The following is a 121,896-nucleotide window of genomic DNA, read 5'->3' as shown; positions in this document are numbered from 1 at the left end:
TGCTTCTCATTTTCTTAAGCTTTATTCACCGCTTTATTCACTTTATAAGTTTCTACTCCTCGTTTGACCTTAAAATCAAGTAAGGAATGTCTCCATGTGCCATTTATGATGAGATGATCTATTTGATTTTGATCCTTTCCTTTTGGAGAGTGCCATGTTCGCTTGTGAATGGCTTTGTGTTGAAACAAGATTCCCAATATGATGAGGTCATGCATGGTGCAAAACTCTGCTAACCTCTCCCTATTCTCATCCATGACACCACAACCTTCCCTTCCCATCATCCTGTCGTGTGATGTGTTGCTGTTTCCCATTTTGGGGTTTAGGTCCCCCATCACTATCCTGGGATGTAGTTTCCAGAATTCATCCTTCTCTGTGTCATCACTGTCATTTGTTGGAGAATAGCACTGGATGATAGTTGTGTTCATTTGTTTCCCCCTCAGCCTAGTCTTCATGAGCCTACTGTTGTCCGGTTTCCACTCTAACAAGCTGTTCTCTACTCCTTTCTTCAGAATGATTGCTACTCCTTCCCTGTGTTGGTGGTCATCTCTTCCTGAGTACAGCACAGTTTTGTCTGTGTTGTGAGTCTCCCTGATCCTGTCCATCTGCTTTCACTTACTCCTAGTATATCTATCGTTTCATCTCTGATATCAGTTGTGCTAATTTGCCTGTATCGTACATTGTTCTTACATTCTAAAATCCTATCCTAGTCTTAAGTTTGGCGTTCTGAATTCCACCTTCCTGTCACTGGCTTCCTTTCGGCTTTCACCAATGGCATTCATCCTAGCATCTGACAATAACCCTGAAAGTCCATCACACCCAGTAGTGTTGATTCCTTCTGTTGCTGTGTCCGTAACGTGCTTGTTTTTACAAGACAGAGTTGTTAGCTATGCTAAACCTCCAACCTGGAGGACCAGTAGATTGCTCTTTGTCTGGCCTCTACCCTTTGACCTGTCCAGCATGCGTGCCCCTATACCAGGAGTTAAATCTCCCGGTGGTATAGCTCTAGGGGTCACTGAGACACACAAGCTCCCAGGTTGCAATCCAAGTAAATAAGAAAATAAATCTGAAAAAATCTGAAGTGATGGCGCTAAACATCTCGGATCCATTACCAATACATGTAAATGGAGAAGCTCTACTAACAACAAATGAGTTCACCTATCTTGGAAGTACTGTAAGATATGATGGAGGTGCACACAATTATATTAAAAACAGAATAAACAAAGCCAGAAATGCATTCAGAATGCTAAACTAAATATGGAAGTCTCATATTTAACTAAATATGAAGTCTCATATTTAACTAAACTCAAATTATATCAGAGCTGCGTTCTATCCACCCTACTGTACGGCGCAGAATGCTGGAGAATGACAGCAAATGACACACGTCAACTATCAGTTTTCCACAAAAAGGAGTCTGAGAAGAATCTGTCTGATTTTTTTGCCAAGCAAGATATAAAATGAGGATCTTTTAACAAGATGACAACAAGACAGCATGGATAGCATCATAACAAAGAGGCGTTGGAACTGGATTGGGCATGTTTTGAGAAGAGAGCAAGACAGCATCCCAAGAGTAACCCTTCATTGGACACTCAAAGGTAGAAGAAAGAGAGGACGACCCAAGATCAACTGGCATCGCACAGTAGAGGAAAGAATTAAATCTATGAACCTGACATGGGGAGATGTTCAGAAAAAAGCACAGAATCGTCCAGAGTGGAGAACTTTCATTACTGCCCTACATGCCAGAAGCATAATGGGCAGTAAGTAAGTACTGTACCTTTAATACTCTACAAATTAGTTTTTCTCTGTGCTTGCTAACCTTCACAACAGGAAAATGCTATGAAATGTGGATCGGCAAATTCTTTGCGTTTTCCAATGTTGGCCATTTTATTCCCAGTTTTGTCATTCCTGGTCAGCAGGTGACCTCTGACCCCTTGCCCTGACCCATTATATTTATACACTCAAATCAGAGAGCCTTGCTTCCACCAAACATGAAGTCTCTGTCCACTGAGACAAAAATCATCTTAGTGATGTCTGAATTACTGAAGATAGATGATATTTATTACCGTCAAAGACGTGTTAGAATGTGCTGAGTGTTTTATTCTTACATGTGGACCAGTGAACATACCTGGATATGAGTGGCCGCCACGAGCCGTCACAGCTAAACGCAGTCCATGTAGCTGTTCTTCAAGGTTCTTTCATACACCTCAACTTTAGTCTTAATCTATACTGCTAAGCACAGACAAAAAAAAACTGAGCAAAAATGTAATTTATATAATTATTATTTGCCTGCTTCTCAGATTGATTCGGCATTTAATTTGAAGTCTTAAGATGCATGACGTGACAAAATAGGAATATTTCACAGTGCTGTTTGTAAGAATAGCATACATTGTCATCAAAAGATGAGATGTGGATTCTTCACAAACTTTATAAGTTTTGCCTGCCTAAAAAAGTATTTGGAAAGTAACTTAATTGCCTATTCCCTTTACATCAAAGGAAAGCCATGTTATGTAAATAAAAACATATTTTCCATCAGTTTTCTGTCATTTAATTAAATTCTCTGAGCTATTTTAATCTTTAGGTTATAATAAGGCAGAGATTTCTCATTTCTCTTAGAGGACCTGCAACTTGAACTTTAGGACTTAACAATCAAATCTGACAACTATCATAGCTTTTTCAGTGCAAGGCACACAAAACTTAAATGTATGGCAAAAAAGCAGCAGGATGTTTGCAAAAAAATTCACTGTTATGGCAAATTGGTGCTTGTATATTGTAAAATGTATAACGCTTCACAATGAATGCGGCTAAAGTTTACAGGGTAAGTTACATTACGACATGCTTTCTAAGTATAACGTTCTCAATATGATTCATAAATCCATGTTTATAATAAACAATGCATTATGGTTATTGTGTTATTAAAAACTGTATGCTGGTGAGAAAGTTAATCTGATCACTTTTGTAGATGGTTTATAACGGTTTTCTGTTACCGTCAACAAAAAAATAATCGTGTTGTAACAGTTATTACACTGCATAGATAATGTTAAGCATCACTGACAAGCCTACATTTACTGAAAAAAAGTTTTCATTGGCATTAGCTGTAACATCAATCTGTCAATGAACTAACGTATACATCAGTAAACACATATCATTCGTATCTCACTTTTATTTGCATCTCAGCATTCTCGGACTTATATACACACACATATCTATATATATATTCAAACACACATATCTATTTATATATTCAAACCAAATCTACGCCCTTTGAGCTAGCTCTATGTGTGGAAATGTCTGCCACATCATCTGTTATTCAGATTGCATATAAGAGCCACAAAGAGTTCATATGTAGTAAGACAAAAAAAACTAAAGCTTTCTGCGATGTGTAAATTCTGCGGTACATCAATTACCGAAGCAAAGGGAACAATGTCCCAATTTTCATCGATATGTGGAGCGAAAGAACAAAGATTAAGAAATAATAATTTCTGTACCTATATGCATAAAATCTCAGCATTTTGACAGCTAATGCTTAGTTAGTTCGTTCTTTGTAGAACTGTTATTTTTAATATATTTACTGTTTACAAAGTAGGACAAAAGCGTCACAGAGAAATCCAAGCTTTGTTTAATTAATAATAAAATGAGCATCTCCACCAAAAATGTCTAAGGTCGCCGCCCTCTCTTCCTCCGGCATACTTCTCAAACACACAGACATGCGAATCCATACTAAACCCTTTTGCTCGTGCCTTTTGGCTTGTTTCCGTCCATTCAGAAACGTCCTGTTCAAGCCTCAATTGTCGAATTTTATTTGGGCTGTCATCTTGTTCCTGGTCCGACTCCAGTTCAAATTAAACCGGTTCATCTCCGGTGCACAGATGTGTCCTCATAGACTCCCGTCACCATTCTTGTCAAGGCAACGCTCCACATGTGTTGTGTTAAAACCGCTCCACAGAACAGGGGTGGGGTGAGCAAAGCTCTTTAGCATTAAAGACACATGCACTAAAATAGTTTGCTGATAACAGAACTGTTTTTGACCATGTAAAATGTGTTTGCTTGCAATACTAATGATAATTTTACAAAGTTTTCATTTAGATTTAGAGTTAATCATATTAACTTGTACAAAAATGCCATTATATGACCCCTTTAATATTTTAAGTTCCACATTGAACGATGAATAATAAAAGTAAACACGTAAAAGTAAAAAGTAATGGAAACAGTACATAATGAAACAAAGGCTCATCAGGGCACCAAACTGTAGACTTGATCTTCTGCGTCTGAGTGATCTGGTTTGTCAGGGATTGTGCAGTACAGGTGATAAACGATCTTAGGGAAGAAGACAGAAAAGACACACCGAATAAATATATTTGCATTCTATTCATGATGGATTTGTGATGAGACAGTGTGTTCACACGTACCTCATTTTCCTCTGTATTTGCCTTTTTCTGTTGTTTATTGACCAAAACACCTGTAATGCAATGCAGAAGCATCATATCACTTTAAAGAACATGTTGACCTTCATGAACAAGCTCTTTGTCATAAAGCTTTAATGTTTTTTAAGCTGTGCCACTTTGTACAGCAGAATCATCTCTTCTCAGACTCATTGTTTAACAGTGATGTGATGATGAATTTAGTATTTGTCCCCCTTCTTCAGGACGAGCTTGTCGTGATCGGGTGGGCCAAGTTTCTCAATGCTTATATGTGGCCATCAAAATTGCTGTTTTTGGACTAGTAAGGAAGTTTTGAGTTGTAAAACCACTGTGTATTTTCATAGTTGGTTTAGTAGTATTAGTACTTTGGAAGGACAGCATTATGAAAAGTGTCAGTCAGTAGAAAACCATCAAAAACAAGAGATGTGAAATGGCTAAAGCTTCAAACGTGGTGTGTGAAGATGCATCACACTTTGATGTCAGTAACACTAAACACAATCAGTGCATATCTTGGGACCAAACATGCATTTGTAAAATAGATGTGAGAGCTACATATGCACAGATGATGCATTGCCTTATGCAAACCCAAACCCGGAAATGCAACATGACATCGTGACTTTGCGTAAACATACACGCCCACTTTCTAAAGCCAAGTGGCGTGTTATCTGTACGCATTTTGAACTATCCGCGTGTATGTCTACGCCTAAACGAGCCATCATCTCTGCAGGTATGTCTATGCTGTGTGATTTCGCCGACCTGATCTCACAGAACTAATATTTATAGCCTAATTTTATATTTTGGAGCAACTAACTCCACTCCTACCCTAAACCTACCCACTCTCAACGATATAAAGCACGTAACAGGCAAATAAATGTACAGTCACATGTATTTATTGCAAAAACGGACCAAAAAACAGTATAGAAGTATTCAAGTCTTCTGAAGTCAAACGATATCTTCATGTGAAGAACAGAGTTGATCTTAATGTTTTAGTCGTTGAAATGATGATCGCGCCCCTTTGTGAACAGAACACACACACTCATTAATATTTCTGATTCAAATGATACACACCACAAGTTTAGAATGACGCAATTGGTCACGAGACACACGAGAGCCAATGCTGTCAAACCTGACCTGACGTTTCTTCCAGTGGCAATATTTGAAATGTATTAATCTTTGGCAGATGGACTCGACGTTCTGATCACGTTTGGGGATTTGCTTAACACAAATCAATCGTTTGGCCTTGGAACACTTGGAATATTTGTACTTTCTGAATAAATTGTGCCTGCAATCGTATCTGCCTGTTATATCCTGTTTTTTTATAATACACAAATGGGTAGGTTTAGGGAAGAGTTTGAGTTACGCTTTCAAAAATGTGTCTGAATATGTGTGTGTGTGTCCACAAGGTAAATGGATTTATAAACATACTAAATTGTTTTTTTTTTAAATGTAAAAATGCTGAATGTTTCTTGTGATTGGTAGGTTTAGCGCCTGTGTGTGTGTGTGTGTGTGATGGGTGTAAAGGTTTAGGGGTAGGGGCAGTGTAGGGGTATAGAATGAAACAGCGTTGATAAACGCTAAAAAGCGATTATGCGTCTTGATAGCACGCAAACATAGCATACGATATTGGCGTGTCATACATACACCATTTCATGAGATCAGTCTGGGAAATGAGTTAGCACCTGATGAGTGAACCCAGTGGGTTCTCGTTCATCATCTTATGTTCAAGATCCACCTATGGGGAAGGGTATCTGTACCTGACCTTCCAAGGCCCCCACCCCCTTACCTGAGAGCATATAAAGCTTGCTTTCTCTTCTGTGGCCAGTTGACAATCACTGTCCAGTTGACTTTTTTTTTTTTTTGCTGGCATGTCGCTCTTTAAACCTGACGCTTCTCCCCGAGGCTGGTCAATAATGGCCTGTCCAGCCGCATGTGGTGCGCTGATCGCCGCGAAAGACCTTCACCCATTCTGCATGGTCTGCTTGGGCATCATGTACGCAGAAGAGCCTTTATAGAACCCGTAGAACTAATGGGGGACACGGTGACGACAACACACTACTGGGGTCCTCCCGGGACACAGTGTTTGTCTGTGTGCAGAAGCGGACATGGCTCTAAAAATGAACAGTTTGTAGCAGTTCAGGAGGGTGAAAGTACAATATTGCTCATGTCTCAGACCGCAGGGTCTTATGGCGTCATCTATCCAGGTTTTGCCCCTGGGACTCCTGAGAATTAGAGCGTTCATGAAATGGGTTTTGTCACTACTACCTGTCTCTCATTCTGATTGTACACAGGTGGCCCAAAGTACCATTGCTGATGGAGATAATTCCTCTGTTATGTGCCCGGCTTTGGCTCAATGGTCAACTTAATGCTCTGTGTCCTTTTCCATGCCTTATAGACATATGTGACCAGGACCAGTGCAAGGTCCGGAAGAGTGATCAGTTAGATTTCATGGGCGCCCCTCACAGGGTGAGTCCCATACATAAGCAATGCCTCTTACATTGGCTTGTGGAAGCTAGAGCTTTGGCATATGAATCGAAGGGAGTGCAGCCCCTAAGAGATATCAGAGCCCATTCCATGAGGGGCTTAGCGGCTCTTGGGTTTTTTTCAGATGAGAGTTTTAATGCAGTACATGTGCTCTGCTGCCAGCTGGACTTCTCCCCATACATTTGTGCATTACTACCAGCTGGATGTCATGTCACCAGAACCTCTGTAGCACATTGGGTTTCTTAGCCCTTCCCTGCGACCCTCTTTTTTCCCTTTTCAATGATACATTGGAGTAAAGGATCAGAGTAGAGGGCTGCATTGGGATTGAGTCCCACCGTGTCCCACGGGACCCATCGCAAATCTTGCGGGAGCGGGCGGTTTGAATTTTGCTGCGGGCGGGAATGGGCGGCTAAAAAAAACACTGCGGGATAGGAAGGTTGCCTAGCGCCATGATGGAGATGTCAATATATGATGTAGAAAAGAACCTCAAACGAGGTATTTACAGCACAAAAGCTAAGCAAGGAAAGTCTGACATTTGGAGAAGTTTCTCAATTGTTTGTGATAAAGATGGAAAGGAGCTGGACTTTGTTTATTGTGACAAATGTGCAAAAATACTCATCTATAATGGGCACAAATCCGGCACGTCTGGTTTGAGGCGACACACCTGCTTTGTTCTCCCCGGTCAAAGTTTTCATGTAGCCTAGTTTATCATATTATCTATATTGGGTTCATCTAACGTTACTCCTGTGATCGCGTAGAGAGGAGAGTTTCCCTATCAAGCGGGATTATCCAGATCGACCGATTCAAAGTTGCAGTTTCAGTGGCTCAGTTTGATGCTTTGCTAGCGATACTGGAGACATATTTAAAAGAAGACTACTAATTTCTGTGAATCAATTGATCCCGAACACCTGGCAGTATGTCTATGGATCCGATCACACACACACACACATACACACACAGACAGACAGACAGAGCTTTACAGACCCTTACGAAAGAAAAATATATTGCAATATATTTGAAAATATGCAATATATTCACATATATGGGATTTAATATTTATATTTTCCAATATATTGCAATATATTGAAAGCGGCCATCATTTGTATATTTTTCAATATATTGCATGAATATATAATATATTTTATAATGCCATCAATATATTATTCCATATATTAAAATATATTTCAAGAAAATATATTGGTAAATATATTTTCCTTTCGTAAGGGGAGACTTGATGTGCTATAATTATAGCTGTGATATAATAATATTTGTAGCATTTTTGGTAGAATAATATGTATGGTGGCTCTGAGTTGTCAAAACATCTCAAAATGCGTTTTTACGGATGCGAAAACGCAGAAAATCGAACCTGTTCCAAAAAAATTTTTGACGGACGAAAGTCTCGGAGGCAGTGTGCAAGCGTGATTGACATAACGTGAGGTCGAATTTATTTTTGGAAGTGCGTAAATTATTATTCTAGCAAAAATACCACAAATAATATTATATCACAGCTATAATTATAGTACATCAAGTCTCTAGAAGCTCTGTGTGTGTGTGTGTGTGTGATCGGATCCATAGACATACTGCCAGCTGTTGTTCGGGATCAATTGATTCACGGAAATTGGTGGTCTTCTTTTTAATACAGGGTGTCCGCGGGGTTTTAAAAAGTATTAAAAAGTGATAAATCAAAATTGTCAAATTTAAGGCCATTAAAAGTGTTAAATGTGGTCTCAGAGGTATTATTTTTTCCAAATTAGGTATTATTTTTTCAGACTATCAGGTGTCCTATTTTGATTGAAATTCTATCTGCGTTCGAGTTAGTTCGTTTAGATATGGGCTTTAGCATATCTGGGCACATAATCAAAGATCTTACGTCTCCGGCTCAGCGTATGTTTGATGCTGACGTCATTCAGCGGTCGTTTGGCATCATCTCAGAACACTGCGCGCTCAACAGAAGGGGCTGGCTTACGGTTTATTTTAGACTTGCTTCAAGGCATATCTTCAACGACTATCCTCATAAGAGCAATCTTAAATGATTTATATAAAGTCTAAACAAAAAGAGTTGTGAGAGGATGAGGCGCGATCCATCGACAGTGAGATCCGCGTGTCTGTCTGCTCTTAAAGGGACAGCAGCCAATAAAGCTTCCTGTCAGTAAAGTTAAAGAACAAAGGGAACAGAGAAAAGGACTCGCTGCTCTTTACTAAATAACTTTTGTAGCTTCAATAAGGATTAACTATTTCATTTATATTTTATGCAGTGCAGACTGCATATAACTTTGATAACTTTATTAAATATCTGTATATTTCCTAACTGTTAAGACAGGAAGGGCAGGAGTAAACATGACATTTATTATGGGTTTATGTTAGCATTGTTTTAAGTTTACTTAAATTAAAAACTGTTATATTTTTGAAGCCTAATAATAAATGTAAAAAAAGTAGCTGTATTAATATCAGTAATACTGGCCGTCATTCATAAAAAGATGCCATTTAAACAAGTATTTAAAATATATTCTCTTTATGTTGTTTCTACATTAATTAGATTAACAGTGAAATTATTATATAAAAAAATATATTAAAGTATTAAACATTTCTTTTTTTATTGCGATTAATTGCGATTAATCACAGAAAAAAATGTTCAACAACTTATCACAGCTATAGAAATGTAATATTTGGCTCAGGTTTTGTTGTTGGAAAAAAAAAAACTAAATAATTTAATTGCTGAATTACCAATTATTAATGTAAATCAGATGTGTATGCAGTAATACTTCTCCTTCACCAACCTTTGTGAATGTTGAGATCTGTTTTACTGTGTCTGAATGATAACTTATAACAGATTTCCTCCTGGTGTCGATTCTAAATCTATTATTTTCTGTATGTTATTATATATGTCAAAATCTATGTAAATAATAGAAAGGTCGCTGATTAACACTTACAATTCAGTGTCGTGATGGTTTTAAAAATATTCTGAAGGTAGTAAAAAAGGTATTAAAAAGTAGTAAATTTAACTTAAGGATTGCTGTATATACCCTGTAATATGTGTCTCCAGTATCGCTAGGAAAGCATCAAACTGACACTTTTAATCGGTTGGTCTTGATCCCGCTTGATAAGGAGGGGAAACTCTACGCGATCACAGGAGTCTTTTCACATCTCCTCAGGACAAACAAATTATCCTCACTAGACGTCACTTTGTCTTGTTTTGCGTTTTTATCCCCGTAGCGCATTCATTAATACGCATCGGACTCAGTGTGCAAGATCTCTGTGCGTAACGAATTTTTCGGAATACGAAAAACCGCATGCGAAAATATCGGACTCAGTATTTTGATATCAGTTTCTGAGTTTATTTAATGTTTGTATAACTGAATCAATAAAAATAGAATGTTTGAGAGTTTCTGAGATCATTTATAATGCTTTTAGTAATGCGTCGTGTTGGTCTTAAATTTCACTCATAATGGTCTTAAAAGGTCTTAAAAAGGTCTTAAATTTAACTTACTGAAACCTGCAAGAACCCTGAGGCACCACCACTTACCTTTGAACAGCAAGAAAGTGAGTAAATTATTTTAGTTTGAGCGTGAACTGTTGTTTTAAGAGATGTGGCTAATAATGCTTGTCTGCTGAAGACTTGAAAGAGTAAATGGTGTCAATATATATTTTTTGGTGAAATCTGTTCATAATAATTTACTGAAAATGGGGTTTTCTCACCTACAGATTTGGGCTGAGATGTGGCCAATACAGAAGTCAGACAGTATGTCTCTGCAGGTCCAGAACACTAAAAAACAAAGAATAACATAAAGGTCATGACCCTTTAAGACAGTCTTACTTATTATGTATTATACATATTTAATTACCTTTTGATTTTAAAGATTGTAAATGCACAGATACTCACCATATCGATTCCTTGACTGGGCACATCTGATGGAATTGACCTCATCTTATTGCTAAGAATCAAACATTGAGCTTTATAGCATCTTTTCATACATGCATATATAAAGTGAATGTTTTAAAGGGTTATGAAACCCCCCTACTGCAGCAGTGTTTTTTCACACCTTCGATTTGAAAAAGCTTGTTAAAAGGGGAGTGGTCGACTGTGAAAAGGTGGGATGGTATTGTGTGGAAAGAGGGAATGGTTTGCATAAATAGGGGAGTGTCATTAGGTGCATTAAGATTAGCGATACCAACAGCAGCAGTTACAGCGGTTCTGAGACATGTTCTTGGTTCACGTTGGCATTGTTTACCACAGTGAGTGAGATTAAATGAGGGATGAGTACAGCGAATGAGAGAGCTATGAGTGGCGTGCAGCAGAGATCGCAAATCATTCAGCTCTTCAAAGTTCAAACCAGCATAATTCAGTGAGAAATGAAAATAAATGTTATTCTGCATGACGGAATATTTTGCAAACGTGATAAAACTATATTTGTCCAAATATGCACGCTGTTTGGCAAGATGAACAACGCGCCGACGTGATAAGAGAACGTGAACCACCCAACATGCGATGTGATAGAGATGTGTAATTCTAGATCGGGGTAAAAGCGAAGGGGTTTGAGGCTAGTCTCGACTGCGCATCTGAAGCAGAGCGACGCGCGCTGGGTTGCTGTGACGATCCGCGCTGTCTATCACTCGGCAGCTAAATCTATATTTGTCCAAATATGCATACTGTTTCACTAAGAGCCCGAACACATGCGGTTTAGTGCATGGCTGTGACGACAAATAAAACGGAGAGGACGTGGCTTTTGTTCATTAGCCTACAGACTACAGATTGGTTATTTTGCACTCCTGACATAGATAGTCAACGCTTGGAGGTTCGGCGTGCGATTCCTCAGGTGAATTTTACTTTACTGAGCCTTTGTAGCAAAGGGGCCGGTTACAGCTCGCTCGGCGCCCTTTACGTTACTTCGTATCAGCACAACGCCTAGCTTTCCTCCGTCACTTTTCCGCACGCTGCTTCCAAAACTTCCCTAACATATCTCTACAATAATGATGTAAGACGAGCCTGACAGAAGTGACTGTCTCATGCATTTTAACTAAATTATCTTGTATGCATACTACAGCGCAGTGATTGGACTGAATGAGCTTTATGTCATGAATATATATCGAGGAGCGGTCGACGTCAGCATGTGCCCAGCAGCCCATACTTGGGCCGAAAAGGCCGCGCCGACGTCAGCATTTGTGACGTTGCTCCGACTAAGCTTTTCAAACCGGAAGACAGAAATCGCTCTGAAAAATGCAAAAATAACTATTTTCACATATGAATACCATTAATGAGTACCCTTAGTGTTTTCAATGATGTGCAGCCTATACATCTTTACATCTCAAAAAAAGTGTTTTGGGGTTTCATGACCCTTTAAAGAATGTTTAACCTTAATGAACAAGTTCTTTGTCATAATTCCGACTGAACTGAATCAATGAAAAAAACTTACCATCGTCGTCTTTTTTGACCTACAAAACATTAAGCATTATATGTTCAATTATAGCTTGCACAATCAATTAAATACTGAAAAACATAATAAAGGCCATTATATACACCAGAACAAACAAAAAACATGCGTTTGAAAACTTTACTTACATGCAAACCATAGACAGATAAGTCCAGACAAAATGACACCAACACCACTGGAAACCAGCTTTATAATAAATAACCCTGTGTCAAAAAAACAACAACACTTTAATTCATGTTTATGTGCATTATGGGCAAGTTTAATTTGGCTGTTTTATATATGTGACATTTGGAGTAATACACAAAAGAGATTTGAAAGAGAACATCTAATTCATGCAACAGTCAAATCGTTTAAAAATGGAGTATGATCCAGTATGAACAATTGGAAGTGAAGTGTGGACATTAGGAACATCTACATCAGAAAAGACCTCAAATGAAATAACATTTGACCTAAGCGAGATTATTATACACAGCTTTGTTATGGCCGAGTCACACCGCACAGAAAGACTCCGACCAACGGCTACCATCACCAGAATAAAGGTTAAAGATTAAACTTCACAAACATTTCACGATCCAACAGACACAGATTAAATGTTAAATCAGCAAAAACGAGAGCTGACCAATGAGATCACGGTGACAGACGCCAACAGGCATAACACACTGATCTGATTGTCATTTGTTGAAGGATTGTGAAATGGCCTTTACAGTGCTTGATGAAGTCACTGTAGAAAATAATTGTTCTTTTAAGGCGTTCTTCTCATGATTTGAGATTCATAATTAAACAGTCAAATGAAGAACTTTGGATTCAAGACTTTTATTCAATGACGTTTTGTGTTGAGTACAAAATAACTTTAAAGTCCTAAGCTTGTGAGTAAGCTTGTTGCACTCGCAACATTGTAAAATAATGAGCTATATGAGTTATAATACCGTAAACACGCTTTGAAATAGGGCTGTGCGATATTGAAGAAAAATGCGATATGCAATACCTTGCTAAATAATGTGATATTCGATATGCGATACGATATTGCTATGAGTGTGTAAAATCTATTTAAATTATATATTTTTTAAATATTTAAAAACTGACAATGATACCATTTATGTTTCACATTCTATCTGGGAAAAGAAAGCATCGCTACAACTTCTGAAAGTGACCAGCAGTGTTTTAGCATAAATGTTTTGGTGTGTGTGTGTCAGACAGTGCAAGATTGTAAGGAGTTGTTTTTTTTCAAGTTATTGCATTTAATAACTCTTTTTAACATCGAGCAAATCACATAAGTAACAGTCGTGAGCCAGTCTATTCTCTGCTATGTGTCAACCTAAAATGTGCATTTTTCACAATGTTGAAGTAGCCTATTAAAATTAAGATTTTGCGTGCGGTTGCGATATGTGTATTGCGATATGTACATTTGCGATGTTTCGATAATTTCTATATATTGCACAGCTCTACTTTGAAAGAATTGTAATATCAGGTATTTAATCAAACACTGAACTTTACTCACTTTTGACCATTCGTGGCGTTCTATTCGGCGTTGATGTTGAAACTGCAGTGAACATCATTCAAAATGAAAATAAAGTCAACAAAGACTGTAATAAATCTTTAACTTAAAAGTTATAGCTGTATCTATGATAAACAAACAATTAGAGATATTTAATTAAAGATATTTTTAAATTAAATTATGATGCTACAGAAGACAGTCCATGTTCATCTCATAAGCCATACAGTCTCATCTTGTGAGTGACTTCCCATTTGGTTACTAACTTGGCATCCAAGTGCTGGGTTCTGAGATCATTGACATCCTACTGTATACAGGCAGAGTAGAGGTTGCCATGGAAACTGAAAAAAGACCTAAAAAATGTAGATGCATTATTAAACTTTAATGTTTGGGGGAAAATGTAATTCATAAACAATAAAAACATTGAAAAGCAGCATAATCAAAGTAAAGTAAAAGTGAAATGAAGCAAAGTATGGTGTCCCATACTCAGAGTTTGAGCTCTGCATTTTACTCATCCAAGTGCACACCTCTGATTGGTCATTGTGTTGATGTGCACAACATGTCTGTGATTGGCTAAAATGATTAGCGCTCTTCACCGAGTGCTTCAATGACGCTCTTCACCGAGCGTGTTCACTGGTGTGGAGCAGGGAGAGCGTTTTCAATTAACTCATATGAAAGTTGAGCTTCACGCTCTCATGGTGCATTTTGGGATTGACAGTGGACCAGAGAAAATGTTGAAAGCATTGAGACAAAGTCCCTTTAAGGCCCCGCCCACACGAAGCCACAGCTTTCCTAATCCAATCTTTTTTTCTCCCTTGTTTTGAAAATCACTGAAGCTGACTCAAAATGATGTAGTATATATGCCAGGCCAATGTGTGGCGCTGTAATTCTGCCACACAAATACACTAATATCGGAGAGTTGTGGCTAGAAGGGGTATAGCAGTGGTAGGAGGTGAGACAAAATCTCATCATAAAATAACAATAAATACATTTGCTACTTAACAGATGTGTTTTATTAATGCCTACATCTACTCCAACCCTAAACCTACCCATACAATAAAGCGAATACCGTAATTATATGACGTAATATTGATGCGCGCATGCCCAGTGCCCATAGTAGTATTCCTTAACTCTTTCACAGTACTGGAAGGTGATGACATCACTGTTTCACAAAATATTCGGATTGGCTGTACACACAAAAACTCAAGAATGTCGTTTTCAGATTTATCCACTTTGGACCCGGTTTCAAAAAATATCAGATTTATGCTTCCAAAACGCCGGTTCCGTATTGATGAAACGCTGATACGGTTCTAGATTTATATGTGTACAGCTAAACGTGTCTCCGTGTGGACAGGCCTAAGACTAGTACAGTAATTTCACCCTGCAGCCATCTTTGAAAGGTCTCTCGGTCAAGCAAGTGCAGCTTCTATCTCTTTAAATCGGGAAACATCAAAATCTCCAAAACTGTTCACCAAGCTCTCGATTAAACTTCCAATGAAATCTAAGAATAACTGCCTCATAAATTTGATTTCTAAATGGTTGAATCGTGACAAAAAAAATAAAAAATAAAAAATCAGCCTGGACAAATCGAATAGGCATGAGTAATCCTAAATGCAGGTCTCAGAACACTGGCTGTTTCTATAGCAACCAGAGCTTTTAACAGCAGCTGTAGTGATGCGATGACTTTACTTAATAGCGAATGGCTCTTTCATTTAGAAGGCGGGGCTTATTCGCCATATTGGGCATTGCACTTTCTCCCATTTATGAGTATCGTCTTCCTATTTTTAAAGTCTTTGGTTGAGAGCTTCGCCATGAGGTTGAGGTAGCCTAGTGGCGGCTGTCTTGAGTGTTTAAAAATATGCAGGTTGTGCCAGAGTTTATGCCGTAAAAAAACATGGACGTAGTGTCCCTGATGTCACCCGTAAGATTCCAAAGAGCATTTTTGAAGCCTAAAGCTGGTTGTTGTTATCTTGGCAGGGCGTCACTTCTAGATAACTGAAAATGACCAAAGAGGCGGGACGTGAATGGAGCGGAGTTATGAAAAAAAAATCCCCCGTCACAGTTGTCATGAATGGCCAAATTAGCTATATAGACCAAAACCATAAATTTGTACCAGTTTTTTTCTACTGTAATTTTTTTTACACAGTTTTTACAAGTTTTTCTACTGTGGCCATTTTAACATAGATGTTAAATGGGGGGATGATGGGGGGAAAAACAACAACCAAAAAACACTGTTTAAACACACTCACTACAGACACACCCCAAAGCAGAGGCATTTTAGCATCTTGTAAAGGGTTAAGGGTTGTACTTGTTTATATACAATGTAGACTTTTCTGAACCAAATGTGAGAATGAGTTGATTAGTTATATAATGATACATTTTGCTTTCAATAATCCTGCCGTACAGAGAAACATTACAAGAGTGAATAATCCATATCATAGACTGATGAAGCTGAATAATGAGCTTCAGTAAATCACATTCATATTTTCCCGCTGCTCATCTGGAATCTTTCCCTGTGCAGATTTGAGCCTCAGTTGAGCAAACGGATCCCAGAAATATGTTTGAATCTAACTTTAAAATCCAACATATTAATTCTGCACAGTTACTTTGGTCATTGAGGAAGAGTGAATGAACTTACTCATGGTTTCCTTTGTTGTGCTGGTTGACAGGTTTGACTTCGAATATGGGTCTGCTAAAATAAAATAATAAGTGTTATTAGTAACTTACCAGATGTACTGAACATTTCAGAAGTTGACATTAAAGGTAAAGCTGTTAAAAAGTCATATTGTAAAATAATTAGATAATAATGAGCCTGAAAGAATAATTGCCATATCATTATATGTGGAATAAGAATGTCTTTTTAATTTTACAAACTCAATTACCGGTTTTCATGGCTGTCGTATCATCCACATCTGGTGTTGAAACTGTGAAGATAATTGACCAGTATTACAGGGAGAAATTGTCATATTTAACTTAAATATTATTTAAAGCAAACATCAATTCAATCTTTCAGTAAACCACAGTAGACAGATGTATGTAAAGAACTTTGGTGTTTGTTTCTTGATAGAAATACATTTTTAAACAGATTATCAATACACAAATATCACAAGACTCACGTTTGATTGTTATTGTCACTGGATCAGAATGAGGAGATTGTTCTTGAACTTGTGTCTTCTTCACAGTGTAGAAGCAGGTTATTCTCACAGATGAATTCTGACCTCCTGACCAAATACTGATCTGAGATCCATTGAGTGAGATCTGACACGATGAGCTCAGTTTTAAGTTTCTTTCTCTTCCATATATGTAAAAGACACACATCTCCATCTCCATCTTCAGATGTTCAGTATTGTTACAGCTCAGCTGAACTGTGTCTGTTTCCAGAATAACTGAAGCAGACGCTGTTAAATTGGCCTGAGGAAGAGCTAATGAATAATAAAAAAAATACAACATGGATTTTAACACTGTGAGTTATAGTGATTGAGTGTGATTCAAATAAACTGCCTGAAAGAGATGGTAAGGGATTAAATTTCCAATCATTTGAGATAAGCAAACCAGTACCACCACCCCTGACAATTGGATGAGGGGTGTGTGAAAAAGTAAAATTAGTTGAGAGGGCTGCAGGAGTGGCAGTGTCCTCTGGTTTGATCCAGGTCTCAGTTAGGGTCATGAGGCTGAGCTGTGAATGAGTCCCAATAGATGAAGTAAAGTCTGCTTTGTTTACAGCAGACTGGCAATTCCAGAGACCAATTGGAATAGAGATTAAAGTAATTTTTGAGTGTTAGTAGTAATAGTAGAGGTTTGAAAGCACATGGTGAATACAGGTCAGAGAAATGACCAGATAGAAAAAGCTAAACACAAATAATGAAAAGGAAAGGAAAACAATATTTAAGTGCCTTGTCGGTGTCCTTGCTCAGGAGGAGTTACACAGGGAAGAGTTGATTTCTTTACAATCGTCGGGCTTCACACGAGGGCTGCCGTGGACTACTCTATTTATACTCACCTGAGTATCGTTATTGAAAGCAGCTGGGAACGCCCCCAACAAACATGTTTACACACGTGGTAATGAGAACAAACGCTAACTCCAAACACACCGCGAGAATACACCAGAACTAGTAATAGCGTTGGTCATTATGGAGATTATTCAGCTGGCAGCTGTGTATGTGTTCATTCATTTGCATTTCATCAGTAGATCACATGCAGAACCGTCCACTAGCATCGGCACATTTATGGAATTGCGCTCACGCTAATTTGCCCTGTTTAGTAAATCTGGCCCTAACAGTAAAAACCCCAGTGTTAAATTAACTTTCCTCAGAGTTTATTTAAGTCCACACTCAAAAGTGTTAAAAAGTCATACTGAAGCAGTGTTAAAGTTAATTAGACAATTAGGGATTGGGTGATGATTGACCATTAGTGATGAACACCTGCTGTTAACAAATATATTCACTAAAGGAAACCACCTGATTACATTTCCTCTTGCTTTGTCTGGCTGTAATAACTTTGTAACAGCAGCCAATCACAATCTCAAAATAAAAATCAAGGGTCAAACTAAAACTAAAACACTGATCATAATGGTGACCCTAAGGGTGCGTTCACACTTGTCATGTTTGGTTCGATTAAAACGAACCCTGGTGCGATTGCTCGGTTAGTGCGGTTCATTTGAACATATGTGAACGCTGCCATCCGAACCCTGGTGCGCACCAAACAAGCGGACTGAGACCGCTAAAAAGATGGGTCTCGGTCCGCTTCCAAACGAACTCTGGTGCGGTTCGATTGATATATGAACGCAACACGGACCAAAGACATGTAAACGGACCAAAAACCGGACGTATAATGTCACAAGATGCGACGCATAATGCAGCTGATTTGACAACGCAGAAAGATCGGTGTATCCAAAATGAGTATCTTTAACGTTAGAGGGCAAACGTGGAGCAACGAGGAAGTGCCTAATCAATATTTGGTCAGACGAGCATGTTTCGAAAATGCTAGAAAAAACACACAAAAAGCATACCTGGCTCTTCTCATCAAAGTTCCTGTGTTGCCCATTATTAGCTGTACAGACGACAGAACGGCCGTCTCTTTTCTGCACAACGGAGGAAATCCTGCTGCTGTTTTGAATGTTTTGAACATTTTATGAGCTCTTCATGAGTTCTCAGCGGGTAAAAATAATGCGACATGTACACGCATAAAATGATCGCGTTTAATCCAGCACACAGCGTTGTTTTGAATGTTTTGAGCATTTCATGAGTTCTCTGGTAAAAAATAATGCCATATGTACACGCATAAAATGATCGTGTTTAATCCAGCACACAACGTTGTTTTGAATGATTTGAACATTTCATGAGCTCTTCATGAGTTCTCTGGTAAAAAATAATGCCACATGTACACGCATAAAATGATCGTGTTTAATCCAGCACACAGCATTGTTTTGAATGATTTGAACATTTCATGAGCTCTTCATGAGTTCTCTGGTAAAAAATAATGCCATATGTACACGCATAAAATGCCCGCGCGTGTAATCCGCACACAGCATTGTTTTGAATGTTCGGTAAGCGAGCTCCTACGTCATATAATCCGACCAATCAGGTTGTGAGCGTCTCCCTGTGCCTTTGGTTCGGTAACTTTAGGTTCGCTGTTAAAAATGCCCGTGTGAACACTAAGTGGACCAGGACTATTATGTTTGTTTTTGTTTTTTGGTCCGGACCAAACGAACCGAACTACAAGTGTGAACACATTAATTGCTTACCGTTTCTCCTCTCACCATAATAATAGAAACCTGCAGAAACAAGCTTCTTTATTTAGATGTGTCTAGCTCTCTGACATGATCAGCTAAAGCGACTCTTCCTTCCTGTCTAAATATATCAGATAGTTCACTTGCTAAAGTTACACTGTGACCAATTATTCTGTGTAAGAAGATTTAACTGATCATTGTCTGGACTGTCTCCCACAACTGCTATAGAATCAGCTCCAATATGTTGTTTCTGCCTTCTGACTCATTAGAGTTACAAATTATTTGCTCTTATCTTCCGATCAGGGTTGTATCTCTCTATTAGTGTTACTCAATGTTTCATTTGTTACTATCGACCACAACATTCTTCTGAATAGACTCAAAAATTATGTTGGTATTAGTGGAATTGCATTGGTATGGTTTAAATCATACTTATCTGACCATTATCAGTTTGTAGCAGTAAATCAATAGGTGTCATACTGATCACAAGTTCAGTATGGAGTACCTCAAGGCTCAGTGCTAGGACCGTTGATTTTCAAACTGTACATGCTACCGTTGGGAGATATCTTTAGGAAGCATGGATGACATAAAAAATTGGATGACCATTAAGTTCCTACAACTTAATTCTGAAAAAAAAAACGAATTTCTAATTATTGGACAAAAACCTTCCTTAAAAATATATCTAAATTATGGCACGTTATCAATGCAAAGTGATGAACCGTTAGTTAATGCGTTCATGACCTAAAGAGTAGATTATTGTAACTAGTATCTCTGTTTATCCTGAGGTTTACTGTATTAGTCACTTCTGGATCCAGATCAGATGGAGGACCTGCTCCTAGACACGACCACAATGCAGCCCCTTCCCCTTCCCCTTCCCCTTCCCCTTCCCCTTCCCCTTCCCCTTCCCCTTCCCCTTCCCCTTCCCCTTCCCCTTCCCCTTCCCCTTCCCCTTCCCCTTCCCCTTCCCCTTCCCCTTCCCCTTCCCGCCTATATAAATCATACTGGCTTAAGAATTATATAGATGTTTTGATTAAAAATGCTTGAGCTTTAATGTAAAAACATTTTTACAGTTAAAGTCCTCACCTCTGGTGTTTGTGTCACTGCGTGGTGATCTGATCTCAGGTTCAGTGTTGAGTGAATAATCACAGCTTAGCTGTCTGCTGTTCACTGACTGATTGAAGAGTTCACTATGACTTAAATGAAAAATACAGTTATGTTCTCCAGACCGACTCCTCCTAGAGACACTTCTGTGCAGAAGACCATCCTCAGTGTAGAATCTACAGATGAAATCAGCTCTGACTGAAAGTGGTATTTCACATGTTATGCTGATCAGGACTTCACCATCACTAACACTGATGAATGGTTTCTGAAGTAGACCTAAAGTGAAATAAAGAGTTATTAAAAACATTGAAATAACAGTCTATAACGCAGAAGAACAGCAGTGAAATCTCTCACCTAGAACCGTCACTGTGGCAGCAGGAGAATGAGATGATGGTTTATTAATCCCGAGCTCATGTGTTGTGTAGAAGCAGTTAATGTCGACAGATGCAGGTGATTTTACAGCTGCCCATCCGAGCACTTCAGCACCAGTGAGATCGAGCTCACATGACTGACTGATCTTTATTTTCTTCTGTTCACTGTTGATGTAGAAATGACACTGTTTCACTGTAACATCTGCTGGCGTCTCACAGATCATCTTCACTGAGCTGGACTCACTTAGACCATCTGGAGACACTCTTACAGCAGGAGCTTCTGAAACAACCGAAACAGATCAATCACATTACATCTTATTGACCATTTTTCCATGCACTATTTTCCAATCATGTCTATGTTTTGGTTAAACCTTTAAACAAATGTACTAATAAATCTCCTTGCAACAGCACCCAACTAAACAATGAATGGAAGATGTAGGCCAGGAGGCGTTTACTGAATTAACATCCTCCTGCAGTCAATCACCCCCCCCCCCCCCCCTTCATAAAACTCAAATCAAAACGACATATTTAAAAGTTTTTCCCCTTAAATTGGCTTGAATATAACTATTCACTTGCTTCATTATTTTATTTCGAGCAGGATTATGCAAGTAGTAAAGTGATGCAAATACATTTATTTTAATGTTTGGCAAAAAAAAAAAAACATTTTCCTGATAGCTTTCATCAGCCTATATACAGTAGCTCCCAGAATAACCTTCATATGAACATGTGCAGATGTAAATTAATTATCTTATACAGTGGATATTCAAAGTAAGGTGATGACTCATTAATCAGGTTATTGCAATCATTTTAATGCACTTTCATGACATAGCAAAAGTAAAACGTAGGTTGTAGGTTCATGTGTTTGCTGTGCTCTACTAAACACAAATGTACTGATCATACATGCTGAAATATTTCAGAAAAAGTCACTACAAATGTGGACACAGTATTTAATCAGCATTAAATGAGAGATCACTTACTATAAGACTGAACCTCCATAAGGAGCTGAAAAGCAATGAAGATGAACAACTCCATTACAGTGAGTGTGAGAAAAGAGACGAGGCGAGACTCACACAATAGGTGAATTAGGAAGTAACACATCAGAGACCACAGGAAACTATTTAATGCATGTGTGCAGTCATTTAAACCATTTTACTCACCCCTGTTCCAAACCTGTATGAATTTCTTACTTCCGCTGAAAACGAAAGAAGATATTCTGAATAATGTAGGTAACCACACAGTTAATTAAGTACCCCCCCCCCCCACATACTAAGTCAATGGGGCCCGTCAACTGTTTTATTATCCATATTCTTTCATTATCCGTGTTATTCAAAATAATTCTTCTTTGTTTAGCAGAACAAAAAAAGTAATACAGGTTTGGAACAACTTGATCGTGAGTAAACTGTATGATAGATAGATAGATAGACAGACAGACAGACAGACAGACAGACAGACAGACATATACCGTAGATAAACACAGATAGACAGAAAGAAGATAGAAAAAGGTAGACAGAAGTACAGACGGATGGATGGACGTATAAAAAATAGATAGTTCAGTCTGTAGGAAAATTCATATGAATAACACAGAATGATAGAGGGGACATAGACTCCCTGTGTTATACCACCGGTCTTCATTTATCTGCAGCCTGACAACAGAATAAACCATAATATAATTGAACCAATATGTATGTATAATTGTCACGGTTCATGAATTCACCGTCTCATTCTGTTTGTGTTGTGTGGTGTTGTTGGAGGCGTGGTCACTGATTACTCATCACCTGATCACTCTCACCTGCAGCACCTCATTACTGGGCCTATTTATTCGTGTGTCTCACTCAGTCTTGTTATCAGATCGTTGCAGTGTGACCTGTGGGTTCCTGTGTTGTTTCGTGTTCGTTGTGGGATTGCTTCGCTCCGGTTCCGACCGTGTCTGCCCGTTTGCCTCTCTGCTTCACGGAGATTCATCCTGTGCCCTGCCATCCTCCTTTCATGGACTGTGCTGCTTTCTGCCTTCTGAGACATTACTGTTCTGATCTACTTTGTGTGTTGAGAGTAATAATTTAAATCATTATTAATTCGCTATTGGATCCTCCTGTTCTTTTCTACCAGCGCACGCAACCCTTTCATGATGATATGTGCAAGATGTATGAGCTATTCAAAAAAATGATTTTAATTTCTGAGCGTTTACGTCGTCATTGTGTTAAGATGGCAGTAGCAAGAAATAAATGTGTGTGGTCACATGATCAGACTACCTAACAATGTTATACCTCATGTAGACATCTTTTACCACACTAAAATAAGTGAGGAAAATCTATGGTCACAATTGGGACCGGTGGGATTAAATCTAGCCTATCATGGCACATATATTTAACATAAAGTATAGAAAAGAAAGTAAAAATATTTAATTACTGAGAGGGCTAAGATGTGTACATATGAGAAACTTTGTCGCCTTCATGCTTCTAATTAAAAAGCGACTGGTTAGAACTGTGATAGAGGCAACTTTAACTCTGTGCCAAATATAACTAACTCCGTTCTGTAGAAAGCTGTTTCAGTCTGTATGTGGAGTGTAAAGATAGCCTGGTCTGACAGCATTAAACTGAGCTGCGCTTCACTATTACTCATATATTTATTTCTGACATTAAAGTGCTGTGTGTTGCTAAATGTCATGCAGACAATAATGAGAGTTACACAAATGTTTCCTTAAAGGGGGAACATCATATTAGATACATTTAAAGGGGGGGGTGAAATGCTGTTTCATGCATACTGAGCTTTTTACACTGTTAAAGACTTGGATTCCCATCCTAAACATAGACAAAGTTGCAAAAACTAATGGACTAAATACTTGGACGTTTGATGGAGTATTTCTGTGTCAAAAATACTCCTTCCGGTTTCTCACAAGTTTCGGAGAGTTTTTTTCGAGTATGGGTCTACTTGACGTTAATAAGAGTGGAAGGTCCTTGTATGGGCCGTACGGGCTCTTTTCCCGGTAGGGTGCGCGCGTGACTAGAGCACGCCGTAAACAGTCTCTCAGATGCAGATCCAGTCGTCCGTGAACACTTATGTGGCGCTGCGCTTCTCTTTATTCCTATGGGTGACGTCGAGCGACTTCAACGCTTCAGCACAGCATTCCGGGAAGGCAGCGCTGCATTTGAACCGATTTGAACGCAGAAATGACGGGAAGCTTCACAACATCGCTTCAGTTGCGTCTCAAAATTGATTTACACGCCACTGCTGTCAGGACTTTACCAAATCATACCAAAGAAGTGTGTTTTTGACGGAGCAGTCCCAGCGATAAAGCTTCGGTCCTGCTTTTGAAGCAGCCGGTGAGTTAACTTAAACTGCTTCAAATGTCTCTGCTATTGGCTACCGTCGCATGAGTAAACATCAGTAAACGACACGATCGCGTGCTTCGTCATTCAAATGCGCTAACGGTTACTCCATTGTTGTTCTCTGTATAACGTTACAGTATTCTGACGTGCAAAACCGTTTTGCTTGCTACTGCTAAGGTCTAGTCGCATACAATAGTCCATAAACCGAATCATGTCCTCATAAACTGCGAGTAAACACACAGAAATGTGGAGAGGGCATTAAATACAGTAACTTACATACCACAGAGACGCACATCCGGATGTTGCTGTTTCTCCTGTTCAATTTATTTCTCCCTCAGATTAGATTCTGGGTCATTATCTGTATTAGCTGAGATAGCCATGGGTTTCTCCACGCTTGAGGACGTCACCGCTTTGCGCGCTTGTCATTCTTTAGCTCCGCCCACACGATACGCCTCCAGGCGCTCATTTTTTTCCGGAAAGACTCGGTACAGCCTATATTTCTTTTATAAATATGATAAAACTAAAGACTTTTCGGAGATATGAAGGATGCAATACTACTCTATAGGTACTCAAGATTGACATGAGATTGACTGAAACTGAGTGTTTCACCCCCCCTTTAAAGCCACAGTATTACGTAATGACCAAAAGGAATATTTATAAATAATATCACAAAATATGTAGTTTATAGATAATATTAAGATATTATTTAGATTTAAAATGTATAGATTAGATAAAGATAAGTGTATTTAGAGTTAAACTGTATATTTAATTATATAATTTTGTTAAAGTTGGCATGAAACAGAAGTTGCAATATTCTTTTCTTCCCTATTATGACGTATATTGTGGTGATGAGTTGTTCCTATCGTTGTCCCCTGGATGGCAGTAAGATACAAAAGATACAATGGGCCGATAACAAAGTAAGATACAGAGCTAAGCTGAGGCTGATGTTGAGCGTGGATGAATAAAGAGGCTACATGCCAGTTCATACAAGTTGTTCTTGAGAGTGTTTATTCAATGAACACCACATATATCTAAGGGAAAAGGCTTGTCGAACAAGAAAAGATGTGGGGCGGGACTTGATTTTGCCTGTGGGGAATTGATTGGATGGTAGTGGTTTGCTATTGGTGGATCTCATGTGAGTGACAGGTTGCCCCGCCCTTATGCCAGTAAACACGTCATCAGAGAAGAGAAGAGCTGCAAAAGGGAGGGGAAGTTATTTTGGTTAAGGATTATGAGGGTGCATGTATTTAAAAAACTGCAATATTCCATGAAAACAAGAACCGTCCATTTTGATTTCATGGTGACTAACTATATAGCCATGTTTTATTGTGATTAGATGTGTTATTTTAACCTTAATGTGCAGAAATGTATTGTTCATTTGAATGAGGTTTCTAAAAAATATTTAAAGAAAAAAAATATTAAAAAAAAAAAAATAGGATTGGTGAAACACTCAGTTTCAGTCAATCTCATGTCAATCTTGAGTACCTATAGAGTAGTATTGCATCCTTCATATCTCCGAAAAGTATTTAGTTTTATTATATTTATAAAAGAAATATGGGCTGTACCGAGTCTTTCCGGAAAAAAACGAGCGCCTGGAGGCGTATCGTGTGGGCGGAGCTAAAGAATGACGAGTGGGCAGAAAGCGGTGACGTCCTCAAGCGTGGAGAAACCCATGGCTATGATCTCAGCTGATAGATATATGAAACAGCAACAGCAGGACGTCCGTCTCTGTGGTATGTACTGTATTTAGTGGCCTGTCAACATTTGTTTATGGACTATTGTATGCGACAAAAACCTTAGCAGTAGCAAGCAAAACGGTTTTGCACGTCAGACTAGTGTAACGTTATACACAGAACAACAATGGAGTAACCTTTAGCGCATTTGAATGACGAAGCACGCGATCGTGTCGTTTACTGATGTTTACTCACGCGACGATAGCCAACAGCAGAGACATTTGAAGCAGTTTTACTCACCGGCTGCTTCCAAAGCACGACCGAACCTTTATCGGTGGGACCGCTCCGTCAAAAACACACTTCTTTGGTATGATTTGATTTGGTGAAGTCCTGTGACAGCAGTGACCGTGGAAATCCGCGATGTTGTGAAGCTTCCCGTCATTTCTGAGTTCAAATCGGTTCAAATGCAGCGCTGCCTTCCCGGAATGCTGTGCTGAAGCGTTGAAGTCACTCGACGTCACCCATAGGAATAAAGTGGAGTGCGGCGCGTCATAAGTGTTCACGGACGACTGGATCTGCACCTGAGGGAGTGTTTATGGGCGTGCATTTCCTCTCTCGCTCTAGTCACGCGCGCGCACCCTACCGGGAGAAGAGCCCGTACGGCCCATACAAGGACCTTCCGTTCTATCGACGTCAAGCCGACCCATACTCGAAAAAAACTCTCCGAAACTTGTGAGAAACCGGAAGGAGTATTTTTAACACAGAAATACTCCATCAAACGTCCAACATTAGTTTTTGAAACTTTGTCTATGTTTAGGATGGGAATCCAAGTCTTTAACAGTGTAAAAAGCTCAGTATGCATGAAACAGCATTTCACCCCCCCTTTAAATGTATCTAATATGATAAACAGAGCTGCGTTCCCTCACACTTATGACCAGAAAAGTGGAAATAGCACTGGCAGCTGTGTCCCGTCCCGTCATAATAAAAGTCCAGCTGCTCTCGAGGCTTGTGTTGTTCATCTCATTAACAATCTCTCCAGTGGCCTTTCTCAGCTCCTCAACACTGTCCTGCTCTGCTTCATACTACAGTAACGTTAATAACCGCATCCATGAACGTAATTTCATGAATCCTATTTCCCACCGGCTGTGAGGTAAGGTGCACTCAAACTTGGCATCATCAAACTACGCCTTTGTTTTGAATAGGCGCCCTCTAGCGGACGGAAAAGTTGCATAGTCCACCTTTAAATGAATTACTACTGTCGACTAGGAAAATCTTTGACTGGGGACCCAGACATGAAAACTTACCTGGTTTATATTGAATGCAGTTCTGATTAAGTTACGGCTGAATAAGTAATAGTTGTATAGTAAATGTTTTAAGTGTACTTATGTTGGAAGAACCCCATTCAATTTACATGTAAAATGCTTATCCACATCACAACTCAAAAAAGTACACTCAAAAAAGTTTTAGTGGGCCATTCACTCTTCAATTATACATCTCTTGCAGGCTTTCAGCTCATTTTGAGTCATTTTGTAGCTGAAAGTTGAATAGGTAAAGTGTGTAAATATATATATATATATATATATATATATATATATATATATATATATATATATGTGGTCATGACTTTCAGTGTTATTTTCTGACAATTTAAAGGTGCTGACTATTTAGGAAACATGCGAAGTTCAAATAATCTGCTAATGCCAATTATTCTACGAAATGTGTGGGTGATCCCGCCCACTGCCAATTTACACAATAGAGGGCATGCACATGATGTCACCGTCAGCTGGAGTGACTGCGGTTACACCCACTGAGTGGCAGAATGACTGAGAGGCATGTCGAGGGGAGTGGTCGGGGGAGGCATGGCCATGGAGACCGAGGGAGACGGATTTGATAATAGTGTGTAATTTGTTTACTCAGACCACTGCCGCCTGCTGCTTCTGCTACTGATTGATTTTAGAAGGAAAAGCTGCCCATAACTGCTGGTCTAGGGTCTGTTTTCTTTATAATAATAGCATATTATAAGCAAAAAAGACGAGCTGGCCGTTACCATCTCGACAGCTGTCATCACATGTCACGCCCGGATAACAGAAAATGGGCAAAGAGGCGGGACGTGGGCGGAGCTGAGGTGACGCCATGACTAACAGACAGCGGATAAATGGCTATCCACCTGTCAATCAAAGTAACCATGCCGTTAATTATGCAGAACTTTAAAGCTTTATATAATGTAAACAAATAACTTTAAAAAAATCACCACCTCACAGTTGTCATGAAGGGCAAAGCCGTTTAGACCATAACCACAATTTGTACCAGGTTGTAAACATGTTTTTTTTCCTGCTGTAAAGTTGTGTATTTTAACATGGGGCTCAATGACATTCTGCTCCTTTCTGGAGCCTGTCCCTAGCGGCCAGTCGAGGAATTACAGTTTAAGTCACTTCCGTATCGGCTTCAACAGAAACTGTGGGAGGTAAGGAACACTATTGGAAGTCTAACCTTCAGTTTAAACTGATAACCGCTTGTTATACTCACATTTTCCCCTGTTAAATCCAGTCATGTAGCAGCTCTTCTGCCACTCAGTCTTAGCTGAGGGTGTGTGTTCCGGCGGGAAAGTGCTTGGATGCATGCCCTCTATTGTATTTCGGCACCCCGGGTTGGCGGAAAACACAGCATATTGCAGCCATGCAAGCCATGTAAATCACTATCTATCTAAAACGCTCTATGACTAGAGGCATATTAGATCAAAAAATATTGGATTTGGAGATGTTTCGCTTTCTGTTGTCAGTTGCACTTGTTCTTGTTGCACTTCCTCAATCTGGCGACCCGTGTGAGTGTGGAGTCTGAGGAGGAAGGGGTGGGGAAACGCCTCTCTTTTGAATTTGAACTGAAGGTTCAACCACTTTATTATTTCAACCACTAGATGTCAATATTACATACATACTGCACCTTTAATACTCTATACTAATGAGTTTTTCTCTGTGCTTGCTAACCCTAACTATGTATTTTTCTTAACAGGAAAACTCTATAAATGTGGATTTGTCATTCCTGGTCAGCAGGTGACCTCTGACCCCTTGCCCTGACCCATTAGGCTTACTATAAACTCAAATCAGAGAGCCTTGTTTCCACCAAACATGAAGTCTATATATTGATATTTGTATATCTGATATTTATTACCGTCAAAGACGTGTTAGAATGTGCTGAGTGTTTTATTCTTACATGTGGACCAGTGAACATACCTGGATATGAGTGGCCGCCACGAGCCGTCACAGCTAAACGCAGTCCATGTAGCTGTTCTTCAAGGTTCTTTCATACACCTCAACTTTAGTCTTAATCTGTACTGCTAAGCACAGACAAAAAAACTGAGCAAAAATGTAATTGATATAATTATTATTTGCCTGCTTCTCAGATTGATTCAGCATTTAATTTGAAGTCTTAAAGCAGCACTAGGTAACTTTTCAACCTTCATAATATATTTTTTAAGACTCTTGTGATGATAAATCGACTTACAATAGGTTGAATGACACGTCTGCCATAGCCTGATGGGGTCTGTATCGTTTTTAATCGTACTTTTAAACTTCGGGTTTCGGGTAGTAACCCGAGAAAAAGAAAAGAACTACAAAACTCGACTGCTTTACGGCATATACGTCACTTCCACCAACACACACACTTCCTTACATTCGGACGTGCGAGCCCAACTTTGTTCGTCGGATAATATAGTCATGTCTGAAGCAGCAGAGACAAATAAGAAAGAAAAGGTTTTGTTGGAGGAAAGCAATAAGAGGAAATGAAAAAATGATGGGATTAAAGGCAGGACGAGGATCAAAATGTGACCAGGGTTTGCTCGTCGGCGTGAGTTGAAGGAGGCGTGCCCGACCGATGCTGTCCTGCTTGTTACGGTGAGCTACCACTCAAACATTGAACTGAAGTATCATATAGATTCTGGAAAACGCTAACCAATAGACTACTATAATGACGCTGGCTTGTAAACGTGAGCATCGTGATTATTTGGCGTTTGAAAAAAATAAAACCCATGAAATTATATTCATATGACATGCTGGAGCATATGCCACTGACTGTAACGTTACCTGGGATGAAGACATTTCACACGCGACGCCAGAAGAACTCCTCTCGCAGTTTTCAGGGGAACTGCTGCACCGACCCGCGGGAGGCTTTTATGAAGTTATTTGGCCGCCCCGCACCACTGTATATATTTTTACAACCCGCCGCGCACCCGCGACCTTTAAATAGACATACGGGGTCCATGGGTTATGAGACGAACCGCGCATCACTAGTTCAGGGCTATCAGGGCTGTCATGTCAACAAATGCACGCGCGATGGCATCCCCTGTTGTAGGAGGACAGCTCTTACGACAGTATTTGAGGACATTATTTTTTCCAAACTGTAGGGGGACCCCGAGAGCAAAAGTAGCCAAGTGGGGCTTTAAGATGCATGACGTGACCAAATAGGAATATTTCACAGTGCTGTTTGTAAGAATAGCATACATTGTCATCAAAAGATGAGATGTGGATTCTTCACAAACTTTATTTTTACAACTTAATTGCCTATTCCCTTTACATCAAAGGAAAGCCATGTTATGTAAATAAAAACATATTTTCCAATATGTTTTGTCATTTTTTCAATTCTCTGCACTATTTGTAATCTTTAGGTTATAATAAGGCAGTGATCATTTCTCTCAACTTGAATTTTAGCACTAGTCATAAAAACAATAAAATCAAATCTGACAGGGTCATCCACACAGAGACACTGAAACAATGCAATAAACATTAACTAAATAACTTAAAATGCAACACAAAACAACCCAATGTCCTTTTACTGTTTTTCATCATAACTATATTATATAAATATAATTCATGACAATACATAATAATTCATTGTTTTTACTTACAAAACCTAGACTGGGTTACCCCGGGAAAACCCAGAAAACTTCCGGCAAATTTAGATTTACTCTGCAAGTAGTCTGGCAAAGAGCCCATTCAAGCCCATTTCTAATCTGTCGAAATCACGGTACCAATCAGAAACGTTGGGCGGGCTTTAGACGATGACGACAGCGCAGCAGCGGTGAAGCAGATTTTGTACATTACAAAGATGGATGGTGCTGTGGAACATCACTCGTTCGAACACAATTTTCCAAAGACTCATCAATAATATTTTACTTTCAGAATATTGAAAATTGCATTCTAATCGCAATACAAATTCCTCACAACGGGGACAAATGCGATCAGAGCTTGATGTTTTCTGTTCGACCATCAATCTGAGATGTTTCAGTCGGTCTGAGATGCTATTAGGTTTTACAAATTTTGCAAAAATGTTGATGGAGTGGCGGTGGACACCAGCTATTATCATATTTCTTTTACAACAACAGCAAAATTTGTCAGAAGCATTGCAACATCTTCCTCAAAATCATAAACAGAATAACCGTCTCAGATGTTTCTCCGTCGCTCTGCATACGTCATCGTCTGTTGGTGACTCCCCTTTGGAAATGACTTGTCTATGAATCTTTACCAGACCATAACTCACTTAGGGCCTACTACTGAGAATGGTCTAGTTTTAACCAGGCTTAGACTGCCAACAACTCAGTCTGGAAACCTGTACATTCATTTCAACTGCTTCTGTTACACTTTTGCGGGAACCAATCACAGACTGGCCGATCCACCTGACGCACTATTGCCGAGTTTAACATGATAACGGATGTTGCCCGTTGTTCACACCTCTTGTAGTCTGATTGGTTGAAGGACTTTCCAATTGCATACAGAGTCATTCAAATAATGCTCGTTGATCACGCCTCTTGTGTTGTAGAAAATACAGAGCAGACTCCCCAGACCAATGTTCTCTCTTAAATTGAGGTTGGTGTGGTGATAGCCAGACAATACAAAACCCATACATTTGACAGTATTTTACAGTTAAAAGGGTCATGATGACATGAAAACATAGTGACATATAAATGGTTTTTGTGTCATGAAAACATTCTTTAACCATCCACAGTAATATATATATATTAAAATTAAAAATTAAATCAAGCACCAAAAAATGGTTAATTTGGATATTGTTGAAACCTGGCATCAGACACCAATGAATCGGTTTAAGGCTGCAACATACTCCACAAGAACATAGAAAAAAAAAATTTTCTCGCAGCCCTGGTTTGGGAGTTCTTGACACTTTGTTCTCGACACATCGTCTGAGCAGAACTTTTTTCTTGCGGGTGTCTGAGAACTATTGTGTGATTGGTCATACATTTAAAGTGGACGGGATTAATGCAGAGAAATGCAGATTAAATGGAAACGGTGCTGCATTGAATGCCCTGTTCTGATGATGCAGGAGTTGCAACTATGGCAGCTGAAAAGGCCATTCTTTGTGTCCTTTTCAAGAATTTTCGGAGCTTGATTAGATTAGATCTTTATTGTCATTGTAAATGTTTATACAACAAAGTTATGTTGGAACAATCTAATTTTCAGCATAAAAACAATTAATACAAAAATATTAATTCAGTCCATAATGTAATAAATACACTAAAAACACAAGTTATTGCTGATGAAATCAATATAAATGCGTGTTAAATTATACAAAATAGGCTCAATGTTACAGTCTCTACCCTTGCCGTCCAGAATAAAAGAGAACATCCCAATCGAGTGAAGGGATTTGTGGAAACTGTGGTTCCTAATTATTGTAATCCAGCATTTGCCTCACATTTCAGGATGAAAAAACAAACATTTAAGGTGACGGCTAATCGATTTCTTACCTCTGAGATTATGATTTGTGACTTATTTTTATTGTGAGTATTAGGCTTATCATTATTTACTGATCACTGTTTGATAATGTAATATTTACCATTATATAATTAGAGGAGTAGCCCTATAAACATTTATGAAAGTCTCACTACATTAATACAATAGCAAGATATGTGTAGCCTAGTATTTTTATGTTACATCTAGCACACCTTACTAAGGAAAGGATATGGGCCAGAAGGCAATTACTAAATTATATTTAAACAGACTATAAAACTATAAACAATAAAATTCTAACGACAATCATGTCTTCTAATATCTTAAATTGTTGCATAAACCGAGCTGCAGCGGACACATTTATTAACAAAGTCTGTAGCCTACTTAACGTTAGTTGGAACCATTGCGCGAGCTGTCTCTTTAACACTGTGGTCTATATAAGTAACATGTTGCTGCTGATAGGGATGACATATTTGACACATCCACCAAACGAGAGAAAACCGGAGAAAACGGCCAGAATGAACTTTGTTCTTTTTCTTGACACCTTTAGAAAACGAACACATTTCTTTGTTCTTGTAGAGTCGCTCTGTCTCTATGTCCCAAGCTTTACATTATCGAATATAGGCCCGCCCATTTGGTGATTATTACTCGTTATTAGGTTATTACCATGGTTATTACGCGGCGCTGTGAAATACTTGATTCTGATTGGTCAATCGCGCATTTCCGCGGTGATCTTGACCGGTACTACTTCTATGCCGCGCTGGCGCCATCCTGTGGCGTTACATTGAAAGACTTCAAGGCGGGTTTTCTTTATAAAGTTTTAAATATAGATATTCTTCTTACACAAACGCATCGATTCGAATCAGAAGGCTTCTATTAACCCATCGGAGCCGTGTGGAGCAAGTTATTTGACGGACAGCTGCATTTTTATGGACTTCAAAAACAGCTAACGTTACAACTAGTGCTTGGATTAACGTTAACGTTAGCCTGGACTTTTTAAATATAACGTTAACTCCGATTGTATTTGTCTGAACGATGAATGTATACACCTATGATGACTTGAGGGTGAGTAAATCATAGGCTTGGTTTCATTTTTGGGTGAACTAACCCTTTCAGCATTCATTTTCAACATTTTGCATATGGTAAAAGCAAATCTTCAGCAATAACGTTACATGCTTAAAGCAGGTTGGAACTGTTTTTCTTCGCGGAAGCTTTGCGGAAGAGCTAATAAAATATTGAATCTCAAGATAATATTTTGCTTCTAATTTATCTGAGATTAGTAGCCGTGTAATAAGCGGGATAATGTACACCCAGCCGGTTGTTGTCGCAGAATAAACCCCTTCAGAGTGATGCAAGACCCCTCCGCTTCGTGTCGGTCCTGATCACTCAGTCGGGGTTTATTTTGCGATAACAACCGGCTGGATGTAACGTTACATTATCCCTTACTGAACGGTGGCTACGTTAACGGCTGTTTTCCAGACAAGCATCGCGTCGTGTCAAAAGCGGAAGCCACTACTGATACTGTCTACAGTGGATTTAATAATACACTGAATACAGATAACACCTGTTAAATGTAAGAAGTACTTAATGCGCTGCATCTGACTACAGGACTCAATAAAATAATGTCTGTGTGTAACGTACAGGCAATCCGGATTGTGTTGGACAATATGTTCGTTCAGATTAACTGTATACTGTAAACGCAGGCACAGTATAATTGAGAGTTTGCAAAGATACCTTTGTTGAAAGATGAACTTTAAAGTTTCAACTGTATTCGATCCATAGACTTATAAAGACTGATGACGACGATGCTGGATTGCACTAGGCTAGGATTGCACCAGACAGCAGCACCCCAAAAACGTAAGTAACCAATTTAATCTGTATATGAATAATGTTTTTAAAGCAATAGGCAAGGGGCAGTTGATATTTTTTTCTATTGAATGACGTTAGCTAAACATAACAGCTAGTGACAATTTACTGACAAAGCTTAGCCACCAAGTTATTAAAATTTGATCATTTCAGACAGAGGATGGTTAAAAATAAATTGTATTAAACTATATTTAATATCTTAAGTTCCACACTAAACACTGAATAATGAAAGTAAACTTATATTTTTCTGCAAGTGAAAGACACTTATAATGGAAATACAGTACATAATGAAACAGAGGCTCATCAGAGCACCAAACTGTAGACTTGATCTTCTGCGTTTGAGTGAACTGGTTTGTCAGGGATTGTGCAGTACATGTGGTAAACATTCTTAAGGAAGAAGACAGAAAAGACAAACTGAATAAATATCTTGGCATTTGTTAATGTGGGTTTGTGGTAAAACTGTGTTCACACTTACCTCATTTTTCTTAGTATTTCCCTTTTTCTGTTGTTTATTGACCAAAACACCTGTAATGCAATGCAGAAGCATCATATCACTTTAAAGAACATGTTGACCTTCATCAACAAGCTTTCAGTCATACAGTTTTAAAGGGATAGTTCACCCAAAAATGAAATTAGCCCATGATTTACTCCCCTTCAAGCCACCCTAGGTGTAGGAAAATGCAATCAAAGTTACATTAAACAATGTCCTGGCTAATCTAAGCTTTATATTGCCAGTGAAAGGGAGCCAAAAATTTGAAGACCAAAAAAGAGCATCAATCCATTATAAAAGTACTCCACACAGCTCTGGGGGTTAATAAAGGCTTTCTGAAGTGAAGCGATGGGTTTGCGTAAGAAAAATAACGATATTTAAAACTTTATAAAGTAAAGTTCCCCCAGAATGCCTTCCGATTTAACTTAACCCTAATATGTCCTTAGTTTCCTGTTTACACTCAGTGCATTTGGGGTCTATATGACCCCAAAATGTAAAGAGTGATTGTAAAAAAAATATACATTTTTAATATTACATATAATATATTATTTTTTTTGTTCACTTCTCATCTATACAGTAATGCTGTGTTTTTGGATATTCAAAGTACTTTTGTACCTATTTACCACACAAATCCTCATTTATACCATTAGCTTGCGTGTGAAATATCAATTTTTTATGAAAAAAATACTTAAATCATGATCTAAATTAAAATGAATTTGTTTCTGGATATTGATATAGGTGTTAGCTGTACAATTCTGCCATCTGTTGGTCAAAGACAAACTTGAAGGAATTACAATTTAAGAAAGAAATTGTTTTGTCCATAGGGGGCAATAGAGATCCATTCATTTTACTGGATGTGGCCAACTGCTCATATCATAACTTTTGTTATACATTTTGTGAATTTATACATGTATAAACATTATACAAGACATAAAAAAATAAATATTCCTTCAAATAGTAGAATTTTGGTAGTTTTTGATAAGTTTTGAAATGTCTGTTTTAACAAAATACCACATAAATCGCCACATAAGAAACACCTAAAGTACAAGACTTAGAATCGGATTGTAGTTGAATATTATTTATTTTAATGAACCAAATGTGGAAAAAAATTATTAACTTTAGAATTTTGAAGATATTAATTTAATAATATATATATAAAAAAACCAGCAGCAATATGCATAAATGACCAGGAGTGAAGAATGAACATTGAATAACAATATAATTTTTTGATAATCAAATTCTGAACACTGACCATAAAAGCAATAACTAGCTACAAAAATTATTACATAATTCACATGGTAAAAAAGCAGTTCAGAATGTTGTGAATGAACATGTATCATGAACAAAAATCAGTCCATGCTCTGGCCCTCTTTTGTATGGGAATATATGTTATGGGAACAATTACTTTGCTTTCAAAACAAAGTTGCAGCTCTTAGATCTCAGAGTAAACTTTCTCAAAGTTGAACGGGTCAGTTTCCTTTCATCTCTCCCTTGCTCTCTCTGCGCGTGTGTGTGTGTGTGTGTGTGTGTGTGTGTGTGTGTGCATGCATTAGGTCTCACTGATTCACTCAGGTACTCACATTTGTTGCTGATTTCATTTGACAAATTCCATAGATGCTCTCTCTCCCTCTCTTTGTCTCTCTCTCTCTCTCTCTCTCTCTCTCTCTCTCTCTCTCTCTCTCTCTCTGTGTGTGTGTGTGCGCGCGTGCCCATGTGCGCGTGCGCATAGGCGCACGTGCGTAATGCGCCAGTGCGCATGTGGGTGGTGCCTCAGTACGCATGTGCGTGTATGCGTGCACATGTGCGCGGGCGTGCGTGTGTGTGTGTGTGTGTGTGTGTGTGTGTGTGTGTGTGTGTGTGTGTGTGTGTGTGTGTGTGTGTGTGTGTGTGTGTGCATGCATTAGGTCTCACTGATTCACTCAGGTACTCACATTTGTTGCTGATTTCATTTGACAAATTCCATAGATGCTCTCTCTCTCTCTCTCTCTCTCTCTCTCTCTCTCTCTCTCTCTCTCTCTCTCTCTCTCTCTCTCTCTCTCTCTCTCTCTCTCTCTCTCTCTGTGTGTGTGTGCGCGCGTGCCCATGTGCGCGTGCGCATAGGCTCACGTGCGTAATGCGCCAGTGCGCATGTGGGTGGTGCCTCAGTACGCATGTGCGTGTATGCGTGCACATGTGCGCGGGCGTGCGTGTGTGTGTGTGTGTGTGTGTGTGTGTGTGTGTGTGTGTGCATTAGGTCTCACCCCTTTTATCTTTGTTCTGCATTTGTGGCTGATTTTATTTGGCTATGGCAGTCATTCCTGTTAGTATGTATGTATGTGTGTGTGTGTGTGTGTGTGTGTGTGTGTGTGTGTGTTTGAGTGAGCATGTCTTTTCTACATTGCATTTTTGCTCTAGTACCAGGCCTTCATTTCTGTGTAGAAATTTTCAGATTTTTTTCTGGAATTATTGATTTTATTTGTCAATTTCTAAAAAAAATGCTTTCAATTGGAGTCACTCCTGTGTGTTTGTTTATGTGTGTTTGTGTGCGTGAGCATGTGTGTGTGCAAGTGATCATGTTCGTTCCACTTTACATTTGTGCTCTAGTACCAGGGCTTCATTGTGGTATGGAAATTTTCTGATTTATTCTGGATTTATATATTTTTTTTGACAAATGAAAAATAAAAAACACATTTTTTTCGATTTTCCCATTCATTTCAATGTGGGGTCATATTGACCCCAAAGCTCCTGAGTGTGACAGATTTTTTTACATGCCTTTAGAACAACCGAATCAAGCCCAGTTTTTTTGTGCATGTACAGATAGATAACTTAGGAAAAGTCACAAAGTTTTATTCCACTGAGATAAAGGGAACCATTTTTTTTAACTAAAGAAAAGTGCTTTGGGGTCATATAGACCCCAGAGCACAAACTAGGGTTAAAAAAGCATAACTGGCGTGACATTGGTGGAAGAAAGTCATATACAGCTAGGATGGCTTGAGGTTAAGTAAATTATGGGATACATTTTTTGGTGAACTACCCTTTTAATGTATTTTTTAAGACTCATTGTGCATCAGTGTTGTGATGAATTTAGTATTTGTCCCACTTCTTCCGTATAAGTGATTAGTGCTTGGTGTCTTTAAGTTTCTCAATATCTAAATATGAGAATCAAAAATCTTGTTTTATGCTAGTGAGGAAGTTTTAAGTTGTGAAACCACAGTGTTTTTTCATAGTAGGTTTAGTACTAGACTAGTATTATTAGATTTTATTCCTCCAATATGACCGCATTAATAAAAGTAACATGTTATTACCTGAGGGCTGGTATAGTGAATTTTCAGACATGATTAAAGAGGAAGTCGCTGTGGGATCTGGTGTGCTGTCCTGATGAGACTCTGGATGTTCGAGTCATTAGGAAGAAAGAGCATGATGAAAAGGGTCAAACAGAGACAATAGAAAACCATCCAAAACAAGAGGTTAGATGTTAAATGGTTTCCCCTAAATTTTCAAACTGATGTGTGAAGATGCATTGTGCTTTGACGTCAGTGGCATTAAACACAATAATGGTTGTTTTGATACCAAACATGATGCATTATGATTGAATGAGTGCATTTGCAAAATATATGTGAGAGCTACACAGTGCTAACCTAGAAATCTAGACGCACCCTAGGGGCAGCAAATCTAATCTGCCGCGAGTATCATCTAGCAACTCTCAATTCACTTCTGAGCTGTAAAAAACAAACTTTGGTCGGGCCAATCACATCGTGTATAGAGTCGGTGTGCGGGGCTTAACATGATGACGGCAGAGTTGCGCTTGCGTGCTTCTACTAATTACAGAAACTGGCGAACGGCGGTCTTTCGAATCAGCTTTGACCGCGACTCTGGAAGACTTGGAGTTAAGCTTTTCTCTGAGAAAAGAACAAAGAACGGCACTGAAGTCATTCTTAAAAAGGGAAGATGTGTTCTGAGTTTTGCCAACCGGATACGGCGAATGTTTAATCTATCAACAAGCTCTGCTTCACCTTCGTTGCTCTAGTTGGTGTAGCGCTATCCTATCGCGTGCAGAGGGAGTTTGAAAGACAACCGTTTATCCCGCCCCTCGGATTGAGCCCTGGCAATGGTGAGTTTCCAGACCAAACATCTTCATGTGGGTCAGGCTTGTCAGGCTAACAGTGCTGCAGAGAGGATGTTTTTTGTCGGCCAAAACTGGAAATTGGTTAATCAATGGGGTTTTTGAAGGGATTTTTAATGAAATGCCTGAAATATGGTCTATAGTTAACAAAAGCTTAAGTTTTTTTCACATTTCATTTATATGACACAATACATTATAATCCCCTTGTGATTTTTGAAACTTTTAAAGCTTTTTCTTGTCTTGAAAAAGGCAGTTGATAACAAGTGACTAAATGGTGCTGTTGGGGGACATTACCCACTGTAAAAAATTAAAAAATTAAGTTAATTGAAATTAAAATTTTGAGTTAATACAATGAACATTTTTTGAAATTTGACAACCTTTATTAAAATATTATTAAAAGATTTTGTAAGCATATTAGGTAATTGTGTGTGTTTTATTTGTGATGACGCAGTGAAACATGCCTAATTGTGCTATTTTCATGATTTATCAAAAATTGTATGTGGTTCAGATACAATAATATTTTGAGTTTCTATTTATTAAACAAATTTCCTTCATTGTATCAACTCATATTTTTTAATTTCAATAAACTTAAAATTAAGGCAACCAGGTTACTTACTTTTTTAAGTTAAACCAACAAAAAGTTTTTACAGTGTACAGTAAAAACAGAAAACTTTTTATGCATTTTGGCTGTTCAGTTACACGACAACAGTGTTTTTGGGGCCTGAAGACGCAAACATTTGAAAACATGTTTCAAAGTGTAAGTCTTTGAAAATGATACTGTTAGTGTCTCTAATGCTAAAATGCTAATTTGTGAAAACAGTGACAACATGTGCATGAGTATTATAGTCAAATGACTGATGTCAAATGACAGTTACATCGGTAACTACTGGCCTGGCAAAGGAATACAGCATTTAGTCGTTTTCGAGCATCTGTTTTTTTACAACGTTGTCACCTGTGCGTGAAAAACCTCTCAGTTTTTAGCACGTTGTTGTCAACTTGTCATGTAAACTTACTCTCAAACTAAAAACATGTTTTTAAAATCAAGACTGAAAGAGTTTTAGAAGCTCGACAGCCCTTTAACCCTAATATGTCCTTAGTTTCCTGTTTACACTCAGTGCATTTGGGGTCTATATGACCCCAAAATGTAAAGAGTGATTGTAAAAAAAATATACATTTTTAATATTACATATAATATATTATTTTTTTTGTTCACTTCTCATCTATACAGTAATGCTGTGTTTTTGGATATTCAAAGTACTTTTGTACCTATTTACCACACAAATCCTCATTTATACCATTAGCTTGCGTGTGAAATATCAATTTTTTATGAAAAAAATACTTAAATCATGATCTAAATTAAAATGAATTTGTTTCTGGATATTGATATAGGTGTTAGCTGTACAATTCTGCCATCTGTTGGTCAAAGACAAACTTGAAGGAATTACAATTTAAGAAAGAAATTGTTTTGTCCATAGGGGGCAATAGAGATCCATTCATTTTACTGGATGTGGCCAACTGCTCATATCATAACTTTTGTTATACATTTTGTGAATTTATACATGTATAAACATTATACAAGACATAAAAAAATAAATATTCCTTCAAATAGTAGAATTTTGGTAGTTTTTGATAAGTTTTGAAATGTCTGTTTTAACAAAATACCACATAAATCGCCACATAAGAAACACCTAAAGTACAAGACTTAGAATCGGATTGTAGTTGAATATTATTTATTTTAATGAACCAAATGTGGAAAAAAATTATTAACTTTAGAATTTTGAAGATATTAATTTAATAATATATATATAAAAAAACAGCAGCAATATGCATAAATGACCAGGAGTGAAGAATGAACATTGAATAACAATATAATTTTTTGATAATCAAATTCTGAACACTGACCATAAAAGCAATAACTAGCTACAAAAATTATTACATAATTCACATGGTAAAAAAGCAGTTCAGAATGTTGTGAATGAACATGTATCATGAACAAAAATCAGTCCATGCTCTGGCCCTCTTTTGTATGGGAATATATGTTATGGGAACAATTACTTTGCTTTCAAAACAAAGTTGCAGCTCTTAGATCTCAGAGTAAACTTTCTCAAAGTTGAACGGGTCAGTTTCCTTTCATCTCTCCCTTGCTCTCTCTGCGCGTGTGTGTGTGTGTGTGTGTGTGTGTGTGTGTGTGTGTGTGTGTGTGTGTGTGCATGCATTAGGTCTCACTGATTCACTCAGGTACTCACATTTGTTGCTGATTTCATTTGACAAATTCCATAGATGCTCTCTCTCCCTCTCTTTGTCTCTCTCTCTCTCTCTCTCTCTCTCTCTCTCTCTCTCTCTCTCTCTCTCTCTCTGTGTGTGTGTGTGCGCGCGTGCCCATGTGCGCGTGCGCATAGGCGCACGTGCGTAATGCGCCAGTGCGCATGTGGGTGGTGCCTCAGTACGCATGTGCGTGTATGCGTGCACATGTGCGCGGGCGTGCGTGTGTGTGTGTGTGTGTGTGTGTGTGTGTGTGTGTGTGTGTGTGTGTGTGTGTGTGTGTGTGTGTGTGTGTGTGTGTGTGTGTGTGTGCATTAGGTCTCACCCCTTTTATCTTTGTTCTGCATTTGTGGCTGATTTTATTTGGCTATGGCAGTCATTCCTGTTAGTATGTATGTATGTGTGTGTGTGTGTGTGTGTGTGTGTGTGTGTGTTTGAGTGAGCATGTCTTTTCTACATTGCATTTTTGCTCTAGTACCAGGCCTTCATTTCTGTGTAGAAATTTTCAGATTTTTTTCTAGAATTATTGATTTTATTTGTCAATTTCTAAAAAAAATGCTTTCAATTGGAGTCACTCCTGTGTGTTTGTTTATGTGTGTTTGTGTGCGTGAGCATGTGTGTGTGCAAGTGATCATGTTCGTTCCACTTTACATTTGTGCTCTAGTACCAGGGCTTCATTGTGGTATGGAAATTTTCAGATTTATTCTGGATTTACATATTTTTTTTGACAAATGAAAAATAAAAAACAAATTTTTTTCGATTTTCCCATTCATTTCAATGTGGGGTCATATTGACCCCAAAGCTCCTGAGTGTGACAAATTTTTTTACATGCCTTTAGAACAACCGAATCAAGCCCAGTTTTTTTGTGCATGTACAGATAGATAACTTAGGAAAAGTCACAAAGTTTTATTCCACTGAGATAAAGGGAACCATTTTTTTTAACTAAAGAAAAGTGCTTTGGGGTCATATAGACCCCAGAGCACAAACTAGGGTTAAAAGTGCAGTTTTTATAGACATTTTGTTAAAATAGCTCATTTTGTGTTCGCCAGAAGAAATCAAGACTTAACAGCAAGCAAGAAATTGAGTAAATGATTTTCATTTGGCGTGAACTGTTCCTTTAAGAGAAGATGTGGCTAATAATAATGCGGATCTGCATGCTGAAGACTTGAAAGAGGAAATGGTACAGTTTCTGAGAAGCTGTGGTCACTACATAGTGTTTGTAACTGAGCAGGTTTATTTATCTTTCTTGGTGACATCTAAGCGTCACGTTATTCGAGATCATTTGCTGAGAATGAGGTTTTCTCACCTACAGATATGGGCTGAGATGTGGTCGGTACAGAAGTGATCAGAGAATATGTCTCTGCAGGTCCAGAACTCTAAAAACATCACGAATAATTAAGGTCAAGTCCAAATTCAGACATTCTTAATCATTATGTTATTATAAATATTTATTTTGTAATTTTAAAGAACGTTAAATGGACAGATACTTACCATACCGATTCCTTGACTGGGCACATCTGATTTTATTGATCTAATTTTATTGCTAAGAATCAAACATTGATCTTTATAGCATTTTTTCATACATCAGATAAGGTGCTAAACATTTACACTCAAAGTTCTTAGACTGCAAAAATATACTGCATGTATTATACAGACTACAGAAAAATAGTTCATGCAATGCAGAAATAACAAATGTTTAAACTAGGGCCGGGACTTTAACGCGTTAATTAAAATTAATTAACTACGGGACTTTAACGCGTTAATTAATTACGCAAACAAATAAATAAACCACACTTATTTTTGCACCGCGGAACGTTTTTCAATGAATGAGTTTCGACAGACAGATTATACTGGAACACCAACTAGCGCTCTTGAGTCACGACAACAACAAACCATGAGTGAACATGAACGAAGAAGCTGATGAGACCGCTTTGCCTGGTCCCGTGGATGGGAAATTTTGTTTTACAAAACGAAAGGATGGAAGCGTCGACAAGAGCATGGTTGTGTGCAAGCTATACAACAAGGAATTTGCGTATCACCGCAGCACATCGAGCCTCAAATATCACAAATACGCTTTTGCTAAACTTAATGGCAAACATTGCGCTGGTCTGCTGGACTGAAATAAATAAATTTTATTTCTCATTGTTCTCAGGTCAAATATTTATATGCAATTAAAATGCGATTCATTTCGATTAATTACAAAGCCTCTAATTAATTAGATAAATTTTTTTAATCGAGTCCCGGCCCTAGTTTAAACCTTTATGAACAAGTTCTTTGTATAATTGATTAAATTAATTGAATGAGTGAAAAAAATTACCGTTGTTGTCTTTTTTTACCTAAAAAACAATGAGCATTATAAGTCGAATTATAGCTTGCACAATCAATTATATATTGAACAACATCAGCCCAGTATATACACCAGAACAGCCAAAGAACATGCGTTTGAAAACGTTACTTACATACAAACCACAGACAGATGAGTCCAGACAAAATGACACCAACACCACTGGAAACCAGAACTATTAACCATGTGTCTGTGTCAAAACAAAACCAGACACTTTAATTCATGTTTACGTGAATTAAGTTTAATTTGTTTGTTTTATGTCAGTCACCTGACAATTGATACACAAAAGATTGAGAAAATGTATATAGATTTGTTTTACTTCTGTTGTTTGCATGCAAATGTTTCACAGTGATTTGAAAGAGAACATGCAATTCATGCAACAGTCAAAGCAATTGAAATAAAAAATAAAAAACAAAAAGGAAAGGAAAAACCTTTGTTTTGTGGATGCTGTGTTGTGGTTGGACTTTCAGTATGAACAGTTGAAGTGTGGACATTAGGAATATCTGCATCAGAAAAGACCTCAAATGAAATCACATTTGACCAAAGCGAGGTTATTATACACAGCTGTGCTATAGCCGAGTCACACCGCACAGAAAGACTCTGACCAACGGCTACCATCACCAGAATAAAGGTTAAAGATTAAACTTCACAAACATTTCACGATCCAACAGACACAGATTAAATGTTAAATCAGCAAAAACGAAAGCTGACCAATGAGATCACGGTGACAGACTGATCCGATAAAATCATTGTCATTTGTTAATGGAGAGTGACTCGGCCTTTACAGTGCTTGATTTTTTTCTTATAAGGCTTTCTACTGATATTTAGTAAACTCACCCCTACTGGTCAATGTCGGGGTTTCAGTAGTGGAAACCGCAGTCATTTCTGCTAAAAAACATTGTAAAATAATGAGTTATAAATTAAAATAGACACTATAAAAAGAATTGTAGGTATGTGTTTAAATTGAACACTAAACTTTACTCACTTATTTTTTTGTCCATTTGTGACGTTTTTTGAGTGGGCATTGCTGTTGAAACAGCAGTGAGAACATCATATGTATATAAGATGGTATAAATCTTTAAATTGAAAGTTATAGCTGTAACTGATAAACAAACAATTGGTAAACCAATCAAAATGAACTATAAATGAAATTATAATTATAAAGAGAGTCCATGTTCAACTCATAGTCTCATCTTGAATCAAATTACTTATATCTAAACTTTAAGTTAAAGGTGAGGTAAATAATATTTCAAATTTGTTATTGGACTCGGGCCGAGTGCATTAACAAACTTGTAGCCAATCAGCAGTAAGGGGCGTGTCTACTAATGATGGTGAGAAGAGAGCGCTCAGCGCACATCATTATTCAAAACACACGACACACATGACGAACATTAGAAGAGAACTAATATATGCTGGCTTTTGATTGAATAAGCTTGTGTGTCATGATTGCTTGTATGTTCATTTGTGATCGTATTGTGACTCACTTCAGCGATGATAAAGACCCATTCATTTCCACACCGTATGGAGCATCTAAATCTCCTCACTGTCTGTTTCAAGCGTCAGCTCACAAAATGTGTCCGAGTAAGATACTCCTAATATTAGGGCTGGGTTTCGATTCAAATTTCAAGAATCGATTCGTTTCCGATTCTCAAGATCTTGAATCGATTATCATTATTTAATTCGATCCGATCCGATATTCGAGATTTAGATAAGTGTTTTGGAAGAAAGCATTTTTTTCCAGCTGTTACCTGAATTACAGGACTGTAGTTATGCAACATATTGATACTATTATTATAGACATTCAACTGCAAATTAATGGAGTATTGATGGTCGTAAAGAACAATCCCCCTTCCAGAGCTGTGCTGTCGCGCGCCGTCATGACAACGCAGCCATTACAACTTCTTTGGCAGTAAGAGCGCGCTGCAGTGAGAACGGCTGTGTTCTTCAGCACGTTGACGGCGGTATAACGTTAGGCTGTGTGTCCACCAAAGCGTTTTTAGTCAGCTGAAAACGCTAGGCGCTCAGCTGAAAACTCCTCGCTGTGAGCGCTTGGGAGCGTTTTGGCAGGCAGCGTTTTTTCTCCTCAGTTGAGACTTGCTTGTTATGATACGGAAAATCCGCGGAGGTCTTTCTAATTTCACAGGTAGTTTGTTCCTGTATTGATTCTATATAAAATTGCAGATACAATGTAAAGTATTTGACCTGGCATTTGTTTTAAATCATTTTGTTTCTTTATTATTGCTTGTTGTCATCTGATGACGACACGCAGAATGTGGAAGTTGGTCTGTGTTGTGTTTGTCCCGCCCCTGTGTTTGACGGCTGGGTGAAAAGTGACAGTGATGAGCGCTGCGTTTTACTCAGAGTTTAACATGCTTCAACTCTCGGCGACCAGTAAAAAACGCTGAGCGCTCAGCGCGTGAGCGTGAAATACTCGCTCAGCGCTTCGGTGAGCTCCAGGCGTTCTTAAAACCCGCCGCTCTCATTGAAAACAATTGAAAATGCAGCCAGTATTCTCTGTCCGCGTTTTTTTTGGAGTTTTCAAAGCTGCCATGTTCGTTTTGTTAATGTCCTTCCACCTCGCGCGCATGCGTGAATTCAATGGCGCGGCAAATTAAAATTCAATGTAGGCCTATTATTAAATCGATCCTCTGAGTTACGGCTCGATCTTTAGAAATTAATATGAAAATCGATTCAGAATTGGTGAATCGATTTTTTTCAACACAGCCCTACCTAATATATGTTTGTTTCCTCTTTTCATGATCTATATAACCCTAATCTGGTCATAATTGTAATATGCCATTAGCTGGATTTGTGCTCGTGTACTATCGAGTTGTTCATGATAACTGTGTTTTTGTGATCGCTATAACTCTAATCTGGTCATAATTGTAATATGTTCGTTAGTTGGACTGTCATGCCTGTGTACTATTGTTCATGAGAACTGTTTGCGTTTTTGTGATGGAAGGGGTGATTTTTTTTTTCATTAAAAAAATATTATTTTATTATTATTTTTCCAATATTCAACCTGGATTAGTAGGCTAACACATAGATTCTGCCATATAGTTGACTGGGTTACGTAAGTGTGGGGCGGAGCTATCAAAATAGGGCCGAGACCCTTTTGGGGGTAGGGCCGTGTTTGTTTTGGTGATTTGAAATATTAGCAAGAGCTACCAGATAGCACTTAGCCCACCTTCAAGACCTATTGTCTTTTATAATGGCTTTTGTTTATTAATTTAAATATTATTCTTCAATAAATATTATTTTAAATTTATTTTATTTTGCCATAGTTGGTATTGAGAAAGGGTCCAATAGTGATTGCAATAGTGAGAGTCAAATTTTATTTATTTTTTACAGTCTATGGAGTCAATCATAGGCCGTAAAAAATTATGGACGACGTGACTTCATCCGTTTCCGCTGACCAGAGTTGAAGCTTCCAGACTGACATCTTGGCACCGGAGTCTGCGCAGTAGAGCAGGAAGTACAGCCATGATATCAAAAGCCCGCTCACACTCTCACAGATGCAGAACAATTAATTAGGAAAGCATCTCGGCGCTCTCCGGTGTTACGGTTTAACTGGTTTCCGTGTGATCTGGTGACTAACTTCCTGGTTCAGGTCGGATATTCTTGTGCTTGCGGCATTCTGAAAAGTTGAGATGAACTCGATGCGGTGCGGACGCGCCTGGAAAAAACGAGCGCGTCGCTTTCATTATGAGAGCGCTTATCGCGCGCCCGCCTACATTGGAAATAATGAACTTAAGCACGCAAAAGTCGTGATATGTGAAGGGCCCCTTCTCGCGCCGCGAGACAACAGTCACAAACCACCGAGCTACTCCGAATCAGCTCCAGATCTCTGGAAACCATGCTAAACCATAGCAGAACCCTGACTACATTTTATGGTTTGTGATGCTAAAGAACATTTCATGACGTCTCAGACAACTGTAAATGTATGGCTACTGTGGTCTAATTATAAACGCTATCAAACTCATATTTACCATAGTAAAATAATTTTCTTTGCCTCTTTATTATTTTATACTGTAAAAACTTCAACCACATTGATTGAAAATGAATAAAGGTTGAAATATTATATTAGAAGTTGTACTTATATTTTTTTTGTAAAGTTATGCAAAGGATTCATTAACTAATTACAAAAAAGAACATTAGATTAATTATTTATTTTAATAAAAATAATCGTTAGATTAGTCGACTAATCGAAAAAATAATCGTTAGATTAGTCGACAAAAAAATTATCGTTAGTTGCAGCTCTAGTACCTATATATTTTTTTGTAAAGTTATGCAAAGGATTCATGAGCTAATTACAAAAAAGAACATTAGATTAATTATTTATTTGAATAAATAAATCGTTAGATTAGTCGACTAATCGAAAAAAATAATCGTTAGATTAGTCGACAGAAAAAATTATCGTTAGTTGCAGCTCTAGCAGGAAGTACTGCTGCGATATCAAAAGCCCGCCCACACTCTCACAGATGCAGAACAATTATGTTGGTGTGAAATAAACAGTTATGGAAATGTAGAAATTAAAGCTCCAATCTGCTCCCAAAAATCCAGAAAAAAGTCTGTTAATGCCTCAGTGACAACTTCACTCAGAGAAGACGTCGATCTCAGCTGTCAATTATGACCTCACACCCCCTGTTTTTGTAGCATCAGATAACTAAGTAAAACTAAACTTATTTTAAAAACGAACACTTGAAATGAAATCATCGTGATGATAACAACTGCCTTCAATGACATAAACTAACTTTGGGGAAAAAATATCTGAGGTGGAGAGGGGCAGCTATACTGGGACCGGTCACCAGGGGGGCGATCGAGGCACGAAAGCTTCAGTTTCTGAGAGGGATGCTGCAGGCTTGGAGTCAACACAATAAAAGTCCTGCACTGCTACAGCTATAAAGATTCTTAATGCATTTTTTTACATGTATTATTTTTTCCCCCATCAAACAACCAGACTAACGAATGGCTTGACTTAACCCGTACTGGGGCAGAGCCTAGACAGGGCTTCTGTGTAGAGTAGACCAACGGTTTTAGACCAACAAAGTGCCAGGGGGTCTGCAAAATAATTTACTAATTTTCTACTGTATTTTCCGGAATGTAAAGTCAAAAAAAATTTATTCATGAAACGTATAATAAAGCTGTGATTTATTCCAAAGTGACTAATATAATGCATTTAATATCAAACAATCTTAATGATGACTTAAAAGTAGGCTTGTCAATAGGCATGTGCCGATATCAATTTTTCTTGTTGCGATTAATTGACGAAGCTTTTATCACGATATACGATGTTATCACGATATTGAAATAAATTGCAAAAAAAGTTGTCATAGCATAACAGCTTTAAGAACTATTTTTGTAATAACAAAAATAAATGAATGTTGAAATACATCAAAAATATATACAGCTCTGGAAAAAATTAAGAGAAATCAATGTTAATGTCATGTCTGCGACCTGATCTGTCTCATGTTGTCATGTCTCGTTGTTTTGTGTTGACAGTTCACCATGTGCGCTGCCGTCAGTGTGGTGTTTTCCCCACCCCCTTGTTATTCCATCAGCACTATCACGCACCGCTCTCACCTGTGATCAATCTGACTTCCCCTATTTAATCCTCTCGTGTCTGCTGTCTTGTGCCAGATTGTCTGTGTTTGTTTACCTTGCGATTCGGCCAGCCTTTCTCCTGTCCTGTCTTGGAACTGCTCGTGTTGTGTCCCGTTTTGAGGCTCCAGTGCCTGTTTGAGTTGCTTTTAGTTTTCTCTCTCCTCTCCTGCCGCCCCAGACTGCTCGCGCGCTGTTCCTGCCCGCTTTGTCTGCCGCCCTCGGCTCTGGGCCGCCTCGCGTCAGGCCCGCGCTCCTCGCCCACCAGCTGTCTCTCTCGCTGCCGGACGCTTCGCCCCGCCCTCCCGGGCGCTCCGATCTACGCCGCGGGTTGCTTCTTCGCCCTTCCTGAAGACCGCACGGGACCGAGCTGCCAGCGCCCCCTGCTGTTCTCCTTGATAACTTTTGTTCTACTGATCTGCCCAGTTGTGTGCAAGTACTGTTGTTAATAAATTAAGTTTTGTGTCTGCAACTGAATCTCGTCCTGATTCGTGACAGGACAATCTGGCCACAATGGATTCAGCAGACACCAACCCGGTTCGCGCAGCGCTCATCCAGCAAGGTGTCCTGTTAGGCCAGCAAGTTACCCAGCTTACCACCACTTCACGGGAGGTAGAGGTTCTGACTGCTCAGGTGGCCGATCTCAGTGCACGTGTTCTAGAGCTCCAGCAGGGAGTCGCGGGGGCTCAACCGCCCAACCTCCCTGTGCAACCCGCTCCTCACCATGAGCCCGAACCCCATGCCAACAGCCCACCACCTTACGACGGGGATCCTAACTCTTGTCGGGCTTTTTTGTCCCAATGCTCCCTAGTGTTCGCACTGCAGCCCCGCCGCTACGCCACTGAAGACTCCCGGGTGGCGTATGTCTTAACTTTGCTCACCAGTAAGGCTCGTGAGTGGGGTACAGCCGTCTGGGATGCTCAAGCACCCTTTTGCCGTTGTTTTAAAGACTTCCGTGAAGAAATGATCAAATTGTTCGATCGATCAGCAAGGGGTGATGAGGCAGCTTCCAAGCTGGTCCGGCTCTCGCAGGAGGGTCGTTCCGTCACTGACTGGCGGCCTCCTGCGACTGGAATAAGGGTGCCCTGCGCGCCAGGTTTCTTGACGGACTGGATGACAGCATCCAGGACGAGATCGCCACCCACGAGCTGCCCAGTGACATGGACTCTATGGTCGACCTGGCCCTTCGTATTGAGTCTCGACTCCTTCGTCGCCGCCAACGTCGGTCTGGTAACCCATTCTGGAGGTTGGGGGAGGGCTCCTTTTCTCAAGTCACCCCTGTCCAGTCTTCACCTCTCCCCGCAGACCCTGAACCCATGCAATTGGGCCGTCTCCGTCTAACACCTCAGGCGAAGCAGGATCATCTGGCTAGAGGTTTATGCCTTTACTGTGGGAAGCCTGGGCATTTTGCTCTAAAGTGCCCTTTAAAAGCCAAAGCCCACCAGTGAATCGGGGACTCCTGGTGGGCGCATCTCCTTGTGTTAATACCCCTGGTTCTCGCACGCTGTTACCCGTCTCCATCCAGCATGAAGGCTTCTCCAGCTCCTGCCAGGCCCTCGTGGACTCTGGGGCTGAGGGCAATTTCCTGGACAGCACGGTTGCTAAGCAGTGGGGCATTCCAGCTATCCCCCTCTCCTTGCCCATTCCGGTGTGGTCGTTGGCGGGCCAGCTTATCTCCACCATTACCCACATCACTCCTCGTGTAAGTCTTATTGTCTCAGGCAATCACCGTGAGGGTATTGAGCTGTACCTACTGAATTCACCGGGTGCTCCTATCATTCTGGGGCATCCGTGGCTGGTGCAGCACAACCCTCACGTGGATTGGTCTGGGAATTCTGTGTTAGCCTGGAGTCAGTTTTGTCTAGCGTCTTGTCTGGGTCCTGCTTCTTGTCCTGGTTCTGTGTGTCCTGTTTCTCAGGTGGAGGCAGCAGATCTGACCGGAGTCCCGGCGGGGTACTGTGATCTTCATCGGGTCTTCAGCAGGTCCCGAGCCATGTCCCTACCGCCCCACCGGCCGTATGATTGTGCTATTGATCTCCTCCCAGGCACTTCTCCGCCCAAGGGTCGGTTATATTCCCTTTCTGGTCCTGAACGAGAGGCCATGGACAGGTATATTCAAGAATCTCTTAGTGCCGGCCTCATCCGCCCCTCTTCCTCGCCCGCCGGGGCAGGGTTCTTCTTCGTTGAGAAGAAAGATGGTTCTTTGCGGCCCTGCATTGACTACCGAGGGTTAAACGACATTACTGTCAAGAACAGGTACCCCCTACCGCTCATGTCGTCTGCTTTTGAGTTATTGCAGGGAGCTCGGGTCTTCACCAAGTTAGACCTCCGCAACGCATACCATCTGGTACGGATTCGTGAGGGGGATGAGTGGAAGACAGCGTTTAATACCCCTACGGGACACTTTGAATATTTAGTCCTACCTTTTGGTCTGACTAATGCTCCAGCTGTCTTCCAGGCCTTGGTCAATGATGTGCTGAGGGACATGGTAAATAAGTTTGTCTTTGTGTATCTGGATGACATCCTCATCTTTTCCCCTTCTCTACAGGTACACACTCAGCACGTTCGCAAGGTCCTTCAACGGCTGTTAGAGAACCAGCTCTTTGTAAAGGCGGAGAAGTGCGAGTTCCACTCCGAGTCAGTTACATTCCTGGGGTATGTCATCTCAGCGGATGGGATCAGGGCTGATCCCGCCAAGGTAAGGGCCGTAGCCGAGTGGCCAGTCCCCAACACCCGCAAGGCGCTGCAGCGGTTCCTGGGGTTCGCCAATTTTTATAGGCGCTTCATCAGGAACTTCAGTCAGGTAGCTGCACCCTTAACGGCTCTCACCTCCACCAAGGTACCGTTCAGATGGAATAGTCAGGCTCAGGAGTCCTTTGATGTCCTTAAGTCCCGTTTCATCTCTGCTCCTGTTCTCTCTATTCCAGATCCTGATCGACAATTCATTGTCGAGGTGGATGCCTCCGATGTTGGGGTAGGCGCGGTCCTGTCTCAGCGGTGCCCCAAGGATGGGAAGGTGCATCCCTGTGCCTTCTTCTCCCATCGGCTGAGCCCGGCTGAATGTAGCTATGACATTGGAAACAGGGAACTGTTGGCAGTCAGGTTGGCCTTGGGTGAGTGGCGTCACTGGCTGGAGGGGTCGACGCAGCCCTTCCTGGTCTGGACGGACCACAAGAACCTTGAGTACGTCCGTTCGGCCAGGAGGGTGAGTTCACGACAGGCTCGATGGGCACTCTTCTTTGGCCGTTTCAACTTTACCCTCTCGTACCGGCCGGGCTCCAAGAATGTCAAGCCTGATGCCCTCTCTCGTCTGTTCGAGGTTCCTGGGGAGGGGGCGCCGGCCGAGGCCATCCTTTCCAAGGGGGTGGTGGTCGGGTCTCTCTGCTGGGACATCGAGAGGCGAGTGGGGGAGGCCGGTAGAGGGGTAGAAGTGCCGGAGGAGTGTCCGGAGGGTCGGCTTTTTGTGCCGGTTGCGTTGCGCCCTGAAGTCCTCCGGTGGGGCCACGAATCCAGGTTAGTCTGTCACCCAGGAATTCGGAGATCACTGGCTGCCATCCGCCAGCGGTTTTGGTGGCCGTCCATGGCCCCGGATGTCAGGCAGTTTGTGTTGGCTTGCTCGACTTGTGCTCAGAACAAGAATTCTAACCGCCCGTCCGTTGGTCTGCTCCAACCCTTGCCCATTCCCTCTCGTCCCTGGTCACACCTGGCCCTTGACTTCGTCACTGGGCTGCCACCCTCGAGAGGCAACACCATCATCTTGACGGTAGTGGATCGTTTTTCCAAAGCGGCCCACTTCATCCCCATGCCCAAACTCCCCTCTGCCAAGGAAACTGCTCAGACTGTGATAGACCACGTGTTCCGGATTCATGGCCTTCCGGTTGATGTGGTTTCTGATAGGGGGCCACAGTTTGTTTCTCGGTTTTGGAAGGAATTCTGTCGACAGATCGGGGCCTCTACGAGTCTGTCCTCAGGCTTTCACCCCCAGACCAACGGGCAGTGTGAGCGAGCTAATCAGGATCTCGAGAGAGCTCTCCGCTGCCTGACCTCCCAGAATCCTAGTTCCTGGAGCCAACAGTTGTCGTGGGTGGAATATGCCCACAACTCCCTGCCTGTAGCGTCGACAGGTATGTCCCCATTTCTGTGTTCTATTGGTTACCAACCTCCTTTGTTTCCCTCACAGGAACCCGATGCTGCGGTCCCGTCCGCCTTGGCCTTCATCCAGCGTTGCCGCCGCACATGGAAGAGGGCTGAGGGGGTCCTGGCCCGGACTTCCAGACGGACCAAGGCAGCAGCCGATCGTCATCGGATTCCCTCACCTCGTTATGTGTGTGGTCAAAGAGTATGGCTATCTACCAAGGACCTGCCTCTCAGGGTTGCCTCTCGTAAATTGGCCCCCAGGTTCATTGGGCCATACCGCATCACCAAGGTTCTGAATCCGGTGGCGATTAGGCTCAAGCTTCCTCCTTCTCTTGGTCGGGTTCACCCTGTTTTCCATGTATCCAGGGTCAAGCCTGTGTTTAGGTCCCATCTTAATCCTGTTATTTCTTCCCCTGCCCCCCCTCCCCCTCGCTTAGTGGATGGCGCTCCTGTTTACACTGTCAGGAGACTGTTGGATGTCAGACGCCGGGGCAGGGGCTTCCAGTATCTTGTGGACTGGGAGGGCTACGGTCCGGAGGAGAGGAGCTGGGTTCCGGCTCGGGACATCTTGGACCAGACGTTGGTCAGGGACTTCCGTCGGCGACGAGGTGAGCCCCTCCCTGGGGCGCCTAGGGGCGCTCCTGGGGGGGGGGGGGGGGGGTACTGTCATGTCTGCGACCTGATCTGTCTCATGTTGTCATGTCTCGTTGTTTTGTGTTGACAGTTCACCATGTGCGCTGCCGTCAGTGTGGTGTTTTCCCCACCCCCTTGTTATTCCATCAGCACTATCACGCACCGCTCTCACCTGTGATCAATCTGACTTCCCCTATTTAATCCTCTCGTGTCTGCTGTCTTGTGCCAGATTGTCTGTGTTTGTTTACCTTGCGATTCGGCCAGCCTTTCTCCTGTCCTGTCTTGGAACTGCTCGTGTTGTGTCCCGTTTTGAGGCTCCAGTGCCTGTTTGAGTTGCTTTTAGTTTTCTCTCTCCTCTCCTGCCGCCCCAGACTGCTCGCGCGCTGTTCCTGCCCGCTTTGTCTGCCGCCCTCGGCTCTGGGCCGCCTCGCGTCAGGCCCGCGCTCCTCGCCCACCAGCTGTCTCTCTCGCTGCCGGACGCTTCGCCCCGCCCTCCCGGGCGCTCCGATCTACGCCGCGGGTTGCTTCTTCGCCCTTCCTGAAGACCGCACGGGACCGAGCTGCCAGCGCCCCCTGCTGTTCTCCTTGATAACTTTTGTTCTACTGATCTGCCCAGTTGTGTGCAAGTACTGTTGTTAATAAATTAAGTTTTGTGTCTGCAACTGAATCTCGTCCTGATTCGTGACAGTTAAGAGGTCTCTTTTTTTTTTCCAAAGCTGTAAAAGTAAAATTTTCAAACAGATTAAAGTGCAAAAGAATTAGGCTATAAAGACAAACAGGAAACAAATTAATATAAGGTCTCATTATTTAATGCATTAACTAAGATTGAGCAATAGCTACATTTGGTACAGAAAGTATAATGTTTTTGGTAATGTTAGTTAAGAAATACTGATCATTGTTAGTTTTATCTTAGGTCCATTAAAAATGTTATTTTGTTATTAAACAGTAACTAAGAAATTAACATTACTTAGAATAATTAATTCTTTATATAAGTATTTTTCATTGTCACTTTGGTAATAATGAATTAACGTGTTAACTAATGAAGTCGTATGTGTTATGGACAAATACGTTAATCCAAAACAAATCTAATCATTAGGGCATGTTGTAGTCCAGATTAAAACATTAAAATGTTTTAGTTTGAAAATAAATAGCCTATTAAGTCTTTAAGTATTAAGTATTTGGTGCTGTGATGAACAACATTGAGATTACAAAAACGAATGCCGTTTTTAATGTTTTAAAAACGTCACTAGTGCGGTTTCTTTTGTTTGCGGGGTTTCCGGGGTAACCACTGCATTCTGCAGTTCATCAGCGCCCTCTACTGTCAGTGAGCGGCACTCCAGCAGCGCGTCTCACTCGTTCATGTGCTTCTGATTTACAGCTGAGCAGAATACAGTGGTGTTGAGCATTTATACGGTTGATGGGCAACGTATTTTTGAGTGCATTATAAAAAGAATAAAATAATTGTTAATAAATTATTATTTACGATATTTTGAAGTGCCCACGATAACAATATTGTGCATATTCATTATCGTGATAAATCGAATTATCGAAAATCGGCACATGCCTACTTGTCAAGTATTTGCTGTATTTTGGTTTATGTTTGTGGTGTGCGTCAGAAAGATTTTCAAGGAGACAAAGCAGACAGTGCATCCTGTTGTTTTACTTCTTTTTTTTTTAAAGGTATGTCATTTTGTAGTAATTTTGAAAAAAAAATGATGCGCATAAAACAAATGACTTTGAGTCGAATTATACACAGGTTTTATTATATACAGATTCATAGGGCTTAGTAATTTTATCCATGAGGAAGAGTGGATGAACTTACGTGTGGTTTCCTTTGTTGTGGTTGTTTGCAGTTTTGATGTGGAAAGTAAGTCTACACAAATGTATAAATAACATATTTCAAGAGGAATCACTTTTGAGAATGGAATCAGTTTTCAATTTTAATTCAATGTTTTATCAGAATTTATCAGCTGTAAATACTGTATACTATCACGTCATTCGAGGTGAAATAATAATTTATTTTTGATTTTTACAAACATAATTACTTACATGTTGTCATGGCTGTCGTAGCATGTGCAGCTTTTGTTGAAACTGTAAAGATGGTTTACCATTATCGCAACACTTAACTTTAAACTAAATGTCAGGACAATCTTTGTTGTTTATAGTACAGAGCTGTCATATACAAAAATAAATTATTTTTCATACAATGTACAGGTCTTGTACAGGTTTATATCCAATGAGGACTTTTCTGAACCAAATGTGAGAATGAGTTGATTAGTTATATAGGCTACTGTAAACTGACACTAATTTTGCTTTCAATAATCCTGCCGTACAGAGAAACATTACAAGAGTGAATAATCTATATCATAGAATGATGAAGCTGAATAATGAGCTTCAGTAAATCACATTCATATTTTCCCGCTGCTCATCTGGAATCTTTACCTGTGCAGATTTGAGCCTCAGTTGAGCAAACGGATCCCAGATATATTTTTGAATCTAACTTTAAAATCCAACATATTAATTTTGCACAGTTACCTTTGTCATTGAGGAAGAGTGAATGAACTTACTCATCGTTTTCTTTGTTGTGCTGGTTGGCAGGTTTAACTTGGAATATGGGTCTGCTAAAATAAAATAATAAGTGTTATTAGTAACTTACCAGATGTACTGAACATTTCAGAAGTTGACATTAAAGGTAAAGCTGTTAAAATCATATTGTAAAATAATGATAAAAAATGAGCCTGAAAGAATAATTGCCATTTTTGCGTGCTATAAAGACACATAATCGCTTTTTAGTGTGTTTATCAACGGTTACATTCTATCCCCATACACTGCCCCTACCCATCACACACACACACACAGCCCCTAAACCTACCCATCACACACACACACACACACACACACACACACACACACACACACACACACACACACACACACACACACACTCACACTCACACACAGCCCCTAAACCTACCCATCACAAGAAACATTCTGCATTTTTACATTTTCAAAAAAAAAACCAATATAGTATGTTTATAAATCCATTTACCTTGTGGACACACACACATATTCAGACACATTTTGAATGCATAACTCAATCCCTTCCCTAAACATACCCATTTGTGTATTATACAAAACAGGATATAACAGGCAGATACAATTGCAGGCACAATTTATTTAGAAAATACAAATATTCCAAGTGTTCCGAGGCCAAACGATTGATTTGTGTGAAGAAAATCCCCAAAAGCGATCAGAACGTCGAGTCCATCCGCCAAAGATTAATAATACCTTTCAAATATTGCCGCTGGAAGAAACGTGACGTCAGCTTTGATTGTAATATGCCATTGGCTCTCGTGTGTCTCGTGAATCAGAAATATGAATGATCGAGTGTGTGTGTGTTCTGTTTGCAAAGGAGCGCAATCATTTCAACGACTAAAACATTAATATCAACTCTGTTCTTCACATGAAGATATCGTATGACTTCAGAAGACCTGGAATGCAACATGAGTTAATACTTCTATACTGTTTTTTGGTCAGTTTTTGCAATAAATACATGTGACTGTACATTTATTTGCCTGTTACGTGTTTTATATTGTTGAGAGTGGGTAGGTTTAGGGTAGGAGTGGAGTTAGTTGCTCCAAAATATAAATAAGGCTATAAATATTCATTCTGTGGGATCAGGTTGGCGCGTGTATGTTTACGCGGAGTCATGATGTCATGTTACGCATCTGGAATGGAGAATTTTTTTTACCACTTAGCGCCTCCGGTGGACGTTTCACCCAAAAAATGCAGGTAAACGTACCTGGAGGTACATATTTCGGGTGTTGCAAAAATGTAGGCAGAGTTACAGCTTGTGCCAGCACAAACTCTTTTTGGTGTTAAAAAACTACTTTCAGGATTTACTTAAGACAAGCAGTGATAAATTAGCACTCTTTTTGCAGCTGACCTAATTGCATATGCATTTGTAGGAGTTTCCAGACGCAAAATTTATGGGACGAGGGTAACTTACTCATGGTTTCCTTTGTTGTGCTGGTTGGCAGGTTTGACTTGGAATATGGGTCTGCTAAAATAAAATAATAAGTGTTATTAGTAACTCACCAGATGTACTGTATGTTTCAGAAGTTGACATTAAAGGTAAAGCTGTTAAATAAACATTGTAAAATGATGATGATGATAATAATAATAATAATAATAGTAATAATAATAAAACAAATAATAATGATAAGCCTGAATAAACAATTGCCACATCATTCAATGTGGAATAAGAATTATGTATTTTTGATTTTACAAACTCAATTACTCACAGGTTTTCGTGGCTGTCGTATCATTCTCTGTTAAAGACAGTTTACCATTATTACAGGGAGCAATTGCAATACTTAACTTTAAAGCACACGCCACAGTCATTGTTGTTAAAGGTACAGAACATTCAAATACAACTTTTTTCATGCCATATGATGTAATTGTGGCCTGTATCTGTGTAATATGGAACCAAAGAGCTAACTGTGTAGCTAACATTTAAGAATGAAACAATGAGATTATATATTTAACTAATTTTGTTTTCAACAATTCTACTGTACATAGCAGTATTACAAGAGTGAACAGACTTATAAAGCTGAATAATGAGCTTCAGTAAATCACAGATGTAGGAATTTGGTGTTTGTTTTTTATGCAAAATACAAATCAATCCACAAATATCACAAGACTCACGTTTGATTGTTATTGTCACTGGATCAGAATGAGGAGATGGTTTTTGAACTTGTGTCTTGTTCACAGTGTAGAAGCAGGTTATTCTCCCAGATGAACTCTGACCTCCTGACCAAATACTGATCTGAGATCCAGTGAGTGAGATCTGACACGATGAGCTCAGTTTTGAGTTACTTTCTCTTCCATTTATGTAAAAGACACACCTCTCCATCTTCAGATGATCAGTATTCTCACAGCTCAGCTCAACTGTCTCTGTTTCCAGAATAACTGAAGCAGATGCTGTTAACTTGGCCTGAGGAAGAGCTAATGAAGAAAAAAAAGAAGGTGACACTTCTGGAAAATTGCAAAAACTGAACAAAAAAACCCTTAACCTTCATCATGTTACTCTTTTATCATTTTAAGCTATTGCAAAGGCAGTTCTTTAATTGCATCATTCAGGAAGTGACATGACTTATTTTCTGTGAATGTTTGTGGTATTAGTTGGTTTGACAAAATACAAAAATCTGTATTTTAATATCAAAACTTCAAAGGTTGTTTTAAACTGACTGTCAATCACTCACTGAGCAATGGCTCTTTATTTGCATGTGAAAAAAATCATAATTAATCAAGTCATGATGTCACGATGAGCTTAACTAGAGCATATTTCTGAAAGATACTTAAATTGAAAAACTTCTGACCAACTCAACTGTATTAATGTGTGTACTAAATGAGCTCAGGAAGTGCTTCAGAACAGGAATGCTATAAGGAATGACAATAAGAATTTACAAAACAAGGTAATAAATATTAAATAAATTGCTTGCAGTTTTTCCTTTGACCATCATAGATATCTAAGCAGAAACAAGCTTCTTTCTATAGATGTGTCAGATATCGTCTAGCTCTCTGACATGATCAGCTGAAGCGACTCTTCCTTCCTGCCTAAATATATCAGATAGTTCACTTGCTAAAGTCACACTGTGGTGAAGAGTTTGTCTGAAAAGAACCAGTTATTCTGTGTAAGAAGATTTCACAGATCACTGTCTCACACACTCTCCCACAACTGCTATAGAATCAGCTTCAATATGTTGTTTCCGCCTTCATAGACTGCTACCGATCAATACATTAAGTGTAGTTAACCTTTCAGTGTTGTATTATACAGCCTATTGAAAGGGTCATTATAATAGTATCTGTCTAGAAGTGCCCTAGATGTAATGCCTAGTATCTTTACCTTACTGACCTTTTCTTTTATTGATCAAACTTTAATGCTCTAATGGCCTACAACAGTGGTTCCCAACCTGTGGACGCGGCCCACTAGAGGGCCTCAGTAATCCTCCGGGTCGGCCGCAAGATAACTTAAAATTAATTTGAATATATTAATATTTCGTTTTATTATTGATATGTTAAATAATAAAAGGTATAATTATAAAATATTATATATATAATTATATAAATTAAAAAATACAAATAACCAAAAAGTTTGGGAACCACTGACCTACAATATAAATCATACTGGCTTAAGGGGACATTTGATTACATTTTCACTTTTTTTATTTTTCGTTAGGTTTCTATCTTGTCTGCCAGTTCAGAAATTCTGAAAAGAAAACACGCAGACAGTTTGTTATGGGCTGTGTAGCAACTCATAATGTAATAACTGCACATGTATTACATTATTATTGTAATACAATTTTCATAATGTAATCATTTTCTCAAAATGTAATAAATCTTGAGCTCTTAATATAATAATAAAAATTACATTATGAGAATTATTAAATTATCAACTCACCAAAAACATGTTTTCATTATTGTAATAGCTTTTAAAACTTACAAATATTAGTATTCAATATTAATATATTATAGTAAACAAATATTAATATTGGTATTCCTTAAAGTACATTTTAAAAATCGAAGTCTTAACCTGCCTATAAAATCCACCAGATTACCGATACTGCTGCTACTACTACACATATACTAGTATACTTACTGTTAAATGACAGTGCTAATACCAAAACTGTGTTAAAATGTTGTAACAAAATAAAAAACACAGTATCAATAGACTAATGAGGTTTGTGTGTGTGTGTGTGTGTGTGTGTGTGTGTGTGTGTGTGTGTGTGTGTGTGTGTGTGTGTGTGTGTGTGCTGCACGTACAGGGATGTTGTTTATAAACACATAAATGTGTATAATGACATAGGTAAATGGTTTGTGAGGATAATTCCTGTGTCCTTGTAAACAAAATGGCTTAAAAGAACAAACGCGTGTTGTACTGTATGATGGGTAGGTTTAGGGGTGGATAGAAGGTGGTTTGTACAGTTTAAAAATTATTACACCTGTGGAGAGTCCCAGTGAACCACATATTCAAGAATGTTTGTGGGTTGGTGAGTTGAAAAATACAGCACAACTAGACGTGTGCCGATTTTCGATAATGCGATTTATCACGATAATGAATATGCACGATATTGTTATCGTGGGCACTTTAAAATATCGTAAATAATAATTTATTAACAATTTATTATTTTTTTATAATGCACTCAAGAATACTTTGCCCATCAACCGTGTAAATGCTCAACACCGCTGTATTCTGCGTCAAAGGGACACGCACTCAGATATAAACAAGCCCAATGTGCGCACATGACTGAACCGGTGAAGGAGACGCGCTGCTGAAGTGCCGCTCAGTGACAGCAGAAGGCGCTGATGAACTGCAGAATGCAGTGGTTACCCCGGAAACCAAATCAGCCATTCGTTTTTGTAATCTCAATGTTGTTCATCACAGCACCAAATACTTAATACTTAAAGACTTAATAGGCTATTTATTTTCAAACTTAAACATTTTTATGTTTTAATCTGGACATGCCCTAATAATTAGAACTGTTCTGATTATTTGTTATTGTTCAGTATAACTTTGAGATACGACTTCATTAGTTAACATGTTAACTTAATTCATTATTACCAAACTGACAATGAAAAATACTTTCATAAAGAATTAATCATTCTATGTTAATTTCGTAGTTACTGTTTAATAACATTAAAATCAAAATAACCTTTTTAATGGACCTAAGATAAAACTAACAATGATCAGTATTTCTTAACTAACATTACCAAAAACATTATACTTTCTGTACCAAATGTAGCTATTGCTCAATCTTAGTTAATGCATTAAATAATGAGACCTTATTGTAATTTGTAAGCCTAACTGTTGTTCTTTATAGCCTAATTCTTTCGCAATTTAATCTGTTTGAAAATTGTACTTTTACAGCTCTGAAAAATATCAAGAGACCACATAACATTGATTTCTCAAGAGGGGTCTCTTAATTATTTTTCCAGAGCTGTATATATTTTTGGTGCATTATTGTATTTAAACATTCAGTTATACTAAAATAGTTCTTAAAGCTGTTATGCTATGGCAACACTTTTTTTTGCAACTTATTTCAATATCGTGATAATATCTTATATCGTGATAAAACTTCATCAATTAATCGCAACATGAAAAAATGATATCGGCACATGCCTAAGCACAACACAGTCACACCCCTGCTAAAACTGTTGGGTTTTGTGCATTTTTTTTCTTTTCTTTTTTTAACTTTTACTACTACTACTACTACTAGTAGTAGTAGTAGTAGTAGTATATTAGTTTCAGTAATATGGTGAATTTTGAGGGCAAGTTAAGACTTTAAAATTTTTAAGATTCTTAAATGTACTATAAAGGAATAATTTTTAATAATAATGGTATAAATTTCATGAATATTTAATCTGAATGCATTTTGCAGGTAGTTTAAGACTTACTACACTCTAAAAAATTCTGAATAAAAAACAACCCAATGTTGGGTCAAATATGGACTAACCCAGCAGTTGGGTTGTTTTAACCCAGCGATTGGGTTGTCTTGAGCAAATATTTAACCCAACCGCAGGATTAAAACAACCCAATCGCTGGGTCAAAACAACCCAATCGCTGGGTTAGTCCATATTTGACCCAACATTGGGTTAAAACAACCCAGCATTTTTTAGAGTGTAATTATTTTATGTTTTAAAAGCTACAATAATGAAAATATTACGTGTAATAAATTTATCATAATGTAAAAATTATTACACTTTGAGCTCAAGATTTTATTACGTTTTAAGGAAATTATTACATTATGTACATTTTATTACAATAATATTGTAATACTTTTTACATTATGAGTTGCCACAGGTTGTCTTAGTCTGAAACTGTGTAATCTAGAAAGCTGTTTCAATTTGCAGCCGGTTAATACATAGGTAGCAAGTTATTTGATTAAGACCACCCACAACTGCTGTGGACTCTGCTATATTAGCGTAGACCCTGTCACCTTGCCCTGAGGGATTTGGACACTGTCCGCCATTTTTTCCAGGCCAGAGCAGCTGTAGCAAGTAGAGACAAGAATGTCTTGTAAGCAAGGGGGCGAGTCAAGTGAGCGAGGGTTTATAAGACTAATGCACATTTCTTGTATTGTTTTATTCAGCGCTTGCTGTGATTTTCTTAAATGAAAACAAATGCTTCATCTTTTGTGTACAATGCACTTCATGAAACTAATCAGTATAGTTTTGGTCATCATTCGGATGGGGTCTGCTACAACAGGCTTCTACCATGCAGTGTATACTGTATTCAGGTACTGACAGTTGCTGACATTTTTGGTGCGTGAGATTGCTCTGTTTTGTTGCCAGATGGCAGAGCTTCAAGAGCTCAAGCTCTGCCATGGCAATTTTAACATGCTATAAAAAATTATCTGTGGGGTATTTTGAGCTAAAACTAAAACACAAACACGTACATTATCATGTTAATAGAGACTTACTTTACATCTTGTAAAAGAGGCATCCAATGTCGCGTTTAAGAATTCTACAGAACTGTGTCTCTGATTAAAAGTGCTCATATGTTACATTATTATTACAGTAAAAGTCCTCACCTCTGGTGTGTGTGTCACTGCGTGGTGATCTGATCTCAGGTTCAGTGTTGAGTGAATAATCACAGCTCAGCTGTCTGCTGTTCACTGACTGTGTGAAGAGTTCACTATGATTTGAATAAAACATACAGTTATGTTCTCCAGACCGTCTCCTCTGAGAGACACTTCTGTGCAGAAGACCATCCTCAGTGTAGAATCTACAGATGAAATCAGCTCTGACTGAAAGTGGTATTTCACAGGCTATGCTGACCGAGTTAGCATCACTAACACTGATGAAGGGTTTCTGAAGTGAACCTGTTTAAGTCAAATAATCCATAATTAGTAAAAAAATAAATAAAAAAAGTTATAACAGTTTCTAATGCAGAAGTGAAATCTCTCACCTAGAACCATCACTGTGGCAGCAGGAGAATGAGATGATGGTTTATTAATCCCGAGCTCTTGTGTTGTGTAGAAGCAGTTAATGTCGACAGATGCAGGTGATTTTACAGCTGCCCATCTGAGCACTTCAGCACCAGTGAGATCGAGCTCACATGACTGACTGACCTTTATATTCTTCTGTTCACTGTTGATGTAGAAATGACTCTGTTCACTGTTGATGTAGAAATGACACTGTTTCACTGTAACATCTGCTGGCGTCTCACAGATCATCTTCACTGAGCTGGACTCACTTAGGACATCTGGAGACACTCTTACAGCAGGAACTTCTGAAACAACCGAAACAGATCAATCACATTACATCTTATTGATCACTTTCCCATGCAATTATTTTCCAACCATCGTCTATGTTTTTGCAGTACCCCTGCAGTCAATAATTCTATCCCTTAAAACTTATATAATCAAAACAAAAAACAACATATTTAAGCATTTTTTAGTATATGTGGAGCTATGACTATGCAAATTAGTCCCGCCTCCACTCACTCACACCAACTCAGACTCTGATCCACTCAGTCTGCTGTAGTAAATGTTGCACAATGAGAAGTGGAAAAATTGGTTTAATTCAGCCATATATAGGGCTGCACGATTAATTGAAATCGAATCGCGATTTAGCTTGTGTGCGATTATGAAAGCGCAGATACGGTGAATAAGCTTAAAGTCACTAAAAGTCGGTGTGTTCCTTTAACACTAATCTAAGATTTGTTTATATGGGTTTTATTTTAAATCAAGTTGTTGCACCACTTAAAGGTGTCATGAACTTGCTTTTTAAATTTTTTTATACTGTTGTGTGAGGTCAACTAATGACGTTCTGGTGATTTTTACATTCAAAAACACAACTAATAAGTAATAGGCTATTTTCTACACTGGTTTTGAGGCTCTCTCCTGAACGCTGGTTTTGATAGGCGTGTTGCACTGGAGACTTGGAACTAAACGCCCATGGCTAGGATTGGATAAGATTTGCATATTTAATGAGCATCAGCTCCGCTGTCATATCTAGCCCCTGTCAGTTCAGTTCACATGAGAGAGAGATTATTCTGAAAGGGCCAACTGCAACTTGTCTTTATCAAACAAACACAATGATTTATTTCTCAGCCACCCGCGATTGTATTACATGGCCCGCACCCGCACGATCAGTTGATATTATAATATTATAAGCGCGAACCGTGCTTTCTCACACAAACACACGAGCATGGCTGCACGCCCAGCTCAAGAAAGATTTTCTGCCGACGGGCGTATGCTTTGGTCTGGTACAGCCCCAGGACTACTATTACATATAAAAAAAGACGTTTTACTCACATAAGTTTATTGCACCAACCACTCCTGTCGGATCCAATATTGAAAGCACAACATTGTGTCTGCCAATCCAGCACTTGAGGCTTGTTTACAAACGATTCCGCAGTGAAACACACAACCGTTCTTCCCCACGTGAGCTGGAACTTCATTAAAGGGGGGGTGAAACACTCAGTTTCAGTCAATCTCATGTCAATCTTGAGTACCTATAGAATAGTATTGCATCCTTCATATCTCCGAAAAGTCTTTAGTTTTATCATATTTATAAAAGAAATATGGGCTGTACCGAGTCTTTCCGGAAAAAAACGAGCGCCTGGAGGCGTATCGTGTGGGCGGAGCTAAAGAATGACAAGCGCGCAAAGCGATGACGTCCTCAAGCGTGGAGAAACCCATCTATCTCAGCTAATACAGATAATGATCCACAATCAAATCTGAGGCTGAAATAAATTGAACAGGAGAAACGGCAACATCAGGATGTCCGTCTCTGTGGTATGTACTGTATTTAGGGGCCTTTGTGTGCAGTTTATGAGGACATGATTCGGTTTATGGACTATTGTATGTGACTAGACCTTAGAGGTAGCAAGCAAAACGGTTTTGCACGTCAGAGTCAGACTAGTGTTATACAGAACAACAATGGAGTAACCGTTAGCGCATTTGAATGACGAAGCACGCGATCGTATCGTTTACTGATGTTTGCTCATGCGACGGTAGCCAATAGCAGAGACATTTGAAGTTGATTTACTCACCGGCATCTTCCAAAGCAGGACCGCTCTGTCAAAAACACACTTCTTTGGTATGATTTGGTGAAGTCCTGTGACAGCAGTGACCGTGGAAATCCACTTTGCGACGCGACTGAAGCGATGCCTTGAAGCTTCCCGTCATTTCTGCGTTCAAATCGGTTCAAATGCAGCGCTGCCTTCCCGGAATGCTGTGCTGAAGAGTTGAAGTCGCTCGACGTCACCCATAGGAATAAAGTGGAGCGCGGCGCGACATAAGTGTTCACGGACGACTGGATCTGCACCTGAGAGACTGTTTACAGCGTGCATTTCCTCTCTCTCCCTCTAGTTACGCGCGCGCGCACCCTACCGGGAGAAGAGCCCGTACGGCCCATACAAGGACCTTCCGCTCTATTTAACGTCAAGTAGACCCATACTCGAAAAAAACTCGCCGAAACTTGTGAGAAACCGGAAGGAGTATTTTTAACACAGAAATACTCCATCAAACGTCCAACATTAGTTTTTGAAACTTTGTCTATGTTTAGGATGGGAATCCAAGTCTTTAAAGGTGTAAAAAGCTCAGTATGCATGAAACAGCATTTCACCCCCCCTTTAAAAATAAATGAAGTATCACATTCCTAATATTATGATCCAAAGGAAGCTTATCCTTTGACTGTGTTCTTCAACAATATCTTCCTATCTTCTTCCACATGTTTATTGCTGCTGGCTAGTGATCAACCAAACAGCCTCATGAGTCGGTGGGCGGGGCTACTGAATTACACGTTTAGTAGAGATGTGTTTCGTAGCGCTATGACGTAAAAATAAAGCTTAGGTGTCTATAAAAGCTTTTCTTTGACTAAATAGGAAGTTTTCAGCTCTGAAACTTTCAGCTCTGAAACTGGATAATCTTATTATCATCACCTTTTATATATCAAAACTCAAAGGAAAGTAGATTTCTCAATGCATCACCCCTTTAATTTTAAACAGATTAATTACGCAGTAAAACCGTTAGAATTATAGAGCAGATCAAGCAGGCGGAGGGTGAACCGCCGCCAGACTAAAGAATCCTTATTAGTGCAACCCACCCTTAAAGTGCCGTACTGTACTAAAACAGTGATATTAAAAGATCAAATTCAGTTTACACATTTTTTTGATGATGAGAAGATGAACCAATAATATGAACGCAAAACGTTTTGTTTATAATCGGTTTTAATAGGGAAAAAATGCTTAATGAGAAACCTTGTCTTTCACTAATATTTTGTGTTCATCTGCTTTCCTGTATAAAATATGCATCATCAAAAAGGTTTACATTGAATTTGCTATTTTAATATCACTGTCTTACTGCATTAATACTTACTACAAACCTGGTAAAAATGAATGGCAGGCAATGGAGAAAAGCCCTGTTTTGCCCTCCAGGTGGGCATTCCTATAAGTGTGTCCCTAAAACTATGAATATCTGGAATTGCATCTTTTATTTTTGGGTAGAATTTTATCATATCTTGTTTTACAGATGTCTCGTCCAGCGGTAGGTATTCCATTCACCACATGTACATATAGCTTTCCTGACTTCTTTGATTTTGTTTTAAAATCGTATAAATGTAAGGAGTGGCAAGGTGGGCCTTTTACCCCACACAAGTCAAGTCACCTCCATTTATATCCACAACTTTCCTGCGAGTCTTAGTGGGCGTCGCCATGACACTCGATACTTCCGGTTGACGGTATCTCAGTTCCGGTTTAGCACACATTACAGTTATGCTGCGTTCACACCGTTCACACCAGACGCGAGTGACGAGAATAAATAGCACTATTCGCGCGAACATGGTTGCGTGAACATTTTGAATCCATTCGCTTCATTCACTACACAACAGACACGAATTTGCATCATTGGAGGGGCTTCTGCCAGGCAGCGGTAGTCGTCAGAAGGACGAGCCGAGTTAAGGCTGCTCTCGCTGGAGTTGATGAGCGCTGAGTGCCTGGGTCTCACCTCCGAAACCTACTTGCTTCCATAAACCATGCAACATAAACGGACCCGTTTGACATGTTGCCTAGCACCATACGCACCCATTCAATGCCCAATGAGCATAAAATAAACTTAAGAATTGTGATGTAGAAGTAATATTTATATTTTAATATTTGTAATTGTTGAAATCATGTCAGACATTGTCAGTAGACTTTTTTTTTAATCAACATGAATATAGATGCATGAACTTCAATTCATTTAAGTGCATTGTAATAAAAATTAACATTTCATTGCTGTAAATTTAATTATTGAGTTTATATAATATATTAGTTAAACCTATTTAAAATACTGCAGTAGGCCTACAACTGTATAATTTTTTCAAGGGGTACGTTTATTGTTTTCAATAATTTACAGATTTATTGTGTAGCAAGACCGCTCTAAAAACCTAACGTTAAATAGAGAACTGCACCCCTGCGGGACCCAGCACAACCGAGTGCGGCGCGGGATAATATTTGATGGTGAATGCGGATGCGAGTGGCAAGATATTATTGTCTGCGTGTCACGGGAAAAAAAAATATTTTGCGGGACTCCCGCAAAGTGGAAATATCTAACAAAATAAATAACTAGAAACAAATAAACCTTTATTTATAATAAAATAAAATCGATTTACAGGCGCATGGACGGAAGGTAAATCTTGCGTGGATCATAGGAACAGCCAAGCCTACCACACAGTGGCAAAATGTGTGCACCGCATAACTCGGGTGAATCGCTTAGTGCTACAGATATTAGTAAGTTCTTGTAAGATAGTCAGATCCATGCGACCATCTGGGACATGTGATCATTTTGCCTGAAGCGGTGTTGTAAAAGTCTACTCCTGAATCCTCATAATACAACCAAACGTTTAGCTGATAACAGTACAGACTAACGTAAACCGGAAGTTCGTTACCGGCGTGTTCTATGTTGCCATAGCGATCATGGAAAAGGTCAGAGTTCGGGAAAGTTGTGGATAGCGCTTTTTACAATAGCCTACAAATTGTTTCAAAGCAGTTTTACGGTGATAACAAGAATTTAATGCAACAAAGAATTTTTTGGCTGTACAGCAGCTCTAGAAGAAAGCCACTGTCCAGCTTAAGTATGTTTTTAGTTGATTAATTTCCATTGTAAAAATTAATTTCCATATGTAAAAATTACTAGTTATTAACATATTTTTGGACAGAATGCGATGAGGTTTTTCTGTCTAAAAAAATGACGACTCATCTACACATGGGGGAAACCAGCATGGGGCAAAATGCATACAGAATTGAAACAATACTTTAGCTAAAATATGTTTTTAATAGTTTATTTTATTTAGATAAAATAATTCCGTTTTGTTCAATAAATATACTGTAAAGATTCTGAAAGCATTGAAGGAAATCTAATATAGTTTTAAAGTAGTAACAATTATTTATATTTTATTATATATGATTAATATCATATTTTTTAAATATGATGGTATTCTTAATATGTGATATTTACCATCTGATCATGTCATGTAAACAGTGGTCATCCAGCTGTTAATAATCATGTTAATTATTGGGACTTTAGCCTCAACAGCAGGGGCACCTTTTACCCCAAATATCATACTTTTACATATTCTACCATTATTGCAAATCTTTTGCTTAAATGACCTTACCTTAAAGGGTTAGTTCACCTAAAAATGCAATGGATGTCATTAATGACTCGCCCTAATGTCTTTCCTCACCCGTAAGACCTCCGTTCATCTTCAGAACACAGTTTAAGATATTTTATATTTAGTCAGAGAGCGTATCTAAGTGTATGCACACTATACTGTCCATGTCCAGAAAGGGAATAAAAACATCATCAAAGTAGTCCATATGTGACATCAGTTAGTTCATTAGAATCTCTTGAAGCATCAAAAATACATTTTGGTCCAAAAATAACAAAAACTACGACTTTATTCAGCATTGTCTTCTCTTCCGCGTTTGTTTTCAATCTTCAGATAAAGATTCAAACGTTTATGAATCAGCAGATTGAATCATGATTCGGATCGCGTGTCAAACTGGCAAACTGCTGAAATCACGTGACATTGGTGATCCGAATCATGATTCAATCTACTGATTCATGACCGTTTGAATCTTTATTTGAGGATTGAAAACAAACGCGGAAGAGAAGACAATGCTGAATAAAGTCGTAGTTTTTGTTATTTTTGGACCAAAATGTATTTTTGATGCTTCAAGAGATTCTAATGAACTAACTGATGTCACATATGGACTACTTTGATGATGTTTTTATTCCCTTTCTGGACATGGACAGTATAGTGTGCATACACTTATACACTCTCTGACTAAATATAAAATATCTTAAACTGTTCTGAAGATGAACGGAGGTCTTACGGGTGTGGAACGACATTAGGGTGAGTCATTAATGACATCAATTTCATTTTTGGGTGAACTGACCCTTTAAAGACCTTTGTTCCAAAATATATACAACTTTATCGATTCACATTTGTTACATCAAACATAAAATTAACACATAAACAGCTTTGCACAGCTATCCACGATGGCATACAAGATCAGAATTTACGCCATGTTTTTCTGCCATTTATTGGTTTAGAATAAAATCAAACCTTTTACCCCAGTACACGCACAGGTAACCGTGTTTCTTTAAAGGCAATTTTGTGCTCACTGTGTTAAAATGCTGAGCATGCATGAAAAGGAAAGCCTAGCCCTGCACTTTGACATGCTTCATTACCTGTTTGTGACAGTAGGAAACATGCAGGCTCTGTTTCAAAGCTTGTTTTTGAAACTGTCTTTCGTTAACTCACTGCAGTTGTAAGGACCACTGTTTGAGTAAATTTGACAATTTGAGTAAATAAATAAGAACGGGACAAATAATGATAGATATTATGGAATTTACTTACATTTTTGTCACACAGAAATGCACTTGACAGTAAAGCACTGATGATTTTGAGCTAGGATGCAGTAAAGTAAATGTACTGTTTTTAAATGCTGTGATCATTTACTCACTCTCGTGTCCTTCCAAACCTGCGTGACTTCCGTAAAACACAAAAGAAGATATTTTGAAGAATGTTTGCAAAGAAGCCATTTTGGTTAGGCTACCATTTGAATATTCTTTGAACAAAAGAACAAAAATTCAAACTCAAATTATTTTATTTTATGTTACACAGAAATAAATTAATTTAGGTTTGGAATGACATTAGGGTGAATAAAAGATTACATTTTTGGGTTGAACTACCCCTTTGAAAATAATTATATTTTTCAAGAGTTAACACCTAATTTATGTAAGACACTGATATCTATCTTTTATTAGGTTCTCATTCAAATAACATTTAGTTAATTTCAATAGATCTATTTAAAAAAGTTCATAAAACATTTAAAGAGAGAGAAAAAAGCTTTGTCCTTAATTCATGGGATCCTGGCTTTAAAGCTGTTTTATTGACTGTAGTTTAACTGTAGGCCAGTTTCATTTAACTGTAAGATCATGGTAGTCACAGGTAAAACCACGCTCTTCATTACCATGGCTATACGTTTCTAAAATATATAAAACATATATAATAAACTATATTTGTAATTTTAAAGATATTGTAAACACCTATAGAAAATACGAAAACAGCCTCTATAAAAGTGATTTGTATTCTGCAATATTAATATAAGTAATAATAGCAACATTTTTAATAAATATGTTTCTTTCAAAACATATTTATTCGCTGTTGGTAGCTGCAAGTTAAATTGTGGTTGTGCTAAAGTGAAATGTTTGTAGTTGTGTGTATTGCCGTTTTCCACTTTACCTCATCATGTAAATAAGCTTGCGGTTTTCAGCTAATTTCACCACAGATCCTTTAATGTTCTCATATCACACGATTGTATAAAACACAATTTGAATTTAAAGTGCTGTTCATAGAGCAGCATAAACACGTTCGTCAGCGGGGCTGAGCTCTGCAGATATTCGCCTTTTGCAGTTCCATGCGCTCAAATCAATTTTTTTTTTTCTAAAATAGTAGAAAAAAACGCCTAATATGGAGGGGAGGTCGCTCTTGCTTTGGCCTGTCAATTCAGAAGACAAACCAATGGGCCGCGGTCGCTGCATGATGGGCCAGTTAGTGGCAAATTTTTTTTATAAAAAAATAACCTATCGGCCCCAAAGTGCGTTGGCCCACCGGGACAATGCCCGGTATGCCAGATCACCAGTCCAGCCCTGGCATTGACTGATGAATTTGCAAGTGATTTGGCTTAAAACATATTAAAAACAACGCATAGACATAAAACAACATTAACTTGATAAAGTCCATTTCTTTTGGCAAAAGTCTCTCATATGCACTTTAAAAATGCATTTCCCTGATAGCTTTCGTCAGCCTATACAGTATCTCCAAAAAACCTTCAAATGACCATGTGCAGATGTCTTCTCTTGTAAAGTGGATGTTCCAAATAAGGTGTTTATATGACCAAAAAGAAGAATTAATAGATTAATCCGGTTACTGCAATCAGTTTGATGCACTTTCATGACAGCCTAGCTAAAGTAAAGCTTATTTAAGATTGTAGGTTCAGGGGTTTACTGTGTTCTACTAACCACAAATGTATTGAGCACACAGGCTGAAATATTTTAGACAAACATTTTTTCACTACAAATCTGGACACACAGTATTTAATCAAAATTAGAGTTCACTTACTGTAAGACTGAACCTCCATAAGGAGCTGAAAAGCAATGAAGATGAACAACTCCATTACAGTGAGAGTAAGAAAAGAGACGAGACGAGACTCACACAATAGGTGAATTAGGAAGTAACACATCAGAGACCACAGGAAACTATTTAATGTGTGTGTGCAGTCAAAACTGAAGATGTGCCTACATCATGAGACCACACGTTTCACATATATTGACCGTAACAGAAGGCAGTTCTGGGCCACATACATAGGTTTAAGTTTCTGGTCGGACATGTCCCCAGCCCTTTTTGCCAGCGTTAATATTGTCCCCACCACTTTTGAAATATCTTGCAGCAGGACTTATCTACAAAAGAAACATTTCCGACTGATTAGCAATTTGTTTGTTTGTGTTAAATAAGACGGGATCTGGCGCTGGAATGGTGTTTTTGAAATGCTGAGTGCTTATAGCCACTTTTCTGGCAAAGAAATGCACCCAAATACTGCTCTTGATACACAATCACTGACAATCTTTGGTTTTAATGAGAATAAAAAATGAATAATGAGGTGTATTAGAACCCAGAACCTCATGGACCCCCTAAAAGGTGAAAAGACTTTCATCTTTGGAACACAAATGAAGATCATTTTGATGAAATCTGAGCACTTTCTGTCTCTCCATTGACAGTACACATCCGAGGTTCAGAACGGCAGTAAAGACATCATTAATGTAATCCATGTGACTCCAGTGGTTTAACCTCAGTTTTATGACGCATCATGAGTGCTTTGTTTGCACACAAAAAATACATTTACTGCTTTAAGAATGAGAGTCTTACGGGTTTGGAACGACATGAGGGTAAGTTCACAGAATTAAATTTTATGCATTAATGCATTGTTAGCCATGCCTTGTTTCTTGTTTTGCCAAGCCAAGTCTTTGTTTTATGTTTGGAGTTTTGAATAAACTGCATTTGGATTCTGCAAACTTGCTTGCAGTGGACTAATATGTTACTGTAGCGAGGTAGTCGAGCAAGACATGTGGGAGGAGCGAGCGTCTCAAGACTGAAAGTAAAGACGGCAGCCCATCACGGACGACTGTCACGCACACACGTATAATAAAACACAGTGAGGAAAATAAGCGTTTGAACACCCTGCTATTTTGCAAGTTCTCCCACTTAGAAGTTCATGGACAAAAGGTTGGGAACCACTGACGTAGTACACAGGTGTAGTGTAAGTTACAGTGACAAATGCGGAAGTGAGCCTATGGATGGGCCATGTTATGATGGACAGATGCATTTTCATGGACTTCAAAACAGAAACAGCCATTCGCTGCCATTTTAAAGCTTGGAAGAGCCAGGATATTTTTTAATATAACTATAATTAAAAAGAAGAATGTCATATAAACCAAGGATGAGTAAATCATGGGCTAATTTTCATTTTTGGGTCAACTAACACTTTAACTATTATGTACTTACAGAACACTTTTGCTGATACTACTGTGTATATGGGTATGGTTATGGATATGATGCTATGGGTGAGTTTAAGGTTAGGGTTAGGAGTAAGGAAAGTGTCAACAGTGTAATCAAAAATGTAATTACATAAATTAATTACATATTACTAAGTTTTGATTTCATGGTGACTCAATATGCCAAAAATAACTTTAGACTTATAATAAGAGAGACTAATAGACGATCTCATCAAATTAATAATGTGATTCACTTTGTTCCTTGATGCATATAAAAACGTGCAAAGTTCGGTTCATGTTCACTAATCAAACATAATACAAACTAAACAAGATGGGCACTATGCTAAAATGTAAAATAATATAACATACTGCAGTTAAAATGCAACTTTATTGTTAGAACTCGTGTGCATGTTTATATTGCAAGCTGTTTTTTGTTGTTGTTGTTTTTTAAGTATAAAAACTAGAATTTAGATTTAATATGTTTGATGCTTTAAATCTATTACTGAATTACCCTGAACCTACATCACTGAGCTCTACAGATGACTTGAAGATGCTTTTAGCTCTGTCTAACATATTTTAGCAATACAAAAGTACTGCTAAGTACTTTTTTCTCCCTGAAATCTGAATGTGGGAGGGGGAGCGCTGCTCCACAGATTTTGTCTTGGCCTGCTGATGAGTCTATTCAATAGCTGTACAGTACATATTCTATCATTCTTTCTGTACACACACCTGACACACACACACACACACACACACACACACACACACACACATTCATACATACATACACATATACATATATAAAAAAAAATATTTTTGCAATAATTGAAGAAATGAAACAGTTCATCCATGTTTTGAGAAGCATAAAGAGATGGCAGGAGGTGTAGTTTCATTGGCTGTTTTTAAAGTTTCACCAGTAGAGGTCGCCACTGCATCGGCAAAGAGAATTTAACAATGCCATGGAGGCTATTTTGTATGGAAAAGGCTACAGGTATTATGACACCATAATGCAGTGTAAAAATATCAGAAATGCTCTACTATAATGTTTCTACATATAAACTGCTGTGCAAAATTTGTAAAAAAAAAAAAAAAAAAAATTTGTTGTAAAAGGAGTCTCATGCTCACTGATTATTTTAAAGGGTTAGTTCACCCAAAAATTAAATTGATGTCATTAATGACTCACCCTAATGTCGTTCCTCACCCGTAAGACCTCCGTTCATCTTCAGAACACAGTTTAATATAAAATATCTTAAGTCCGAGAGCTTTCTGTTCCAACACAAAAAAATGCACGGTATATTGTCCCTTTCCAGAAAGGTAATACAAATATTTAAAAAGTAGTCCATATTGCATGACCGACGGCACTCCAGCCTACTATTCCACAGTAATAAAAAATGGCCTCGTCCCCCTTATTTAATATTCCCGGAGGAGGAGTTTATGTAAATATTAGAGCTGCTGATGTCAGCAAGTCTGAAGGAAAAGGCTGTAGTTCCTACTGACCATTTGCTGTAGTCCTTAGAAATTGATTTCTTTAAAAGCAAATATCTCCCTTTGCTTTAAACTGAACAGTGTAACTTTGCAGATGTTGTTTATGCTCAAACATCAACAATACACGCTTAAGTTAGAAAAATGAAATTGTGTTTTACCACCCCTTTAAAGTGAACGGGGTTAATGCGGAGAAACTGAGATTTTCTTCGAAAGTATGGAATGTCCTGGCCAGAACGAACTTTGTTGTTGATCTTGCCACCTCGAGAATTTTTTTTATAAAAATGTTGTTCTTTTTGAATATGTACCAAGCTTTAAACTTGTGGTTTTAATTCAAACGACACCTTTACATGCTTCACAAGATTATGTATTTAAAAAGATGGCCCACTCAAATATTTAAGAAGACATTGATTAAACAACATGGATCATGCCAAAAAAAACGAAACAATGAACAACTGTTAGGAGATCAAATCAGACTCGCATAATTGGTGAATAGGAAGCAGCATCAATGCACTGGGTGGTTTTGCAACCCACACTTGGGTCAAAAAAGCCAATGGTGGTTTATTTAAACCTGCCATGTTCTGTGTTTTACCTCAGCTTAATGGGGTCATTTATGCTCTTTATACAGGAATAGTAGTTTATTTTTACCTCATACATGGGTTAATGTTTTCTGATTAATTAAAATAAAGTATACTACACTGTGAAGTTTACATGATACATCCTTTAAATGAATACAGCATATTTAAGTTTTTATTCATGCATACAATATTACCTATTTAATCTCATTTAATAAACTTATAGGAATTTAACACTTTAAAGTTTTAATCCACATGTCCATCAACTGTTCTCTTGTCATGAGTAGCTCCACAAAGGATGGCGACAAGGAAGATGAGGCTATTAACTTTAATAAAAAGATCATTTTTTTGTCGGCCGTTTAACATTTCTATACTTAAAACAGCTGTTAAATATGAAATATAAGTTTGGCTACTTTCATCTAGCATTTTATGACTGTTTTCTGCAATGCTCACCGGCGTAAAACCCGCCTATTTGATTGGTTATCTCAAATATTTTGCTATTGATGAGTGGTGACAGACAGCAAAGGCAGCACAGATGAGAAGATCTAGCAATATCTTTACAACACTAAAGTGTATATACTATATTAGGAAATATTTCGATACATTTACTATATACACCTCGGAAAAATGCAGTAACCTCATAGTCAAGCTCCACCTATTGGCTCTGCAGGGAGCAGCCTGTCAAATATAAGACACGTGATTGGTTGTCTGATGCTAAGCAGTTAACACTGCAAAAACTGTGTAAGCCCTACTATGGAGCAGGGTTTCATAACCCTGGGTAAAAAGCAGTGCTAACCTTGCTTGTAAATTAGACTAACCCTAACAATAACCCTAAACGTCTGAATTGTTACTTTTTTAGTTAAAAATGGGGTTTAGAAAGACGATATCCAGGTTTTAAGCACAGCGTTGAAAATCCCTTAAATGCACCAGATTGGGCCGAGGTCCAATCCTCATAATCTCACAAAATCTTACGGCAAACACTGTACATAAACACCACTGACCCTCCAAAACACGCTTATTCACTTGACATTCAATATAAAACTCTTGGCAGAAATGAATTTGCTTTACTGAAATGATGTTTGTGTAAAAACATTTTTTTTATTCATTATTTATTATGTTTTAGTTCAGCTTCTTACAAGGCGATATTGGGCTGTAGAGCCTGGTCAGAGTGATCACAGAGGTCACGAATGCATTCCACACATAACACTAAAAAATGAAAATAAAAACCTATTTGTCAGCAAGTATAGATACTTTATTTACAATAAATGCACATAATGAAACAAGACGTAAGGCTCATCAGAGCACCAAACTGTAGACTGGATCTTCTGCGTTTGAGTGAACTGGTTTGTCAGGGATCGTGCAGTACAGGTGGTAAACATTCTTAAGGAAGAGGACAGAAAGATAGAAAAGACACACAAGATAAATGTGTTTGTTTCTGTTCCTGCTGGTCTCATTTGGTTGTGTGTGTTTGGGGTGTGACTCTTCACTTGTTACCTCATCTTCCTCTGAATTTCCCTGTTTCTGTTGAGTATTGACCAAAACTTCTGTAAAGCAGACACGTCATATCACTATTAATAACATGTTTTGACCTTCCTGAGCAAGCTCTCTGTCATGAATCTTAAATATATTTTAAGCTTTGGCACATTGCACATGAAGCAGAATCATCTCTTCTCAGACTTATTGTGCAACAGTTGATGAATTTAGTATTTGTCCCACTTCTTCATCGTGTTTGGGTGGGCCAAGCTTCTCGTTTTCAGTGCTTATATGTGAGCTTCAAAAAGGCTGTTTAGTGAGGAAGTTTTGAGTTGTGAAACTAAAGTGTGTTTTCTAAAGAACAATAATGATGTGATTTCTCATGATATGACCACTTGAAAGAAATGTTATTACCTGAGTGCTGGTAAACTGTGAAAGAGTAAGCCGCTGTGGGATCTGGTTTGCTGCCCTGATGAGACTCTGGATGTTCGAGGCATTTGGGGGAAAAAAGAGCATGATGAAAAGGGTCAAACAGAGACAAAAGAAAACCATCGAAGAGGACAAATGTGAAATTGCGTCAACTAAAGATTGAAACTTAGAAGCTTTACAGTCCCTCATCACTGCTTCCTTCATTGCAATGCAAACATTCTGCCAAATAGCTCATTTTGGGCGTGTTCCGTTCCTTTAAGAGAAGTGGCTAATAATAATGCAGATCTGATGAAAACTTGAAAAAGGAAAGGGTGCAGCGCTGTGGTCACTTTGTGGTCTTTTTATTTTAGCTGGTTTATTTTTCTTTCTTGGTGACATCTAAGCGTCACGTTACGAGATCATTTACTGAGAATGAGGTTTTCTCACCTACAGATATGGGCTGAGATGTGGTCGGTACAGAAGTGATCAGAGAATATGTCTCTGCAGGTCCAGAACTCTAAAAACATCACGAATAATTAAGGTCAAGTCCAAATTCAGACATTCTTAATCATTATGGTATTATAAATATTTATTTTTTTGTGATTTTAAAAATGAATTGCACAGATACTCACCATACCAATTCCTTGATCTGATGTTATTAATCTCATTTTATTGCTAAGAATCAAATATTGATCTTTATGACATTTTTATTTATACATATATCTAATACACAAGTGCTTAACATTTGCACATGTAGCTCATAGACTACAAAATTAATTACAATACATAAAAAAACCCATTAAAAAAACTTACTGTTTTCTTCTTTTTTTACCTAGAAAACAATGAGATATGTTTTGGTCAGCTCTATTGTTTTAATGATAAATTCACATGATAAATTATTTCACATAATAATTTATATATTGATCAGCCCAAAGTTAACAATTGTAAACTACTTACACGCAAACCAGGACAGACAGATGAGTCCAGTCACAATGACACCGACACCAGTGGAGAGCAGTCCTATAAACCATGTGTCTGTGAAAACACTTTAATCCATGTTTATGTGCATAAAGAAATATGAAAGAAGAAATATGGTAATATGGTAAAATCATTTAAAAAATGGAAGAAAGAGAATAAGAATAAAACCTCTGTACAGTGGTGCGAGTGGATCGTTATCATCAGCAGCGGAAATGTTAACACTAGAAACCACTGCAACAGAAATAACTCAGATGAAATCATACATGATGAATATACACAGCTGAGTTTCAGTCATAAATGTCACTATAAAAATATGTATTATAATGGGGTTGTACTGATATTTATAAAAGTTACCTGCTCTGGTGGATGTTGGGCTAAAGGCAGCCGTTGTTGCTGAAATTCAAATGGTAAAACAGTGAGCGATATGATTTACAATGAACACTTTGAAAGAATATTTTTATTGTCAGGTTGTCACGTTTACATTTTTTTAAATATATATGTTTCTCTTTTCTGTTCATGTTTGAATGTCCTTGTTAATCTTCTAGCCTTTTAACTGGTTCAGTTCTCCTCCGTCCTTTCCCTGTTGTTTTCCATGGTTACTGATTGAGTTAGTTCTGTTCAGGTGTGTGTAGTTAATTTACCCTCGCTTGCTTGCTGTGTATTTATGCCACTTTCACATGCTATCGGAATTGTCGTATATACGAGTTTCCTAGGTAAAAATTAAAAAATTGGAATGGGATGAGCTCGCAATCATGACTTCAAAAGTGGGAATTATAAAATGTCCAATAGCACATGAAGGCGGCATAAAACCCTGCCTGTCTGAACCCCACCCCACAAACCCTTAAATACGGCACTATTTGAAGGGACAGTCATTTGTAGTGGTCTCCGAAACCATAGTGGACCTTATTGAGTGCACTCATTCAATCCCACAATGCCCCACAATAACAAGTGTACAACCAATGTACAGTCAACGGCTGGAGAATAGAATGATGCAGGTATAACATCACTTTGTTGACCAAAGGCAAAAGCAAGTTAGCATTTTAGCACTTGTTCCCTTGTCCCAAAGTCAATGTGTTTTAAATGGGATTTAGTTTAAATGACTGAAATACTGTCTGTGGTCAACACAAGCTCAAGACACTTTCACGTTTTATTAAAATACATCAGTATTATCCCATGTGGCAAGCAGCGGGGTGAGGGATCGCAAGAGCGGGCTGGTGACGAGTGTTAATGAGTACCAGCTGCGTGACACACCGGTCTCGTCTCGCGGCCAAGGGACGGGAGCATAAAAGGAGGAGCGAAGGCAGCGGAAGATGAGAGAGGACCAGGCCTGGACTTTACGTTATGTTTTGTTTACGTTTTATTGATGGGTGTGTGGGCAGTCTACCGTGAGGGGCTGCCCGCGTTATTATGTGTGTGTATGGGCGGGCAGTCGTCCGTGAGGGGCTGCCCGCGTTATTTTGTGTGTGTATGAGCGGGCAGTCGTCCGTGAGGGGCTGCCCGCGTTATTATGTGTGTGTATGGGCGGGCAGTCGTCCGTGAGGGGCTGCCCGCGTTATTTTGTGTGTGTATGGGCGGGCAGTCGTCCGTGAGGGGCTGCCCGCGTTATTATGTGTGTGTATGGGCGGGCAGTCGTCCGTGAGGGGCTGCGTGCGTTATTTTGTGTGTGTATGGGCGGGCAGTCGTCTGTGAGGGGCTGCCCGCCTTATTATGTGTGTGTATGGGCGGGCAGTCGTCTGTGAGGGGCTGCCTGCGTTATTTTGTGTGTGTATGGGCGGGCAGTCGTCTGTGAGGGGCTGCCCGCCTTATTATGTGTGTGTATGGGCGGGCAGTCGTCCGTGAGGGGCTGCCCGTGTTATTATGTGTGTGTATGGGCGGGCAGTCGTCCGTGAGGGGCTGCCCGCCTTATTATGTGTGTGTATGGGCGGGCAGTCGTCTATGAGGGGCTGCCCGCGGTTAACTTTCGTTTTGTTTATTTATTTTGGAATTAAAGTTTGTTAAACGTTCGCCGGTTCCTGCCTCCTTCCTTCCCATCTACGAACTTTATTACATCCCACTTGTGATTTTTTTTTTTTTAAAGCTGTTATGTGTCTGTGTGTTATGCGTGTTCACACTTGTTCAAGTGGACTGTTAGTGGAGTAATGTAAGGAATGAGAGTAGCCTATAAGGGGCGATTTTGAACACACTATGTTAAGTCCTGTTCAACTGCTGCATTTAGATCCAGTTTCATCTCAGCTGTATAACACCGGTACACTAAACTTACTCGCATGTGTTTGCTTGTGAACCTTTTACAGTGACCTTACCTAAGAAACTACTGGATATTTTAATATAAGGTAACTGCAGGGGTGAAGGTTAGGTTTTGGGGTAGGTTCCAATTATTACCCAGTTATTAGTTACGAACATGACTGTAAAATAAAGTTCTAGAGTAAAATATTGTGTTTTTTTTTACAAAGAGTGGCATAAATTTTAAAATTGTACTGACCTACACATTGTAGTAATAACCATGATCACATCCAAAATGATCTTTTTGTATTATGTGTGTGTATTAAAAAAAAATACACCAAAATTGACAAACATATTGGGTAAGACATGCAATGCACATCTATGACTTAATTTTGAGCAGACATAACAGTGGTCACCATGTTGAAAAAAGCTGCACAATCATGAACCTTGTCTTTGCTGACTTCTCTGTGCACTTCCCGTCTACCTTCAAGGACTTCCTCTTTGAGTTACAGATGTACGAATAAACTTTAACTTTTGTTAGTGGAGTAATGTAAGGAATGAGGGTACCCTATAAGGGGCGATTTCGAACACACTGGGCCCTATCTTGCACCCAGCGCAATTGACTTTGTACACCGACGCATGTGTCATTCCTATTTTGCACCCGCGCAAAGCGCGCTTTTCCCTCCACAGAAGCACGTCGCTAAACTAGTGAATGAACTTGCGCTCCCTGTGCGGTTCAGCGCAAAAAAGGAGGCGTGTTCCGGCGGAAACAATCCCTGGTGCTATTTTGCTGTTCCATTAAACAGTTGCGCCACTGACCAGAAAAAAACCTAGTCTAAAGTCAATGGCGCGTTGTTCATTATGCTATTTTAAGGGCGCATGCTTGACCATAATGTATAGCGTGCACAACGCGCATACACTTTGCTCATGTAATCTACACAGATGCAACAGTTATTTTTGCAAATCATAAATTGTTACACTAAAAAAATATTAACACATGAGATGACGGAAATCATTGTGGTGTGCCACGAAGATGTGAAAAAATAGGCATAAATCTAGCTTACAAATTATTCAGGCTAATTGTAGTAATTAAGGATCAGACCTGTTTGCCATCTGACAAATTGGTTTGTCCGTCAAGAACCAGGAAAAAAAATCGACTGAAAAACTGAACAAAACTGTTTAACCGACGTCTGTTTAACCGATGCGATTTTGGGTGGGTTTCTCCCATCCCCATACAACACAACTTCTCTGTCTTTCACTGCTCTTAGAAGAACATCAGTCTCCTCGGCTGTGAACCACTCCTGGCGTGCGCCTGGTAAATACGCCATAATAATAGCGATCCATAATGGAACTTGCGCACCTGCTTTTAAAGGGAATGTTGGATGACGCTCTGATTGGTTTATTCATGTTAAGCCCAAACCACACCTATGAATAATGAAGCTACTTCAAACCAACCCATTTTAGATTTGCGCCGGGCGCAAGAGCCATTTATCCCGCCGGGAAAATAGCAACAGCGCCGAGACCCGCCCACAAAGTTACTTGCGCTTTGCGCTTTGACACTTGCGTTTCAGATCGTTAAAATAGGGCTCACTGTGTTAAATCCTGTTCATTAACAAAGACTGCTGCACTTAGATCCAGTTTCATCTCAGCTGTATAACACACGTACACTAAACTTTACTTGCATGCGTTCGCTTGTGAAGCTTTTACAGTGACCTTATGAAAATACTGGATAATTTAATATAAGGTAACTGCAGGGGTGAAGGTTAGGTTTTAGGGTAGGTTCCCAGTTGTTAATTACTGTAATATGTACATGGGGAACATGACTGTAAAATAAAGTTCCAAAGTGTAAAATTTAGTTTTTTACAAAGACGGGCATAAATTACGCACAATTATCTTTTTTGTATTATGTATTTGTGTGTGTAAAAAATATACCAAAATAGACAAACATATTGGGTAAGACAGGCAATGCTCACCCATGACTTAATTTTGAGCAGACATGATAGCGGTCACCAGCCTCGTCTTTATTGACTTCTCTGTGCACTTCCCGTCTACCTTAGGACTTCTTCTTTGAGTCACAGAGATGTACGAATAAACTTTAAATGAATCCCAGATATATTTTTTAACCTGTCATTTGCATCCAAAATTAATTTTACACAATCACTTGACTGTGAAAGTTGATGAACTAAGACATGGTTTCCTTTGTTGGCAGGTATGTCTTAGAATCTACTGTAAAAATAACATCACAATCGTTTCTGAAATATGATGTTAACAGAAAAGGTGTTACCAGCACTATCTTATTTTACTGCATGTAGTGTTTTCAGAAGTGGGCCTTACTTTTAATGCTGTTGAAAAGACATTGTGAAATTTTCTGTGAAGTACAGTATAATGTTCCACAAGTATGAGAGAGAAAGAATGTTATGGGACTAATAATATAATGCTTTTTTGATTTACAAACACAGTTACTCACAGGTTGTCGTGGCTGTTGTAATAGTATGTGCAGTGGTAGATGTTGTTGAACCTGAGAGAGACAAATTACCAGCATTATAGGAGTGATATTATTTGCAAGCTTTAAAGCAAAGTTTGTTGAATATCCTTTAAATACAAAAAAATCTAAGATTAAAAGCAGGCGACTCTTCCTAAAGTTGCAAAAACTCTGTTAACTTTAATCCTGTTAGTCATTTTGTCATGTACAATTTTAAAAGGAATAAAACTGCACAAACAGCAGTATTAGCATTAGATTTGATGATTTTTGTTATGTTTTGTGGTATTAGTTCAACAAAATACAAACATCTGTATAATAATATTAATGATTTAAAGGTTATTCTTCTAAACTAAAAATAAGAATTTTCAGTCTACTTTTTATATACTTCTCAGAAGAAATCAACCCAGGCTCATTGGAAATACGGGACTCTGCCTACATTTTTGCAACACCCAAAATATGTACCTCTAGGTACGTTTACCTGCACTTTTTGGGTGAAACGTCCACCGGAGGCGCTAAGTGGTAATATTTTTTTATATAAAATATAAAACCAAGGGGGGTAATCTAGCGCTCTGAAAGCGTTCCACCCATAGGGGCTGCCATTGCTAACCAAGCCATCACCTGCTGTTAGCATCCCATTGACTCCCATTCATTTTTGAGTCACTTTGACATTGACTTTACATCTGAGACGTTTAAAGACTCCACTTGTCCATTGTTTATTTATAAAGAAACACGACAATGCATAAAAGGCTCCATTACCTTGTATCTTACACTATCGCCCCGTAGAAGCTGTTTTTGTAAAAATAGGCTAAAGATTGCGTCATAACCAACGCGACACTGTCGCACAGTTGAAAAATTACCGTATAGACAGGAGGAGATGCTCAGAAGTAATCTTTTACTGTCTATGAGACAGTCGTGGGAACGTGGAGACATAAAGTCTGATAAAGTCAAGGGGGAAGAATGGGGAGAAGCCCATAGTGAGCCAAAAGCAACGGGAGAAAACATTTAAACAACGTGATTCAGATTTTACTTTCCACAACTAGAAGAAGACCTACAGCTGTCAGACAGGAGGCTCACGTCACATCTACGTCGTCAAGCTCAGTCTGAGCCTGCGCAGTTCGCTCAGGAAGCCATCAGGAAGTGAGTGTTTCTAGTTGACCTCACTTTCTGCTGTTGAAGTCTATGGGAACACTCTGTCCATTTCTTTTACTCTCTATGTATAAAACCATCATCTCCTCACGTATGTCTACGCTGTGTGATTCCGCCAACCTGATCTCACAGAATGAATATTTATAGCCTAATTTTATATTTTGTAGCAACTAACTCCAGTCCTACCCCAAACCTACCCACTCTCAAGAATATAAAGCACGTAACAGGCAAATAAATGTACAGTCACATGTATTTATTGCAAAAACTGACCAAAAAACAGTATAAAAGTATTAACTCATGTTGCATTCCAAGTCTTCTGAAGTCATACGATATCTTCATGTGAAGAACAGAGTTGATCTTAATGTTTTAGTCGTTGAAATGATGATTGCGCTCCTTTGCGAACAGAACACACACACACTCGTTCATTCATATTATTAATTCAAATGATACACACGGCAAGTGACACGATCGGTTTCCACTCGCGATTGGACACACGAGAGCCAATGGCGTTTTATAATCAAAGCTGACGTAATGACGCAATTGGTCACGAGACACACGACAGCCAATGCTGTCAAAGCTGACCTGACATTTCTTCCGGCAGCAATATTTGAAATGTATTATTAATCTTTGGCGAATGGACTTGACGTTACTGATCGCTTTTGGGGATTTTCTTCACACAAATCAATCGTTTGGCCTCGGAACACTTGGAATATTTGTACTTTCTGAATAAATTGAGCCTGCAGTCGTATCTGCCTGTTATATCCTGTTTTTTATAATACACAAATGGGTAGGTTTAGGGAAGAGTTTGAGTTACGCTTTCAAAATGTGTCTGAATATGTGTGTGTGTCCACAAGGTAAACGGATTTATAAACATACTAAATCTGTCAACATATGCAAATTTTTTGAGACAATAAGACCTAAAATATTTCTGATAGTGTGCAATGAATCTAAAATATATGAAAGTTAAATTTGTATCATTACATTTATGGAAAATAATGAACTTTATCACAATATGCTAATTTTTTTAGAAGGACCTGTACAAGGAATGCCGCCATGTTGACGTCAAGCGGACCCATGCTCTCCGAAACTTGTGAGAAACTGGAAGGAGTATTTTTGACACAGAAATACTCCATCAAACGTCCAACATTAGTTTTTGAAACTTTGTCTATGTTTAGGATGGGAATCCAAGTCTTTAACAGTGTAAAAAGCTCAGTATGCATGAAACAGCATTTCACACACCCCCCCCCCCCCCCCCCCCTTTAACCTTTAACCAAATGAATGTCTGTCTTCAAAGCTAAAAAAAAATATCTAAAATGCATGTTTGAGCTGTCTTAACTAAAAAGCATCCTGCACTGACATATCTTCAAATATGTCATTGCCATTGTTTCGTCTCCAGATGCATACCAGTAATGTTTTTTTTACAGCACTTTTATAATAGATACTTAAATGCCCTAATTTATCTAAACCCTGTCTTTGAAACCGGGCCTTAAACTCATTGATTTCTTTACAACAGCACCAAACTGAAAAATGTATATACTTTTTCCAAAATGTATATTTTTGATAGCTGCACTTTTTTCAATTTTGTAACACCCAGAATTACTTTCATATGAACATTTGCTTTTTGAGTGGATGTTGCTCTTGAATGCAGTGAGAACATCATGAGTTGTATTTAAATTAAAATTGTCTTTACAAAGATGTGTCATAAAGCTTAGCATTGTACTGAATTAATCTCTGTAGTAATAACCATGATAATAGATCATTGGATCAAGTAGATCAAAGTGGAGGATGGATTTAAATGATATTTTTCTATGTATGTGTAAAATATACTAATATAGGCTAACATATTGGGGGAAGCATGCTATGTTCATCCAGTATTACTAATTATTTTGGAGCAAAACAATTTTGCCATTTGCTTTGCAACTTGTCATCTACAAACCATGTTCTGACATACTTCTGTTACCAGGAAGAGAAGAGGTTACCATACAAACTGCAGAAAAAACAGTACCACAGTATGTGGTTATAGTAAATAGAATGTTTGAAAAATGATACACAAAATTCATAAACAATTAGTAACCATGTTGGAAAAAGCAGCACAATAATGAGCCTTGTCTTTGTTAAATTCTGTGTATTTCTCGCTTACATTCAAAGACGTCCTTACACTATGAGTTATAGATGAACAGATACTTTGAAAATGAATCCCAGCTATATATTTTTTATTTGAATCCAACATATGAATTCTACACAGTGATTGTTATCTCTAAAGAAGAATAAATTAACATACACATGGTTTCCTCTGCCTTATTTGTTGGCACATTGCTAGGGGAATCACTTTTCAAAAGGAAATTTGTTGGAAAGGCGGGACTTAGCGCAGCTGTCAATCACCTAATTAACAAAATTGTTTCTCAAATGTAATCTACAATAACCAGAAAAGGTGTTATCACAAACTTACTGGTTGTCATGGCTGTAGCAGTAATATGTGCAGTGGTTGTTGTAGTTGAACTAGTATGTGGAGTGGTTATTGTAGCTGAACCTGCAGGGACAATTTACCAGCATTATGGTCATTTTACATTATTTGTGTTTGGTTTTTTTAACCATACATTGCATACTTGTGGTGTAACTTGACATCACATCAATCATATTAGTTCAGATTAATATATTAAACTTACTTTTTACTGTTATTGTCACTGGATCAGAGAGGGGAGATTGTTCTTGATCTTGTGTCTTCTTCACAGTGTAGAAGCAGGTTATTCTTACAGATGAACTCTGACCTCCTGACCAAATACTGATCTGAGATCCAGTGAGTGAGATCTGACATGATAAGCTCAGTTTTGAGTTACTTTCTCTTCCATTCATGTAAAAGCCACACATCCCCATCTTCAGATGTTCAGTATTCTCACAGCTCAGCTCAACTGTCTCTGTTTCCAGAATAACTGAAGCAGACGCTGTTAACTTGGCCTGAGGAAGATCTACTGAAGAAAAAGAAAACATAATGTGTTCATCTTGAGATCTCAGATTAGAAGCAGCAAAATCTGCGTGCTTAATTTTCATTCTGTTATGTAATGTGTAATTTTGGAGAGGCAACAACAGCACAGACATCATATATTGATTTAATGATTTCTGTGATTTTTGAGGTAATAGTTGGTTCAACAAAATACAAACATCTGTATGATAATATTAACACTTCTAAAATTAGTTGGCACTCATGTAAACTAGCTGTCAGTCACATACCGAGCTATTGCTCTTCATTTCCATACTGTTCATTTTATTGCCATTGTGTAGAAATCATAATAAATCAAGTCAAATTAATAAGAAAGATATTTTGATGAAAAATATGCCTGGAGCAACATTTATTTAACATTAACCTTTAAATGATCAATAAAGTATCAACAACAACAATGATCAACTGAAGCTTCTGCCTAAATGTATCAGATAGCTCACTTGCTAAAGTCCCACAGTGGTGAAGAGTTTGTCTGAAAAGGAACTAGTTATTCAGTGTAAGAAGTTCTCTTTTTATTCATTAAATCAGCACTAGGTAACTTTTCAACCTTCATAATATATTTTCAAGACTCTTGTGATGATATATTGACTTACAATAGGTTGAATGACGAGTCTGCCATAGCCTGATGGGGTCTGTATCATTTTTAATCATACTTTTAAACTTCGGGTTTCAGGTAGTAACCCGAGAATAAAAAGAACTACTAAATTCGACTGCTTTACGGCATATACGTCACTTCCACCAACACCCACACTTCCTTACATTCGGACGTGCGAGCCCAACTATCGTTTGTTTGTCAAATGTTATAGTCATGTGCGAAGCAGCACAAAAAAATAAGAAAGCAAAGGTTTTGTTGGAGGAAAGCAATAAGAGGAAACGAAAAAGTGATCGGTTTAAAGGCAGGACGATTTAGAAACAGATTTTTTTCAGAAATATTGTAGATATTCATTGCTTGAAGTTTGAAGGACGATTAGCTGTGGGTATACCATTGTTCTGCTAGCATGTTTTACAAAATACCAAGGTGCTTCAGCAAAAACCTTTATTTTGTCAAAAACACTGTGATCAAAATGAGAGAACAATAACCAATGCAGCACAGAAAAAACATTACAACTAAAATGTGATGCTTACAGCAGTCAAGTCTAGAGGCCCTTGCTTTGAATGAGCTCAGCACATCTGCGGCCACAGGACATCACTAGATACTCACACTGCTCCGCTGTGATCTTGGTCCACTCTTCTTCCAGTCTCTTCCACAGTTCGGGAACTGTAGTGGGTTTCTTAGCCATAACTTTGTTGCCAATGATTTTACATAGATTTTCACTGGGGTTTAGATCAAACTCTGGGCTGGCCATTTCATTATTTCAATGTTCCCACTTTCAAGAAACTGCTTAACCCGTTTTGCAGTGTGATAGGGGGCATTGTCTTGCATAAAAATTGCGGGCTGATTGGGAGATTCTCGCAGTGAAGGAACCACATGTTGCCAGAGGAGGTTAGGATAAACAGGTTCTGAGGTCCTGCCATGTAGCTGTATAATAGGTAGGGCTGGGTATCGATTCAGATGTTCCAATTCGATTCGATTTAGATTCACAAGCCCTCAAATCGATTCGATTTCGATTCTCGATTCAATTTTTGATATCGATTCGATTTTGGATTCTCGATATCTGAGAAGTATTTTATGGATATTGATATATTTATTCTAAAACATAAAAAGGATATTGGATGATTTTTTGTGTGCAATTTTCAGTACACGACAAGCTTTTCTTGCGATTTTGCCGCTCATCATGTGTGCATTTACTTTTCATACGCTAGAAACGCGTTCATTATTTTTTTACAGTCTATGGTTAATTCCTGGAGTAGTTGCCGTGGTAACAGACAATACCTTCACATGCTGACTTAAGTTGACTGTGGACTAACTATTATTTGAGGAAATTGGTTTATAATATAAGCTATAAGGGTTTGAATTATTGATCCTGTGCTGTATATGGACTATAATTTGAATTTGTCTATAATGGCTAACGTACGTGCTTAAGTGACTGCTCAAGTTTGATCCTAATGCAAGGCAAGCATTCGTGTATGTGATCTATTTTTAGCGGTTGTGTGCTCGGCTGTGTGTGTGTGTGTGTGTGTGTGTGTGTGTGTGTGTGTGTGTGTGTGTGTGTTGTCACATCAAATGGTTCCGCTGATTTTTAGTATTACTACAGCATTTCACCTCAGCATTATAAAGGCGACAACGCACCGGAAGCTGCCATTTTAAACACTGAATGGATAAATGATGTGCGCCTCTTGCTCCTTTGTAAGATCACGCAAGGCAAATGGGTGACATCTAGTGGAGAAGACTAGTAATTCGATTTACGTTAATCTTATGTTCAATGTTAGCAGAAATAAATATGGGAAAAAATCGATTCGTGGCCTTTGAGAATCGATTCTGAATAGACCAGATTTTAAAAAACGATTAATCGAAAAATCGTTTTTTTTTGCCCAGCCCTAATAATAGGCCCAACTCCTGCTGCAGAAACATCCTCAAAACCATGCCACTTCCTCCGCCATCTTTCACTGACTTCTTTGGGCACTTTGGGTTCAATCTTTTCCCAGTTTGATGCCGAACATAATGTTTCCATCAGACAGAAATAAATTAAACTTGCATTCATCACTAAAATGAACTTTGGACCAGTTCTCCTCTGTTCACACAACATGCTCCTCAGCAAAGGTTAGTCGCCTTTTGATTCTTTCTGCTGATGAGAGGCTGGGTCACTGCAGAGTGAGCCTTCAGTCTGAATTCTCTTAAATGACAAGACACTATATGGCGAGACAGTGTTCAGCTCTGAACTGGCGAGTAATTCCAGCTGCAGGGTTGAACCGATTCCACATTAAAAGTCTCCGCATTGTCCTGTCCTCTCGTGCATTGGTCTTGCGTACGTTTTTGGGTACTTGAATGAATTAGTGTCTTTGTAAAGCGACAATATTCTAGAGATTAAAGATTTGGAATGACCAACTTCTGTAATGTTCATGACATTTGAATGTCGTGTGTGTGTGCGTGCGTGCATGTGTGCTTGTTTTTGTGAAATATCAGGATACAAATGTGTATCATGACATGGGTAATACAGGAGAGGGTGAAATATGAGGACATTACCCATGTCCCCACTTTTCAAAATGCTTATAAATCATACAGAATGAGTTTTTTAAAGAAAGTTAAAATGCAGAATGTTTCCTGTGATGGGTTTTGGGGCAGGGGCAGTGTAAGGGGTAGAAATACGGTTTGTACGGTATAAAAACCATTACGCCTATGGAATGTCCCCACAGTTCACAAAAACACAACGTGTGTGCACTCTCAGAAAAAAAGGTTCAGTACTGTCACTGGGCGGTACCCTAAGGATATAAAAGTGAAAAGGCACATCTTTGTACCTTACTTACCCCTACATGGTATATATATTAGTACCTTAAAAGGTAGATATCAGTACTTTAAGAGTGTGTATTTGTAAAGTATATTAGTACGCAGGCGCGCTGGAAGCCGTTTAATTCCGGGGGGGCTGAAAGTTGGGTCGGAAAATGTGTGACGTCATTATGTTGTCGGTGGCGACCAGACAGGTTGTAGTAGAACCCCCCTTTACCGTCAAAGAGCACAGACGGACCCACCGCCCCAGATTATTGTTGTTTAAAATTAATTACTTGTTAAAACGCGATCATGGGTGTCGGAAGCAAAACTGTGGGTGGTCTCAGAATTTGTTTTTGCTGGAGTAATGTTAGATACAAATATACTGCAGTTTACTAAACGATTGATTGCGCCAGACAAAATTACGGAAATCACTGAGTTTGCCCTGACTTTTGCCGAACTCGCTCTACTCCCTTTACACATCACAGATCAGAAAGGCATTTATTTTCAATAAAAATTGAGAAAATATTAGAAAAGTGGAAAAAAAAGAGTCAAACACCTAATACGTTTTTCTCGGTTAGGGTAGGTAAACAGACGTGTTGAATTAGTGACGATAAAAGTGAGTGGGTCCAATATCATTGGTCTTTAAAAGTGGGTGAGTCTTGTCCTCACGACACACAATGGTTCCGACGCCCATGGATCAGACACAGACACACGTTAATCATCACTCATAAAGCATTCTTTTTATTTGTGTTCATAGGCTACATACAATATCCAGCAGCTGCCAGGGCTTTTAGTCCATCATGTGCGCATATTTGGAGAAATAATGATTCATAATCACGTTTGTAAAATATCATGTGTCCCGACCTCAGCACAGCAGACTGGTGAGAGTAGGTTACATGTTAACGTCCAGCTTACAAACCTCGCGGATGTCTGAACAGAGTTTGTGTCGGTGTCAAGGTCAGCGTCGTTGTTGTTTACATACTTTATTTGAGAAGATTTCCCAATTTTAGTTTTCTTAATCGTGTTAGTAGTAACGTTACTCAAAAAAGTCTACAAATACGTTTCTGCTGCTTAGTGCTAACCATGACCAAACGAGAGTGAGCGAGGTGACATGATGGTGACGAAAGCACTTCCTGAGGAATTATTAAAATAATTATTAATTAGTTTATATCTTATCCACGGCCCATTATTTTAATCCCATTAAAACATAGTATGTTATGTCAGTCTATTTTTTTTATTTTTTATTTAATTTCATGTTTTAAATACAATATAATTTTAGTTCACAGCCCCCCACCAGGGGGGCTGATGCTATAACGAGGGGGGCTGCAGCCCCCGCAGCACCGCCCTTCCCGCGCTACTGCTAGTACCTTAAAGGGTTACTTCAGCGATTAGCATATGGCTTTGTATCAGTAGAAACCCTGGAGAATATTCAAATGATTGTGCTTTCCCTCCTCACATCCCCCTGAGACAAGAGATTTATGCATTTTATTTCACACTCAGATTCAGTCAGATAGAGATCACACTCAGAGCTCAGCTCGCAGCTACAGGCACTAATTTAAACGGAGCTATGCTGAGCAATGTAAGTATTTTAACTTCTCAAATTAATTTCTATGAAAGTTAAGCTTGCAAAGGCATGAACTGAAACGTTCCAGACTGAACCCGCGTTGTGAATGTATGCTGCGAGTGTAGTCACACGTATATACCCAGCGCTGAAGTACCCCTTTAAAGGTACATATTAGTACCTTAGGTTTTGTACCTTAGGGTACAGCCCCAATGACAGCAATGTACCTTTTTTTCTGACAGTGTGTGTGCGTGTGTTTATTTATTTATTTAGCCTATTATTTTTAACTGCACTATGGAAGCTTGTTTCAACTTTCCCTGACTTTTCTTTTCAGTCAAATCATTTCTTGATTGTCGTTTGGGCATTTTAGTCATATTTGCTCATTCTCTGTAATGTATTTGCCCTGTTTTGATCCATTTTCCTGGGATTTTTTTGTCATCAACATTATATTTTAAGGAGATAAAAATGGTACTCATCAACCTTGATTGTTATGGCAAAAAAAGTTTTGGGGCTGGACATAGTTGACCCAATCTGGCAGCACTGGCATAACAGATTCTATAAGCATAGTAAACTGCCTTATATTTACTATACTGTATATTTACTATTTTATATTAATTTCCTAGTATATAATTAAACATTTTTTCCTTTGAAGAAAACAAGGTTTTAGATTTTAGGTAATCTTGTACCCTGTCAAGGACAAAACTTAATGAGGTTATTGCAATAGTGAATGAATTTTCATGACTTTGCCAAAGTAAAATGAATATGCCTTAAAGCACAGATGCTGATTCATTGGTTTACTGTGTTCTTCTAAAACATGTAGGCTAATGATCACACATGCTGAAATATTTTTGACAATTAAACATTTCTCAATTATAAATGTGGACATACTGTATTTATCAACATTAAACAACAGAAATAACTTACTGTAAGACTGAACCTCCAAAAATAGTTGAAAAGCAATGAAGAAAAACAACTCCATTACAGCGAGAGTGAGAAAAGAGACAGAACAAGTCTCAAACAATGGGTGAATTATAGGAAGTAACACATCAGACCACAGGACACTTTTTTTAAATGCGTGTGCATTCAGAACTATGAAGTTGAACGTACATCATGACGACATTTTTTGATGTGGTTGAATAGCAGACTCAGAGGCACGGAAGGTAGTTTTTGTAAAAGTAACATTTAAACGTGTCAAAAAGAGTGGAATACATTATTCACTCAGTGGCCACTTTATTAGGTACGGTACAACATGGATAAAGGTGCCTTTTAATTTTAATTTTATTTTCCTCTAAACCACTAGAAGGCACAAAAACTTGGCATAGTACTTTACAAAACATCAGATTTTTCAATAATGGAAGACTGTAAGTATGGTATTTGGGGTAAAAGGCACCCCTGCTGCCAGGGCTAAAAGCACAATAATTAACATGATAAGTTACATGATAACATGATAGCTGGATGACTTTTCCATTTGTTGACATGACATGGTTAGAATCAGATGGTAAATATCATATTTAGTTGGGTGTCCACCTTTGATAATCACTGTTACGTAACATGATGCTGAAACTCACAAAGATGAGGAAGAACTGGAAACAGGAACTTTAAAACAGAACCTCGGGAAACTGGTATAGACAGCACAAAAACCAGGTTAGCATTAGCATAGACGACAGACAAACACTGAGGGAAAACTGAAGGCTGAATTACACAGAGCAAATGAGATGATGACAAAGGGATTAACAAGACACAGGTCAATGACATAACTAATTCGACACACTGGGGAACTTCAACCAAAAACACAATGAAAACTATAGACATATAACAATCACCATATTTATAATGAGACCCTTATATTTAAAAATATGATTGTTACTACTGTAAATCTATATTACATTAATATGGGATTGCCTTCAATGTTTTCAGAATCTTTACTTTTTTAAATAATTGTGTTTCTGTATTTTTAATATATATATATATATATATATATATATATATATATATATATATATATATATATATATATATATATATATATATATATATATATATATGTTTTGCGGCAATTTGTCCTTAACTTAAAATCAAACAAGAAATCAAACGGCCACTGAGGCACTTAAAGATCGTTTCTTACGCAGGATACAATAAATCCAATGTCCAGGCTTTCGTACCGTTCATGCGGTTTATTTCCATTTGAGCAAGCATACAAACAAAGGGTGTCTGCAGCCTCTCTTTCCCTGGTAAAAAACCAACAACCTTTCCCAGTGCCTGCTCGTCCTAAGTGTAATCACCAATATATCCAAAACAGGTGCTCAGCACTATCAAAATAAAAGTCCCAAAAATATGGCTCAAAATGATGAAAATAATAAGTTTAACGTTCTGTATATATATATCAATAAAATTATCATGCAAATTAGTTAAAATAAAACAAAAAGTAATTTAATTATTAACTTAATTACAAAACAAGAAAATAGCTCCAACATTCCAGCCCCTAATTGTGAAATGTGTAAACCCACAATTACTTTTCTTCCTGTAACGGAGCTATTATCTAGCTAGGCTCTAACTATAATATATAAATTCTTCTGATCTTCTTCCCGTGGCTATCTGGAAAAAAAACAAAACAGAAGAAAAATAGAAGAGAAGAAAAAAGAAAGAATACATGTCCATGATGCTACACTGTGGCCTCCAGGAGCAGACAGATCTTCGTTATAGGTCTCTCCAAGACACTAGTCTTAGTTTGGAGGAGCACAGAGCGAACCAATCCTTTGGAGTCGGACTTAACACTCAGAACTCGGCCCATCATCCAGGATCCTCTCGGTGCCGTGGCTACAGCAATGATGACAATATCCCCAGGAGAGAAACTTCTTCTTGGTACAGCCCATTTTTGTCTTTCCTGCATTAGAAGTAAGTATTCAAACGTCCATCTTTTCCAGAAAAGTTCGGCAATGTACTGTACTTGTTTCCATCTTCTCCTGATATACATGTCACTTGGTGCAAAAAGTCCTGGTGGAAGGATGGGCTTTCCTTTTAGCAAAAGAATATGGTTTGGTGTGAGGGCCTCAAGGTCATTAGGGTCATCAGAGACCTTTGTAATGGGTCTGTCGTTTAGTATAGCCTCTACCTCACAAAACAGGGTCTGCAGGCCTTCATCACCCAAAACTTGCTGCCCAAGAACCGAGGTGAGTATGCTTCTTACGGAGCGGATCAGACGCTCCCAAACACCGCCTTGATGTGAGGCTGTAGGTGTATTAAAGGTCCACTTAATCCCATCTTGAATCAAAGCACCTTGGATCTTTGCATTATTCAAAGCAGCAAGACTTTGTTTTAACTCTTTGTTTGCTCCAATGAAATTCGTGCCATTGTCTGACCTTAGGCTGAACACAGGACCTTTCCTACAAATGAATTTCCGCAAAGCATTAATACAGGAATCCGTTTCCAAAGAATATGCCACTTCCAGATGTATTGCCCGACTGGTCAAACAAGTGAAAAGCACTCCATACCTTTTTAAAGAGCTTCTTCCTCTTTTAACTTCTATGGGGCCGAAATAATCAACTCCCACATCTGTAAAGGGAGCCTTATCTGGCATAACCCTCTCTTCAGGTAAGTCTGCCATCTTCTGCTCTCCAAGCCTTCCTCTGTAACGTCTACACGTTGTACATTCTGCAATTATTCTTCGTGCAGCAGAGTTAGCATTAATTATCCAATATCTCTGTCGGAGCTTATTCAGCATGTGGTTTCTACCCGCATGTCCTAGCTGTTGATGGAGGTGACGCAAAATCAGTTGGGAAACATGCAAATCTTTGGAAAGGATAACAGGATGTTTAATCTCTGGTGGTAATGCAGACTTGTGTAGGCGACCCCCGACTCTGAGAATGTCGCCTTCCAATATAGGATCCAACTTGTACAATGAACTGTCCTTAGGGACATTAACCAAACCTTTCTTCAGGGTGGCAATTTCACTCTTAAACCTACGGTTTTGAACAAAACAAAGTATTGCCTTTTCTGCTTCAACATAATTTTCTGGAGTAAGAGATTTCCCTCCAAGAGTGGCTTTAAAGCTCTGAAGTTTCTGTTCAACAACCCCTTTGACTCCTATGTCTCTGTCACTTTCAGCAGATTTTAACTCTTCTCTCTTTTGGCTCAGGAGCAAAAGAACTCTTTTAAGCTGGAGAAACCAGGCAACAGATGTTTTAAGCTTCCTCCAAGATGAGAAGTAATTAATGAGATAGTCTGTAGGATCCTCTAAGTGCTTGACAACAGCATTCACAGCTACTTCTCTCTTGACCTCTGGGTCCCCAGAGGGAATCACAGCTAAATCCACATCAGTGATTGGCCACTCCTTCTCTGACAAAGAGAGGAACTCTGGACCTTTAATCCATTTCTGGTGTGTGAGAAATTCCTCTGCTTTCAGTCCACGGGATGCTGCATCGGCAGGATTGATCTTAGAGCCCACATATTTCCACTGGTCAACTTCTGTGGCTTCTCTAATAACCGCAACCCTGTTTGCAACGAAGGTATGGAAACGTCTAGTTTCATTGCAGATATACTTGAGGACAGTTGTGCTATCTGTCCAAAACACTGACCTCTCCAGTGGCAACTGCAACTCTTTCTGAAGCATTCTATCCATTCGGACGGCTAAAACTGCTGCTGCGAGCTCCAGGCGAGGAATGGTAACTGGCTTCAGAGGCGTAACTCTAGTTTTTCCTACAAGAAATGAAACATGTATTTTATGATCATCTTTCCATCTCAGGTACGATACTGTACCGTATCCAACTTGACTGGCATCTGAAAAGTTATGAATTTGTGCTGTTACGGATGTTCCAAAATCCGAAGGTTTAATGCAGCGATCCACCTGGAATCCAATGATCTTTTGGAGATCCATTAGCCAGTCAGACCATTGTTTAGAGAAGACAGGGGGTATTTGTTCATCCCACTTCAAGTTTCTTCTACAGAGTTCCTGTAATGTTAACTTAGCTGACATGATAAAAGGACCCAAAAAACCCAATGGATCGTACATTGAGCTGACCACAGATAAAATACCTCTCCTGGTATGTGGCCGTTCCTGTACTGAAGTCCTAAACCTAAACTTGTCAGACTCAACGCACCATTGCAAACCAAGCGCTCTTTCAACAGGAAGCTGGTCCGTATCTAGATCCAGTTCTTTCGTTTCTGTTGCCCTAATGCCACTTGGTATTGACGTCAACACAGAACGGCTATTAGTCACCCATTTTCTGAGACTAAATCCACCTTTGTCACAGAGCAAAGTCAAATCCTTTGTAATTTGAATTGCATCTTTTTCTGAGGCTATGGACTTCAGGCAGTCATCCACGTAAAAGTTATGAAGAACTGTACCGATCACTTCATCTGGAAAATCTGAAGCATGGTCCTCTGCAGTTCTTCTCAAAGCATAATTTGCGCAACTTGGGGACGATACAGCTCCAAATAAGTGTACCTTCATTCGATGTTGTAATGGTTCTTGATCAGTATCACCATTAGGCCACCAAAGAAAGCGAAGAAAGTTCATGTGTTTATCAGGGACCTGCACTTGATAAAACATGGCATGGATGTCGGACATGACAGCAACACGTTCTTTCCTGAACCGAATGAGAACCCCAATAAGAGAGTTGGTGAGATCTGGACCCTGCAAGAGCTGACAGTTTAGTGATGTTCCTTTATATGTAGCTCCACAGTCAAACACAACCCTTAACTTTCCTTTACTAGGGTGATGTACTCCATGATGGGGTATGTACCAGACTTTTCCATCCACTTGTTCCAGTTGGTCTACGGGTACGACTTCAGCATAGCCCTGAACCAACATATCACCGAGAAATGTGGTGTACTCCTCCTTAAACTTATCGTTCCTCTCAAACTTCCTCTTCAAACTTTGGAGGCGCTGTTCAGCAACACAGCGATTATTTGGTAAGACAGGATCTTTTTCTCTAAAAGGTAGGTCAATGCAATAATGTCCGTTTTTCAATTCTGCTGTACTACTCACAATCTTCATGAATTTAACGTCCTCTCTTGACATTTCCAGTCCCTCCTCTGATGTTCTTTCATTAAAATCATGGTTGTATTGTTTAATGAGCATTTCCTCCAGATATTCCACTGAAATACGATTGGTTGTAACAACAGAGCAGCCAGTCTTTACTCCATTGCCACTTCCACCTCGAAGTGGTCCATTAATTATCCAGCCAACTCTTGTTCGAACTGCATATGGTCCTTCACCTTGGCTGTTGATCACCTCCCATGGTTCCATCACTTTTGCTGCATCAGTTCCAATGAGCAAATCAACATTTGAATCCACATCATGTAGCTTTATGTTCCCCAAGTAAGACCATTTAGCCACATCCTCTTGTCGTGGAATGTTCAACTTTGACACTGGCATAATCTTTTGAGTTAAAACATTAGGCAACTTGATAAAATCATCAGTATCCATGCCAGACACTTCCAAACCAGTCAAAACATTAGTACTCACAATCTTCTTCTGACCCATTGTCCTTAATAAAATGTTTGCTGGCTTTCCTCTTAGACCTAGTCTCCTTGCCAAATCAACAGTGCAGAAAGTACCTGAACTCCCAGGATCCAGAAATGCGTAAGTCTGCACAACTGTATTACTCATCTGGCTTTTAATCTGAACTGCAACAATTGAGAAGACCGCATCATCCTCTTCACCAGCCCCTATATGACCACATGTCTGTTGTCCAGTTGACACTTTTAGTGGAAGGCTCGCAGCATCCTGTGCTTCTTTGACTGATGTACCCTTTGTCTCAATGTGAAGGACTGATGGGTGCTTCTGATGACACACACTACAATCCAAACGACTCCTACAGTCTTTGCTCATGTGACCAATCTTTAAGCAACCAAAACAGATTCCATTTTCCTTTATGAAATTTATCTTGTCCCGGTGCATCTTTAACTTAAACCATGAGCATCTATCCAGAGCGTGATTGTTCTGTTGGCAGAGTAGACATTTAAGATTACTTTGGGCAAACGAGGACTTAATCTTATCATCACTGTAGACCTTATCTTCTTCCTTTACTGAACTGACACTGGTTGCAAAAGTGCTTCCAGTTCTTCTCTGCTTTGCATGGCCAGCGTTGGAGGCTTTAGTATAGCTGGTATGTTGACAATCCTGTATATTACCAAACAGAGGGTCAGAGATAATTCTCACTTGTTTTTCAACAAAGGTCACAAGGTCAGTAAATACAGCCCTGTTTCCACTTTGCTCCTGCAGATCACATGCAACGTTTCGCCACTTTTCTCTTAGTTTATAAGGCAATTTCATCACAAGGCTTCTGAGGTTGGATGGCATGTCCAACTCCTTCATATACATGACTTGCTGTGTTAGATTGGAACAACCTCTAAGAAACAGAGAAAAAGATTGCAATGCGTTCACATCCTCTGGCTTAATGAGACGCCATGTAAGAATTTTGTCCATATAAGCAGAGGCAACTTTGTGCTCATTGCCAAAATGTTCTGCAAGAAGGGATTTAGCTCTTTGGTATCCCTGCTGAGGAGGCAAGTGCTGACAACTTTTCACCAGATCTCTTGGCTGACCCCTGGTGTACTGTTCCAAAAAGCTCAAGCAATCCTTTGTATTATCAGTCTTTTCTTCCACACAATTTTCAAAAGCTCTAATAAAGGTTCGAAACTGAAGAGGGTCACCATCAAACACAGGAATACTTCTCATTGGCAGAGCAGATGCTAAATTTTGCTGAACCAACAGTGTGGTAATATCGTTCTGTCGTTGCATAATGCTCACAATATCATTCTGAGAGTTATCATTGCCTGCTGAGTTAAAATAGGATAGACGTCCTATTTGTTGAGCATCATGAACCGTTTGTGTCCTTTGTGTTTGTGTATCACCTGTTGCAAGTCTGGTGTCTGATTGTTTCTTTTCCAACCTTTTAGGCCTGACAATCTGAGCCTGTGACTCAGAGTGAGATTCAGTGTGAATATTCTTTATGTCAATTTGTTCTGGAATGAAATGGTCAGCGTGCGGATTCAGGCGGCCTGTACCTTGTTTGTTCCTTTCAAAATAGGAATTCATTCCATCAGATCCTTTTGAACCACATTTTGAATTAATTTCCAACACCCGGAGTTTAGCATTGGCTGCAGCCAGGTCAGTTTCCAGAGACAACTGTTCCTTTTCCTTCCTTAATTCCTCTTCTTTGGCTTCTAACAAGTGTTTTCTTTTTAATGCAGACATGCGTTCAATAAGTGCTGCTTTATCAGCTTCTGCTTTTATCCTTGCAGATGAAGTTGAGGATACTCTTGATACTTGAGAGGGTAATCTGGAATTATTCTCCTTTACCAATGAGATATTAGAGGCACTGTCTTCAGGTCTAATCCCATCAGAAGTTACACTTTGGTTATCAGGATGTTCGGCCACAGTATCAACTGATTGTACGTGTAGGAGGGCAGCCTTAGACAACCAGCTCTCCACTTCCTCAGTGAAATCACAGAACATGGTCATTTTTGTATGAAAATATTCATTTTGTCTTTGAACTTCACTCTCGGGCATTTTCAAATTCAAGAAGGATTCATGCGTGTCATTAGCTTCCTCATAACAGTTAATGCATTTTGCCAACTGAGATTGCACAGAGTTCATATTGTCAGTGGACTCCATTAAGGCACTAATTTGTTCCATGTACCCCTTAGCCTGCTTGCATTTCAAAGACCTTTTTTCTTGACACGTTTTTGCAAAAAATGCCAATCCTTTTTCCGTGAACTTGAAACTTCTTTTTACAGAGTGCGAGGACGCAACGTCGCTCTTAGCTCTTGATGTGTCAGATTGTTGTGACATGGTTTTTCCTCCAATTCCTATTGAGCTCAATTTTCACACAATTTGTTTTCCATAGAGCAAAAAAAACACCATTTGTTGCATTAAGTCACTTCAATGACGTAGCTTTCCTATGAATGATGTGAATGTCCCTGTTGAGGTATTGCACAACTGCTACACATCCTCCAAAGTCTCTAAACCCTTTAAGCCTTCCAATATTCAACCTCCAAAAATGAATCTGATGCTCCAATAGCTAAGCCGTCTTCCAATACAGCTTCAAAGTAAACATTTTCACATACCGACTGTTGAATGGCTTCCTGTGATGTCCGTAGGCCACCGCTTTCCAGACAACGACGTGCTAGTGCTTTTCAACAACATACTCCTGAATCCTCTTTCCACAAAGTCCGTTGACAATGAATGTCCAGATTAAGGTGGGTTTTTTACTTTGTTTTGCGGCAATTTGTCCTTAACTTAAAATCAAACAAGAAATCAAACGGCCACTGAGGCACTTAAAGATCGTTTCTTACGCAGGATACAATAAATCCAATGTCCAGGCTTTCGTACCGTTCATGCGGTTTATTTCCATTTGAGCAAGCATACAAACAAAGGGTGTCTGCAGCCTCTCTTTCCCTGGTAAAAAACCAACAACCTTTCCCAGTGCCTGCTCGTCCTAAGTGTAATCACCAATATATCCAAAACAGGTGCTCAGCACTATCAAAATAAAAGTCCCAAAAATATGGCTCAAAATGATGAAAATAATAAGTTTAACGTTCTGTATATATATATCAATAAAATTATCATGCAAATTAGTTAAAATAAAACAAAAAGTAATTTAATTATTAACTTAATTACAAAACAAGAAAATAGCTCCAACATATATATATATATATATATATATATATATATATATATATATATATATATATATATATATATATATATATATATATATATATATATTTACATTTACATTTACAAGCCTTCATCGCCTCTAGTCCAATCCAGCTCAACTTTATCACTGCTGGTCCAGTTCAGCTCAAAGACTTTATCACCACCAGTCCTCCCACTACCTGTGCCACCCTGGTGATCTCTTCACCAATCCTTGTTTCTGTGCCAGAAGACACCTTCCATTTCCCTTTCATTTTCATTTTAGACGCTTGTATGTCTTTGTTCCTCTGTTCCCGCCTTCAGTAGTTGAGCAAACCTGTTTTGTATTGAGTTTGTGTATTTAAGTCCTTCAGTTGTCTCCACTCATGGTCTAGTGTTGAATGTGTTTCAGTTCACACAGTTGCTTTGTTTCTTTCTGTTATATTGGTAAATCAAGCTAAAGCTACTATTTGCTCTAAACCTTTCTCTTCATCATCCTTTTCGGACCAACCCGTGACAATAATATGTAACTAAAAACAAATAGAAACATAATTATTACAATAAAAAAACATCAAATGAAACATCACACAGGGAATGTCAGTTTAAGGCTAGTGACTGTACTGAACTTACTGTAAATTTTACTTTAAAAAATACATTTAAAGGTGCCCTAGAATGATTTGAAACAATATGTTAAATTGTTCTCTGATATATACATAGAGGGTATGTGGCTTATTTAAGCTTAGTTTCTGAACTTTCTGAAGTTTTACAGGTCCATTTACAACCCTATAAATTGTGCCTATGATGTAATTTTTTTTTACCTTATTTGGAAGGTTCATGAATATTAATGTTGAGCTCTGCTCTGATTGGCTTATTTCAGCAGCTCACAGCTCACAAGCAGTTCAGCTGTTCAGCTCGTGAGTCCTGACCGTCCTGACAGAACACAGACAGACTAAATGACACTTTAAGCAGAACATCTCAAATGGAGATTGATAAAATGCAGCTTACTTGTTTATTTGGTGTTTTCAGATCATCCGCGCGAGAGAAAGAGCGGTTGCCAGATTTCAGTCATTAAATCCCCCAAACAGAGCTTTTCTGTGAAAAAAAACCTGTATGCATCCAGTGTTTTACCTAAACATGTCCAATCTGGCAACCATATGTACGCGAACTCTCTCTCGCACACACGGACGATCTGAAAACACCAATAAATAAGCTGCATTTTATCAATCTCCATTTGAGATGTTCTGCTTAAAGTGTGTCATTCAGTCTACATTTTAGACTTGTCTTTTTTCGTCAACGATATTGCATGTTTATATAACGTGACAATGTAGGCTAAGGTTACGCAGTGACTGTGATGTAGCCTAATCTGAAATACAAATAGGCAAAAACATCATAGGAAACACCATACTTCAGTTCTCAAAAATATAAATATATAACTTATATTTTTACAAAATGAATAGCCTTGTCAAATGACTATCGTTTTAACTTATATGGTGGAAAAGGTGACGTTTGCTAGAAGGATTGAGTGAACGATCTAAGCAATCTGGTTGTATTTTGTAATACAAAATAATATTACCCTTTGTCATTAGACACACTGTTTAGTTTTGTATGGTGCTTGGTGTTTCCTGTTGTTACTGTAAGCATCTTGCGCCATCTAGACAATGCTGTCTCTCTAAGAAACTTTCAATTTAATCAGAAATTGTTTAAACAGTCAATAAGTGGATAAATCGCTACTTACTGCTTGCAGGAATAGGCCTATAGTTGCCGCTTTCTTCAGTTTAAGACGCTGAGCGAAGCTTGCTTGAAATGGGCTGAACAAAAGAACGATCTTGAATTAAATTGTTGTGGTATCGGATTATAAATATCAACCATGACTGTTGACATTTTTTATCTGTGGGAATTGTAGAAAAGTCTCCTGCACAGCCTGGAACATGACGTGTGTCCATGCGAGCAGCTTGTTTTGATGATTCGCTCCCATTTCCACCTGACAATGAACATGTTTGGACAGATGCAAATGTTGGGGGTGTGCATATAAATGATCCCCAACGCTTGCGTCAAGGTTGGGTTTATGTTGAGAAGCACTTTTTTCCCGTTGTGTTATGGATTTCACGAGATTTACATAAGAAGTAGGAGGTAATGGTGTTTGAGACTCACTGTATGTGATGTCCATGTACTGAACTCTAAGGCTCATTATTTCTCTATGGCTCATTATTTCACCATGGCAAGGTTAATTAAATTTTTCATTCTAGGGCACCTTTAAAGCCCCTTTCACACTGCGATTCCGGCAAATACACGGATAATGCGACTCTGCATTTGTTCCCGGGCCGCTAGATTTGGTCCATTCACACTGCCAGTGAAATACCGTAATATGTGCACTTTCACACACAACCCGTAACGGTCCTGGATCAAGTTGACACGTGACATCCGGATGTGATGTATAATGGCGAGCGATCTCAGCTTCAGCGCGGATAGTAAGGTGCTCCGTGGTCTCGACTTGTGTCCAGTTTGCGCACATTTCTGCTTGTTTAATTTTAGTTTCTTTTGTATATGAACACTCTCTGCGTTTAAAACACCGACTAGCTCTTCTGGCACTGCAGGGTTGTATTATTGAAAAAACAAGCTCTAGGAGTCGCACGCTAACTACGTACACATTGCGGCATTAGTTTTGGCTTTTGTTCACACAGCGCTCGTCCCGGATCGAATCCCGCAATGTTACTAGGTCCCCGACCCGGGTTCAGTTCGGTAATCAATCCCGGGACGTGGTTGCTTTCACACAGAAGGCGACCCGGCAATGTTCCGGGAATATTGCGGGTCCGACGTGCTGTGTGAAAGGGGCTTATGAGTGTTTTACGGTAAAATTACATGAATGTAATGTTAGATCTATTAAATTCCCCCCCTAATATACAGTAATAAATTAACTTTTACTGATAAACAATTAAGATGTTTTTACTTTAGCATTTTTACAGTTAAGTACAGTCATTTTTTACAGTGACTGCAAACTGAATTAAAACTGCAAGCTGCGATGAAAGGACCTTTGCACGCTTAACACCGCCACCCGGTGGCTTTAGGAAAATACATTTAGGTATATTAAAATAGGAGGACTATGTCAATCATTTTTTGTATTTGCCACACTGTAAAAAAAGGCAAATTTTGAACTTTTGCAGTACAATCGACTTGGATGTTTAAGTTATTTCAACTTAAATTATGTTAAACTGACTTTAAAAAATGAGTTACATCTTGTATAACTAATTAAAAAAAATAAAATGTCTTAATTTATTTTGATGAGTTAAAATAATGTAAAAACATATGTTGTCATAATTTATGACATAATTTTTTAGTGTACGCTTCCTGCTACCAAAACTACATTTTGGTGTTCAGATGTCTTCAGACCAGGACACTTATCAAATATGAAGTTTGAGGCAGATCAGACATTGAATGCTTGAGTTACAACAACTCCCTGTTTCATGATAATAGCATGCTTTAGCACTCAGCTAAGTTTTGCTAGCATGTTTTAGAATGTTTTTAGCAGGATTAGTACTCAATTCCATATTTTATTATGTTGCTAGTAGTGCATTATATTATTATAACTGAATATTGTCATGTAGATGAGTTCAGGCCAGGGCAGGACTGTTGAAGTTTGGGGCAGATGGGACATTGTATGCCAGAGTTACAGCAACTTCCTGTTTCGTAGCGTAAATCGCATACATTAGCACTTAGCCGAGTGTCGCATGATTAAATGTGTTTCTAGTGTGTTTGGGCCTTGATGGCATATTTAAATGAGTTTCTGGCAGTGACTCACAGTGGCACTATGACTGTAACTGAATACTGGCATGTATATATTTGGCCAGGACTCTAGTAAAACGTGAAGTTTGGGGTAGATCAGATCGTGTATTCCAGAGTTACAACAACTTCCTGTTTCATGGCAAAACATCAGACTTTTTCAGGCCACCACGGACACGCCCACCAGGGAAAACTCAAGATCTTCGCAATTTAACATCCCAAAGGCCTTTAGATTAGACTGACCAAATATGATTAAATCTCTAGAAATTCAATGTCTGGAAATGTTAAAAACTGCAACAAAAAAAAATTGCTGAGAAAATTCAAAATATTTCCTGTTGGGTTTTCAGATTTTGCATCCAGGGCCTTCTTTTGTAGGCATTGGGCTGTTACATGTATCTACAGAATTTAATACTCATACGTTAAGCGTCGCAAACTGCTCTTGAACTTGAATTACCATTTTGCCACATACAATTCTGAAACTCAAATCAGATGGTACAAATTTCAGAGTCTGAAACGTGTGCAAAGTTTCATGATTTATTGAGCATGTTTAGGCTCTCAAAAATGCGATTCATTTTAGAGAAGAAGAATGATAGACTGAGCAATCACACCATCGGTGCTCAGGCCCTAACAAGAATGCCACTGTCTAAATTTTGTAAAATTGTTTAACATGCTGCAGTTAAAATGCAACTTTATTGTTAGCACTGAATAGTTAATTTAAAAATACATAAATTAGATTTAATATTTGATAAATCTGTCTCTCAAGCTGCATCACTGCAGTCTACAGATCACGTAAGATGCTTTCAGCTCCATTTTTTTACTTTTTACATTCTTTCCACGCCAGCATTTTTGAAAAAAGTTGCCAGCCACTGCCAGCAGTTTTGATCATTTTCACAAACTCTCGTTGCCCATGGCATCAAATTAAGAAGGGATTACCTGACACTGCTGTCTTTGCCCCAGTATATCACAGTCACGCACTTCTCTCTCAGATGCAACATGAAACACGTGGAGGCTGAATGGTATTGTTACTTACCTTAGATTTATATATTAATAAGTATTTTGCTTCTTTTTCTCAACTAAAAGAAAAAATGAATTTCCCACAACACACTTTTTTCAACATTTACAGATTTGAAATTGTGTCGTGCAGTGCCTAATTTTGAGTCCCTGCCGGAGGAAAAAAGGATTTATAGGCTATTGTTGGGCTCGCCTGATTCCAAACATTTGATCTCAGATTTTGTAACTGTGTTTTCTGAAGAAATTAGTTATTCTACGCATTCTTTAAAAGCTGCTTGGGAGGAAGAATTGTGTATACAGATAGGAGATGACGTGTGGGAGGAGAGCCGTGGGACAGATGAGAGAGCCTCTCATTCGTCTTTCGGATGAGACGTTAAACCGAGGTCCTGACTCTCTCTGGTCAATAAAAATCCCAGGATGTCTTTCGATAAAGAGTAGGAGTGTAACCCCGGTATCCTGGCCAAATTTGCCCATTGGCCTCTGTCCATCATGGCCTCCTAATATTCCCCCTCTCCTGATTGGCTTCATCACTCGGTCTCCTCTTCACCAATCAGCTGGTGTGTGGTGAGCGTTCTGGCGCAATATGGCTGCCGTCGCATCATCCAGGTGGAATTATTAATTAATTAGCAGGATTCTCTCGTTCTATTAATTCTAGTCATCAGTTAAAGTGATGCATAGATTGCATTATTCAAAATCGAAATTACATATAATTTTTCCCACCATTTCTTCTACGTGTGACCGGTGTAAATCTGCAGAGGGCTCTCTTCTGGACATGCCCGAAACGTTATGGTTTTTGGTGTGGAATATTTAAGTGGTTTTCTGACGTACGGTTTTGTGTTTAAGCCTTATCCAGAGATCGCACTATTTGGGTATTCTGTTTCTATGTCAGACTATAATGTCTTTGTACAAAGTACCATTATTTACGGAATGATTATTGCTAAACGCGTCATTCTAAGACTGGAACTCTGTTGATGTTTCTCAGTTTAAGAACTGGTTGACCTTTATTCCTGGAATATTGCACATGGAGAGAGTCTGGTATGGAATTATAGGTAACCTTGACAAATTTTACAATATATGGCAACCATTCCTAAATCATCTTTCTTAACCAGTTTAACAGTGACTCTGATCAGTAATGGAGGGAATACTATGCTGTCTTCATGCCCTATGTGCTTGTTTGTTTGTAGTTTATCACTGAAACTGCATATAGGGTTGTTCTTAGTTCCTTTTTTGCTTTTGTTTAGTGTTTTTACTTTGGTTTATTAACTTTTTTTTTTAAATTATTATTAATGATCGATGAGGATGATGATGATAATAGTTTACAATTTAAATTATTATTGCCATTATATATATATATATATATATATATATATATATATATATTATTTTTTATTTTTTTTATGTGCCTCTCTTGGCCCCCAGAAAGTTGTTATTTAACATGCAATATATCAAAAGAAAGAACAGAGCCTATTCTAGATCCATTTTAATCAACATTTAGTAAGTTTCATAAAAAAAGCAACATTTTGAGCAAAAAGCTGAGAAAATCATGCTTTTGTCTCAAAGATTAGGTCTGTATAGGATTTGTAATCGCTAAGTTTCCATCCAAAGTTGAGCATTTAACATGAAAAATGGGAATATCGCATTAAATGTTTGCATTTAAGCAAGATCGCCATTTAAGGATAAACTGGCGCTGACATTATATAAATTCAATAGCTAGATAATGTAAATATGCTATCATTGTTTCTATACAAATAATTTTTAGAGGTGCGGTGCAATACGTGAAGCAATGAATCGGTTCATCTGTGTTTTGAGGAGCAGACAGAGGAAGTTAGCAGAGATGTTGTTTCCACCGGACAGGAGCTGTAGATCACCTCTGTGAGAACGCCATCAGAACCTGCACAGACACACACTTTATTATCATATGTTTCTACATCATAGAGCTCAGGTTATGCTTATGTAAACTTACCGTCAAAGTGGCAGAGACAGAAGAATCCCACGAGTCCAGACAGAAATAAACCAATACCAGAGAAAACCAGCACTACTGTAAGCCATGAGACTGTCAACATGAAAATAAGACTTTAATCCATGTTTATATCAGATATATGAAGATTGTTTTTATTAAATTCATTTTAAATGAACATGCCACATCATATGATCATAAAAGGAGGACATTTGAATGTTAGTTTTAGTTTTTACAAATGTTCATAAAGTCAGATTGTGTGTGTGAGTGAACGGACCTTCAGAGTGAATGTGATCCGTGTGAGGAACAGCTGCAACAGAAACGATCTCATGAAATCATATTAGAATAAAAACTGCATCACGATTACAGGCATCAGTGTTTCTAGATGATTTCACTGCCAAGAAAATGATTCTTCTTATTTAACACATTTAATATTCTCTTATCAACCAAGCAAAAATAGACGTACATGTTTCTGACTCTCTGGTGGTTTCCGGCCGATCAGAGGCTGGGATGAAAACAGCTGAGAGAATCAACACTGTCAGATGAGATGAGATATGAGAGATATGAAACTATTAGTCTAAGACAATGGTTAATTACACACGTCAGCTCTAATTATACTGTATAACAATATTTGACTGCTAAATCCTGCGACTGACTAATATTCACATAAGAAAGCTGTAATAAACAAAGAAAGAATATTTTCATATTGAAGCAATTTAAAATGAAATGAGCAAAATGTCTCAGTGTGATTGTCAAGTGTTTTATTCTCAGTATAAACTTCACACACCAGTTGTTTTGGCTGTCAAAGTGTCACCAGTAGAGGGCGCTGTAGAAGCTGCAAAGAGAATTCAACGATGTCAGAGGATTCATTTAATTAGGAAATAAAACTATAATAAAATACAAATTTAGTTGTGGGTTACAGTATAACATACAATAATAATATTAGTATATATATTAAAAAACTGAAACATGAGCTGGGCAGAATCCTTTTTAATGTGATAAAAATCCAAAAAAACATTCACCTATCCCTAGTTCAGTCAACTCATTTAAAATAAACAGTAAACAGCAGAAATAAACATGAAAAGGTGTTTTAAATACATTGCAAAATCTATTGTGTTGAAATTTAAGGTGTATGTCACAAATATGTTTCATTAAAACAAACAATCAAATAAATAAAATAAAGCACCCACAAGTTTTTATGGCCGTTGTCAAAGCTGAAGGGGCCGCTGTTGAGACAGAAAATATATATCAACAATGTATATTTAGCTTGGAAATAAAACTGAAATTACAGTAGTACTGGTATTAATATTACAGTATAACATACAATAATATAACATAATATGAGTAATGCTCAATGAGAAGTATCTACAGATATATTGAGATATAAGGTCACTCACTTGTTTTTGTGGCAGTTGTCAAAGTTTGACCAGTAGAGACTATCACACATTAAACAAATAAGAGTAATGTGTAAAGTCATTTGTTTTCCAGAAAATGTTTAAACTTTTAGTGTTGTATATAGATCAGTTATTTCAAGATATACATTTTTTAAAAACTTACCGCTACTTTTTACTGTTATTGTCACTGGATCAGAGAAGGGAGATTGTTCTATATCTTGTGTCTTCTTCACAGTGTAGAAGCAGGTTATTCTCACGGATGAACTCTGACCTCCTGACCAAATACTGATCTGAGATCCAGTGAGTGAGATCTGACACGATGAGCTCAGTTTTGAGTTTCTTTCTCTTCCATTTATGTTAAAGCCACACATCTCCATCTTCAGATGTTCAGTATTCTCACAGCTCAGCTCAACTGTGTCTGTTTCCAGAATAACTGAAGCAGACGCTGTTAACTTGGCCTGAGGAAGAGCTAATGAAGAAAAAGAAAAAAGAAGAAATGGGACATTTTAATTGCTTGGATTCTGTTTTTAGAAATAGAAACATGTTTTTAATCTCATTATATTCAGGATTGACACAGTATTCACACTAGGATGATATGTCTTTATGGCTGACTGATGAGCATGGACAAACACAGAGGAGGGCACAAAAGTCAATGGCAAAGAAAAGCAGATAAAAGCTTCTTTAAAGGGTTAGTTCACCCAAAAATGAAATTGATGTCATTAATGACTCACCCTATGTTGTTCCACACACGTAAGACCTCCGTTCATCTTCAGAACACAGTTTAAGATATTTTATATTTAGTTCGAGAGCGTATCCAAGTGTATGCACACTATACTGTTCATGTCCAGAAAGGTAATAAAAACATCATCACAGTAGTCCATATGAGACATCAGTTAGTTGAGTGAGTAAGATGAGTGAGTAAGGGTTTTAACAAGAAGGTTTCTGAGTAAAAATCAGGGAAGAGTGATTAAAATGGATGTTATGAACGTGTTTGAGAAAGAAATGAATGAGAGGTGTTCTAATAAAGATGGTACATGTATGTAGGCTGTAAACTGAAGAATGTTTGTTTTATATCAGACCATTATTGTGGATCTGACCATTTTATTTTATCCTATTTTTTAAATTTAAAAAAAAAAAATTATTATTATTATTACTATTATTATCTTTACGATTGTTTTAACTATGCTTGTTTTTAATTTTTTATTCGTCCATATGGTATTCTTTTTTCTCATGCATTTGTTACCACTGTTTTAATTAATTTCTATGTAAAGCACTTTGAATTGCCATTGGGTATGAAATGTGCTGTACAAATAAACTTGCCTTGCCTTGCCTTGCCTTGCATAGTTCATTAGAATCTCTTGAAGTATCGAAAACACATTTTGGTCCAAAAATAACAAAAACTACGACTTTATTCAGCATTGTCTTCTCCTCCGGGTTTGTTTTCAATCCTCAAATAAAGATTCAAACGGTCATGAATCAGCAGATTGAATCATGATTCGGATCGCGTGTCAAACTGCTGAAATCACGTGACTTTGGCAATCTGAATCATGAATCAATCCGCTGATTCATAACCATTTGAATTTTTATTTGAGGATTGAAAACAAACGCGGAAGAGAAGACTATGCTGAATAAATTCGTAGTTTTTGTTATTTTTGGAGCATTATTTATTATGTATTATTAATATTATGGACAGTATAGTGTGCCTACACTTAGATACACTCTCTTACTAAAATATCTTAAACTGTGTTCCGAAGATGAACGGAGGACGGGTGTGGAACGACATTAGGGTGAGTCATTAATGACATAAATTTCATTTTTGGGTGAACTGACCCTTTAAAGTTTATGGCAGATGAAATCAGCAAAGTTGCTCAACAACAAAGCATCCTTGCCCTCATGGAGGAGATGCGTAACTTAAGAGAAATAGTAAATCTGAGAGACAAAAAGATTGATGAACTTGAACAAAGGATTGACGTACTGAAAAAAAAAAAACTTGGAGGAAGGATGCCATCATTTCTGGTCTAGAGACAAAGCATCGCAGCTATGCTAGAGTAGCAGCTGGAGCAAATGAAGGCAAGGATGCTCCTCTAGAAGAACTGCATACATTGGAACAACAGGTTTGGCTGTACCTAAGTAAGCATATCGATCTGGATGATAGGAATAGCTGTTATGCAATCCCAATCAAGAATCGTAAAGAGAAGCCATTCATAGTTTTACAGTTCGTCTCACAAAAGCACAAGATAGCGCTACTGCGACAGACCAGACAATTAAAAGGTACTGGAGTCTACATAAATGAGCATTTAACAAAGAAAAATGCTGAAATAGCAAAATGGAGACAAAATACAAGCAACATGGACAAGGAATGGGAAGGTGTACATCAGACCAAATGGAGAAGATCAAAACAGGCCAACCATAATCAGAAAACTGCAAGAATTGGACAGCTATAAGTGCTGGGCCTCTTCAGCAGGTGTGGTAACCAAAGCTGAAATGCTTGGGCTAAATTGGGGAGAAATGTGTGCTGTGTCATTGGAAATCGTAACAAAGATGTACATGGCGGCACAAGGATCTGATGTGAACTCTGTTACTTCTTATATAAAGGATAAAGGACTTTGTATTGTTATGGATGAACCTGAAGAAATTGGGGAATATAAGCATAGATGATGATTGACAGTTGAAATCAACGGCTTCTCTGAGTGAAGTTGTCACTGAGGCACTAACAGACTTTTTGGGGTATTTTTGGGAGCAGATTAGAGCTTTAGCTTTAATTTCTACATTTCCATAACTGTTTATTTCACACCAACATAATTAATTGTTCTGCATCTGTGAGAGTGTGGGTGGACTTTTGATATCGCGACTGTACTTCCTGCTCTACTTCCTGCTCTCTACTGCGCAGACTCGGTCCCAAGATGTCAGCGCCGTGCAGGCCGCCTAAAAGCTTCAAATCGTCCAAGCGGAAACGGATGATGTCGCGTTGTCCATATTTTTTTACGGTCTATGGTGCATTCATTGTCTTCTTTGGCATGCTCAAATATTTGTAAATGTTTTACAAAAATTCAAGTAAATTTACACTGAATATTTAAAGTAGCCCTCTCCTGTTACTTGCATTTTATGTTGTGTTGACATTTTTGTCACTTTAGCAAATATTATCATAATATTTTAAAGTATTTAAATGTTTAATATTGTTAGTGCAGTTTCATAAATATAGTACCTTAATACCAAAATGTCAGTGAAATTTCTCTGAACACTGATAATACATGTTTTTGTATACTGTGCAGAAATGTTCATTGTATTTACCATTTAAGGTATTTTCACAATACTGTTGTAAATTTAATAAAATGTATTAAATAACGTGGCAGTATGGCTTGAGTGTTTTATATATATATATATATATATATATATATATATATATATATATATATATATATATATATATATATATATATATATATATTGGGGCAACGGTGAACAAACAATACAGTGAAGTTGCTTTACTAATATAAATTTACCAAAATACATTTTTAGTTTAGGTAAAACTAAAAAGGAATGCTACTACAATTTAAAATGTACAATTGGGCCAATAACATGGGTTGGTAAACTAATTTCTTTTCAGTTGTTTTAATGAATTATTTTTAATTGAGCCAATGTTAACAGACTATTGCTACAATTGATAAAATTACATTTACAGAATTTCACTTGGGCCAATTGAAAATTTTAGATGTGACCAGTCACTAGAAAATTTGGAGTTGGAAAGATTATAAATTTTTTACAGTGTTGTGAATATATTAGTAGGAAAAAATATAATTCATTTAATATTAGAACCCCTGACTCATATCTTCAATTTGTCCTTTAAATCGGGCATCTTTCCAGATCAGATGAAAATTGCTAAAATTATTAAAATTTATAGTGGTGATAGACATTTATACTCAAATTTTAGACCAATTTCATTATTATCCCAATTTTCAAAAATACTGGAAAAGCTTTTTCTGAAGAGACTTGATAGTTTTATAGAAAAATGCATGATATTAAGTGACGATCAATATGGAGCAGTCGATCGACCTCAATGGCTGTTATTAAATTAGTTGATTATATAGCATCTGCATTAGACAAAAAATATTTTACTTTGGTTGTTTTTGTCGACCTCAAAAAAGCCTTCGATACTATAGATCATAAATCGATAATGAAGTATGGTTTAAGAGGCCATGCTTACTCATGGTTAGAAAGTTATCTTGATAATACCAGTATGTACATTTTAATGATCATCAATCAGAAATGTGAAAAGTAACTTGTGGGGTTCCCCACGGGTTCTTTGATTGGTCCTAAGTTGTTTATTTGATATATTAAGGACATTTGTAAGGTATCTGATTTGTTAAAATGTGTATTATTTGCAGATGATACAACACTGTATGTATCTGGGGATAATCTTCTGATGGATAAAATACTGATGTGACCAGAGAACTATCCAGAATCTAGCAATGGTTTGATCAAAATAAACTATCCTTTAATTCAAGTAAAACCAAGTATTTTCTAAATATGTCCTCTTTGTATGTTTTGTATTGTTCTCTTATTGTTCCTTATTTCTCTTACTTTGTTGAAATATAGGGGCATGGTTACATCACAAACACAAAACCTATTTTTACTTTTAAAAAAAAGCCATATGATAGTCAATCATTCACCGTATAATGAACCGACAAACTCAATATTCTGCAAATTTAGAGCAATAAAATTTCCTGATCTAGTCAGTCTGAATACTGTCTTCATGTTTAAAGTCAATAGGAAAATATTGCCTGAAAACATACTATGTTTGTTTGAAAACAGGGAACAGAAGTATAACTCAAGAGGAGAGAGTATGGTTAAAAAAACTAATGGTCAGAACAAACTTTAAAATGAACACCATTTTAGTAAAAGAGGTCGAATTGTGGAATGGTCTTATGATCTCAAGAGGAACAACTCCATTTTTTTTAAACATTTAAAAATCATATATATGAATATATGAATATCACAAATATATGAATGCTTAATAATAAATAAAAAATACATCTAAGATAAGTTTATGTATAATTGTTGAGTTCTTGATAAGTTTATGTATAATATTTAAAAAAAATATTTACAGTTTTGTCATCTGATGTTAACCACATGGACATGTTTTAATACAGTAATAATATTAAATAGTAATGATATTAAATTATTTTGTTTACTATTTTATTTACTATTTGAATATAAATATTGATCTTATGATAAATGAAAAGTCCTCACCTCTGATGGTGTGTGTGTCACTGCGTGGTGATCTGATCTCACGTTCAGTGTTGAGTGAATAATCACAGCTCAGCTGTCTGCTGTTCACTGACTGTGTGAAGAGTTCACTATGACTTAAATAAAACACACAGTAATGTTCTCCAGACCGACTCCTCTGAGAGACATCTCTGTGCAGAAGACCATCCTCAGTGTAGAATCTACAGATGAAATCAGCTCTGACTGAAAGTGGTATTTCACATGATATGGTGATCAGGAGTTCATAATCACTAACACTGATGAAGGGTTTCTGAAGTGAACCTGTTTGAATAAAAAAAAATCTATATTTAATAAAAAAATTAAAAATCAATAATATTTTACAAAATATAACAGCAGTGAAATCTCTCACCTAGAACCGTCACTGTGGCAGCAGGAGAATGAGATGATGGTTTATTAATCCCGAGCTCATGTGTTGAGTAGAAGCAGTTAATGTCGACAGATGCAGGTGATTTTACAGCTGCCCATCCGAGCACTTCAGCACCAGTGAGATCGAGCTCACATGATTGACTGACCTTTATTTTCTTCTGTTCACTGTTGATGTAGAAATGACACTGTTTCACTGTAACATCTGCTGGCGTCTCACAGATCATCTTCACTGAGCTGGACTCACTAAGACCATCTGGAGACACTCTTACAGCAGGAGCTTCTGAAACAACCACAACAGATCAATCACATTACATCTTATCGACAATGTTTAATAAAAGTGACAATGTACAGTAATAATAGTCATAAATGAATACCATATTTTTGTTTAAAAGCTGCTGATTATTGCTGATGTACACAGTTATATAGCCAAAACTCCATAACTCAAATAAGAATACAACAATATATTAACCTAGCTGGCTAACTGGGAAAGTGACTTGGCTCTCTCTCCCAACACCAACTTCTGGACAGAAATATGTAGTGTAACATCTTTTCTAAGACTAGCAATACAAATCTTCAACTGCAGTACAAGATCATTCACAGGACTTACGTCACTCAAAAGAAAAAAATCAGAAAGATTATTCAAAAGATATTTGCTCACAATGCACAGTGGGTAATACCAGGGCCGGTTGCGTCTAGCGGAATAGCCAAAATGAGTGAATCTTCCGGTTTTATTACTGGTAGTATTTATTAAAATTCATTAAAAATATTACCTAAGTCCCCCGACTCTTCCCGGCCCACTACATCAATCTCCCTCGCCCAGCGAGTGCTTTAGTGCGTCAGATATAGAGCGTGATCAGTTTAACTTCGGGAATTTGTTGTGTGGCATCGCCTCTCGCGGATCTAATGTAAGCAGGATTGCTTTAGTTTTTTGGTCGCTCGCGCCAGATGCTATGGAAGCCCGTTTCCACCACTTAATTAAAAAAGAAAAAAGAAATTGCGACTTTTTATCTCAGAATTCTGACTTTTTTTCTCACAATTTGCAAGTTATAAAGTCAGAATTCTGAGATAAAAACTAGCAATTGCGAGTTATAAAGTAATTGATATGCCGCATCCCAACACATGATGAGTTGTGAACACATTATAATTTGTATTTTAACTTTTAGCTGCTAATGATGGAATGATTGTCTTATTATCTTATTATTAATTATCATTAGCCTATCTCTAAGCAAACGCACTCTTGAGGGGATTTTAAAGGACAGCTCCGGTAAGAAATGAACCTAGGGGTAATGAACAGATGGTTACGAGTTCGTGGATCGTTCTCTGGTATGCGTTTTCATGAAAATCGAATGTAAAGAGTTTTATCTTTAAAAACAGATTAGCTTATAACACTAGTCTATGGGTGTTATGCCCCAGTATGGGTCATATTGTGCGGGTTTGGTTGTCCTTTGTTTCTTTTCTCGTAGGTTGGAGTTAGCGTGAGTGACATCCTAATCTCACTGATGGTCTACACCTGTGCTAGAGCTGATGCCGGCAATTATAAGCAGCTCCCTTCAGTGGTCATGGCGCGCACTCTCTCCCCTCGTGCCAAGTTTGGTTGTCGTCGTCTTCATTATTATTCTGTTGTCGTTTGGTCCTGTCTGTTACTTTATTACTCTTACTTTAATAAATGTTATTTCTTTGTGCATTTAGCAACGTGTCATCTCCTTCATTGTCGCGGCTTGTGAGCCGGCCGTGACAATGGGGCACAGGGTAGACACAGGGTGGTAAAATTAAATCGCTAGTTAATACCACTAACAAGGCTCAAAATAGCCTCACACTAACACAGTAGCATAATGAGAGTCCCCACAAGCAAACCGAAGCATTGAGAACTTTGTAAGTGTACAAACAGTTTAATAAGAAGATACTTTATAAAGACAGTGCATTACGTGTTTACGGTCAGGCGCCATCTTGGAAAACAGTCTCGACAAATCGATCCACGAGCGCTGTTCTAAGTGAGCTGGTTGATAGGAATTAAGTTTGTGAAATGTAATAACATGGACATTGTTCTTTATTTATTTATTTTCTCTGTTGTGTTCAGTGTTTTCTTCCGGAAACAACGGACCATATGAGATTCCAAGTCACAGTTCATCACTTAGAACAGCGCTCGTGGCTCGATGAGTCGAGACTGTTTTCCAAGATGGCGCCTGTCCGTGAACGCGTTATGCGCTGTGTTTATAAAGTGTCTTCTTATTAAACTGTTTGGACACTTCTCAGTCCTTCGGTTTGCATGTGTGGACCCTCATTATGCTCCTGTGCTAGTGTGAGGCTATTTTGAGCCTTGTTAGTGGTATAAACTAGCGATTTAATTTCACTACTCTGTGCCCCATAGATAGCGTTATAAGCTAATCTGTTTTTAAAGATAAAACTCTTTACATTCGATTTCCATGAAAACGCATCCCAGAGAACGATCTACTCTGTAACCATCTGTTCATTTCCCCTAGGTTCATTTCTCACCGGAGTTGTCCTTTAAGTGCAAGCTTTGGCACTGAAACAGAACGGATGTGAGGTGGCAACGTTCATTTAACATATTCTAAGGGGGAGAAAGGTAGGACGATTCTAAGAGCCCATGAACTTTTGGGGCCCCCAGAGATCTTTTTTTTTTTAGTAGTAACAGTACTAGTAGTAATGAAAAATATATTGTAAATGTATAATCTACCAGAGTAGCAAATAAAACAAAATGTTATTTTATCTTATTTCTGCATTTCTGGCAAAAAAAAATATCTCCCCCCATTTACTGCATGGTTCCGTCCTTTTCTGCGTATCCTACAATCACTGGCCCTTGTCCCAAATGACACACTTCATATGCACTTTCGGTCTTGTGGACTTGCAGTGGCCATTGCGTGCGCGTGTCCGTTAAGTCCACAGACCGCAGAGTGTCCCATTCGTCTTTTAAGCTTAAAGCTGCAGTCCGTAACTTTTTGCACTCTAGTGGTTAATGAACAGAACTGCATGCGTCTTGCGAATGAACATTGCAGCCGGAGCTACTTCTCTCTGTTTATGACTATGGCGGATCACGCAGGGCCTGAAATAGTCCCAATATAAATACTTATTATAAGTGATGATTATATATATATATATATATATATATATATATATATATATATATATATATATATATATATATATAAATAACATGAACACAATGACGGCGTAGAATGGACTGGATTCAGGGTACAATTTTTAAAACACAACCAGCATATAAAACAATAAAATGCATTACAAAAATAAAACAGTACCAGTGTTTCCACAACTAGACTGATAACATGTAACGTTAGTGCTAAACCTTGATACAAAGGGCACCAAGTAAAATCTGGCCAAGAGCAGCAAATTGGTCAGGGCCGGCCCTGAGTAACACTGATGACTATTTGCAGTGGTGGATACTCAAAAGCCATACTTGAGTAAAAGTGTAGAAATCTTGGCATAAAATGACTTAACAGCAGAGATCACTTACTGTAAGACTGAACCTCCATAAGAAGCTGAAAAGCAAAGATGATGAACAACTCCATTACAGCGAGTTTGAGAAAAGACAGGACAAGTCTCACACAATTAGGAAGTTACACATCAGACCACAGGAAACCACTTAATATAGCAGTTTTAGATTGTGTATAGAATACAACCATGTGCAATGTATCATGCATGTATAAGAATTTCTCATATACTTTTAAGTTTTATAATGTTCAATTAATCTACTGACACCATAAACATAGTTAAAGGTTTAAGTAGAGTTATCTAAAGCATCCATTCTCTGACTAATAAATCCTCTTATTAGTGTTTTGAATATTATTGTTACAATCCACGCCTGTCCCGGGCTCCATTTCCCAAGATCCTTTTTGTCTCACACCTGAAATCACTTCCTCATCTGATTGTTGGTGCTGTAGTTTGATGCCTTCAAGAAATAAACCTGTCTTTATTGGAAATCTGCTTCTACTCATTTCTGCTGCACAATAGATATAACAGAATTTAGTAAAACCTTGAATAGAAACATATAGTCCACAAATCCGCATGCATTGTCCTTATTGCAATGTACTGCAGTGATGATCAGTAGGAAAATAGGAAAAAAGGTTTGATTCTTATTAATAGACAAACAATATCTGACATCACTTTGCATCTTGATGAATTGAAAGAGTAGGAAAAAATAAATAAAAATAAAAGTGATTAGATCCTCCTGAAATGACTATAAGTTTAAAGAGATAGTTCACCTTAAAATGAAATGAAGTGATCATTTGCTCATACTGGTGTTCTTCTAATGCTGTATTCCCTTCTTTCTTTTTCAGACCACAAAACGACAATTTTAATTAAAAAAAAAATATGCAAAAGTATCACGGAATGATCCCATGTGACACGACATACAACATTACCACAACACCAGGGTGAGTAAATGATAACCTAACCTAATTTTCATTTTAAGGTGAACCATCCCTTTAAAGGCACAATGTGTGAAATTTTTGGATTAAAATATCCACACACAAAAACACAAGAACAATGTTAGGTAAAACTTTATTTTACAGTGTGTTTGTTACATATTGTGACGAGCAGGGCGGGCGAGAACCGTGAGAGTGCGGCATGAGGCCGGTGGCGTGATTGCAGATGAGCATTACACCGGTCTCGAATGCTCTCACAGCTCTTGACCACCCTGCTTTTCACACGTATGTTACATGTACTAACCGTAAATTATGCATAATTACATGCAACTATAAACCAAACCCTAATCATACCCTAACCCTATAGTGAGTGTAGTTACTTGATATTACTTACTACTTCAATATTTAATTACACTGTAACGATGACACCTTAAAATAAAGTGCAACCCAAAGTTATATATTTTGTGGACATTATCCCTAATATTTCCAATAATGTTTAAATCTAGAGAGATCAACAAGTGTGACGGCCTGTGTCATTGTGTCACCTGTCAATGATGTTATATCCACATTACTCTTGATTTCAGGTTTTATTTCTATTTATTATATAGAAAGCCGCTTTAATGTATTATGTGTTTTATTAGACAGATGAGCAACTGTTTGAATACATTCATCGGGTTAATCTTATTTTTTGAATCAAGTTTTCTTGATTTACCGTGAGCAAAGTCTCTCGGCCCCGTCCTGCTTCATACCACAGTAACAATAACTTGCATTAACAATGACAGCAACCATCCCTTTTAAACTTCTGTATGAACATTATAAAACATAATATCTTGCACTACATGTATCAAAAAGATGCAGCACATCATTGGAGTATGAGTGACTGACCTGGGTTTTGGGAAACGTCTCCTACAGAAGCTATCATAAGACTAAACATAATCAAATATAAATGATATGTCCTGACTCCTGTTTCAAATGATTAAAGCATTTAAACAGCACTCACACATATGAAGTAAACTAAAAGTCTCACCTCTTTCTCCTTAGTGTCTCGGTCAAATGCAGTTTATTATGTGTTGTGTTGTTAACCA

At 38.4% G+C, this 121,896-nt stretch overlaps 3 protein-coding genes and 1 long non-coding RNA gene across 8 annotated transcripts; all 4 read right to left on the bottom strand.

Moving 5' to 3' along the window:
* Positions 1-3,275: 3,275 nt before the first annotated feature.
* LOC137058508 (uncharacterized) lies at positions 3,276-18,814 on the bottom strand. Of its 2 annotated transcripts, none has more exons than XM_067431796.1 (11): positions 16,934-18,814; positions 16,700-16,741; positions 16,456-16,509; positions 14,084-14,170; positions 13,824-13,865; positions 12,454-12,528; positions 12,308-12,326; positions 10,777-10,828; positions 10,593-10,659; positions 4,404-4,453; positions 3,276-4,311 (listed from the first exon to the last, which is right to left on the bottom strand). In XM_067431796.1, the coding sequence occupies exons 1-11, from the start codon at positions 17,265-17,267 to the stop codon at positions 4,228-4,230; spliced, it is 906 nt and encodes a 301-aa protein (XP_067287897.1). In that variant the 5' UTR covers positions 17,268-18,814; the 3' UTR covers positions 3,276-4,227. The 2 variants fall into 2 exon arrangements, with proteins under 2 accessions (XP_067287897.1, XP_067287898.1); XM_067431797.1 differs by having other exon boundaries at positions 16,456-16,506.
* Positions 18,815-34,784: 15,970 nt separating this feature from the next.
* LOC137058506 (protein let-653-like) lies at positions 34,785-59,560 on the bottom strand. Of its 2 annotated transcripts, none has more exons than XM_067431794.1 (15): positions 58,890-59,560; positions 58,487-58,513; positions 58,192-58,245; positions 56,232-56,273; positions 56,005-56,055; positions 44,797-44,838; positions 44,649-44,699; positions 44,243-44,314; positions 43,927-44,001; positions 43,785-43,803; positions 42,959-43,010; positions 42,774-42,843; positions 38,388-38,468; positions 35,089-35,138; positions 34,785-35,000 (listed from the first exon to the last, which is right to left on the bottom strand). In XM_067431794.1, exons 1-15 carry the CDS (start codon positions 59,095-59,097, stop codon positions 34,917-34,919), a joined length of 978 nt encoding a protein of 325 aa, XP_067287895.1. In that variant the 5' UTR covers positions 59,098-59,560; the 3' UTR covers positions 34,785-34,916. The 2 variants fall into 2 exon arrangements, with proteins under 2 accessions (XP_067287895.1, XP_067287896.1); XM_067431795.1 differs by having other exon boundaries at positions 44,649-44,696.
* A 17,907-nt stretch (positions 59,561-77,467) lies between these two features.
* LOC137058509 (uncharacterized) lies at positions 77,468-87,578 on the bottom strand. 3 transcript variants are annotated; one of them, XM_067431800.1, is made up of 11 exons: positions 87,504-87,578; positions 83,894-83,944; positions 79,561-79,599; positions 79,375-79,437; positions 79,186-79,263; positions 79,042-79,060; positions 78,861-78,903; positions 78,676-78,745; positions 78,235-78,300; positions 77,842-77,891; positions 77,468-77,727 (listed from the first exon to the last, which is right to left on the bottom strand). In XM_067431800.1, the coding sequence occupies exons 1-11, from the start codon at positions 87,511-87,513 to the stop codon at positions 77,644-77,646; spliced, it is 573 nt and encodes a 190-aa protein (XP_067287901.1). In that variant the 5' UTR covers positions 87,514-87,578; the 3' UTR covers positions 77,468-77,643. The 3 variants fall into 3 exon arrangements, with proteins under 3 accessions (XP_067287901.1, XP_067287899.1, XP_067287900.1); XM_067431798.1 differs by having other exon boundaries at positions 77,468-77,891; XM_067431799.1 differs by lacking the exons at positions 83,894-83,944; positions 87,504-87,578 and adding an exon at positions 79,688-80,320 and having other exon boundaries at positions 77,468-77,891.
* A 21,416-nt stretch (positions 87,579-108,994) lies between these two features.
* LOC137058230 (uncharacterized) lies at positions 108,995-109,904 on the bottom strand. Its single transcript, XR_010900631.1, has 4 exons — positions 109,832-109,904; positions 109,643-109,675; positions 109,372-109,461; positions 108,995-109,299 (listed from the first exon to the last, which is right to left on the bottom strand). It is a non-coding gene; the product is annotated as an uncharacterized lncRNA (long non-coding RNA).
* Positions 109,905-121,896: the final 11,992 nt, after the last annotated feature.

This window comes from Pseudorasbora parva, chromosome 22, assembly GCF_024679245.1.
Source record: "Pseudorasbora parva isolate DD20220531a chromosome 22, ASM2467924v1, whole genome shotgun sequence".
Lineage (NCBI taxonomy): Eukaryota > Metazoa > Chordata > Actinopteri > Cypriniformes > Gobionidae > Pseudorasbora > Pseudorasbora parva.
This window is presented reverse-complemented; position numbering and strand designations above follow the sequence as displayed.

What these genes read in the sequence shown, in the direction of transcription:
- LOC137058508 (XM_067431796.1), bottom strand. Translation starts at nt 17,267, where the DNA reads ATGTTGTATTTTTTTTATTATTCATTAGCTCTTCCTCAGGCCAATTTA. An exon ending in AGTGACAATAACAATCAAAC is followed by an intron (nt 16,742 to 16,933) that starts GTGAGTCTTGTG and finishes TTATCTTCACAG; the next exon opens with TTTCAACACCAGATGTGGAT. An exon ending in ATCTCAGCCCAAATCTGTAG is followed by an intron (nt 4,454 to 10,592) that starts GTGAGAAAACCC and finishes ATTGCATTACAG; the next exon opens with GTGTTTTGGTCAATAAACAA.
- LOC137058506 (XM_067431794.1), bottom strand. Translation starts at nt 59,097, where the DNA reads ATGGAGAGGTGTGTCTTTTACATAAATGGAAGAGAAAGTAACTCAAAA. An exon ending in ACAAATGGACAAAAAAATAA is followed by an intron (nt 44,700 to 44,796) that starts GTGAGTAAAGTT and finishes AATGTTTTTTAG; the next exon opens with CAGAAATGACTGCGGTTTCC. An exon ending in CCCGACATTGACCAGTAGGG is followed by an intron (nt 44,315 to 44,648) that starts GTGAGTTTACTA and finishes TTTCTGATGCAG; the next exon opens with ATATTCCTAATGTCCACACT.
- LOC137058509 (XM_067431798.1), bottom strand. An exon ending in ACTCGCACCACTGTACAGAG is followed by an intron (nt 79,264 to 79,374) that starts GTTTTATTCTTA and finishes GTGTTTTCACAG; the next exon opens with ACACATGGTTTATAGGACTG. An exon ending in CAGATCAAGGAATTGGTATG is followed by an intron (nt 78,746 to 78,860) that starts GTGAGTATCTGT and finishes TGATGTTTTTAG; the next exon opens with AGTTCTGGACCTGCAGAGAC.